Genomic DNA, 144,179 nt, shown 5'->3' with positions numbered 1-144,179 from the left:
GAGCTGGTGCCTCTTGGGCCTTGCATTCCCGGGCTCCTATTTCGCGCCCTGGGTTCACCTTGCTATGCCGAACAAAGCAGACACAGTCACAACACTGCAGCAGCGTGCGTGGCCTTGCATGGCACTCTATGTCTATTACCATCTCTTGGCGTAGGTAAGGCTTTGCCTTTTGCTCCAGCGCTCAGGCATACTCGGGGTCTAGGCCAGTGCCTTCACCACAGGAGAGAGGAGGCGACAGGATCCCTGCACACGGCCCGTGCACTGGGATGGGGAACTGTGGGGGACTGTCTCCACTCCTTACCAGGCACAAACCCTGCCACCCACAACACTGCCACATCTTGTTGGAAGACGGCATCTGACTGCCCGTTTCTCCATGGGGTTGTTTCTGTGAGTTCCGGGTATGGCACCTGGGAGCAATCCCGACTGCCGAGGGGACAGGTGGCCAAGGTGATGCGGTCCCCTTGGGACCAGAGGCACAGGCCAGGCCTGCCATCTGCCCAGACACCTCCCTCAGAGTGGAGATTTCGCCCCTGCCCTAGTCGTCCCCTCATGTCTCCTTAGCAGGCAGGCTTCTGTCGCTCTGCCGTGACAGACGTGTCCCTTTCCTTAATTCTCTTTCCAAGGAGCCCCCGCCCTTCTCTCTCAGGCAGAGGGTATGCCCAGGCAAAGAGGATTTCGCTCCATGCGGGTTTATTACACCGTACTTTGGAGACCAGCTCTGGCAAGCAGCAGGTAGCATCCCACAGACCCGACTCTGATTTCCCAAGGATGCTGTGCTTTCCCATAGGGGATGCCCCGGCAAAGAGGCTTTCGCTCTATGCGGGTTTCTCCCACCGTGCTGCGAATACTAGGCTAAGGCAAGTAGCAAAAGCAGCCCACAGAACAATCTCTGATTACCCAGCGACTGCTATGCTTTCGCAGAGGTTGTCAGCTTGGCGCGAACCGCACTTCGCTGCTGCTTCCTCAGCAAGACTTTCGTCGTTCGCTCTGTCGCGGCAGGGATGAAGAGCCGCAGGAGAGCTGGTGCCTCTTGGGCCTTGTATTCCCGGGCTCCCAGTTCGCGCCCGGGGTTCACCTTGCTAAGCCGAACTAAGCAGACACAGTCACAACCCTGCAGCAGCGTGCGTGGCCTAGCATGGTACTCTTTGCCCATTACCAACTCCTGGCGTAGGTAAGGCTTTGCCTTTTCCTCCGACTCTCAGGCAGACTCAGGGTCTAGGCCAGTGCCTTCACCACAGGAGAGAGGAGGCGACAGGATCCCTGCACAGGGCCCGTGCTCTGGGATGGGGAACTGTGGGGGACTGTCTCCACTCCTTACCAGGCACACCCCAAGCCACCCACAACACTGCCACATCTTGGTGGAAGATGGCATCTGTCTGCCGGTTTCTCCATGGGGTTGTTTCTGCGAGTTCCGGGTATGGCACCTGGGGGCAAGCCCGACTACCCTTGGGACAGGTGGCCTAGGAGATGTTCTCCCCTTGGGACCAGAGTCACAGGACAGGGCTGCCATCTGCCCAGACTCCTTCCTCAGAGTGGAGCATTCGCCCCTGCCCTAGTCGTCCCCTCATGTCTCCTTAGCAGCCAGGCTTCGATCTCTCCGCACAGGGAGTGGGTGACACTTGTCTTGCCACTGGCCTGCTGTTTGTGCCATGGCAGGCTATTCTGCTTTCGGAGCGTTTCCCGACCCCAAGGCCAAGGGCTCCATCTCATCCCAAGGGGCGGCGTGCTGCGCATTCCCCACACTTGCTCCTGGGGAGCACGGTGATAGTCTTGTGTGACCATGCTTCTCTCTCAGGCAGAGGGGATGCTAGGGCAAAGGGTATTTCGCTCCATGCGGGTATCTTCCACCGTGCTGCGGAGACTAGCTCAGGCAAGCAGCAGCAGCATCCCGAACCCAACTCTGATTTCCCAAAGAATGCTGTGCTTTCCCAGGGGAGATGCCCAGGCAAAGAGGCTTTCACTGTATGCGGGTTTCTCCCACTGCGATTTCTCCCACTGGGAGACTGGGCTCAGGCAAGCAGCAGCAGCCCGCCGATCATTTCTCAGCGAATGCTGTGCTTTCGCAGAGGCTTTGCCTTGGAGCGAACAGCACTTCGCCGCCGCTTCCTCAGCAAGGCTTCATCACGTCAGGAAAGTAGAGCTGCGGGAGAGCTTGTGCCTCTTGGGCCTTGCTTTCCCCGGCTCCATATTTGCGTCCTGGGTTCACCCTGCCAGGCCGAACTAAGCAAACAGAGCCACAAAAGTGCAGCAGCGTGCGTTTCCTAGGATGGCACTCTATGCACACTAACATCTCCCGGGTAGGCATAGCTTGGCCTTTTACTCTGGCGCTCAGGAGGACTCGCGGACTTAGCCAGTGCTTTCCCCACAGGAAAGGAGAGGTGACAGGATCTCTGCACACCGCTCGTGCACTGAATAGGGAGCTTTGGGGGACTGTCCCCACTCCTTCACCTTAAACCCCGTGCCTCCTCCAAGCTTCCACATTCTGGAGGAAGCAGGTCCTTGATGGCCACTTCTTTCTGGGAGTTGTTTCTCGAGTTCAGGGTAGGCGCCTGGTGGCAAGCCCATGTCTCCAACACGGACATGTGGCCAAGGAGCTGCTGTGTCCTAGAGCCCAAAGACTCAGGACAGGCATGCTTTCTGCCCAGACTCCTTCCTCAGAGTGGAGCCCTTTCCCCTGCCCTAATTTTCCCCTCGTGTCTCCTTAGCAGCCATCTTTCCTCGCTCTGCCGTGACAGACGTGTCCCTTTCCTTAAGGCTCTTTCCACAGGCGCCACCGCGCTTCTCTCTCAGGCAGAGGGGATGCCCAGGCAAAGAGGATTTCGCTCCATGCGGGTTTATTACACCATGCTGTGGAAACTAGCTCTGGCAAGCAGCAGGCAGCATCCCACAGACCCGACTCTGATTTCCAATAGAATGCTGTGCTCTCCCAGAGGGGATGCCCAGGCAAAGAGGATTTCTTTCCATGCGGGTTTATTACACCGTGCTGTGGAGACTAGCTCCGGCAAGCAGCAGGCAGCATCCCACAGACCCGACTCTGATTTCCAATAGAATGCTGTGCTTTCCCAGAGGGGATGCCCCGGCAAAGAGTCTTTCGCTCTATGCGTGTTTCTCCCATCTTGCTGCGAATACTAGGCTAAGGCAAGTAGCAAAAGCAGCCCACAGAACCGACTCTGATTTCCCAGTGACTGCTATGCCTTCGCAGAGGTTTTCAGCTTGGCATGAAGCACACTTCGCTGCTGCTTCCTCAGCAAGGCTTGGTCGTTCGCTCTGTCGAGGCAGGGATGAAGAGCCATTGGAAAGCTGGAGCCTCTTGGGCCTTGCATTCCCGGGCTCCCAGTTCGTGCTTGCGGTTCACCCTACTAAGCCGAACTAAGCAGACATAGTCACAACCCTGTAGCAGCGTGCATGGCCTAGCATGGCACTCTATGCCTATTACTATCTCCTGGCGTATGTAAGGCTTTGCCTTTTGCTTGGGCGCTCAGGCAGACTAGGGGTCTAGGCCAGTGCCTTCAGCACAGGAGAGAGGAAGCGACAGGATCCCTGCACACGGCCCGTGCACTTGGATGGGGAACTGTGGGGGACTGTCTCCACTCCTTACCAGGCACACCCCCTGCCACCCACAACACTGCCACATCTTGGTGGAAGTCGGCATCTGACTGCCCGTTTCTCCATGGGGTTGTTTCTGCGAGTTCCGGGTATGGCACCTGGGGGCAAGCCCGATTGCCCTTGGGACAGGTGGCCAAGGAGATGCTGTCCCCTTGGGACCAGAGGCACAGGACAGGCCTGCCTTCTGCCCAGACTCCTTCCTCAGAGTGGAGCACGCGTCCCTGTCCTAGTCGTCCCTTCATGTCTCCTTAGCAGCCAAGAATCCTCTCTCCGCACTGGGAGCGTGTGACTTTTGTCTTGCCACCGGCCCGCTGTTCCTGCCAGGGCAGGCTCTCCTTCTTCCCGACCTTTTCCCGACCACAAGGCCACGGCTCCTTCTCTTCTCTGGGGGCGGCGTGCTGCGCCTTCCCCACACTTGCTCCTGTGGAGCGCAGCGACAGACGTGTGCAACCACGCTTCTCTCTCAGATCTCAAATACACAACATAACCCTACAGCTAAAGAAGTTGCAGAAAGAACAACAAGGAACCTCTCAACCCAGCAGGAGAGGAGGAATAATAAAGATCAGAGCAGAAATCAATGAAATAAAAACAAATAAGCAAAGAAACAAAAACCACAAAATACCAAGGACAACAACAACAAAAAAACAATAGAACAAATCAATGAAACTAGGAGCTGGTTCTTTGAAAGAATTAATAAGATTGATAAACCCCTTTCCAGACTTATCAAAAAGAAAAGAGAAAGAACCCAAATAAATAAAATCTTAAATGAAAGAGTAGAGATCACAACCAACACCAAAGAAATACAAACAATTAAAAGAACATACTATGAGCAACTCTATGCCAACAAATTCAACAATCTGGAAGAAATGGATACATACCTCGAGACATATAAACTACCACAACTGAACCAGGAAGAAATAGAAAACCTGAACAGACCTATAACCAGTACGGAGATTGAAACAGTCATCAAAAATCTCCAAACAAACAAAAGCCCCGGGCCAGATGGCTTCCCTGGGGAATTCTGCCAAACATTTAAATTTTTTTTTTAAGATTTTATTTATTTATTTGACAGAGCGAGAGAGGGAGATCAAGCACAGGCAGACAGAGTGGCAGGCAGAGTCAGAGGGAGAAGCAGGCTCCCTGCGGAGCAAGGAGTTAGATGTGGGACTCGATTCCAGGACGCTGGGATCATGACCTGAGCTGAAGGCAGCTGCTTAACCAACTGAGCCACCCAGGCGTCCCTCTGCCAAACATTTAAAGAAGAATTAATTCCTATTCTAATGATACTGTTCCAAAAAAAATAGAAATGGAAGGAAAACTTCCAAACTTTTTTACTGAGGCCAGCTTCACCTTGATCCCAAAACCAGACAAGGATCCCATCAAAAAAGAGAACTACAGACCAATATCGTTGATGAACACAGATGCGAAAATTCTCACCAAAATAATAGCCAATAGTATTCAACAGTACATTAAAGGATTATTCACCACGACCAAGTGGGTTTTATTCCACGGCTACAAGGTTGGTTCAACATCTGCAAATCAATCAATGTGATACAACACATCAATAAAAGAAAGAACAAGAACCATATGATACTCTCCATAGATGCTGAAAAAGCATTTGACAAAGTGCAGTATCCCTTCCTGATTAAAACTCTTCAAAGTGTAGGGATAGAGGGCACATATCATCAATATTATCAAAGCCATCTATGATAAACCCACTGCAAATATCATTCTCAATGGAGAAAAACTGAATATTTTCCGCTGAGGTCAGGAACACGGCAAGGATGTCTGTTATCACCACTGCTATTCAATAACGTACTAGAAGTCCTAGCCTCAGCAATCAGACAACAAAAAGAAATTAAAGGCATCCAAATTTTGCCAAATTGGCAAAAGAGAAGTCAAACTATCCCTGTTTTCAGATGATATGATACTGTATGTGGAAAACTTAAAGGACTCCACTCCAAATCTGCTATAACTTGTATAGGAATTCTGTAAAGTGTCAGGATATAAAATCAATGCACAGAAATTGGTTGCATTTTTTTTAAACCAACAAGACTGAAGAAATAGAAATTAAGGAGTGAATCCCATTTACAATTGCACCCCAAACCCTAAGATACCTAGGAATAACCCTAACCAAAGAGACAAAGAATCTATACTCAGAAAACTCTAAAGTACTCATGAAAGAAATTGAAGAAGACACAAAGAAATGGAAAAATGTTCCATGCTCCTGTATTGGAAGAACAAATATTGTGAAAATGTCTATGCTACCTAAAGCAATCTACACATTTAATGCAATCCCTATCAAAATCCCATCCATTTTTTTCAAAGAAATGGGACAAATAATCCTAAAATATATATGGAAATATCTCGAATAGCCCCATGAATATTGAAAAAGAAAGCCAAAGTTGTTGGCATCACAATTCCAGACCTCAAGATCTATTACAAAGTTGTCATCATCAAGATAGTAGGGAACTGTCCCCAAAACAGACATAGGTCAATGAAACAGAATAGAGAGCCCAGAAATACACCCTCAACTCTATGGTCAACTAATCGTCAACAAAGCAGGAAGGAATGTCCAATGGAAAAAAGACAGCCTCTTCAACAAATGGTGTTGGGAAAATACAACAGCCACATGTAGAAAAATGAAATTGCACCATTTCCTTACAGCATACATGAACATAGCCTGGAAATGGATGAAGAAGCATAATGTGAGAAAGGAATCCATCAAAATCCTTGAGGAGAGAACAGGTAGCAACCTCTTTGACCTCAGCAGCAGCAACTTCCTAGGAACATCGCCAAAGGCAAGGGAAGCAAGGGCAAGAATGAACTATTGGGATTTCATCAGATCAAAAAGCTTTTGCCCAGCAAAGGAAACAGTTAACAAAGCCAAAAGATGACTGTCAGAAGTTATCTGGGTGAAGATATTTGCAAATGACATACCAGATAAAGGGCCAGTATCCAAAATCTATAAAGAGCTTATCAAACTCAACACCCTAAGAACAAATAATCCAATGAAGAAATGGGCAGAGGACATGAACAGACATTTCTGCAAAGAATACATCCAAATGGCCAACAGACACATGAAAAAATGCTCCACATTACTCGGCATCAGGGAAATACAAATCAAAACCAGAATGAGATACCACCTCACACCTTTCAGAATGGCTAAAATGAACAAGTCAGTCAATGACAGATGCTGGCGAGGGTGTGGAGAAAGGGCAACACTCCTACACTGTACGTGGGAATGCAAGCTGGTGCAACCACTCTGGAACACAGCGTGGAAGTGCCTCAAAAAGCTGAAAATAGAACTACCCTATGACCCAGTGATTGTAGTACTGGGTATATACCATACAGATACAAATGTGGCATTCTGAAGGGGCACATGCACCCAAATGTTTATAGCAGCAATGTCCACAATCATTAAACTATGGAAAGAACCTAAATGTCCTTCAACAGATGAATCAATAAATAAGATGTGGTATATATACACAATGGAATACTATGCAGCCATCAAAAGAAATGAAATCCTGCTATTTGTGATGACGTGGATGGAAATAGAGGGTATTATGCTTGGTGAAATAAATCATTCTGAGAAACACAACTATCCTATGATCTCCCTGATATGATGAAGTAGAGATGCAATATAGGCGGTTTCGGGCGTACGAAAAGGAAAATAAAAGAAGATGGGATTGGGAGGGAGACAAACCATAAAAGACTGAATCTCACAAAACAGACTGAGGGTTGCTGGGGGGAGGTGTGTTGGGAGAGGATGGTGGGGGTATGGACATTGGGGAGGGCAGGTGCTATGGTGAGTGATGGTGAGTGCTGTGAAATGTGTAAACCTGGAGATTCACAGACCTGTACCCCTAGGGATAAAAACACATTATATGTTTATAAAAAATTTAAAAAAATAATTTAAAAAATCCATTAAAGAAAAAACACATATTGCAAGCCAGAGTTAATCTCATATTCAATCAAAAAAGTTTGAAAGTTTTCCCCTTAAAGATCAGAAAAAAGACAAAAGTGTCCACTTAAACTACTCTCATTTGACATAGTACTGGATGTCCTAGCCAGAGAAACATGGAACACAAAGAAATAAGAGACTCCAAAAAAAAAAAAGAGGTAAAATTTTCTTTTTTTGGATAACATGAACTTACATGTTAAAAATCCTAAACACTTCACAAAAAAATTTGAATAAACAAATTTAGTAAAGCTGCCAATAACAAGATCAATATATAAAAGACAAGAATTTTGTTTTGTTTCATTTTTTTTTAATATGGACTGCTTCCCAGTTTTTCATGTCATCCTTGTTCAGTGATCACGCTAATTTTCTCTGCATCATTCCAATTTTAGTATATGTGCTGCCAAAGTAAGCACAAGACAGGAGCATTTTAACACTCTAATGATGAAGTATCTGAAAAACTAAAGAAAACAATCTAATTCACAATAGCATCAAAAATTATAAAACACTTAGGAATAGATTTAACTAAGAAGATGAAAGATCTGTACTCCATAAATTATGACATTGATAAAGAAATGGAAGGAGACACAAATGGAAAGATAGCTCATATTTATGAATGGTAAGAATTAACATTGTTAAAATGTCCATACTCCCGAAAACCATCTGTAAATCCAATTCCTATCAAAAATCCAATGTTAGGTGCGCCTGGGTGGCTCAGTGGGTTAAGCCGCTGCCTTCAGCTCAGGTCATGATCCCAGGGTCCTGGGATCGAGCTGCTCAGCAGGAAGCCTGCTTCCTCTTCTCTCTCCGCCTGCCTCTCTGCCTGATTGTCATCTCTCTCTGTCAAATAAATAAATTAAAAATCTTAAAAAAAAATCCAATATTATTTTTTTACAGAAGTAAGTAAAGAATCCTAAAATTTATATGAGACCATAAAAGACAACAAATAATCAAAGCAGTTCTGAGAAACAATGAGGAAGAGAAATTACACTTCTTGATTTGAAACTATACTACAAAGCCCTCATGCTCAAAACAATAAAGTATACTGGCATAAAAACAGACCAATAAACAAGTAGAACAGAATTGAGAGTCCAGAAATAAATCCTTTCATACAGTCACCTAATATTTGACAGGGGCCAACATATGTAATGGGTAAATAATCTGTTCAATAAATGATATTTAAAACTGAATAGTCACATAAACAGTATGAAACTGGAACCTTATATCACTCATAAGTTTTAACTTGAAATAGATGAAAGGTGATGCATGAAACTTCATTTCCTAAAGGAAAACATAGGAAAAATTCTCCTTGACATTGGTCTTGCCAATAGTTTTCTGGATATCAGACCAAAAACAAAAGCAAAAAAAGCAAAAATAAATAAATGGTATTACATCAAACTAAAGTTTCTGCATTGCCAAAAAAAAAGAGAGAGAGAAAGAATGAAAACACAATCCACAGAATGTAAGAAAATACTTACAAATCTTATATCTGAAAAGAGGTTAATAACCAACAGATACAAATAGAAAAAATATATATAATTAAAAAAATAGCAATAGGATCTCAATAGACTTTTTTTTTCAAAAAAGTTATATAAATGACCAACAGGAGCATTAAAAAGTGCTCAACGTAAAAAACTCAGGGCAAAGTCATTATGTTGTTGTTGCTGTTGTTTACCTCTGAAAAACACAGCAAGATATTACTACCTATTAGAATATGTACCACCAAAAAATTGAAACTAACAAATTTTGGTAAATATTGGGGAAAATGGGGAACTTATGCACTGTGATAGGGATATAAATTTGTATGGAAAACAGTATGGAGATTATTCATATTATTAAAAGTAAAATTACCATATGATTCAGTAATCCCACTTCTAGGTATATATCTAAAGGAAACGAAGTCACTGTTCAAAGACATATCTGCACTCTTATGTTTATTATAAAATTATTAACTCTAAGCAAGAGATGGAAATAACTTCAGTATCCATTAATGGATGAATGAATAAAATAAGTATGGTAAATATATACTATGGAATACTACTTAACCATGAAAAATTAAGAAATACTGCCATTTACAACAGCATGGATGGCTCTTGAAGGTGTTATACTAAGTGAAATATTTCAGAGATTTTATATATTTTTTAATTTATGTATTATGATATCCCTTACATACAGAATCTGAGGAAAAGGCAAACTAATGGAAACTTAGAGTTGAGTTGACAAGGGGTGAACCTGGCGTGGAGTAAGGTGGTCAAAGGGTGCAAACTTGCAACTATAATATGAAAAAGTTCTGGGGATCTAATGTACAGCATGATGATCATAGTTAATAAAATATACATACTTTTTTATTGTGCTTCCCTTTATTAAACTTTGCATATATCACATTCTTACAAGTTGAAAGTTTATAGCAATCTTGTATAAAAGAGGTCTGCTGCCACCATTTTTCTAACAACATTTGTTCATTTTGTGTCTCTCTGTCACATGTTGGTAATTCTTGCAATATTTCAAGTTTTTTCATTATTATTGTATTTGTTATGGTGATCTGTGATCAGTAATTATGACCCACTGAAAACTCAGAACTAGTTTACTTAAGGTATATACATTGTTTTTGTTTAAAAACATAATGCTTTTGAACAGTACAGTATAGTGTTTAATTTTTATATGCACTGGGAAACATAATTTTTATATGCACTGGGAAACCAAAAAAAAATAATAATAATTTGACTTAGTTTATTGAGATAATCACTTTATTGAGGCAGTCTGGAACAAAACCCACAAGACCTCTGAAGTTTATCTCTACTATACTATATACATAAAAGTTGCTATGAGAGTAGATCTTAAAATTCCTTACGATACATGCATAAAAAACAGTGGCCACTATACGAGATAGTAGATGTATTAACATTTTTATGTAGATTATATTGCAATAAAGATGTATACCAATTTATCAAATTGTACAAAATTGACACAATGTTAAAAGTTTGCAATGTTATAAGAAATCATTTCTTAAATTTACAAATTATAATATGTCGATTATTTTTCAATAAAGCTTGAAAAAACTTTTTGTAGAATTAATCTATTTTTCAAAAAAGGAAGTAAGGAAGTAGAAACTGCAACTAACTCTGAAATAATAGAATATAAAATCCATTTTCGTTATATACACTGTGACAAAAACTATTACTTAGTTTACAATGAAGGAGTACTTATGAAGCATGCAGGATGGTCTATAAATAAGGCTGAAAGAGCTCAGCTTTAAGGTTTAAATTTAAAATCTTCTTTTGAAATACTAAGCTGACCACCCAGTTTTCCAAACATAAATGTCTTAACTGCATGAATTTATTTCATACAACTCTATCATCTAGGTTCATAAGAAAGCAGCATGCAAATTTTGAATAAGACAGACTTGCTTAAGCTTCTTTATGTTCAACAGTAAAGGATACTTCCCTCAAAATAAAGAGAAGAAAAATCAGCATATTTATTCTGATAATTATTATTCATAATGAGATTCATATTGAATTAGGGAATATATATCCTCAGAGGGGGTAAAGTAAAATGAAATTTATTTTGGTAAATGTGTCTATGAATAGTCAATACAATGCCTCAATATAAATGAATATTACCATTTTGAACAATTTAATTACTATTATTAGAATTATTAGAAGTATAAAAATAGCTATCATTTTAGCATGGAATATGAGACTCTCATGCTCCATGCTTCATCACACCCACAAAACAACTCTGCATAATAAGTATTATCATCACCATTTCATGGGTGAAAAAACTGAGGCTAACACATTTAGATAACTGGTTTATGATTACATGGCTAGTAAAGATGCATCACACTAATTTAGGCTTTATGATTTCAGAATTGTCCTCTTTCCACTGCACATTCTATTACTCTGTAAATACTTGGCCTGTTTTCATTTAGTTCTTTAATTTTGTTCATGTGGTGATGGCTTAAAGCTTTATTTAAAGGAAGCTTAAAAAATTCATTTAACCAAAAGCTCCCAAGAATTAAAAATGTCATGGATCTAATGTAGACATGGATATCATTAGTTAATGGGTAACTATTTTCCACTCTAGTAAGATAACAATCAGAGTATCTTTCTAAGTTTTAGTCTCTCAGTGTTAAAAAGGACTTTGTTAAAATAGAAATATTTAGACAAAGTGATCAAAAGTCTGGAACAGGTCACTTTAAGATAAATATTAGGAAACTGAGGAAACAAATGGAGATTTAAACACTGAGCTATGATATAATGAATGGTTTCAAGTATTTAGTAGTGTCTAGAAAAGCCCTTTAAAGCCTGGTCTTAGCCTAGCATTGCAGCTTCTGGGATATCTGTCTATCTATCATCTATCTATCTAGATATAAATTTGAAAACTTTTTTAACTTAAAGATTTTGAGAAATAGAACATAATCAGCACCATAGAAGATCTGTTTATGATAACAACCTAGCCCCTCATCCCAGTTTGTTAATATTCTCTCTTATTTAATGTAACATTGTGCAAATAGACCACTACTGATCTGCCGTTATGAATGAAATAGCTATAATCATCTGTTTGCATATCCTGGTGAAAATATTCATTTAGTTCCATGTTGTCTTTCTAGGAATGGACCAAATCTTTATTTTTTTTTTTAAGTATTCTAAATATTGTCCAACTTACCTCAAATGTTTTCATTATGGGCACTTTCATTCTTTCATTCTTGCAAGACAATTTTACTGTTGCCCAATATGGTAAGTGTGTAATAGTATGTCATTTTAGGTTTTTATTTCTTTTTAATTTAATTTAATTTAATTCCAGATTCATAATAAAGCTAAACAGTTTTTATATATGAGTGGTCATTTGGATTACCCTTTCTGTAAAGTACATGCTCCAATCTTTTGATATCTTAACATTGTGTCATACTGACTTCTTTAATAGTAGATTTTCTGAATGAACTTTTAGCTGTGTAGGTCTTCTCTATTTTATTTTGAACTTGTTTTCATTTCAAAATCTTTATATTTATTTTCATAATCTGCTTTTATTTTGCTTTGTCTATTATCTATCTATCTATCTATCTATCTATCTATTTATTTGCAAGCAAGAGAGAGCGAGCAAGTGAGAGCGCAGGGAGGGATAGAAAAAGAAGGGAAAAGAATCTTAAGCAGGCTCCAGGCTCAGCACAGAGCCCAACTCTGGGCTCTATTTCACAACCCTGACATCATGACCTGAGCCAAAGTGAAAGAAATAAAATAAAATTAAGGTTTTAAAAAAAAAAGTAAAAAGAATTGGAGGGTTAATTAAGTGAGCCACCCAGGCACCCCTGTGGTATCTTAAATTAGCTGTCATATCTATAAAGTTTTAGAGTATCCATTTGGTTCATTTATAAAACCTTTCTCAATATCATTTTTAGTTTCAGTTTTTTGTTCAATTTGCTTCCCCTCTCATTTCTTTGAGCAGAGTAATCAAGCCATTTTACAATCTTTATTGATCATTTTAACATCATACTTAATCCCATTTTGTCTATCAAATCTTGTTAATGGTTTTTCTTTGTGTGCTTTGTTCCATTTTGCTATGTTCAAGACATTATATTTGAAACTCTTATTGAGTAGGGATAATTAAGAGCTATAATAATGGTATGGTCCTCCTTGGCAGGATATCTCTTATATCTGAGACTCTACAAGACAATCATACTCCAAATTCAGTGATTGACTTTATCAGTTTACACAGAAGTCTTATTTCTGCTTCTCCTTGTGCTTTGGGGATCTCAACTTACATTTGGGTTGTACCAAAGTCCTCAAATTTGATTGCTGCTGGATTTTGAATTTTGTTTCTCTAGTATCAAGAGTCTATTAACAACACAGCTCAGTGTGTTTTAGCAGTTTCAAATGCTCTCATAGCTAAAATGGCTTCAGGGCATATATCTCTAGGCTCTCATTGTATTTCGTATTTTGGCCCAGTAATCCCACACTTAATTTTTATAATCTTTCTGATATTTTTAATTTTAAAAGCTATTTTGTCTGGATTTTTAGTTGTCCTAAGTAGGAGTTTTTAGATCACCATTACTAGAATCAACACCAAATATACATGAAAATGTCCGCAGTAGTTTATCACATCTTTATGGCTTTGAACTTCCATAAGCTGAGGCATCCTTCTCTAATCACTTAGGCAAACTCCAATTTACCCTTTAAAACAACACAAGAATTGCTTCATTTAAGAACATGTTCAGGGATGACTCTTCCCCACTGTTCTTACCAACATTCCCACACACTCTTTGCTTCCCACACCTTGTTTATGAACTTTCATTAGGTATATCACCGTGACCAGAATTTTGCTCTATTGTATTTTGGTCCTTTAAAGCTTTAATTAAATATGAATTCCATAGAAAGTCTGTCCCATTTCTTTCAAACCTGGGTTAGTTTTTCTTCTCATTCTTTGTCCGAAGTTACTTTATTAGAGAAACTTATAGCTCTATTGTGACTTTGGATCCTTTACAGTTTTTTGACTGGAAAAATCACCCATCCCTGAGATTTTTACGCAGCTTCCTAGCTGATATTATTCAGAAATCTGTTCAAAACAGACTTTTTCAGGGAGGCCCTTTCGGACCACTCAGTTAAAAAGCCTCTTCTCAATCACTGCTCTTTTTAAAATGTGCTTATTTAGTTCAAATATGCATCACTATTAAAGAAAAACCAGTACTTTTTTTTTTCCAGTACTTTTTTTTTTAAGTTGGCTTACTTATCATCTATCTCTCCCATTAAAATGATTCCTCTGGGCTGGGGTTTTGTTGTGCTCATCTTAGGCCAAGCACTCAATAAATTGTCTCTGAATGAGTGAATTGTTTGACTCCCTTGCTAGATTCTCAACTTCATGAGGCCAAGGATTGTTCTATTCAGTCCTTCTTTATCCTCAATGTCTGTTATATTGCAGTCACTTACGTGACTAATGGGAAAAATCAAGAAAGAAAGAGTTAAAACTACAGAAAAACCCTGTAGGTTCAATAACACAAAGCTTTCTAAAATTATTTAGCCCAGGAATTGAATAATGGCTGCACTTTTGATTTTTTTTTAATGGTATTGAATTTAATTTAAATGGAAATACTTGATTGGTAGAATAATAAAACAATTATAAAAGCAACTTGCTCCTTAAAGTAAGAATTATATAGGGCATGTCTTCTAGAAGCAATATTTTCAAATGTCAAATATCTGAAAGCATAGAAGGAGAAGTAAGAGTGTGAATTGTATTTCAATGCTCTTTTCTTTATATTCAGCAAACAGCTTCATTCACACCTTTCCAATATTTTCAACTCTTTTGACAAAGCCTTCAGAGGAGTTACTGCTGATGACAACCATCACAGCCTAACAGGAGAAATTTTATAAAGAAAAATAATAGCATGTTTTTCCCACGTTGTTAAGGATATGGTGAAGCTCTGTCGGATTCAACGGAGGAATGTGCAGTTCCATGCTATATATAATAATAACTTACTTTAATAGTGGCTTTGCAATTTTTCAGATATATCCATTTACTGAAACCACTATCAAATAAACAAAAACAAACAAATTAACAGGGGTTCGAGACAGAAGTTATCTAATCTAAAAATAGCACATGTTCACAGAATACACGACACATATCCCAAGTACTACTCTAGGTTTCAAGTAATAGTCAAAACAATAGTAAAAATGATTCAGACCCTACCAGTCAAATCATAAATGGGACCTTAACTGTAAATCCTTATCTTTAGATCAAAGCGGGTATTTAATTGGGTGCTGAAGATACATTATAGAACTAATATGTTATAGAACTCCTCTGAAATGAGTCATTTCTTCCATCACTTTTCCTGCACAGCTGCTGACCCATGTTTTGGTTCCTGGAAATAGCTGCTACCCTGTCATACTTCTTAAAAGCACATATATTGATAACTCTACTCATTCCTCCATTCCTCTGTGACTGTCACTGTGTTAAAATGTGGAGTCAGCTGACTCACTTGTGGTGGTAATAAAGTAGATGAGTTTTCAAAGTATTTTGTTATTTCTAAAAATGCAAAAACCAAAATCCATTGAAATCATAAGGGGTGTTTCAGGGAGAGCTGTAGGATGTGGTTTCTTGTGTAATCCACAGAGATTAGCTCCAACACATATTTAAACTCTCCTCTAGGAGCAACCTTAGTGGTAAAGCAAGAAGATAAACAGATTTATACACACCCTGGCACAAAATTATCACTTATGTTTGGCTTCCTAGTCTCCTCGTGTTACTTATATATCCTAACTTCTCTCTGAAATCAGGGAACACAGAATCTCAATCAGTTGACATTTTTCTACTGAATTACCCAATAGTCTGATCATACCCCTAAGACTTTTTTTAATTATTTCACTCATAATCCCAAATCTGCTTTGCTTCCTCATCTTAGTACACTGTAATTTGATTTCAAAATGAGGACAGTTGTCAGTAATGCCACATTCATTCATCTATTTTACAATTCCATGTACTTATAACTATGAAGATATGTTAATAACATCCATTCCAATAAGCCACCCTAAACTTATTGTCATGAAACAAGACCTCAAGAAAGAGAATTCAAAATCATCCATGTATTTGCAACTTATTGCAATAAAGCCTTTATCAATAGACTTCCCTGTGCACATGGTGGTCAAATTGCTGGTGAAAAACAGCCAGATCTAGTATAAGCTTTCTTATGCCTTCTAGGTAACCCAAGTGAGCCTTTATTGATACTGGGAAGGGATAAAGCAGGGAAGGGATAAACAGTGATGTAAGAATTGGCTAGACAAAGTAATGACTCTCATTACAAAGTGAGTATTTTAAAGCAAAGAGTCTGTTGGGAATATTGTTTTATAAAATAGTGGTTTTATAAATTAACTTTTTAAAATTCAATTAGTTAACATATAGTGTACCATTAGTTTCAAATGTAGATTTCAGTTATTCATCCATAGCATATAATAGCTAATGCTCAGTACTTACTGTTATAGCTTCTTGAAAGCAGAATTTTAACCCACTGAGCCACCCAGGCGCCCTTGAAAGCAGACTTTTAGATCCCATTTTCTGATTACTTCCATGTAGTACAACACTTTCCTGCTAGCAACCTTCAAAACATACTGTTTGTTAGAGGAATTTCTTGAATAATAAATAAATAGGAATTTATTTAAATTTATAAATATATAAAATAAATAGGAATTTGTTTAAATTTATTTAAATATTGCACACTGTTTCATTGTTCATAAATAAGGTGATGATATTATAGCCATTAGTTGGTAGCACTGATATATCACTTTCTTTTTACTTCTCAGTGCATTCTCTTTACACAAAATAGATATATATTTTAAAAGAATCTGAATCTGTGGCAAACTTTTAGAAAGCCCTATACAGTAAAGTTTATCATTTTAAGTAATCTCAATTATCTTCCCCAATTGTGATAGTATATCCTTCTATCTAGGCCAGATATTGTATGAGGGATTTGAAGAGACATACTTTTCTAAATTTCACTTTTCTCATCTGCAAAATGCTTATCATGATCCTACAATAAAATACACTTACAATTTTTTGATGAAAATTTATTTATTTATTTTAAGATTTTATTTCTTTATCAGAGAGAGTGGGCGAGAGAGCAAGCACAGGCAGACAGAATGGCAGGCAGAGGCAGAGGGAGAAGCAGGCTCCCGGCCGAGCAAGGAGCCCGATGCGGGACTCGATCCCAGGACGCTGGGATCATGACCTGAGCCAAAGACAGCTGCTTAACCAACTGAGCCACCCAGGCATCCCTTTTGATGAAAATTTAATCTGTATAAACAATATATTTGCTGTAATGCGTGGTTCATGGAAAATATTTAATTATAAGCAACAACAGTATTAGAAATTAAGTAAATGTGTCTCTAATATTTAAAGTTTTAACACATAATTCCAGTGCTTTGCCTTATTTTCTCAAATCCCTTTACCACTTTCACTGACAGAGTCAAATGTACTTTTTCTACTAGTAGCCAGCTCTTTGTCTTTTGCCAGAAAGATGCCCTTGTGAATTATTTATAATAGAGATATTAGCAATAATAATAATAATAATAATAAGTAGCAATAAAAATGTTTTTAAAAAGTTTTCTTAACTAATTAGGGTTCTTAGACATCAATTAGAGGAACCACCTCCGGCAAGCAAATTAATCTGCAAAACATTCCCAGAATTAACAAGTCAGTCAGATACAGGGTTGTCCGTAGACTGAAAGGTGAAGCAAAAGGACTAGGTTTGGAAAATAGGTAAGGACAGTGAAGAAAATGATCAAATTTTTGGGCAAAATAAATTCTTAGGTGTCCTTTCAATGGAGTCCTGGGCATTATGTGGCAGAAACTCTGGAGATTATGTCAATCCATTGGAGTCACCCCGTTTATTAGCTTGCTATTGACAAAGTTATTTACAAACTGTAGAGCAAGAGGTTGTAATGTAGAAAACTGATGATAATGCACAAGATTCTTGTTAACAATAATGCTAGTTAGTGATTTTTCATTAGAGAACATAAATTCTATAACCCAAATTATGGGCCCAGAGCACTTCTGCTGCACAACTCTGCTTATATCCCAAATACCCATGTGAACTAATTTTAATATCTGCTTCTCTTATTAATTTTTGAATAAAAATTCTTGACACAAATATTTTATAATTGTGTGATAATCATGCATTTAATTTCTTGGAGAACAAAACACACTTTAGCATAACTGGGTTCGTTCACAGAACCAGCCTTGATAAAACACTTCTGTATGTTAGAAATGATGTAATAAATGTAGAATATTGGGCACTTGTTTGGTATTCTTTGCCATGTTTTGCACTATCTAAAAAGAGATCAGTGAACTTGGACTGGAGTTAGTAGACATGGAAGAAAATAAAATATTACAGAGAAGAATACTCTGTGGTCCACAACCTAAACGGGCTGGGATTCCCATCATTTGGATCCCTGTAGCTTTACAAAAGTCCATTAAATTTTTGTATCTCCGATTAAAGTTGATTCCCCAGTACTTTTTCAAACATCTCTTGTCAAGTATTGTTTCCCAGAAAAAAAGGGATGTCGCACATGTATCTGCCTTTGTCTCTGGTCATGATCTCAGTCAGGATCCTTGGATCGAGCCCCATATCGGGCTTCCTGCTCATTAGGGAATATACTTCTCAGTCTCTCTCTGCCGCTACATCCCCCTGCCCCACTCATGCTCTCTCTCTCTCAAATAAATAAATACAATCTTTAATTTTTTAATTAAAAATAAGATAAATAAAATAAAATAAAAAGTCTGGTCTTACTGCCCCATTTAGCTCCTTTTTTTTTTTTTTGAGTTGTATTTAAAGCAGCATGAGAGAACATGAGACTCTCAAACTTAAAAAAAAAAGGAAAAAATTGAGTTTTGTTAGGATTTAAGATCTTGTCTGCTAGACAAAAACATTGGCTTTGTTAACATGTGAAAATTAACAAAAGAGAATAAGATAGAATTCTAATAATTTTTGTAGAAATTAGAAATTTCTTCCAACCCAATTACATACAGACCCATTAAGTAAATTCATTCCAATGTCCCAAACCAACCTTTTCTAATAGTAATGCATCTGTGTAAACAGGGTCAACCCAAGGAATAAATAAATATTATTATTTTTTTCCTGTCTCTTCCACAGTCACATATGGGTATATTGGTAGCAAGACAATTATCTATCTTCTAAGACATGATATCATAAGGAAGGGTATTCTGTCCATTTGGAACAACTGAAAATCATTGTAATTTTATCTTGGTGCAGTAACTTGAGATGGCACAGTGTGGGTTATGAATATATTTTATTTTTTTTTACTGGGAAGAAGAGATTATAGAGATATTGGTTATCCAAGAGAGACTGACAGGTGTTGATAGTTGCCAGGTCAATATCCATCTGCTTTTTCCTTTAATATCAGAAAGCACTGAGGGATTGACAACAAAGAAACTTAAAACAACATCAAATATTTTATTGTCTCTTTTCTAGTTACATTGCAACCATATGACAAGGTATCAGTCATACAAGATATCATTCTCTTTTACCTCTATCTTTCTGCCAGAAATGTGGGCTTAATAGTGAGAACCACAACAGCAATTTTTGCAACTGTGAATAAAAAGCCAGGAAAACCTCTAAGATACTTCACTTGACTTTCTTAAGACTCTGAACCAACACCAGAAAACACTCTCTGTAGTCTTCTTGTTAAATGAAAAAAATATGGTTAAACCACTTTTGACAGTCTACTACCTACAGCAAAATGTAAATCTTAATTGAAATAGGTCCTCTCAGCTGTGCTTAAGCAACTGAGTCCTGAGCTTTTCAGGTTTTCAGTCTGAAAGAGTACACCTCTGGTGCTCTGAAAGGGAAGAGAAAGGACACCCTGTTCTCCATATAAATTAAAGAAGAGAAATCTGTGCATTTAAGTGGGCCATATAAAATTTATCAAGCAATTATCTCCTAACTCCTTCCTATCCAAATTACTTGATATGCTCTCCCTACTCCTTTATTCCACGTTACTGCCTTTTCCAGGATTCTGTATCACATCACAACATGTCTTCTGTTATTTCCTTCTTGCAAGCTAGTTTTGTTTTCTCCATCTAAAAAAATCAACAATCATTGTGTATTTCAATTCCCATTTTCCTCAAATGCACTGATTCTTCTTATCTATTACTCTTTTCTCATACTCAGTGTCTTTGTCTTTATGGGGTTTGTACTTTGCTTTTCCCCATCCTTTACTGCCATTATATAATCAAATCTAACAACTTCTTAGAGAAAGTTAAAAATTCCTGCATAGCCACACGTGAACACAAAGTCACTGATTTTTAGCAAACCTATAAGATAGTCAGACATCCATTCAATTTCTTTTTATTAAGATTTTATTTATTTATTTATTTATTTATTTATTTATTTATTTATTTGACAGAGAGAGATGACAAGCAGGCAGAGAGGCAGGCAGAGAGAGAGGAGGAAGCAGGCTCCCTGCTGAGCAGAGAGCCTGATTTGGGGCTCTGTCCCAGGACGCTGGGATCATGACCTGAGCCGAAGACAGTGGCTTAACCCACTGAGCCACCCATGCGTCCCTCCATTCAATTTCTTTTTTTTTAAGGATTTTATTTATTTATTTGAGAGAGAGAGACAGTGAGAGAGAACATGAGCGAGGAGAAGGTCAGAGGGAGAAGCAGACTCCCCATGGAGCTGGGAGCCCGATGTGGGACTTGATTCTGGGACTCCAGGATCATGACCTGAGCTGAAGGCAGTCGTCCAACCAACTGAGCCACCCAGGCGCCCCTCTCCATTCAATTTCTTAACTGAGTCTCAAATGCATCCTGAGTTCTAACCTAAATCTAAGTTCTACTTCTTACACGTTGTTCTATGACCAAATTCTTTCAGTTCAGTATTTTGTAACATTTAAATATTAATCAATTGATGCTTTGTTTGTGTATTTCTATGAAAATAATTTGAATACTGTAGATTTATTGTTATATTTATAGATTTATAATCAAAGTTTCATCAGTTGAAGTTTTTGGAAATTTAAGATATAATGATTAACCTAAAGTGATACTGCCTCAAATCCCTGTGATATCAAGGCCCAACACCTGATTATAGCCAAACCTGTGGTGGATAGTTCCATGGGAAATTTCAGTTACTTAACACTGATAGCATCTCATGTTCTCTCTCTCATTTTAGAATGTCTCCAACACAACCCAAAAGTGTAGGAGAGTTAATGTCCTCTGAGGACAGCTCTCAGTGAAGTGGAAATAAGAACCATAGGTAAAATTGTCAGTTTTCAGGTCTTCATGAGGACAACTTAAAGAAGTTTCTCAGGACCTTTCAGTAAAAGCAAGCCTTCATTTTCTATCCACAACAATTATATCAACAATGTACCTCTTTGACAAAGTTGCTTCTTCACTGTATCACTTTCCCATTCTTTTCTACCTTGGATAATCTCCCAGATAAACCAACAGTACTCAAATCCTTTGTCCTACTCTTTGCTCTCAGGATAAATGGAGCCAAAATACTTAGATTAATATCAAGTTCTGAATGGGATCTTAGAGCTATTTCTGTCCAGATTTTCATAAACATAGGGACCTTTGAATTATCAGGCTATAAATAAGTTCTAAATGGAGGGGGCAAAAGCAAAAAGTAGAAATGTTTATGTTTGATTTTTCATCATGATTAATTGACTTTATTGATTATTAAAAATACTAACCTTATAAAAGTGTGGATCTTTGTAAAACAATGTCATAATGTAAGAAATAAGTTGCATAGTCCTTTTGAGAATATTAAACCAAGTGTTCAGGTGCCATCTAATTTCTTGTTTAATCCAGAACTTTGGTGTGCATTATCTTGAGGAATAGGATTTTGAAGTCCAGACAGACTAACAGAAAACTGATCCAAATGTGTGTGTTTATATTTGTGCTTTTGTTGTAAAAATCAAAGTGTGATTGCTGGTTTAAAATGGTAAAACTAATAATGTTCATGGACTCTATTATAAATTTTCTAATTGTATGGGAAGAATCCAATAAACATAGAATTAATTGATTTGCAAATCCTCAAAGAGCTACAGGATCAGGTAGTGGTGTGTTCTGATTCAACAGCATCATAATGCAGCATTTTATATGTGTGGCTAATGGATATTTTCATGAATGTTTGCTAGCTAGTCAGCCAATACAGAGAAATATTAGGTAGAGTAATTACTCACAGTTGTGTTTAATAAAATGAGAGAAAATTATCAAATGACACTACTAATATTAATCCTATAGCAGGCTAAATAATTCAATGATAATTACAAGTATTAATCCAGCTTTCTTCCCTGATTATGACTCTTCTCTCCTCTATCCTAATGGGAGTAGCAGATTGTCTGCAATGAATTGTGAAAACCCAGCAGTGACTTTGGCAGTGAAGGCCTCCCATCAATTTTGATAGGTTAAAATGATTCTGGTTGGTCTTGAGCAAATGTGTCAATTTTTTTTTCTGTGTGTGTCATAAAAGAAAGAAGCAATAGTAAATTCTTGCTGTTATTCCATGGAGCCAATAAAATCATACTGCCAACAAGAGGCTGTTGACACCGTAAGTATAGTTAACTGTCTTGAAATACTAGGCCTGGAAATAAAATTCCAATATTTCACATAACCTCTTTTTTTTAAAGAAAACAAAACAAAACAAAACAAAACAACTATACTGCTTACATATAGGGCCCTGCTGTTGTGTAACTATTTTTGAACATGTCTACTGTAAGTGTATATATATATATTTTTTTCTGTGCAATACATTCATTTAGAGATAAATTTGGATTGCAAATTATTTTGGGGGAGGCATGGTATTTGTGGCTAGTCTTACAAGTAAAAAAGACTAAAAGAAAGAAGAAAAACATTTTTTATTACAGCATATTTACATCTGTCCAAAGTACTTATTTACTATAATACTGACTAATGTATAATACTGTACACAAAGAAAGAAGTTAAATGAGTTATAATTCAGTCGAAGTATAGCTGGCCATTTTACAACTTACCACTGAATCTGTCTGGTATGAAATGTGATATCTGGCAATCTGGTCCAGTTCATTACATCAGGTCATTTGTATGTTCTTATTACCATTTTGATAGCATAGCACATTTTATAACCCAGACATTTAACAATGGAACTATGATGCATGTATTTTCAAAAGTATAGACATACACGAAGCTATGAGGTCAAAAAAGATGAATGTCCGTAGTACCATATAGACTCAACAAATAAAAGTGTCCAAGGCTCTGAGTGAGATTTATGAATATTGTATAAGATTAGGCCAACATGTGGTTTTGATATAAATAATCTGTTCTTAAATTAGAATTACAATCGTTGAGTACAGTGTTGAAAATGGCAGATAGATTTTAGCTATCTTTGCTCACTAGGGAAAATGGAAAAATGTTTAGTTTGGTCAGATTTTCACTTAACTTCTGAAAAATCTTACGTTTGAGAGAACCCTTCTGAAATAAGAATCCTTAAAGACATAACCCCTTTGGCACAAGTTTCAAGAAACTTGTTTGATGTTGTAGACAATTATATGGCACACGTACTGTTCTAGATGTTTCTGGCCAATAATATGTAAGCCATACCAAGGCTACTATTCATATAGAGATGTTCCTCAGCTTACAAGGGGGCTATGTACAGAGAAACACATAAAAAATTGAAAATGCATTTAATACCCCTAAACTATCAAATATCATAGCTTACCTTAAGCTTATTTAAACATACTCAGAATACTTACATTTACCTGCATTTGGGCAAAATCATCTTACGCAAAGCCTATTTTTTAACAAAGTATCATATATCACATGCAATTTATTAAATATTACACTAAAAAAAAGAAGAATGGTTATATATAGAATGCTTGTAAGAATATCAGGTGTTCACCCCTGTAATCTTCTAGCTGACTGGGAGATGTGGCTCACTGCCGCTGCCCAGCATTACAATATGGCACCATACCATATGTCACTGGCTCTTTTTATAAAGAACCAAATTCAAAATTCAAAGTACAGTTTCTACTGAATCACTTTCACTTTCACATCATTGCCAAATATATCATAAGTTGAATCATTGTAAATCAGGAGCCTTCTTATTTGAAAGTTAAATCACAGTCACCCATATACACACAAAAAAAGGCCTTCATGTAGGGCCATCTATGCATCTCTAAACAACATAGCATGACTTATCAACAGCAAAAAATGGATGTGAAGGAGACAATTGCTTTGCGTCAGTACTCTGAGCAGTAACATACATGGCCTTACTCACCTAGCAGAACTCCAGAGCTAGCTGATGGCAAGGAATTTTCCAAATGTTTGCTGAACAGGTTAAGCACTATTCTTTTTAAATTAGTGTGCATATCTGTTTTCTAAAGATATGTTAATTTATTTTATTGACTTATTACAAAACCAAATAATTTCCTCTTATTTAAGTGGCAGGCAAATAGAATTCTTTGTAATTGAAATCAAATGGCTCTTTAGGGAAAATATACTAAAAATTCTGAAACTTGTATTGCTTATGAATCTTTTATTGGAATCCTTATCAAGTTGTATTTTTCAAGTTTTTCCTAAATAATCTTCAATGAATTGAAAATATTTTTTGGATTTTATTCAAGGCTATTAACACACAATTTCACTTTGTTAAATATAGTGCTAAACTTTCAAACAAAACGTTGTGTCTTTGTTTTCCCACTACCACATCAACCATCTACTGACTGGATTCTCTCCCCAACTAGCACATATATACCATGGTCTATCTTTAGGATAAGTAAGGGTCATCTTTTGTCTTTATTCTATTCCTCGTATGCTTCTGAACTTGTTGAATTTTAATATAGTCACACCATAAGCATCACATATTTGATTCCCCTTTAAATAGTAAACAGTGCACAACCAGAGCATACCTTCAAAGCTATCAATATACTTACTCTGATATACTATTTTTGTATTTTTGTAAATTAAAATAATTAAATTATAGAACAAGAGTTTCAGGTGGTAGGTGTTGTAAGTTTTACCCAAACTGACTTTTGTCAAACTGGTTTTTGTCATCATATATGTCAAGTAGTTTTCTCGGGTTTATTTTTAGAATATCCTTGTATAATGAATATTTACACTGATATCTAGTATAAAAATCTTGCAAAATATTTTAGAAACATTAAGATATTGAAAATCAATCTATTTCTTTAATTCACTGAAGACATTTTTGGCTTGTTTCCAGTACTTTCTTACTGGTTAAAAAATGAATTTGAAGTAGTCTGAATTTCATTATTATATGGCACTTTCCCTTTGATGAATACAAAGACGATATTCTATATTAGCTATCTGAGAAGAATTTATTTTTTGAATTTTATTTATTTGTAAGAGAGAGAGTGAGAGAGAGCACAAGCAGGGGGAGCAGCAGGGGGAGGGAGAAGCAAACTCCCGGCTAAGCAGGGAATCTGTTGCAGAACTGAGTCCCAGGACCCTAAGATCATGACCTGAGCTAAAGGCTCAGGCGTTTAACTGACTGAGCCACCCAGGGGTCCCAATCTGAGAAGAGTTCTGTATGTTATTCCTATTAATATGCAGTTTAAAGTCTAGGTAATTAACTTAATATTTTAGTGGCTATTACATAGATAGCACTATGTTCCAGGCAGAGAGTAAGAAAGAAATATTAAATCAACCATATTCTATGCATTCTAAATGAAAATAATTAATCAATCATAATAAATCCTTCTATTTATGGAATATCAACTTATAAGCTTTTCTCCATATGAACAATGCCAAATACCAGAATAAAGGGTCATCTAATACAAATAAAGGATAGAATTAAAGAACTCTGGTAAGCCATTTAATTTTGAAAAATGGTGTTCTATTGTTGCTGAGTTGTGGTTTTCAGTTACATAATATCTGATAAGTGTAGAAGTAACATGAGTGTTACGTGAGATGAGAAATGGTATATAATTAAGATATTTTTAAAAGTACAGATAAATACAAATTTGTAAACATAGCATTATGGAGGAATAAAAATAAAATACACACTCTAAAGTGAATAAATCTTGGAAAGCTAATAGAGAAGTAAAACAAGGACAGTGCAAAAAGTATGGTGCATTTTTATAAAGTTCAAACAAATTCTGTGAAACCATAGATGGACTTAAAGGTACTATTGTGTATCAAATATTGTAAAAATTAAGCAAGGAAATAGCAAACATAAAATAACCAAAGCATACAAACTTGGGTAGATACAATAGGTGTGATCATGTTCTACTTCATAAAGAGATGAGTTAATAGATAAATAGAAGTAACTAGACTTTTTAGAAGTTAATAAAACTTTGCCTGTTATTTCTTAGTAATATAAAATATATGGTTTTCTAACAAAAACGTTTATCTTAAAAATATTTAAAAATAAATTTCAGGCTACTCATAAGGTTATATTTACTTTTCCACTGAAGGAAAAGCTGGTTGTTGTAGTTGTAGTTGTAGTTGTTTGTTTGTTTTAGTCTCCTCCTAGTTTTTATTATTATAATGTGGAATGAGGAATGTTAGATGGAAAAGTGAATTATTTTATAGACAAAAATCATTACTTGATTCACTTCCTGGTACAGCAGATGGAGCTCCTGAAAATATGCCCTTTTGCCTTATGGAAGAGTAACAGTTATGCTTACTTCTGAAACATACTTGGTGGTGGCCCTAAATAGTGACACCATAGTAAACATTTTGAAAATTTGCAATTAATCTTTATAGTCATAGGGCTCCAAAAGGCACTGCTGGTATCTTAGCAGGTATTTCAATAAAGCTAAAAGTTGCCTGACTGTTTAAAAATATTAACAAGGCACAAAACATGGCAGAAGTATTGTCCTCAGATATTATTTTTTTCCATATGCTCCTGATTCCAGACATGACAAGTTATTTTTAAAAATTTTTTTATAAAAGATTTTATTTATTTATTTGACAGAGATCACAAGTAGGCAGAGTCAGGCAGAGAGAGAGAGAGGAGGAAGCAGGCTCCCTGCTGAGCTGAGAGCCCAATGTGGGACTCGATCCAAGGATCCTGGGATCATGACCTGAGCCAAAGGCAGAGGCTTTAACCCACTGAGCCATCCAGGCGCCCCCATGACAAGTGATTTTTTTTTTTAAAGATTTTATTTATTTATTTGACAGAGAGATCACAAGTAGGCAGAGAGGCAGGCAGAGAGAGAGAGAGAGGAGGAAGCAGGCTCCCTGTTGAGCAGAGAGCCCGATGTGGGACTTGATCCCAGGACCCTGAGATCATGACCTGAGCCGAAGGCAGCGGCTTAACCCACTGAGCCACCCAGGCGCCCCAACAAGTGATTTTTGATAGATATATATACAATGTATTTTCAAGTTATAGGAAAAATGGTTCTGCTATTTTTAACCTTTTTTTTTAATTACATAATTTTTAATTAAAATTTTATTTTTTAATGTTTTACATTTCTTTTCTTTTTTAAAGATTTTATTTATTTATTTGACAGACAGAGATCACAAGTAGGCAGAGAGGCAGGCAGAGAGAGAGAGAGGGAAGCAGGCTCCCTGCGGAGCAGAGAGCCTGATGCGCGGCTCAATCCCAGGACCCTGAGATCATGACCTGAGCCGAAGGCAGCAGCCCAAACCACTGAGCCCCCAGGCGCCCCAATGTTTTACTTTTCAATATACTACTTAGAACATAAAACCTATTCCATTTTGTAAGAAGTTTAACCATTTTAAAAATGGTAATTTTCTCATTGTGTCTTCCCCTCACATTGCTTTATTTTGAATAAAAAATTTCACAATAAACATAACTGATGCTTTCCTTCTGACGGTCCCTCTGTTGGTCATATTGTATATGAGCCATGACATTTAGTTTTACAAAATTTATTGATGTTTGTTGATATGTTTTATCATAACTAATTTTCCCTCCCTTATCTAGATTCCCCAGCTTTCAGACAGGTGGACACTTCAATAAACCATACCCAAGGGATGTATCAAGTACTTCTTAGACATTCTCTCAGATCCTTGAGGTCTCCTTTTGCCTAGGGATTTGCAATAGGTTCTGCCAGAGGCACCACTGTGACAACTGATGTCCATGGTCTATCTCCTGCTAAGCTCAAGAGGTCACTGGTTTCCAAGTTTATCTATACAATTAATGCATTCCAGCAAGTTCTTTTTTTTAATATTAACACACTTATTTTAAAGTTTATATGGAGAGGCAAAGACTCACAATAGTCAACATAGTGTTGAAGGAGAACAAAGACTGAGGACTGACTTCAACGTTTACCATAACGATGGGGCACCTGGGTGGCTCAGTGGGTTAAGCCTCTGCTTTCGGCTCAGGTCATGATCCCAGGGGCCTGGGATCGAGTCCCGCATTGGGCACTCTGCTCAGCAGGGAGCCTGCTTCTCCTCATCTCTCTCTCTGTCTGTCTCTCTGCCTATTTGTGATCTCTCTCTCTGTCAAATAAATAAATAAAATCTTAAAAAAAAGTTTCCCATAACGATAATTGTAAGCAAGATATTGTAATACCACAGAAAGACTAGATTAAAGCAACAGAATATATATTATCAATTATATTTTATATTTAATATAAAAGCAAAAGCAATACAAGAGAGCAAAATACAATCTTTTAAACAAATGGTTCTGGAGTAAAAATATAATATAAAATAAAATAATAAAATAAAATAAATCCAGGCAGATATCATACACTCTTCACAAAAATTAACTCAGATTGGATTATAAACCTAAACATGAAACATGTAGAAGGTAATATAGAAGAAAATTTAAATGACCTTGGTTTTGGCAATAACTTTAGCTACAAAAGCACAAGCACTGAATTTAAAAATGTCTACTCTGTGAAACACAATGCCAAGAGAATGAAAAGGCAAAGCACAAACTATGAGAAAAAATTTGCAAAATACACATCTGGCAAAGGGCTGTTAATCAAAAATACACAAAGACCCCTTAAAACTCAACAATGGGGGAAAAACCTGATTAAAAATGAGCCAAAGACCTTAGCAGATACCTCACAAAAGAAAATATTACAGATGGCAAATAAGCATATAAAAAGATGCTTCACATCATATGTCATCAGGAAAATGCAAATAAAAACAAAAAAGAGACACCAGTACATACCCAGAATCCAGAGCACTGACAACAGAACACGAAATGTTGGTGAGGATGTGGAGCAACAGGAATGTTCTTCCATGTCTATTGAGAATAAAGAATGGAAAACAACTTGGCAGTTTCTTACAAAACTAAACATTTTCTTGCCAGATGATTCAGCAGTAGCAGTTCTTGGTATTCATCCAAAGAAGATGAAATCTATACCACAAAGATGTCTATAACTGACAAAAGCTTGGAAGCAACCAAGATATCCTTCCATAGGTGAAAGGACAAATAAAGTGTAGTACATGCAAACAATGGATAATTATTTAATGCTAGAGAAATGAATTACCAAGCCATGAAAAGATATGGATATAAATATTTAATAAATATTTGATTTTAGGCTTCTACCAGTCTATCAATAGTATTAGTATATTTTAACAGTGAATGCTCAGCATTCATGAATTTACCTAATAAAATATTTTGGGTTCAATATTTTAAATACTTCAACCTCTATGATTATATTCCTAATAATTTTATATTGGGTTAAATAAACCTTAATTTTTTGTAGCTTGTTTCTTATTGCAAAAGAGCTCAATGAAATTTGAGAAAATAAAAATTTACCAAAAAAAAGTTTAGTTTACTATTGCCAAATAATTTAAAACTTTATCTTATATTTAAATACATACATTTTTCTAAATTGATTTATATGCTACTAAAACCAAAAACTTTTAGTTATACTAGATTTCATATCATGCAATCAATGCCAGAAATCCATCTGGCAATGATTTGTCTTAAATAGAGTTAAGATGGGTGTTATAACAATGCAAGATGGAAACAAAGATAGTATAACAATTGGTGTTACATAACTTTTCCGTTTTGATCAAGTTCTAATCTACAAAAGGCTTTTATCAGTGACAGACTTGAGAATTTAACAAAACTTTAAAACAAGCATGTGCGACCCATTCCTAGAAAACAACACAATCAGTAACACTTTATTTAGATTAAATCATGACTATTTCTCCATTTGAATAAAAAAGGTAGCAACCCCAATAAGTTTACTGAACATGAAAAGTTGAAATGCTATAATGTTCCTAAGGAATTAAATGATCCAGTCATGAATTACAAAAAAAGGATATAAATTACCAAAGTGTTTGTATAATTGTAATGTACAACTGCCCATTATCGTTCAATAGTGTAGGCTTGTACAAGAACTCTATAAAAGAACTCCATTCTAAACCGTGGAAAATATGTTCCCTTTCCCCCGATATACAACTATTAAGCCATTCATTTAGCTTTTAAAATACCCACTTAATACAGGCTTTTTACACATTTGAACAGGCAGCAGGCCTCTATTCTTATGGCTTACATCTGAAGGATAGACTTCTAGCGTAAGAGGTAAAGCCCATAAAGGAGCCCAATAATAACAACAAAATACAGTTTAGTGAGCCCTTACAATCTGCCAGCTACCTTTCTGAGAATACTTCAATTAATAAAACATATAAAATACCTGACCACAAAGAGCTTACATTCTTTTGAAATATAATAGTGAAATAATCCAATAATAGAGGGGCACCTCGGTGGCTCAGTCCATTGAGTGACTGCCTTTGGATTGGGTCATGATCACAGGGTCCTGGGATGTAACTCCCCAGCAGGCTTTCTAGGCAGTGGGGTGTTTTCTTCTTCCTCTGCGCACCGTCCCAATTCTCTCTCTCTCTGTCTCCAATAAGAAAATAAACCAGTAATAGAATAATGATTGATGGTTGATGGTGATAAGTGTTACAAAGAAATACAAGAAAGGTAAAAGCCATTGGAGAATTCTGGGATGAAAGTTAATTTTATTTTGTGTTGGGTGGTTATATCTCATTTATGAGATGTTATTTGCACAAAGACCCAGGAAGTGAAGGAGAGTGTTATACAGATATTAAAGGAAAAGATTGCTCTAGGCAGAGCAAGTAAGTATATAGACTTTGTGTGAACAGCTTGTCTGTTACTTTTGAGGAAAAGCAAGGAGGCCAATGAGGAGTTCATAGTGGTGGAGAGAGGAAGAACGTATTGATGTATGACCTTCTAGTACATTGAAACACCTTCAGTTTTTATTTAATATGAAAGGGGAAGATACCAAAAGACTTTCAACAGCAGAATAAAATCATCTGACTTGATTTTTAGGTTAAATTGCTGTACCAAAATAAATTTGCAGGGAGAAAGGAGTGCAGTATGTGTGGAAGTGGGGTTATCAATCAAGTCAATAATTCAGGAACATATGATGGTGTTTTTAGCATGCGGGGTGGTAATAGAAGTGGTGAGGGATGGTTTTCATTTTGCATATATTTTGATGGTGAATATTCTGGTGAACAGGATGGGGTATGTGCAGAACAGACGATATCAACATTTATTTTACCTGCACAAACAGAAGGGTGGAGTCTTCAATCCCTGATATGGAGAGAACTCAGAGTTCAAATGTTCTTTCTCATTAAATGGCATAGTGATGATGAGGATTTAGTCAGACAGTGAAAGAGAGCAGTAAGCACAGTGTAAAGCGGTATGGCATTATAATACATTTGAACATCAAAAAACGTTGTGTTGGATCATCTTTTTATGTGAGTAAATAAATAAATAAAGCTTCCTGGGGTTCTGATAGAGGTAAAGAAGACTGCTATATGATCCAAACGGGCACGTGCACCAAAAGTTTATAGCAGTAATATTCACAATAGACAAACTATGGAAAGAACCTAGATGTCCATCAACAAACATCAAAAAATGAATGGTGTATATATATATATATATACATATATATATGTATATATATATAATGGAATGCTATGCTATATATGTACATATATATATATATATATATATATATATATATATATATATATGATGGAATGCTATGCAGCCATCAAAAGAAATAAAATATTGCCATTTGCGTTGACATGGATGGAACTAGAGGTTATTATGCTTAGCAAAATAAGTCAACCAGAGAAAGACACTATCATATGATCTCCCTGATATGAGGAAATGGAGGTGCAATGTGGGGGGTTTGGGGGACAGGAAAAGAGTAAATGAAACAAGATGGGATTGGAGGGAGATAAACCATAAGAGACTCTTAATCGCACAAAACAAACTGAGAGTTGCCGGGGGGGGGGGAGGGTAGGGAGTGTGTGGTGCGGTTATGAACATTGGTGAGGGTATGTGCTGTGGTGAGTGCTGTGAAGTGCATAAAACTGGCGATTCACAGACATGTAGCCCTGGGGCTAATAATACATTATAGGATAATTAAAAAAAAGAAGAAGACTACAATAAATCAAATGCTATGGTGTTCAGCAAAGAGTGTCTAATCAGGCATATTTTATTAAAGTAACCAAGTAAAATGATGGTCGAAAATTGAAATAACAGAAAACATAAAAATCTGAGATTTTAAAAAGAGGTATGGGACAGTGTAGAGAATATAGTCAATGATATTATAATAGTGTTATATGGTGACAGATGGTGGCTATATTTGTAGTGATCATAGAATAATGTATGGAGATATTGAAAACCTGAAACCAATGTAACACTGAATATCAACTATACTCAAATAAAAAATAGTAAAAATAAAACATTTTAATTTAAAAAGATAAAAAGAGGGACAAGAATTTGAAAAGTGAATTTCAACAAGAGTAAAGATGAGGCTAAGACATACTCTGAACCTTGAGGAAAACACCATTTTGAAAATTCTTCCCATTTTGAGAAAACTCAAATGAATCAATACCTTAAAAGAACCCATTTTAACTGAGAGATGTAATGAATGCTCAAGAAATAATTTTATGAAAGGATAATTCTTACCTATGAAACAGCATGCAGAAACCAGGGGAAATACCTGGAAGCAAAATAAACTATACTGAAAATAAGAATTAGGAAAAAGATAAATGATGAAAGATAATAAATTAGACCTGCGACAGAGACCTAGTGAAGAGAATTTTTAGCTTGTGGTTTAATGTTTTTGAGGATAATCTAGAGTTCATAACTGCCTGGAGGCAGGCTGGTTGTAGTCAGTTTAGGCAGACCCCTTGACAGGCCTACTTTGGGCAGGTGGTGTTGGAGGAGGCCATTGGGTTGGACAAAGACAAATCCAAACATTTGACTAAAGTGTTTTTGAAGATGTTGAAGTCAGATGCAACAGAGAAAGACCGGTCAAACCTAATCTCAGAAATGGAGATGATGAAGATGATTGGACACACAAGGACACCATCCACCTGCTGGGTCCTGCACACAGGACGGCCCTTCGTACACTCTCATGGAATATGCCTCCAAAGACAACATACAGGAGTACCTGCAGGCCCAGAGGCCTCCTGACCTGGAGTACTGTTACAATATCAGCCTCAATGCAGCAGAGCAACTCTCCTCCAAGGACCTGGTATCCTGTGCCTACCAGGTAGCCTGAGGCATGGAGTACCTTGCCTCCAAGAAGTGCATACACCAAGACCTGGCCACCAGGGAAGTGCTGGTGACAAAGGACAACATGATGAAGATCTCAGACTTCAGCCTTGCCAGAGATATCACCACATCAGTTACTATAAAAAGACAACCAACAGTGGACTGCCTGTGAAGTGGATGGTCCCTAAGGCCATGTTTGACCAGATCTACATCCACCAGAGTGACTTCTGGTCTTTTGGGGTGATCCTGTGCAAAATTTTCACTCTGGAAGCCTCCCATATCCTGGAGTGCCTGTGGAGGTGGTTTTCAAGCTGCTGAAGGAGTCATTTGATGGATAAGCCAATAAGTGCACCAGAGAGTTATACACAATAATGAGGGGTGGCTGGCATGTGGTACCTTCAAGCTGCTGGTAGAAGACCTGGATCATACTGTGGCCTTGACCTCCAACCAGGAGTACCCGGACCTGTCCTTGGCCCTGGAACAATACTGTCTATGCTTTCCCAACACCCAAAGCTCCACCTGCTCCTCAGAGAAGAAGAATTCCACCTTCTCTCATGTGCCGTTGCCCAGGGAGGCCTATCTGCCCTGACACCCAGCCCAGCTTGCCAATGGTGGACTCAAATGTCTAGTATCCCTATTACTCCTGTCCAGATTCCATCATAAGGTGTAACCCTTACCCCCCACCCTCCCTGAAAGACTCACTGCCTCTCCTTTGTCCCTTTCCTACTGGCAGGAGCCAGCTGCCTACCTGAGGCCTTCACCCCTTGAAGTTCACCTCTCTTCCCCTTCCTCTTCCTCCTCCTTACAACCTGCTCATGAAAGAAAGGAACAGAGAGGCAGGTACTTGCTTGTGGCTACTTCCTTCCCTCCCATATGTTGGACCAAGACCCCTCCCTGTCATCTGGTACTGCCTGGACGTTGAGGGAGTTGGAGATGAGGCATGCCAGTGAAAGCTGTCGGAGCTTTCCTGTTTTGGTTTTGTCTGCTTAGCATAACATGTAAGACTGAGTTCTGGTGGCAGGGACCTACTCCTTGGGGCTATAGCACTAGCGAGGGAAGGTCCACTGGTCTGGGCCTTGGCTAAGAGCAACCCCTGCTCCAGAGATATGGTGCCAAGGGCTTATTAATATTGATACTAATTTGCTTTGCTGACCAAATACCTGGTATCAAAAGATGGGAAGGCAAAGACTGGAAGCAGTGTTGTGACCATGGGGTCCAGCCCCAAACTATGAAGAAAACACAAAGTGTATAAATCTGAGTAAGTATATATTTACACACCTTTTAAAATAGGTTGTTATCAAAGATTTAATCAATGGGTAATATGCTCCTCGTGGCTGGGAAGCATCAGTTGCCATATATTAAAAACAAAGAAAAGAGGTGTCTGGGTGGCTTCCTCCATTAAGTGTCCCTTCTTTTCAGGTCATGATACCAGGGTCCTGGGATGGAGCCCCACATCAGGCTCTCTGCTCAGTGGGAAACCTGCTTCTCCTTTTCCCTCTGCCCTGCTGTAGTTCCTCTTCCTGTCTCTCTGTCTGTCAAATAAATAAAATATTAAAACAAATACAAGAAAGAAACAAAATGTTTTTAAAAGGTCTTTTTTTTTTAATTTTCTATGGGTGCCTGGATGACTCAGTTGTTTAAGCAGATGCTTGCCTGAGGTCATGATTCCAGTGTACAGGGATCCAGCCCTGCATGGGACTACTTGCACCCCAAGGAGCTTGCTTCTTCCTCTCCCTTTGCACGTGATTCCCCCTGCTTGTGTGCTTCTTCTCTCTCTCTCTCTCTCTCTCTCTCTCTCTATCTCTCTCTTGCTGTCAATAAACAAAATAAAATCTTTTACTAAATAAATAAATGAATAAATAAATTTCTAAACCTACTTTCAGTTTAGGTCCCTTAACAAAAATTGCTACTGCTTCATTTAAAAAAAAAGATAATTTAGAATGATGCTTCCAGAGTTAAAAAGCTGTTTTGTTTCTTTGTCAAGATTAAATATAGAAGTGCTTTAAAAAGTAAAAGAAAAAATATGCTGTATTAACACTAATCACACTATAACTTTGGTGGTTATATCAAGATAATGAAAAGTGATTTTAAGCAAATTTCATTATCAGACATAAAGATCACGTCAAAATTACAGAAGAGTCAAAGGATGAATTCATCAGGGAGTATAATAATTCTTGACTTTTAATACTTAATAACAGATTTGGGGATATATAGGGAAATACTAAGAAGAAAAATCATAACTTCCACCTTAGAAGAGAAACGGAAAAAAATTTCAACACCCTTATTTTAAGATTATATAGACAAATGGTCATCAAATTGGTAAGATATGTAAGACTTGAACAAAATTATCAACTAACTAGATATGCTTGATATTACAGAACGCTACCAACAACCACAGACTACATATATCTTAAGCCATGATTTTCTTTGCAAAGGTCAACATTGATAATGTTCTAGTCATACCTCCGTGTACCAGGAAAGAAGGAGCATATTTCTTGAAAAACACAGCTATCAAAGCTCCATTGAGAAACCGTAAAGATGGAGAAGGTATTTGCAAATTCTATATCTGATAATGGACATCTACTCTGATTATTAAAATATGAATAAAAATAAAAAAACCTTACTAATAACCAAACAGAGTATCCAATTTTACATGTGAAGGAAATTATTGAAGAGACATGTCACCAAAAGGATATGGATGGCTTATAAGCACATGACAAATTTCTCAACATTTAGACATTAAAGAAATACAAATTAAAATCATAATGAGACATGCTTACCTATCAATTAGAATGGCTAAAATTATAAAGGCTAATTGTACTTCGTCTGAGCTAGATTGGGAAGCAACAAAAAATCTAAACTGTTGTTGGCATATATCATGATATCACCACTTTGGAAAATAGTTTGAAAATTTTTTTAAAAAAAAATGCAAAATATGTTGCAGTTACACAAATAGCCATTTTACTTCTAGGCATTTAACCAAGAGAAACAAACCCTATGTTCATACAAGGACTTGTATATGAATTTCATAGCAGCTTTATTTTTAAGAATTGAAAACAGTGGAAATGTTCATCAATGTCCATCAATAGAGAAAAGACAAATTATGATCTATTCATTAAAGAGATTACTATTCAACATCAAAATAAACTATTTACAATTGGCGATTCTCAAAGTAATGATGCTGAGAAAAGAAAAGCCAGGCAATAAATAGTATATACTGTGTGATTCCATGACTATAAAAAATCTAGAAAATACAAATTTATATATAGTCACAGTCATCAAATATATTGGTGTGATTTTAGTGCCTTCATCTGTGCTCCCATAGCTTCCTACACTTGGATCTCCGAGCATTTGTTACACCATGTGAAAATATGAACTCTTTTTCTTTATTCTGTCTTTCTAGAATAAGAACCCTTGAAATTTTATGGACATTTGAACTCTCAGTTATTAGCAGAAATTCTATCACACAGTAAGTTTCCAAATATAAAAGCCAGAGTTTTACAATGACTTCTAAGCTTTTACATGATCTAGCCACTCATTTAACCTCGGTGACCTCTTTCCCTGCTACTCTTCAGTCACTCACAGTGGCCTCCTTGCTATTCCTCAGATATGCCAGGCATGGTCCAAACTTATGGCCTTCAAGATAGCCAATTCCTTTGTCTGGAGTGACCTTATTGCTGATAGTTCTGGGCAAATTCATCACCTGTCCATACCTTTGTTCAATTGTCAGCTTCATTGTAACTACCCTGATCTTCCTATTGAAACTTTTAGCTCCCCATCCCCTGCCTAGCAACCTTGATTTTTCTCACCCTGATCGAATTTTTCTTTTTCCCCATTGTACTCATCATTTTTGAATGCACTATGCAATTTTTATTAAGGTTTATAGCTTTTAATTGTCTCACCCATTAAAATAAAAGTTCTACAAAGCCAAGTATTTCATTTACCAGTGTAGTCTGAAGTAATATCTGCCATATAATAGATTCAGTAGACAACTGGTAAATTTCAAAATAAATTAATGTTGAGTGTATACTGAATTTCATAAGTCATTTCAATATTTTTTCCAAAAAATAAACTATGTAAAACATACTTTAGCCCTGCACAAAATGCCTGGTGAAGCCACAGAAACCGTCCCTGCTACAGAGCAGGAGTTGCCACAGCCCCAGGCTGAGACAGTTTCTGGAACAGAATCTGACAGTGATGAATCAGTACCAGAGCTTGAGGAACAGGATTCCACACAGGCAACCACACAACAAGCCCAGCTGGCAGCAGCCGCTATAATTGATGAAGAACCAGTCAGTAAAGCAAAACAGAGCTGGAGTGAAAAGAAGGCACGGAAGGCTATGTCCAAACTGGGTCTTCGACAGGTTACAGGAGTTACAAGATTCACTATCAGGAAATCTAAGAATATTCTCTTTGTCATCACAAAACCAGATGTCTACAAGAGCCCAGCTTCAGATACCTACATAGTTTTTGGGGAAGCCAAGATCGAGGATTTATCTCAGCAAGCACAACTGGCAGCTGCTGAGAAATTCAAAGTTCAAGGTGAAGCTGTCTCAAACATTCAAGAAAACACACAGACTCCAACTGTACAAGAGGAGAGTGAAGAGGAAGAGGTTGATGAAACCGGTGTAGAGGTTAAGGACATAAAATTGGTCATGTCACAAGCAAATGTGTCAAGAGCAAAGGCAGTCCGAGCCCTGGAGAACAACAGTAATGATATTGTAAATGCTATTATGGAATTAACAATGTATCCATCTGAAAACGAGGACCTTTTTTTGGTGTTCCAAAAGAATAACTGCAGCTTGGTTTGAAATTTGTACTGTTTCTATCATTAATAAAGTTATGGGTTCTTGTTGGATGAAAAAAAAAACATACTTTAAATTTACTTTCAAAATATTTTATAGCATATAATGGACAATATACATAAGCCTTAAAGAAACAATCATATAAATAACCATTTCATACCTACTTAAAAATTGCATAATACCACACTCCTAGATCCTCTCTGAACGCTCTAAAATAACCCTTCAAAGGAAATACATTTTTAAGAATAATAGATTTTTTGACAAATAATTTAATAAAATAAAAGTTTCATTCATCTATGTAGATCATAATAAATGTTTTTAATAAGCATGAAATTATAACTCTGAAGTGTGCTAAAATGAAACCACCTGCGAAGGGTGAGAGAACAAAAATAAGCATCATTATTCCAAATAATAGGTATTTATTACCTTTGAATCAAAGCATGTGGATTTGTTCAAACTGGCAATAAAGGAATATGGAGACACAAACCATAGAAAGTCATATGTTAGATTTCTAAAAGACTTCGAAGTGAAGAGTATACATTTTTTAAATGCTACATAATGCTACATAATGACAAGATGACAGGTTGTGACAAAGAGCATTTAAAAGCTCTACTCATAATGGAACGGAAGGTCATTTCCTGTAATTTTATATAAATCATTAATTTACTATATCTGGATACAACATATTACCAAACAGAAGTTCATCAAAGACTAAATCATTTTTAATGGAACATAATAATTTGAACCTACATGTATTAATCATTTTTTTCGATCTAACATTTATAGTCTCGCTAAACATTTTATCAGTTGTCGACAAAATTCAAAAAAAAATAGGATAAAAAGTCGTGTTTGGAAGAGTAGATTTTTTTCAAATTTGCATTTAAATGAAAATATTTGCTGATATTTTTTAAACTTTAAATGTAATTTTATATATATCTGACCTATCAGATGATATAAAATTTTTGGAGAAAATATGACATATTTTTTTATCTTGGTTGAAGGTATTAATAAAGAGCAACTGTTTGTATTATTTGTATTGTGATATCTTAGTTAATAAACATGAATAACTGGTATAAAATATGTTTTTTAAAAAATTTTATTTATTTACTTGACAGAGATCACAGGAAGGCAGAGAGGCAGCCAGAGAGAGAGGAATGGAAGCAGGCTCCCTGCTGAGAAGAGAGCCCACTGTGGGACTCAATCCCAGGAACCTGGAATCATGACCTGAGCCGAAGGCAGAGATTTTAACCCACTGAGCCACCTAGGCGCCCTAAGATATGTTTTTTTTATATAGAATTATAGTTCTTGCCAAAATATGGAACTAGCTGGAACTGAATGCCTCCTTCAAAGTCAGCTCTGGAGAAATTATGCAAGTGTAATATGGAACTATTTCAGATATTAACCAAAAACAAAGAAATGATGATAAATTCCTTAAAAGACTCAAAGTTGCTCTTGACTGGTATGTTTCAAGCTCTATTCCTGGTTTGAAGACAGGTTTTAACAGGCCTGTCACTGTAGAAATCAGCTGGATGTTTAGAGGCTATCAGAACTGTACAAAAACCTTGAAGGGGTAAAGACTTGAAAATTCTTTAGAGAGGTTAGCTCCCTAAGGCATTATTCCTCCACACATTTTCCTCCAATCAATTAAGACTGATGGATGAGGGCACCTGAGTGGCTCTCTCATCACGTGGGTGGTAGGTTAAGCCTCTGCCTTCATCTCAAGGCATGGTCTCTGGGTCCTGGGATGCAGCCCCACATCGGGCTCTGCTCAAAAGGAAGCCTGCTTCCCTCCCTGCTTGCCTGCCTCTCTGCTTACTTGTGATCTCTCTCTCTTTCTGTGTGTGTCCAATAAATAAATAAAATCTTAAAAAAAAGGCTGATGGATGATAAATTATGAAAACTGCTCCCTTCAAATGATGCTTCTTCATAAGGATTTAAGAATTTAAAATTGTAAGAATTTAAAATTGAAACTTGATCGTAGGATTTATCTTATAGAATAACATCAAGTGAAGGCAGTTATTATTAGTTCTGAAGTATTTGTGATTCTGAATTCTTGGCCTCATTAGTAAATTTGTTTTTAAATTCTCCCATGGAGTGGTGATTGGCCTTCAGTCTTTCATTGATGTACATCATTGGCTCAAATGAGTTGTGTGTGCCCAGAACTATATATAATCTTCTTTGTATTTCACTGGAGATGGCATTTCTGAGTTTTGTTTAATTGAATTTGGACAGATGTTTTAATAGTCACTTCTAGAGTTGGCCCTGGAGAATATCTTCCTTTTTTTCTCTTCCCAATTCTCTGAAAAACCCTGACTAATTCACATTATCACAGTGATATCACAATTCAAGTTTTTCCAAACACTATAGCTGCCAAATAGAAGGAAGCTACTCAGAATGTAATACTATTGTGAATGATTGTGAAAGAAAACATTATCATAATTAAGCTACCAGGTTTCAATGTATTTTATTGTTGCTTAGAAAATCCTAGCATACCCAGACTTTACAGAGATTTGATGATCCTAAGAGGAGCTGAACTCATGGACCAAAATAACTATGCACATAAAAAGTACAATCACTTACCTAAAAAAGATGATGTGGAACCAGAAAAGACCTCGAATAGCTAAAGGGATATTGAAAAAGAAAGCCAACATTGGGGGCATCACAATCCCGGACTTCAAGCTCTATTACAAAGCTGTCTTCATCAAGACAGCATGGTACTGGCACAAAAACAGACCCATAGATCAATGGAACAGAATAGAGAGCCCAGAAATAGACCCTCAAATCTATGGTCAACTAATCTTTGACAAAGCAGGAAAGAATGTCCAATGGAAAAAAGACAGCCTCTTCAATAAATGGTGCTGGGAAAATTGGATAGCCACATGCAGAAAAATGAAATTGGACCATTTCCTTACACCACACACGAAAATAGACTCAAAATGGATGAAGGACCTCAATGTGCGAAAGGAATCCATCAAAATCCTTGAGGAGAACACAGGCAGCAACCTCTTCGACCTCAGCCGCAGCAACATCTTCCTAGGAACAACGCAAAAGGCAAGGGAAGCAAGGGCAAAAATGAACTATTGGGAATTCATCAAGATCAAAAGCTTTTGCACAGCAAAGGAAACAGTTAACAAAATCAAAAGACAACTGACAGAATGGGAGAAGATATTTGCAAACGACATATCAGATAAAGGACTAGTGTCCAGAATCTATAAAGAACTTAGCAAACTCAACACCCAAAGAACAAATAATCCAATCAAGAAATGGGCAGAGGACATGAACAGACATTTCTGCAAAGAAGACATCCAGATGGCCAACAGACACATGAAAAAGTGCTCCATATCACTCGGCATCAGGGAAATACAAATCAAAACCACAATGAGATATCACCTCACACCAGTCAGAATGGCTAAAATCAACAAGTCAGGAAATGACAGATGCTGGCGAGGATGCGGAGAAAGGGGAACCCTCCTACACTGTTGGTGGGAATGCAAGCTGGTGCAACCTCTCTGGAAAACAGCATGGAGGTTCCTCAAAATGTTGAAAATAGAACTGCCCTATGACCCAGCAATTGCACTATTGGGTATTTACCCTAAAGATACAAACGTAGTGATCCAAAGGGGCACGTGTACTCGAATGTTTATAGCAGCAATATCCACAATAGCCAAACTATGGAAAGAACCTAGATGTCCCTCAACAGATGAATGGATCAAAAAGATGTGGTATATATACACAATGGAATACTATGCAGCCATCAAAAGAAATGAAATCTTGCCATTTGTGACAACATGGATGGAACTAGAGCGTATCATGCTTAGCGAAATAAGTCAAGCGGAGAAAGACAACTATCATATGATCTCCCTGATATGAGGAAGTGGTGATGCAACATGGGGGCTTAAGTGGGTACGAGAAGAATAAATGAAAGAAGATGGGATTGGGAGGGAGACAAACCATAAGTGACTCTTAATCTCACAAAACAAACTGAGGGTTGCTGGGGGGAGGGGGTTTGGGAGAAGGGGGTGGTATTATGGACATTGGGGAGGGTATGTGTTTTGATGAGTGCTGTGAAGTGTGTAAACCTGGTGATTCACAGACCTGTACCCCTGGGGATAAAAATATATGTTTATAAAAAATAAAAAATTATATTAAAAAAAAAAGATGATGTGGTTAACTTTATATGGCAATCCAAGTTTTATTGGAACAGAAATTTAAAAAATAGCTTAGGGGCGCCTAGGTGGCGCAGTGGATTAAGCCACTGCCTTCAGCTCAGGTCATGATCTCAGGGTCCTGGGATCAAGTCCTGCATCAGGCTCTCTGCTCAGCAGGGAGTCAGCTCCCCCCACCTCTCTCTCTCTGCCTGCCCTCCGTCTACTTGTGATCTCTCTCTGTCAAATAAATAAAGAAAGAAAATCTTAAAAAAAAAAAAAGAATGACTGTACTTTTAAAAAATAGCTTAAAAGGGTGCCTAGGTGGCTCAGTGGGTTAAGCCGCTGCCTTCGGTTCAGGTCATGATCTCAGGGTCCTGGGATCAAGCCCCACATCGGGCTTTCTGCTCAGCAGGTAGCCTGCTTCCCTTCCTCTCTCTCTGCCTGCCTCTCTGCCTACTTGTGATCTCTCACTGTCAAATAAATAAATAAATTATTTTTAAAAATAGCTTAAAAGTATATGATAAAATAATGATATACATATACAAAGAAAAGATACTATACTGTGAATATAAATTAAGTGAAAATTGTTGAAATAAAGAATACGATAAATGGAGACTAAGATGAATATAGCTGTAAAAGCTAAAATTTTTGGTCATGGATTCTTGCTAAAATATCACTTTCCCAAAGAAAATTAATGTTATGAATTTTCATTGATTGTTATTGATCATGAAGAATATAACAACCACGATAAAAAGAGTAGGAAAAACATGATATCTCTTCTGTAAGGGCATGTGGAAAGTAGGAAATGCTAATAAAAATAACTACCATTATTTCCTAAGTTAACATAATATAATGGAACACAAATATTTCATAACAATATTTTCTAGGCTCATTCTGATAACTCTTTTCAACATTCAAATTTAAAGTTTGAGGCATGTGATATATATTACACAAAAGACATCCCAAGGAATTCGTTAAAAAAAAAAAACTCTTAAAATTGGACAAATCCAAAGGAATTTTTTTCTAATTTAATTAACAAATTATGAATCGACTTACCTATTTCATCACAGTGTATCAGGCACCAATAATATTTTTGAATCGTCATACCTGATGCAATAGTTACCATCTTTCAGACATACTGATCAGGAACAAGCAAATAAACAAGAGCACCATAGCTTAAGATCTACCTGCATAACTATAGGACTAATTCAGACAATCTCTTCACCACAACATAGCAATGAATAGAAATCATACATGCTCTGTAATGGACATACAGATGAGATAGAAGGGATGGGTGTTAATATATGCAGAATCTTTATTAATTACATTGTAAAACATAATATGGAAAAACAGAATACAATTTTAGAAATACCCAGGTCACCATCATTGTTTTATTTTTATATGTGTAGGTAAGGAGTTTAATCAACAATCCATGACTATTCAACTTCTTATATTTTGAAAATTTTAGCAAAAGTAATAAACCTAGCAACTAGAAAACTGTATCTATCTGCAAAATACAGCTTTGCCAGTATGGTAGAGGAAAAGCAAAACAAAATAAGTAAGAAAAGTTTAACATTTCACAAGAGTTTTACTTTTATTTTTTTATTTATTATTTTTTATTTTTCATTTATTATTTACTTCTATTTTCTACTTTATTTTAATGAAAATGTCATGACCATAACATAAGAGCAGAATTAAACCAACATGAGAAATTATTTTTTCATAAGTTAAAATAAACTAGCTTGGTGATTAATTCAAAAATTATATTACAAACTTCAGTGTGCTTGCAGTAAGTATCACTGCATAAACAAATGAGTCAGGAGACATAAACTAATGATGATTCTAAATGTTATTTAGAGAGACATTCTGTTCTTAATATATTTCAAATATTCTACACAAGGCAAAGTGGATCCAAGTAATCTGTAGGCAAAATAAGATTTTAGAGAAGTATATATTTCCAACAGTATTTATAAAATATTACCTTTATGTAAGGCATCATCCTGGACTTTGTGGAAAACACACAAAGGAGTAAGAAGTGGCCCTTCAAGAAACATATACAATATCAAGGTTTAACATGAAGCAGCATGACTTCTCTAAGTAAAAAAACATTGTACCAACTGACTTTACTGAAACTTTATATTTATTGCTCTCGTTTTAGGTCATAGTGTCCTTCTACATGCAGGCTGCTAGAACGGACATGATATAGACTGAATAGCTTATAAAGAACAGGAATTTATTTCTCACAGTTCTAGAACTGAGAAGTTCAAGATTAAGGAATGGGCAGATCCAGGGAGAGCCCACTTCCTCATAGATGGCTATCTTCTCACTGTAAACGTACATGATGAATGAATCAAGAGAACTCTCTGGGGTCTCCTTTAAAAGGACTGTAATCCCACTTATGACCTAATCACCCCCCAAAGGCCCCTATGTTTTAATACTACCACTTCCAGAGTTAGATTTCATAATATGATTTTGGGAGACATAAACATTCACACCATAGTATATATAAACAAAAAAAGACACAAAAACAACAAACAACAAAAATTATTTTAACTACCTATTATTTTCAACTACATAAATTTTTAATTTGTTTCTATATAATATTAAATAACTCATTTGAGTGATTCACTTATATCCAATGCATCTGAGTGCAATTAAATTTGCTTACCCAACATATCCAGCAGCATATTTCTGCAGAATATCCCATTCCCCACCATACGGGATTTACCACAATTAGAAGACAGGGGACAGAGGATAGATAGAAAGATGTATACGTAAACACACTTGTACATACACATATGCATATTTTTTCCTGTTAATCATACTCATGCAAATAAATTTTAAGCTCAAGGAAACCTGTCTTGTGTGTTACTTAATACCCAGTTTTTAGTCAACATCCAAAAACAAATAATCCAATAAAAACATGGATAGAAGACATGAACAATTGTTTCCCCAAAGAACACATTCAAATGTTCAGTAGATAACATGAAAAGATGTCCATCATCATGTATCATCAGGAAATTGCAAAGCAAAACTAGAAAGACATACCACCTCACACCTGTCAGAATGGCTAAAATCAACACTACAAGAAACAAAAGGTGTTGGAGAGGATGTGAAAAAGTAACACTTGTGGGGGCTGCCTGGGAGGCTCAGTGGGTTAAGCCTCTGCCTTCAGCTCAGGTCATGATCTCAGGGTCCTGGGATCAAGTCCCACATCGGGCTCTCTGCCAGGCATGGAGCCTGCTACCTCCTCTCTTTCTCTACTTGTGATCTCTCTCTGTCAAATGAATAAAATCTTAAAAAAAAAAGAAAAAATAACAATTGAGAACTGTTGGTGGTGATGCAAACTGATACAGCCATATTTGAAAACAGTATGGAATTTCCATAAAATTTAAAAATAGAAGTCCTTTGTGATCCAACAATCCTGCTGGTGTGTATTTACCCAATGAATATAAGAAAACTTATTCAAAGGGATGCTAGCACCCCTATGTTTATAGCAGCATTATTTGTAAAGCTAAGATATGGAAAGAGCCCAAGTATCCATCAATTGATGAATAAATAAAGAATAAGTGGTATGTATATACAATGGAATATTATTCTGCCATAAAAAAAGACTGAAATCTTGCCATTTGCAATAACATGGATGGAACTAGACAGTATCATGCTAAAAGTGAAATAAGTCAGTCAGAGAAAGACAAATACCTTTACTCATATATGTAATAAAAGAAACAAAACAAACAAGCAAAGGGGAAAATAACAAGACATAGAAAGAGAAACAAAGCAAGAAACAGACATTTCATTACAGAGAACAAACTGATGGTTCCTTGAGGGGATCTTAAAGGAGTGATGGATTAAATAAGTGATGGGGGTTAATTAGAGCACTTGTCATGATGAGCACTGAGTGCTATATGTTATATTGTACACATGATATATGTTAACTAACTGGATTTCAAATGAAAACTTTTTTAAAATCCCAGTTTTTAGCTCACATTCTGGCTTACAAAAGGGATTTAGTCAGGAATTTGGAGATTAGTTAATGAACAAATAAGGGGTGAACAGGCAGTTGTTAGATAAAATTACTATCCTTTCTGGCATGATCTTATACCTTTTATCTAGAATTATTTTTAGCACTTTAGACTCTTCCTATTTTATTTTGAGTCATTAAACAAAAATTTCCTCAAAGGACCTTAGACTCCATCCAATTTGAGCAACAGTGTGAGAGAGGAAATGGTGTCCAGGAGGAAAAAAAAAAAAGATGAAACTACTTTTGTTTACTAGTGAATGCATAGTTCTTCCACAGAAGAAGCTCTAAATGGTCATGGCTCCAGCTTTATATGTGTTCACTCATATGTTCAGAAGTAGGTAACACTATCAAAAAATATAAAGCATCTGAGATTATTTTCTCTTATTTGAAAGCTGGTGTATGAGTCTGCCGTGGTTTCTTGGGTGTTGATAGAAGACGCAGACTCATGGTTCAGAAATAATATAGCTTATTATTCACAGCAATAGAGGTAGCCGGAATTTTAACAGTATTTGTGTGTGTGTAGAGTTCAAATAGGTTTTATAAGATTGAGGAAAGAAGCCATCAAAACCTGGGCCCAGGGGCGCCTGGGTAGCTCAGTGGGTTAAGCCTCTGCCTTTGGCTAGGCCATGATCTCAGGGTCCTGGGATCGAGCTCTGCATCAGGCTCTCTGTTCAGCAGGGAGCCTGCTTCCCCCTCTCTCTCTGCCTCTCTGCCTACTTGTGGTCTCTGTCTGTCAAATAAATAAATAAAATCTTAAAACAAAACAAAAAACCTGGGCCCAATTTTCCCAAAAGTATGATTCTCATTCTAGTCTCTATGATGTTATCCCTTGAAGACAATGTCTCTAATTGAGTTGAATTAGTTTACTAAAGAGCATACCCCCATTTGTTGTAGGAGATGAACAATATGCAAGGGGCAAAATGCCACATGGAAGCCAACTGGTCTTCAGTGGAATATAGAATCAGTTCCTTTGGGATGAATTTGTTCCACATTTGACTTCCCACTTAAGGGAAAATAAGAGTGCCTTCTAATAGATTTTAAATAGGAAATGACAACGGAAGCTTATACAAGATTACAAAATGGGAAATTTCATTTAGATAAGCAATAATTTCAAAGTCATCTTCTTAATATGACAGACTCTTCACATAATCATAATTTTATTTTGGTATTTTATAGTAATTTCAAATATGGTAAATATAAAGAATTTACCTCTGTAATTATAGCGAGTCTGGTCGTAGTTTAATGGCAACAAAACTTCAATTTAGAAGTATGGTCTACCAATTATTAATACATTTGGAAATGGTGTGTCATCTTCACTCCACTTGTCTCACTAAAACAGTGAGCCAAAAAAGTAGGTCCAAGCTGTTTACTGTGGTCAAAATGGGTTGCTTTTGCACTTGGTAAAGAAGCAGTCATATTTTGGGAGAAGAAAATGAGGCTATTAATATTTTCAACTTATTTTCAGAAAAGGAAAGAAAGGATAATCTAAGCTAAACCCAAAATCTTACACAAGGTGGCAGGAGAATGATCTTTTCCCAGATAAAGGGTTTTTGAACTTAGCCATGTTAGGAGGAAGAAGAGATGAGACATTGTGGACTTGACTAACGTTTGTACACTGTTCAAAAAGTTTTCAAAATAATGTGTATTATTTTTCTTCTTTTAGTTGAGACAAAACAAACAAACAAACAAAAAACCACTAATGAGCTTACTCTTAAAAGGAGGTAAACAAGAAACTAGCAAAGATTGAGTGTTAGGAATTGTCCCCCTCCTTTTTTTTTTTAAATTATGTTATGTTGGTTACCATAAAATACATCATTAGTTTTTGAAGTAGTGTTCCATGATTCATTGTTTGTGTAAAAGACCCAGTGCCCCATGCAATATGTGCCCTCCTTAATACCCATCACCAGGCTCACCCATCCCCACATCCTTCTCATCTTTAAAACCCTCAGTTTGTTTCTTGGAGTCCATAGTTTTTCATGTTTCATTTCCCCCTCCAATCCCCCCACTTCATTTTTCCTTTCCTTCTCCTAATGTCCTCCATGCTATTCCTTAGGTTCCACAAATAAGTGAAACCATATGATGATTGACTTTCTCTGCTTGACTTATTTCACTTAACATAATCTCCTCCAGTCCCATCCATGTTGATGCAAAAGTTGGGTATTTATCCTTTCTGATGACTGAGTGATATTCCATTGTATCCATAGATCACATCTTCTTTATCCGTTTGTCTGTTGAAGGGGATCTTGGCTCTTTCAACAGAACGGCTATTGTGGACATTGCTGCTATGAACACTTGGGTGCATATGGCCCTTCTTTCCAGTAAAATAGAGCTAGCCTATGACCCAGCGATTGCACTACTGAGTATTGACCTCAAAGATACAGATGTAGTGAAAAGAATTAGGTATTGTTAAAGCACAAATGCAGGGGATAGAAGTTATGGTACAGAAGAGGGAAGGGCAACCATATGGCAGAGTAGAATAAAGTAGCTCAGGAAGAAATTAGTCATATCCAGATATTGTAAGGCATGTGGGGTTGGCAGGGAGAGCATGAGAAATCATGAGAGAAGAGAGAGAAAATGGACCAGGCAGGAGAGGTTTATAACATTTTAACATCTAAGGTAAACATATGCAAAGGAGAATAGGGAAAGAAATAAAAGTTTTTATAAGGCTCAATACATAAGGAATAACGTGGAGGACACTGGGAGATGGAGAGAAGTGTGCTGGGGGAAATCGGAGGGAGAGACAAACCATGAGAGACTGTGGACTCTGAGAAACAAACTGAGGGTTTTGAAGAGGAGGGTGGCAGGTGGTTGGGTGAGCCCAGTGGTGGGTATTAAGGAGGGAATTTATTACATGAAGCACTGGGTGTGGTGTATAAACAATGAATTTTGGATCACTGAAAATAAATTAAATGAAAAAAAAAAGACTGACTACAGACATGGACCTCAGTGTTACACACATATGGAACTCAATGTAATACCAGCCACTTCCCACCGACACACACAGACTATGATAATAATAAATAATTATGCAATTAATAAAATTGCCTGCCAAATAATTTTTCCTCTTTTTTATTTTTATGATTATTATTTTTATTTTATTTTTAAAGTTTTTATTTAAATTCCAGTTAGTTAAAATAAGGATAATATTAGTTTCAGGTGTACAATATAGTGATCAACACTGCCATACAATGGCTTAAATAAAAAAAGGAAAAAAAATTTTAAAGATTTTATTTTTAAAAACCTCTACACCCAAGGTGGATTTCAAACGTAAAACCCAAGATCAAGAGTTACATATTTTACTGACTGATACAGCCAGGCACCCCAACAAATAAAAATTTTATAAAATTGTTGAGTTTGTGGGAGTCTCATTTGCCCATTCAGTTAAGTGTCTGCCTTTGGCTCAGTTCATGATCTCAAGAGTCCTGGGATCGAGCCCCATATTGCTCATTCTCTCTCTCTCTCTCTCTCTCTCTGGCTTTTGCTCTTAAATAAATAAAAAAAAATTTCAAAAAAATTGTTGAGTTTGTTTAACTACTTTTAAACTAGTAGACAGAGATGAAGATAAAGTATGATGTCATGGCAGGGAAAAATACAACTTACACGTTTTAAAAATAAAATGTGCAATGCAAGTTACATCACTTCTTTTATCACCACACTGGGACTTTCCCTACTGAGTTGTTGTAATGTAAGGACCTATTTTATATTTTTATATTTTAGCAAGAGGCTTTCATTGAGGTTAACCCTTAAACTGTCCTTGCTCCCCTTCCCCCAGGGGATTCACTTAAAAACAAGTCCTGGAAATCAGCTCCAGGTAACAAAGCCCATATACAAGAGTGGGTCAGGCCAGGTGGAGACATCAATCAGCGGGAGGAGGGGCGGTGTTTGCATATTGTCTCCCTAGATACTAAGGAGTATGCCCCACTCCTCCGCCCTTTGGGAACCGTTTTGGCACCAATCCTAATCAAGGTGTAATAGGCTGGGTCAAATGTCTATACTAGGGTAAATTGAACCTCAATTGGTCACCTAGCCTCACTGTGGAGTTTCCTGTGTGTGTTAAAATCTCATTGGTCACCTGTGCGTGGCCAGGCCTGACTGCATGGCCTTTGCCCTTAAAAGCTAGACTGTGAAACAGGGAAGGGTTGCCTTCTCTCATAAGAGGTGTGGCCCCGAACGTTCAGTTAGATTCTTAATGCTTGGCATGAAATAAAGCTTTGCTTGACCTTCGATTTACATCAGTCTCGCTCCTTTAATCATAGACCCATTATTGGGGCATAACAGTATTAATCTTATAGTTATAAGTCCACAATGCATCCATCATCCATTCTACCCCTTAACATTCCCCTTTGGACAGACCCATGATCTAGAACAAGCCTTATTTTATAGTGCCTTGTAGGAGATTTTTGCTGCTGCCTAAATTGCCTACTTTCCTCTCACCATTACCACGGAAATTGGGTCCACTGAAACAAAGGGGCAGTGTAAGAAATTAACAACTTCCATAAATCGATTTAAATAACAAAGTATAAGATAGTGATACCTTTTTTTCTGCCACATAACCAATTCTTGCAAGAATAAGGTCATATAAGAGAATTTACAACACATGCTAGCATTATCCTACTGGACCCAGATCATTTGTATGTTTCTCTGTCTCTGAGAAATGTAGTTATTTACATGACTGAAACCTACAAATTGTTTGATATGACTACTAATATCACCTACATTATTTTAAAGCCTGTTTAAGGCTTCTGAAATACATAGGTTTGTAAACACTTATTAAGCATCTTGTATATATCAAACACTTTAAAAATCTCTGCTTTAAAAACAAAACAAAAAACCTCTACCTCAATGGAACTTTGAGTCTGAAAAAGATACAGGCAATATACAAGGCAACAGATAGAATAATTACATATTTGATTATATACTCCGAGGATGTCACATTAAATTGATATGAAAATGATGAGAAGGATCTGGATTTCTTGTCAAAATTTTTTGCCTTAAAAAGAAATTGATATTTAGGGAAAGTTGTTACTGAAAAAGGTCCTGTGTCAACCAAAAATGTTAAACCATGATCTGAATAAATTTTCCAGTTGTGATCATTGCTTTGTTTAGCTGTTTTATATTAAGACTGAATTTAGTAATTCAGTCTCAGGTTTCAGTAAGTCTTTTTTTTTAATGATTTTATTTATTTATTAGAGAGAGAGAGGGAGGGGCAGAGGGAGAGGAAGAACCAGACTCCTTGCTGAGCAGGCAGCTGATGCAGGACTGGATCCTAGTACCCTGGCATCATGACCTAATCTGAAGGAAGACACTTAACCAACTGAGCCATGTAAACTTCTTAAAGGTAAAAAAGTTTATACTTCTAGTAGTTCCACAGACATTTCTCACATCCATAAGAAAGCATGTACTGATGTAAAATGCCAGCAAATCAAATTATTTAAAAAAGAAAGAAAGAAAGAAAAGATATATCTGGATAAAGAGAAAAACAGAAAATCTAATAATACATTGAATTATTAGAGCAAAGAGTGGAGGAAGAGAAAATAAATATGAAATAGAGATTTCCACTAAAAGAAAAAAATTGAATAAGGCAGGAGATTTAGAAAATTATTATGACAGATGAGAAAAATAAAATAGGAATTTTTAGAAAATAACAATGAATGAAAAGGTAAATTGTTCCTACCTCTATAATATTAGCTGTTTGTTGTTGTTGTTGTTGCTAATTTACCTATTTAAGCTAATAAACAAAGAAAGGTTTCATTTGGGGATAAGGTTTCGATATATATATATTTTTTTCCATTTAGGGTAAGATATATATATATATGTACATATTATATATATAATATGTATATATATATATTAATTTTAATTGTTAGAAAATGTGTCACAGAAAGTGTTTATACTTTAAGATACAGATGCAACATGTAACGAACTACATTGTTTGAACGTCTAATTTGTAAATGCTGTTAGAGGAAACTTGGTGGAAATGTCCTTATGTGGTTGTGTTTCTGGAACTAAGTATATTTATTAATAAGGAATAGTTTAAAATTATGAAATGACCAGGAGTGGACAATTTTCCTAATCCTATCAGCTCTTTGCAGCCCTTTTATTAGACCCCTTCAGGAAAATCAGCTTTATTTATCTAATTAAATTTTATATTAATGTGCTTTTGACTTTTGGGCTTTCTCTTCCTTCTGTTCTTTTTTTCCCCTAAATTACATGTTTCTGTTTAAGAGCTACTATCAATTCTTTGATATGAATTCTCAACATCAATTTACTAACTCCAGAGATGAAGCAGCATCAATATTTAGAAGCGAAGAATACAAAGCCTTGGGCATCTGGATGGCTCAGTCAGTGAAGCATCTGCCTTCGACTCAGGTGGTGATCCCAGGGTCGTGGGATGGAACCCCAGGTTGAACTTTCTGCTCAGCTGGGAGCCTACTTCTCCCTCTCCCTCTGCCTGCAACTCCCTTTGCTTGCGTTCTCCCTCTCTTTGTCAACTAAATAAAATAAAGTAAAATAAAATAATGTAAATAATACATTTATTTATTTATTAAAATGCAATTATTACACAATACATAATGTATTGCATAATTATAATAATGATTAAATAATTTATTGAATATTTATATTAAATATATCAATTTAATTAAATAAATATTTTTTAGAATTTTAAATATTTCAAATTTAGATTGTTAAATATTAAATCATTAATTTAATAAATAAATATCTAAACATAATTAAATAAAATAATTCATTTATTAAAATGAATAAAATAATGTTGTCATTACCTGAGCATGTATTTTTAAATAGTCTAAAAAAACCATCTAATAAAGTCTAAATACATTGAGTTCAGATATTTATACAAGTTAACCCAGATACTCAACCCACAGACAGTTTCAAAACATTTGTTTTTATCTACTACTCAAAATACGGTTGTAATGTATTTATTTATAAGTTTGACATAGCAAGGAAACTTGGAGGAAAAGGAGACATTTGCTTTTAATATTTGAAAATTATTTTGTTGATTTAAAAAAAATAAAGACCTTAACACATGAGCATTTCTTCTTAAATAACACTGTGAAGTTTCTGAGTCACATTCTATTAAAAGTGCTGGTAAAATGGCCTCAGTTACTCATTTAAATTATCAGCTGAATGGGTAACAAATGAAGTAGAGAGCTTTTTAATTATTTATGAATGTATTGCTTGTGGATGGAGTGCCACATAGAGTTACCTCTCTTTTTGGCTTTGTTTTGTGAGCAGCAGTGGAATCTATGAATGAGATTAAACATAATGACATTCACAGAAATTCTTAATGAACTTCTGGGGAAGGGCAATAAGTGCAAGAAAAAAACTGCAGCAAGACTAATTACAAATTTCAAGTGGTCATCGCTTAATTATAGAAGCTTTTAAGTTCAAGTAATATATCTATTTTATGAGCCTATCATATTGTATTAATTACCACAAACTGCACTTTTGAACACTTATCTTTTCACATATTTCTTATTCTTAGTACTTAAAATTACCCTTATGATTGATAAGTAAATGGATTTTACTGACAATGCATTTATTTACATAAATAAATAATGCTGTTTATATATATAAAAACAATTGAATATGTGTATGTGTTCAATGAAATTTTTTTTCAAATTAACATCTTAATTCTACCACATTGGTTCCAAATAGATATAGACTTTATAGATTCATCAAATATTTTATTCTCAAATTTATATCTCCTTTGTGAAGTAAATGAAACTCTAGATATTAAATATAATCCTATCACATGTAACAGTTACTAGTGCATCCCAGGGCATACATAGGTCAGGTCCTACTCAAGGCATCACGGGTAACTGGATTTAACTTTCTATCCTAGGAGTCTTCTGTATATTTCTGTGGCTTTTATACTACAATCAGGAGGAAGAATTCCTTTGCTAAAAGCTTCCAAATCACTATGTGAGTAGATTATTTGTAGACTAGTGATATAATATTATAGTTTAATATGTAAAGCATGATAAAATAAAATGCTATTGCCATATTTAATTTGTTCAGTAAAGCATTCATTTAGTTATCAAGCATTCATTTGCTTTTTTTTAAAAGATTTTGTTTATTTATTTGACAGACAGAGATCACAAGTAGACAGAGAGGCAGGCAGAGAGAAAGGAAGGGAAGCAGGGTCCCTGCTGAGCAGAGAGCCTGATGTGGGGCTCTATCCCAGGACTCTGGGATCATGACCTGAGCAGAAGGCAGAGGCTTTAACGCACTGAGCCACCCAAGAGCCGCAAGCATTCATTTTCTTTATACAGAAGAGATAGAACAATATTATATAGTAGAAAATACAGTAAATAATCTAGAAACCTTGATCATTTTGTTTTGGCAATTTTAGAACATAAAATTAGCTAAAGCTCAAGTGCAAGTTATATTTGTATCATAGGAGGAAAAGTTACTTAAAAGTTTGTTTATTACCATAGTTTAACACTTCAACAAAATGATAATGAGTCAAAAATTAATGAATATATGAAGTATACAATAAAAACAATAATCTTGAGTGTATGTGACTCACTGTAGGTATTGATAGGCTAGAAACCAAAGGGAAAGTATCTATAGGGTTTGTTCAGTTCCATGCTCATCAGATTAATAGGCTTTCTCATATTGCTTCCTTCACCACATTAATTTGTCTAATGAAGTTTTCAAGAGTTAGAGACAGTGATAGGTTCATGGCTGGAGAGAAGGTACAGAATCTAAGATAGTTCAGCAGTGCTTATTATTTAAGAGAAAGACAGCATGGGAGGTGAGGGGGGGAAGGAAAGGGATAAGAAGAGAGAATCTTAAGCAACCTCCTTGCCTAGCACAGAGCCTGTAGGGGCTTCATCTCATCGCCCTGAGATAACAACCTGAGCTGAAATCTAGTGTCAGATGCTTATCTAATTGAGTCACCCAAGTGCACCATTTTTTTTCCTGTATCTTTATTCTCATCTCTTTCTGTAACTGAGTTTCCCTTCAAAATCAGGACTTGCATACACAACCTAAATAATTATTTTGGAATTTGATCACGTGGAAGAGGAGAGAATGAGAAGAGCTAAGTGGTCCAGGAGAAACATATATGAGTTCAGACTGAGTGGATTATGATTGTGGACAACTGAGCATCAATCCTAATGCACAGAATACATCTCAGAATTCTTTTCCTGAAACAAGAAAGAATCTGTTTAACCCACTGGCTTCTGCATCCTATCCACAGTGGTTAAAATTCATCCCAGAAGTAATTAATGTCCCTGACTTTTCTATTACTGGGCATGAGAGAGGAGCTGAGTGGGCTTGGTCAGTGTCCCACCTAATGAAAGGCAGAGCAGATTCAGGCCAAAAAAAAAATTATTAGTTCTTTCCAAATTAGATTTAATGGGATTCTATTTTTCATTCCTGAATTCATTTTACATTTTATATTTTATCGATTTTTCTAAGCTTTGGCCAATATTCACTGCATTTTTGAATAGCTTTTATCTATTATTGTAAATCATTTTTCTGCTACATTTGTTTAGTCATGGTTATCCATTTCTTCTTCCAAGTTTTTCAGATATGTGATATCAATTTCCAAATAAATTATTTAAAATGTTTATTTTTTATACTAAACTTCCATGAAAAACATTGATACATGTATTATGGCATATTGTTCCCCTTTCAACTTATTTTTTTAAATGTGAATGTTCCTTGGCAAATATATATTGTTTCTTTTTATGTTTATGTAGATTCTTCATAATTTTCCCAAGCTCATTGGCTTATGGTTTATATTTTTTAATAATTTTCCAACTGCCAATTAATAGATTTTTTTCCATTACCTTGTCTAAGTTGCTATTGCCATTATAAGTAAAAAGCATCTGGAAATCTATATCCCTGTCCAGTTTCCTCAGATCACTCATTATTTTCAGGATCTAGTTGGATTTTCTTACAGGTTCCAGGTGGACAAGCTTTTGAACTGGTGCTAATTATTATTTCCGTTTCTGGCTTCCTGCATTTACCAGCTGAGGGATCATTTTTAACAATTATGATGAAATGAGGCATCATATTCTTATTCTCAACTTCATTAATAATGATATTAGTGTAACATGTCCTACAAGATAATAATAGATACATGTAAAATAATTTCATTGACCAAAAAAGTGGTGGAAAATGTAAATAAAACACAGTGGCAACCAACTAGTCATTTCAAGTTGAGCTATTTTTTCCCCCTTTATCTCCCTCCCTCTTTAATTTCCTGTAGCACATTCCTACAAAGTATTTTAAGGTGTTTTAAATGCACATACATAGAGATCATCATGGAGTCTAAATCTAATAATTCCTTGTCAGTTTTAAATATTTTAAGTATTGTTCATTCCTATGTCAGTTGTCTATTAACTTTTTCTCCACACTGCACTTAATTGCAAGGAAATATTTAATTTTAATATAAATTAATTAATCACTTTAATAAATATTTTTACGTTATGGATTAATCTTTGATGCTTATTTCTTAATTTTTTTAACTTTTAATATTTTATTTATTGAGAGAGAGAGAGAGAGAACAAGTGCCAGCAGGGGAAGCTGCAGAGGGAGAGGGAAAAGAAGAAGCATGTTCCCCACCAAGCAGGGAGTCAAGCTCAGTCTCAGGGCCTTGGGATCATGATCTGAGGTGAAGGCAGAGGCTTAGCTGACTGAGCCATTGAGTCTAATTGTTATCTTTGATATTTAAGGAAATACTTTATCATCTCTAATTGATCCCCTATGTCACAAATACAGTTTTCTCTATGGTGCTATTAATTTTATTGTCTTCAAATTAGACTCCTTTTCTAGAAGCATTTTTAATCAGTCTCTTAGGTCTATAATTTAGTTTTTATACATTTCATTTAGTATTTTATTTTATCTTCATCATCTCTGAGTATTTCTGACCAGTACTCATTGGTCAAATCTTTCTTATTAATCTATTCCAAAAATTTGTTTGTTTCTATAAGATTTTGTTATTACTGCTGTTGTTCTTAGGTTTTGCCTTTATATTCTTTTTGTTTTGATTTGTTGTTTTATGCTTTGGTGTTTTTGTTGTATTGTTTTGTTTTTCTTTTGAATTAATACAATTAAACCTTTAGATTTCCTTCATACCTTTAATTATTGTCACTTGTTTCACAAATGATATTACCATAGTACAGTAATTCTAAATATTTCTGAATTAGCTGTATTATTTCTTTTTAGGTATAAAGTTAACTTCCAGGATTACATGGACTTAATATTTTGGTCATTCTATTCTAGTTTTATTGCCTTATCATTGGAAAATATAGCCTGATACTTAACTCTAGGGAATGATGTGGGAGAGCTAGGTTCTTGTCTCTTGGAGTCAAAGAAGGAATCTCGTGGGCAATGGAGAGTGAGTAAGTGACAGAAGTTTATCAAGTGAATATATAGAAAAAGCTCTCACAACTAAGAGGGGTCCCCACACAGTTAACAATGAGTGCCTTCAGGGTTTATTTTTTATAAAAAGGTAACCAGGCAACTTTAATCCTTTTAACATCTCTATCAATAACTGCTGCAATGGCTTACCTCCTTTTTAGGGTCTGATTATTCTTTTTTGGTTACAGGTGTTTTTCATAGAGACACCCACCCCACATGACCCACCCCATACACCTAGGGCAGGGTGGTCCTCCATCCCACAGGCCTAGATCAGGGTGCTCTTCCCTGGGGTAGGGTGGCCCAATTTATCACTTTACTCTGGTTTTCCCACACCACATTTTGGGGATTTCTGAGAGCCTGTTCACAAAGTTCCCTATGGATCTCTTCCTCCCTAGCCCCACCTGTCCGTTACTCATTTTGAGAGTTGATATTACCAAAGTACTGTAATTCTTAAAATTTCTGAATTAGCTGTATTATTTCATTTTAGGTATGAAGTTAACTTCCAATTATATGAATTTAATATTTTGGTCATTTTTTTCTAATTTTATTGCCTCATTCTTGAAAAATATAACCTGATATTTAACTCTAGGAATTTATTGGCATATACTTCTGACCTAAATAATGGCCTGTTTGTGTAAATGTTCAACTTATGCTTATATACTTACTGAAGACTATGGTTTTGGGGTCAGGATGGCTACATTTATTAATAGATCAGGACTATTAGATTCTCTAAATTTTGATGTCTCTTAATTTAATCTAATTAAATTATCAGTTAATGAAAGAAGTTAAATTTTTTATGTACTACTGCATCTAAACTTATCAAAGTCTTTTGCTATAATTAGACAAGTATGTCATCCTGTTTTTATACCAAGTCTTACATTAAAAAAATCATACTATCTGAAATATTATTTATTATTATTATTATTATTTTTAAAGATTGTATTCATTGGGGTATCTGAGTGGTTCAGTCAGTTAAGTGTCTACCTATAGCTCAGGTCATAATACCCGGGTCCTGGGATAGAGCCCCACAGGGGGTTCCCTGCTCAGTGGGGTGCTTCTCCCTCTCCCTCTGTTATTCCCCCTGCTGTGTGCATGTTTTTCTTTTCTCACTCTCTCTCAAATAAATAAGTAAAATTTAGAGATTATCTCTCTCAAATAAATAAGTCAAATTTTTTTTCTCAATGGGAGGGAGAAGCAGACTCTCCACTGAGCAGGGAGCCTGATGCAGGCTCAATACCAGGACCCTGGGATCATCACCTGAGCTGAAGGCAGACACTTGAACCGACTAAGTCACCCAGGCACTCCAGTTGTTTATTTATTTATTTATTTTTATTATGCATATGTTTTATCTCTCTTTTCTTCAAGTCTTTTTTTCGATCTTTTTACTTTTTTCATAAAACTGAATTATTTCAAGATGACTTGGTCATCCTCTTTTCCCCCACCCCATAGGTCATAGAGTACATTTTAACTGTTAAAATAATATTAGTATTTAAGTGCTGCCTACACAAATTAAGGAAAATTATCTGTGGTCTGTATTCCTGAAAATATTTTTTTTTATTATGCCTTCCTATTCCAATGACATTTTATAAGGATCTAAATGTTTACATTTGTGATTATTTTTTTCAAGATAATAAAGCTATTACCTCATTCTTTTTTATATCTGATATTATTTAAAAAATTTCTGTCAGTCTGATTCTTGTTTCTTTATTAATGAATTATTTTTTTTTTCTCTCTAACACTTATGATTTTGTGTTTTTTTTGTCTTTGGTATGTATGCCCTAGTTTGGGATTCATAGTGTCAACTATAGTTATGAATATTTTCTTTCTTTTCTTGTATGTAAGTTTTAATCCAGTGTCTTGACTATTTTATGCTTGAGAAATAGATGTACATTAATATTCAAATATTTCCTTCTTTTTTCTTCTTTCATTTAAAAAAAATCATTTATTTTATTTTATTTAAAAAAATATTTATTTATTTATTTGGAGTAGAGAGAGAGGGTCATGAAGAGTGGCTAATTATATACTTTCAATTTGGGAGGAGCTGAGGGATAGCACAAGCCTCCAAGGTATTTTATAAACAAGGTTTCCAGGACCTCTAGGGGGCTAGCTATTGTTAGGGAAAGGTCATTTATTACTATTTGGTAAAAACTCAGGGAAGAGACTCTTCTGATGTGTATCAGTGGGTATATGCTTGGGAGATGATTGCCAATGTATATCTTGAGGGCAGGGGTGGGGAGTAGAGATAAAGAAGTTTCCAAAGTAATTTTTACATGTGAAAGTAGATTTTCAGTATCCTGGGGGGTGGACTAAGAATGCTTTTTGCCCTGAGTGGATGTGTCCACATGGAAGCAGCTGAGTCCCCAGAGGAACTTCAAGGACTTGTCAACAGGCTATGAGTAGTAAGGAAATCTAATTTTTTCTCTAGCTTTTGTTCCACACACATCACCTACATCTTACACCTCTTTTATATTGATAATTTTAAGGCTTTGCTGGTATCCAGATGACTATATCCTTAAGTGACTTCTTATCTCTATTGGATCCATTACGTATTCTATCCATTGTATTCTTAATTCAACTAGATTACATATATTTAATCTATTAGCACCACTAGGTTCTTATTCTTGTTTTTATTTCAAAATCTTTCCTTATTTCCTTACATTATTTATTGGGTATATTTTAAATCCCTGATATACTCACTTATTATATATAAGCTGTCAACCTTATTCTTATTTTGAGGTAGCTATATCTTTTTGGGTTTTAGGACATCATACCAACAATGCCAAATAATTTTCAGAAAACAGCAGGATCTCCAAGAATTCAACTAAATTCTGACACTATCTACCTGAACATAGTGTAAGATTTTATCAGTTAAGGGATCAGTCCTCCAAGACTATCTCCAACCCCACCTCAGATGCCAGTCTCACTGTAGGCCCTAGGTTATTACCTGTGCTTGTGACTGAGCAACTACAGGTTGGAGGTCCCAGTGGCCTACTTCTTACGTTCTTTTAATTTGTTACAGGGACTCACAAAACTCAGAAAAATACTTACTTTATGTTTGCCAGCTTATTAAAAGATATAATAGAAGATTTAAGTCAATAGATAGATAAAGAAGTGCACAGGGCAAGGTATGGAGAATGGGCACAGAGCTTCTATTACCTTCTGGAAGACTGCCACTCTTCCTGCCTTTTCATACATTTAACAAACTAAAAGCTTTCTGAACCCAGTCCTTTCAGGTTTTCTGTGGAAGCTTCGTGACATAGTCATGACTGACTAAATCATTGTCATTTGCTGATCTAATCTCCAGCTCCTCTTCCCTCCCCAGATAATCCTGAATTGGGAGGAAGGGGAGGCATGTTGGGCAAAAAGTTATGAAGGCTTTCACCAAGTGGTTGGTCCTTAAGGCAAACAGCCCTTGCCTTGAGTGAGGTCTGAAGGTCACTTTATTAACATAACAAAACACACCTCTCTCACCCTTATCACAAAAAATTCCAAGAGTTTTAGGAGCTGTGAGTCAGTAGCCATGGTTGAAAACTAAATATTCAGATGACCAAAATATATTTCTTGAAAACCACTACATTACACTACATGCTTAAGTATTTAATTATGTGATCTTTTAAACTAATATTTTTCTAAGAGTCTAAACTGTTCTGTCAGTTATCTGGATTGGGGAGTGATGTATTGCCAAATTTCTATCATTTCAGTCCAGGAAGTCAAAGAGAAACAACAGGAGAGCCCCTTAGGGCAGGAAGTTCAAAGTTACAATGTTTACTACTACTCCCTTTTCTTGATTTTTTTTTTAAACAAGCAAATCATCTCTTCAGAGTTGCTGTTTAAAGCCAAGAATATGCGGAATTGGGAGGAAAAAATAGTTAAATTTGGAGACTTGCAGAGGTAGAATCAGAGTAGTGAAAGCCATTACAGTAACTGAACTAACTGAGGTCAGTCTTTGGTGAATCACAGAAACAGGTGGAGTTGTCAAACAAAGGAATCTTTGTTTACAACATACAAGGAGATCACAGGGAATAAGTTCCAAGGCCTTGACTGTTTGAACAGGAGAGAGAGATTTTTATTTCGTATTTAAGATGAATACTCAGAAGGGAGAGTTTTATTATCCCGTGTATGGTTGGTCATAAGGTTGTGGATGCATGCACATCCACATATGTATTTGTGCAATATGTATTGCATGTTCACCTGAATGAAGCTTGTATTCCACCGAGGGCAGAAACTTCAACGTTAGAATAAAGCAGAGGTAACTGTTGGACAAGGGAAAGGGACTCTGCAGGCTTCAAGAGCAGATATAAAGTAGATGGGGTCTTGGACTCATTTTCTGGGACAAGGAATGCAAGGCCTTGATTACTTTTGAAATAGCACTAGGAGTTTTACCACTGATTTATTGTCTCAATAGCTTAGGCTATTTCCTGGTCTGGTGGTGACTGTTAGTTTTCCCATTGCCTTGTTCCCTCAAAATCCTTAACTAGTGAGGTTTTTGCATTTCTTTGTAAGAACCTCCCAGGAAGTTTTGGAAGAAGTGTGCTTGGGCAAGTACACAGGTGGGGTATAGATCATTGAAAATAGCTGGGGACAAAAAATGACTTTTCTTATGTCAGGAAAACTATATCTCATCTTTAATTTTCTGGGAACCTCTAACTCTTTCTGCTGATGTTAGCAGCAGGCATCTGAGATACTACTGATTGTTCTCTTGAACCTAAGGAAAAGGGAATGTAGAAAGCAAAAGACAAAACTTTAAAATCTATCCTGCAACTCATCAATTCACTGCAGCCACCTCTCTGTCTTTCCCGTTCTCTTTTTCTCTCTTTCTCTTTTTCTCTCACTTTCTCTCTCACATACGCACAACACACGCAAATCAACTTAAAACAATTTTTAATTTTCCCTATTCCATTTTAATATACTTGAGGCATGATCATTTTCTTAGTAAATACAAGAAAAAAAATCGAGGATTCCATCATTCTGTGTGATTAAAGTATTGAGGAATTTACTTCCAATAGCACTTATAAAAACATATTTTATTTAAGTAATATTATATAATCAGGTGCCTGCATTTTTCTTATTCTCCAACTAGTGGTATTTGGCAATTAATATTTTGTCAATCAATATTCCCCTATATCTGAATGTGTGGGCAGTGAGAGGTGAGTTAGAGGCAAGGATGGTGAACACTCCCAACAACTGCAGACTACATATATCTTAAGCCATGATTTTGTTTGCAAAGGTCAACATTGATAATGTCCTAGTCATACCTCCGTGTACCAGGAAAGAAGTAGCATATTTCTTGAAAGACACAGCTATCAAAGCTCCATTGAGAAACCGTAAAGATGGAGAAGGGATTTGCAAATACTATATCTGATAATGGACATCTACTCTGATTATTAAAAAATGAAAAAAAAAAAAAAACCTTACTAATAACCAAACAGAGTATCCAATTTTACATGTGAAGGAAATAATGGAAGAGACATGTCACCAAAAGGATATGGATGGCTTATAAGCACATGACAAATTTCTCAACATTTAGACATTAAAGAAATACAAATTAAAATCCTAATGAGGCATGCTTACATATCTATTAGAATGGCTAAAATTATAAAGGCTAATTGTACTTGGTCTGAGCTAGAATGAGAAGCAACAAAAAATCTAAATTGTTGTTGGCATATATCATGATACCACCACTTTGGAAAATAGTTTGAAAATTTTTTTAAATGCAAAATATGTTGCAGTTACACAAATAGCCATTTTACTTCTAGGCATTTAACCAAGAGAAACATACCCTATGTTCATACAAGGACTTGTATGTGAATTTCATAGCAGCTTTTAGAATTGAAAACAGTGGAAATGTTGTTCATCAATGTCCATCAATAGAGAAAAGACAGATTATGATCTATTCATTAAAGAGATTACTATTCAACATCAAAATGAACTATTTACAATTGGAGATTCTCAAAGTAATGATGCTGAGAAAAGAAAAGCCAGGCAATGAATAGTATATACTGTGTGATTCCATGACTATAAAAAATCTAGAAAATACAAATGTATATATAGTCACAGTCATCAAATATTTTGGTGTGATTTTAGTGCCTTCATCTGTGCTCCCATAGCTTCCTACACTTGGATCTCCGAGCATTTGTTACACCATGTGAAAATATGAACTCTTTTTCTTTATTCTGTCTTACTAGAATAAGAATCCTTGAAATTTTATGGACATTTGAACTCTCAGTTATTAGCAGAAATTCTATCACACAGTAAGTTTCCAAATATAAAAGCCAGAGTTTTACAATGACTTCTAAGCTTTCACATGATCTAGCCACTCATTTAACCTCGGTGACCTCTTTCCCTGCTACTCTTCAGTCACTCACAGTGGCCTCCTTGCTATTCCTCAGATATGCCAGGCATGATCCAACCTTATGGCCTTCAAGATAGCCAATTCCTTTGTCTGGAGTGACCTTATTGCTGATAGTTCTGGGCAAATTCATCACCTGTCCATACCTTTGTTCAATTGTCAGCTTCATTGTAACTACCCTGATCTTCCTATTGAAACTTTTAGCTCCCCATCCCCTGCCTAGCAACCTTGATTTTTCTCACCCTGATCGAATTTTTCTTTTTCCCCATTGTACTCATCATTTTTGAATGCACTATGCAATTTTTATTAAGGTTTATAGCTTTTAATTGTCTCACCCATTAAAATAAAAGTTCTAGGGCGCCTGGGTGGCTCAGTGGGTTAGGCCGCTGCCTTCGGCTCAGGTCATGAGCTCAGGGTCCTGGGATCGAGTCCCGCATGGGGCTCTCTGCTCAGCAGGGAGCCTGCTTCCTCCTCTCTCTCTCTCTCTCTGCCTGCCTCTCTGCCTACTTGTGATCTCTCTCTCTGTCAAATAAATAAATAAAATATTTAAAAAAAATAAAATAAAATAAAAGTTCTACAAAGCCAAGTATTTCATTTACCAGTGTAGTCTGAAGTAATATCTGCCATATAATAGGTTCAATAGACAATTGGTAAATTTCAGAATAAATTAATGTTGAGAGTATACTGACTTTCATAAGTCATTTCAATAATTTTTTCCAAAAAATAAACTATGTAAAACATTCCTTAAATTTACTTTCAAAATATTTTATAGCATATAATGGACAATATACATAAGCCTTAAAGAAACAATCATATAAATAACCATTTCATACCTACTTAAAAACTGCATAATACCACACTCCTAGATCCTCTCTGAACGCTCTAAAATAACCCTTCAAAGGAAATACATTTTTTAAAATAACAGATTTTATGTCAAATAATTTAATAAAAGTTTCATTCATCTATGTAGATCATAATAAATGTTTTTAATAAGCATGAAATTATAACTCTGAAGTGTGCTAAAATGAAACCACCTGCGAAGGGTGAGAGAACAAAAATAAACATCATTTTTCCAAATAAGAGGAATTTATTACCTTTGAATCAAAGCATGTGGATTTGTTCAAACTGGCCATAAAGGAATATGGAGACACAAACCATAGAAACGTTTGCTGCTTTTCTGCATTTTTCAAAGCTGAGTTTTTAGCTGGAGGCCGCTCCTTTATGAAAAATTGCTGATACCATATAGTAAAAGCTATTATATGATCTTTTACAAACCATTTCCTATCTTTGCATTCTCATGTGCCAAGACAGACACGGATTATTTAAAACCCTGAAGAGAGTTCTCTTGCATTTAAATTGCCTGTAACCTTCGTGTAATAGATTTATGATTGATGATAGATTTAGTTAAAATATAACTATTTTACATATTTACTCTCAGTAAACAATTTCAACCTATGCTCACTTAAGTAACTTGGTGCATAATCCCTTTTCTATTAAACCATGGTGCAAGGACCAATGCCGCGTTTCCGAGGGAACCCCAAGCTATTTTTCTAGAATGGCCATATGCTTATATATCAGGTGACCTGTTTGCACTCCCTTTGTGGAGCACCTACCCTGGAGGTCATGTAATAACCAATGACCAAAAAAACAAACAAGAAACCCAAACATCCAGGTCAAAGTGCCATCCCTGCCTGGAGACAAGGAGACTGCTCAGACACATCCAGGGCAGGCATCTCAGCCCAGGCCTGTGCTGGGGAAGCTGGTTCCTGGCTTTGGGCGCAATCTGGAAGCCAGCAAACTGACCCAAGAGTGCAGCTGGCGTTAGGACTGATGATCTTTTGCAGCCAGGCCGCGGGCAGACACCCGCTCAGGGAGCCAGGCTAGGAGGCTGCCCAGCGCGCCAGCGCTGGCAAGGCTCGCACACCGCAAGGGCTTAGCCCTGCAACCCAGCCCAGGCCCAGCCTCAGGAGGGATGGTGGCGGGGGCGGCGCAGAGAAGGGGCTTTTTCTAATTCCCAAAGCAGGAAGTGAGCTCACGGAGGACTCAGGAGGGAGGTGGGCGGGGGCGGGTCAGGGGCGGCCCAGAGAAGGGGCTTTGCTAATTGCCAAGACGGGAAGTGAGCTCACGGAGGACTTGGCAGAGACTCTGGGAGGACCAGGAGGGGCTGGCGGAGGAGGGGCGCGCAGCGCCAGGGTGTTGTGCTGTGGCCCAGTCGGGACTGCAGGACCCACCGGACTCGCCGCTGCCTGTGCTCTACTGCGCTCCAGCCCAGCCCCCCAGGCAGCTCTGTCCTGTTCCTGCTGCCTGCTGCCCCTCCCCGCCCCATGGCTTCTCAGGAGAACCCTCTGCTCACAGGTAAAGTGACACCTCGCCGCGCCCTCACCTGGAGCAGAAAACGAGGGCCACTAGCGGGGGTCGGGGGTGTCCGGGCCTAGGCTCCCGCGAACCCCAGGGCACTGGGACAACCCCGGACACCGCGCCACACCCTGTCCGCAAGGGGTCCGGCCTGGGACAGCGCTGCAGGAGGTACCCCCCACCCGCCAGCGGGCAGGCTAGCCCCCGTTTTTGGCACACCCACGCGCATGTCAGAGCCTCCTGCCATTCCCAGGGCACCCAGAACCCAGAGAGTGAGGCCTTGGGTGCTTTCTTGTGACAGATTCAAGGCAATTCTTCGACTTTGGGGCTTCAGAGTTAACATAGTTTTCATTTGAGATTATTATTTTTGTGTGGGGGCCATAGCTTTTCATTTGCCCTATGGTTGTTTTCACTCCCGGTTCTGAAGAAGCCCCTAAATCCTAACCCTGTTGAGGACTCCAAAAGCTCTCAGAGCAGCAGGGCTTGGGGACAGTGTGGCACATGGTTTGGTTTCTCCTCTGGCCTGATTCTGTGGCAGCCCCGCTCTGTCCTCAGACTTCAGAGCAATATGTGAACAAGTGGAGAAGGGACCAGGGGGTCAGGAAGGTGGCCACCGAAGAGTGACTTCTCTGGAGGGTGGCTGAGCTAGCAAGTGAGCATGTTAGTCCACCTCTGCCTGCAGTCAGGATGGAGCAGAACAGGGGCCAGGGAAGGGGAGGAGGAGCAGAGAGCAGGGACAAAGGGACCAAAGAGGAGATTCGGATGAAGGGAAGTAATGGGGAGCAAAGAGAAGAAACTCTAGAAGACAGCCATGTAGAAAGGAAAAGGGATGAAGTGGGCATTGGGAAAGGGCACCACCAGGGAAGGAGAGAGGGGAAGGGAAGAGAGAGGAAGAGAGGAAAGGGGAAAGGGAGAAGGGAGGAGTCAGCATGCCAGGGCTCCCCCTGCTGAAGAAGAGGTGGCTGGTCCAGCTTGTCAAACAGGGTGCTCACTCTTTGGTCCCAGTTTCTGCTCCCAGTGCTACTGGGCTTTGCAAGGAAGGCAGGCTGTCCCCTGGGACCTACTGGAGCCCACTGGAGCCCACATGAGGGTGGGAGAGGTAAGATGCCACCGGGTCCTGTCCTGAGCTGCTCCCAGCCACCAGCCTCACCACATGGTGCAAGAGGGACCCCAGAACAAAGGAAGGACACAGGCCCGCATGTCTGCCGGTGGCCCTAGACACTTAGCTCATCGCAGTGAACCACACCGCCTCCTCAACCCAGGCTTTCAAAGCCTCCTTCTTCGTTCCTGGCTTTCATGTCTCTAGAAACATGAGCCAGATCTAACTCATCTCTGACAGACAATTCTGACTCACCCTGTGTCAGATTTTTATTAGTGGCTGTGAGAGAGTAAGTTAGCAATGCTCCAACAAACGGACTGTTTCCTCCCACTTGACCTCAACAGTCTTATACATTTTCTTAGAGAAAAACATCTTGTCTCCTTCCATTAAGCTCATAACATGGTCTAATAGTATACACGTGCCTTCGTTTGATGCGAAGCGATACAGGGGTCCTTTGTTTTTTTTTTTAATTTTATAAGGTAAAGTCAGTGAACACATCCAACTTGACGAATACGTCTCTAAAATGTCAATCCAGGCAAAGCTTTTTCTGCCTACAGTTTGGAGCCTACGTGGTGACGTTTTTAAAATGCTTTCAGTCCCTCAGTGAGGCTCTTAGAAGCTAGCCAGGGCCTACTACGTGCCAGGCACTGTGTCAGGTGTTGGAGCTAAAGGGAAGGAGAGCTTGGAGGCTGGCTGGGGAGGGACATCCATGACACAACCACAGCTAGAAACGGAGGCCAGTGCTTGAAAAGAGAGAGCAGGCTGCATGGAGAGTGTGTACCATGGGGCTTGTGGGCTCACGAATAAGTGGGAGTAACTGGAGTGGGGAGATGGGGGAGAGGAAGAGGGTCTTCCCATCAATGGGAATCACCTGTGCTTGGAGGCAGGCACCATGAGGGGTCTCCACAGGAAGAGGGAGGCAGTGTGGTTGAAGGGCAGAGAGATGGGGCAGAACAGGCATCAGTCAGTTGGAGGGGTATGAAGAGACTGATGGGAGGATTATGGGTGCCTTTGGAGGACTGAGAATTTGTTAGAAGATCAGTGCAGATTTCTATGGAGACAAAAGCCAGGAACTGATAGGTCTTTGAAAGGTCACTCTGGCTGCCTTTTGGCAAAGGGGTTGGTAAAAGGCACTTGCAGGTGTGAACACACCAGGTGGGAGGTGAGTGCAGGAAATCAGGTGAGGGAGCATGGGAACTTGGTCCGGAGCTATAGAAGGGAGAATAGCCTTTAAGGAGTTCCACAAATTGGCACCAGCTGTGGCTTCATTGCAGAGCTGGAAGGGGGAGGTGGGTGTGTCCTGGAGGTTACAGAAATTACATGAGAAAGGGACGTCTTTTTAGATCTTTTTTTCAACTAGAGGAACTCTCACCTTATTGATAGAATTCCAGAGTGGGAACCGATGGACATGAGGACGTCTTTGAAATGTCTGAATATGTTCTTCAACATCTTTGCAAGTGACAAGGAGACCTTGACCTTAGGAGGCCTCGGCCCTCTTTGTAGCCAAAAAGACTTCACCTACAGATTTGGGTTCTCCCTTTTAAAGTCAAGGAGACAGTCCTTCCAAAGGACACCTCCTATCATTTTACCCTCTCATCATGCCTCACGTGCTGGGATCTCCAAGACCCTCTGTTCCAGGTTCTGAGTATCCACTTTGGCCGGGCTGGTCTTGCCAAGAACACCACCACAGGAAATCTAGAGCCTGTAGTGCTATGAATAACATCATCTAAGACTGTATTTGCTGCCCTCATGGCCTCTTCCCACCATGACTCACTGAAGCTTTTTACACATTGTGTCCATTAAGCTATAGTTCCCAAAGCTCATTTTCTCTACTGCCATTAATTTTTAGGGGTTTTAAGGTTTGCCTGCAAACCTTAAACTTGTCCCCCTTAATTGGATCCCTGTGCCCCCAAAATGTCTTTGAATGCCTTTCACCATGATCCTTGAATGAGATCTGAGACCACTGCTGGTACCTAACACTTCTTGGCACCTTGTCTGTTAGGTTCTTGGAAGAGGAGGTGGCTATGGAGATGAGTGGGGATGAGAGTGGGAGGATTTCTCCCTTCACTTCCCTTTTGTTTTTTCCAATAATGGGTTTTGAGAGGGAGGGAAAGGTTAACCAGACCATTTATTTCCATCTCCCATTGATAAAATGTTTACCACTCCCAACTGGAAGAACTTAGATCTTTCATTTGAATCTCCAGGAAAATCTCCCAAACCCAGACCACCACCATGTGGATTCAGCCATCTTCTGATTCACCTCCAGACTGTCACCTCCTAACTGCTCAAGCCACAGGTTAAGGGCGAAATGTTCAATGCACAAGCAAGTAAGTGGGGAACACGTTTATCTAAGCAATTGCATGCAGCTCTGTATCTGCATACAGGGGGTCTCTCCCAAGCCTTTCCAACCTCAGAAAAACAAGACAAAGCCCCAGCGATCTGGGGTAGATATTATTCATTCATTCCTGTGTTCAACACTCATGGCGGATCCCCACCAAGACAGTGGGAGAGCAAGGACTGGAGAAATCCTCGAGGCTGAAGTCTGAGGAGGATTTCAATATCATCAGTTGTGGATAACCCTTGGTGCTCATCATATCACGTGTCCTCCTTAATGCCTATCACCCAGTTACTCCATGTCTCCCACTTCCCTTCCCACACAGCATCTCTCAGTTTGTTTCCTATAGTTAAAGGTGCCTCATGGTTTGTCTCCCTTTCTGATGACTCCCATTCAGATTTCCCTTCCTTCCCTCTGATCATCTGTACTACATCTTAATCTCAACAGTCAAGCAGTGGTAGTGTTTCAGTCATGGAGTCATGCATATTCTAAATCTGATGAGGTGGATTCCTACACTGCCTTTGTCTCTGCTAGAGCGCTTACATTTGTTATATTATTGCTGCTGTGTTCATCTTTCTCGTTCACTGAATGTCTGATAAAAGAATTAGTAAAATGTGTGACTGCAGAAAATACAATGGTCATGGATGATGAAGATTTTCTCCTTGACCAGACTGGAGTCAAGTTCCTCTGAGTCCTCTTTCTGTCCAGCCTTGACCTCAGGCTCCACCCACTTAGCCCAGGTTTAGCAAGAAATCTGCTTAGTCATTTTTCAGCAATCTCTTATCCTACTCTTGATATCTGATCAAATTTCTTATCTCTCACCCCTGGTATCTTACCATTCTTTTTTTTTTTTTTTAAGATTTATTTATTTTGACAGAGAGAGAGCCTGAGCAGGGGGAATAGCAGAGGGAGAGAGAGAACCAGACTCCCCACTGAGCAGCAAGCCCAATGCCAGGCTTGATCCTGGGACCAGATCATGACCTAAGCCAAAGCCAGAGATTTAACCAACTAAGCCACCCAGGTGCTTCAGTATCTATAACACTTAATATCTGATCAAATCCCTTATACCCAGGGCACCTGGTTGATGCAGCTGGTTGAACAGCTTAGTTTCTGCTCTGGTCATGATGTCACGGTCCTGAGATTAAGCCTCACGTCAGGGTGTATGCTCAGTGAAGAGTCTGATTAAAATTCTCTTTCCCTCTCTCTCTACCCCTACCCCTGCTCCCTCTCTCTAAAATGTATTAATAGGTGTTTTAAAAAATTCCTTATCCCCTGATCTCAATAGTTTAGGACCCTAGCTTTCCTTCAACAATATTACTGTCCAGATGGTTTAGCCAGAATCCCTTCATCCTTACCCTTGATGTTCCATCTTAATTTTACATTCAGTGACCCCCACCATGCTCTTTAGCTGTAAATCTCCATTTGTCTGAGCTGAGCCAGATTTCTCTCCCATACTATAAAATAAAATCCAATCGTAGTAGCATCTCCTGAATAAAATCTTCCTTACTGTCTTTAATGGGTGTCACAAATTTTTTTTTTCTTTAAAACTCAGGAGGGTGCTAATGGAGTACCATGACAAAAGGCCTAACTTCCTATAATGGACATTTCCTTGCTTTACCTGACAAATACTCTTTCTCTCTTCTAAGGAAAATTTCCCGTTCTCAGTATAACTGCTAACTGGCCCAGGGGTAGACAAGTGAGTCAGATGAGACCAAAATGAAAGTTCTGTTGAGACACTGGACCTTGTGGATTCAAGCCAAGGACAAAAAAGTGTTGGTACTTCATTATTCTGATGGTCCATTAACTCTTACTTTTTTGATTCCTGTGTCTATTACTGCCCCTGCCTTTTTGAAGATAATGACCATTCATCTGAGTACACGGTTCACAGAATCCCTTTGCAATGGCCCATGCGGGCCAAGGTAGTAGAGCATAATAGATCTCTGTAAGTTTTTAAAAAATGTCTCCCTGCTGGATAACTCTGATCATTATTTGATTGTTATTTATTTTATTTTAAAATTATTTTTAAAGAAAATTTTAATCTAAATACAATTAATTAACATATAATACTAGTGTCAGACATACAGGTTAGTGATTCATCAGTCTTTTATTTTTATTTTTTTTTAAAGATTTATTTATTTAACAGAGAGAAATCATAAGTAGACAGAGAGGCAGCCAGAGAGAGAGAGAGGGAAGCAGGCTCCCTGCTGAGCAGAGAGCCCGACGCAGGACTCGATCCCAGGACCCTCAGATCATGACCTGAGCCGAAGGCAGCGGCTTAATGGCCCATGGCCATTAAAGACAAAAGGTCGAGGGAAGGGGGATATTGGAAAAGGTGAAGTTCTAGTTACTCACTGATTTTTTGATTGGTAGAGAGAAAGCAACACCTACACACAGGGCCAGTGGGTGAGTGGAGGAAACATCTTTGGCTCTAGGAGGAATGGGGAAAGGAGAAATATTAATATTCTTTGTCTTTGGAAGTGCCCCTGAAGACTTCCCCACACAGGAAAATGACCTAGCGTGACTCTCCTAAACTTCGGCAAGCCCCTTCAATTTAACTGACATCTAGATCTGATACTCCCTGCTGGATAACTCTGATCATTATTTGATTGTTATTTATTTTATTTTAAAATTATTTTTAAAGAAAATTTTAATCTAAATACAATTAATTAACATATAATACTAGTGTCAGACATACAGGTTAGTGATTCATCAGTCTTTTATTTTTATTTTTTTTTAAAGATTTATTTATTTAACAGAGAGAAATCATAAGTAGACAGAGAGGCAGCCAGAGAGAGAGAGAGGGAAGCAGGCTCCCTGCTGAGCAGAGAGCCCGACGCAGGACTCGATCCCAGGACCCTCAGATCATGACCTGAGCCGAAGGCAGCGGCTTAATCCACTAGCCATCCAGGCGCCCCATCAGTCTTTTATAACACCCAGTGCTCACTGTATCACATGCCTTCCTTAATGTCCATCACCCAGTTACCCCATCCACCCATCCCCCTCCCCTCCAAGAACCCTCAGTTTGTTTACTGTGATTAAGAGTCTCTTCTGAGGGGTACCTGGCTGGCTCAGTGGGTTAAAGCCTCTGCCTTCAACTCAGGTTATGATCTCAGGGTCCTGGGATCGAGCCCCACATCAGGCTCTCTGCTCCCTGGGGAGTCTGCATCCTCCTCTCTCTCTCTTCCTGCCTCTCTGCCTACTTGTGATCTCTGTTTGTCAAATAAGTAAATAAAAATCCTTTTTTTTTAAAGTCTCTTCTGGTTTGTCTCCCTCTTTGACTTCATCTTGTTTTATTTTTGTCCTTTATTCCCCTATGATTCTGTTTTGTTTCTTAAACTCCACATATGAGTGAGATCATATGATAATTTTCTTTCTCTGACTGACTTATTTCGCTTGGCATAATACCCTCTACTTTCATCCCTGTCATTGCAAATAATTGCCATTTAATTTAAGTCGACAGAGAAGGCCACTAGAAACAGAGGTGATGGCCCCAGCTCCTGACCCTCCATGCAGAACATCTGTCAACACCTGTGGACATCTTTTCCTCCCCCCATTCCTATGAATGTTGCTCAGTTGTTACATTGCATGGACAAATGCTGTTGGCTGGTGGCATGGACACACTGGACAAGCTTGGCCTTCGGTAAAACAAAGACTGGATTCAATTACTCAAACTGAAACAGGAATGCTTGGATGAACAAGCCTGCCAGGAAGTCCCACTGGAGGTATTCAACCCGTGCCCCTTCCCTCTTTGGACCAAGAACCTGAACTTGAGAGATGAATGGCTTATCCAAGGTTATGGCAAGGTTACACAGAGCTGAAACTAGACACAGGTGTACATGCCTATTGATCAAGGCTGGCTGTGCAATCGAACTGCCTCAAATCTTGATTCTTTTTGCCACTTCTTATTCTCTGACCCTGTTTTTAATAGCTTAGGATGTAGGAATAATAAAAATATCAGCTAATGGGGTATCCTGACATTTTGATGTTTTAGTTCTTGTCAGACATTTACCATAATACTTAGCACATGGATATGTGTGTGCACACACATGCACATGCTTGACACTCAAAACATTGTTCCCTGATATTAACCTTATTAGTGCACTTTACATCCACCACCAATTGGCTGTTTTGTCACAAACTGATTAAAGCAGAACTGTCAAGTGAGGAACTTCAAAGCCAAAGCATTAAGTGCTTTGAAAAACCAGCACCTGGGAGGATTTGTCTCAGCATCTGTGATTAGAAGGCAGCAAAAAGAGACTTTGGGGACACAGTTCACCCCTTCGTGGAGCAGCCATTCAGAACTTTCTCCGAAGGGCTAATGCCTAATCTTCCAAAGACCAGCAAGAACAAGCTTATGGTCTGTTAAAATCAGATTTTTAAAAGATTTTTATTTATTTATTTGAGAGAGAGAGAGAGAGAGAGCATGAGAGGGGAGAAGGTCAGAGGGAGAAGCGGACTCCCCATGAAGCTGGGAGCCTGATGCAGTCCTCGATCCTGGGACTCCTGAATCAAAATCAGATTGATTGACTCAATACAGTCAGGGAGGACATTCCTCAGGAGTCACAGAATGCTGGTTGCCATGATGGAGGAGTCTTTTACAAAGTCTGGGCTCTCACAGAAGGAGTCTGAAGCACGTGTATGGAAAGCAGAGGTCAGTTCTGGATTAGAAGCTCTTCCTGAGGGGAAATGAGTAGAAGCAGGGATTATCCAGGACTTGGGCTCTGCCTTATTCAGTTCAAGTTGCTGCAACAAATGATGACAGACCGGGTGGCTGAAACAGCAAAACATGTACTATTCCTTGCAGTTCTAGAGACTGAGAAGTCCAAAAGCATGATCCTGGGAGATCTGATATCTAGCAAGGGACTGCTCCATTATATATAGATGCCCATATTTCTGTTGTAGCCTTGCATGGATGACAGCTGGCAGAACAATCTCTCAGGTCTTTTCTCAGAAGTGCTTTTATCTCATTCACAAGTGTTCCAATCTCATGACCTCATCACCTCTCAAAGCCCATACCTCCTGATGGCACTCCTTGAGGGTCAGGGCTTCAACATCTGAAATGGGACAAGACACACACATTCAGTCCATTAGCAAGTCTTGTCATGAGGACAGCGTAGCTTATCAACTGGGTATCCCCAGGAATCCATGGGACTAGCAAAGCAGAATCTGGGGGCATCACTGATAGGAAAGCAGGAGTTCCCCAAGAGACAGTCCTCATAGCATTTTACAGAGACAGCATGACCCTTGAGAAACAATAGTTTCCGTGACCCATACACCAGCCTTTATCTCTGCCTGTCCTCCCTGCTAGATTCACAGCAAGCCTACTTCTTTCTTTTCCAGTACAAATGGATTTCCACTCTCTGAATCCTGATGAATTTTTGCTCTTTTGCAGTTAGTAGGATGTCAGTCAGGATTCTGCATGTCTGGATTTGCAATCGTGGCAACTGCCATTTGTCTAGGGACCTTCGCGGCAGAACCCGGCCTCTACCACTATTGCCCAAGGTAGGGACTCTGGTCCCTTGAGCGTCCTGTGCTGCTGTCAAAGGTCTGTGTGCATTGGCTTATTGTTTTTTTTTTTAAATGTAATTGCTTATACGTGTGTTTGATCATGCTCAAGTGGCCTTGCTGTGGAAATAGTGGCCAAGCCACACCTAGAAGTCACTGAAGAAAGTTCTAAGAACTCCTGGTTGGTATGAGGCTAGAGAGAGAGAGAGAAAGAGAGAAAAGAAATCTGCCTCTCTGCATTTTGCAAGTCCCTGGGCAAAATCTGTTGGCTGTGCACTCCTCACACGGAGATTCCAGGCAGGGAGGCCCTCCTGAGCCTCATCTCCCTGAGTTCCTCCTCCAGGAGCAATCCCTAGTTTGAGTCCAGGGTTAGGGAAGGAAGAGCAGCAAAGCAGGGTCCAGAAGGAAGGACTGCCACAGACCATGGAGCACCAGAGGGCCAGGCTGGTACCTTCTCACTGTTGGGGTACAAATGGGCTCAGCTCAGCAGGTACAGGGGTGCCCTTGGCCCCTCTGGTGGGCTTTGCAGTGCCCCAAACTCAAAGAAAAAAGGCTGGCTCCGGTGACTTATTTTTGAGTGGGAAGGAGCTGACAGCAATGGAATTAAACAAGTAGGGAATGATGTTGGAAAGTTGGAGGGTTTGTCCTTTATATCTCAGCTTTCTCTCCTATCTTCTCTTGCTCTGTAGTGTGTTCTCAAAGAAGATTTTGGCATGATATTCCTGTTCACTGATTTACCCCTGAGCTGTGTCTTTTCTGCTGTTCAGCTCATCTGGTGAATTCTTTTACTGTAAAAAGTATCTTGCCCTTGCAAGGGCAAGGGCAAGACCTGAGAAATCCCAGAGATTTCAGCTTGCCACCCAGAAGGAAACCAGGCTATTTGGAATGCTGGAAAGGATTCAGAGTAGGGGAAATCGTCTTGGACATCTGAGACCACCCCCACATTCAGCGGTCCCCTGGACACAAACCCAGACCTTGATACTGATCCTGAACCATGCTCTCAACTCAGACCCCTGTGATCCTCGCCACAGTGCTTTCAGATCAGTGCAGCCATGCCCATAGGCACAAACTCTTAAGCCTAGATTCTGTCCTGAGAGGTCTGTCCCCGACGGCCTGGATCCAAAGCCTCAGAGATTGGGGACAGTGAGGAACACCATAGGACTCACCCTGCCACCCTGAAAGGAACCATGCCATTTGGAACTCCAGAAAGGATTCAGAGGAACTGAAATCTGCATGCCCAGCTGAGGACACACCCACACAGAGCTGACTCCTGGACACAAAGCCAGAGCCAGACACTCACCCTCACCTACACTGTCAACTCAGCCACCCAGACAGCTCTCCATGGGGTCTTCAGGTCAGTCCTGCCATGACCCTGGTCCCTAACACTAACACTTGGATGGGTTCTTTAATGATCTCCTCATTTCAGGTTATGTGGTGGTTCTACAGGACATTGTCCTGGTGTGGGAACAAACACACTGAAGCATCCCGTGTGAAGTGGCAATCGTGGTAAAGAAATGACGGCTGGGGAATCTGAGTGTGGAGACAGCACGTATTTGTGCTGCTATAACAAGCTGACTGCACTTTGAAATCACCGCAGAGGAAATGACTCTTCCAAACATCCATGTTAGCACGACGACACGGAAGCAGAGAGAACATCAGACTTTGGGGTGGAGGCCAAGCCCTCCCAGATACAGGTCACCCAACATGGAGAGGACACATGTTAGCAAGAGACTCGTGGGAGGATTAAATCATGGGCCCCTGTATCTCAGGTGCAGAAGAAGCAGTGGATTTGGAATTTCAGTTTTCCACAACGTTCCAGCACAAGCTGGTTAGAACTGTGCAAAAGCAGGAAGGGAAGCCCCAGTAAAGTGGACTGGGGATGCCAGAAGGGGAGGCTGGAAGTGGGCGCCTGGTGCTCAGTGCCCATTACAGACCCCACATTGCAATCCCCCACAGGAGAGACTCACCAATTTCAGGCCCCACAGGGGAAGCCGGAGGTTCATCTCCTGACTTTTTGTAGGAGCTTTGCAGCTCAGCTGGTGAGAATTCTCCATCACCCTGCCTTTCTCTGGGGGAGTTTCCTTCAAGCACCCTTCCCAACTTCTTCCTCCTCCATGAAATAATGTTCCTCTCCTTTGTTTCTCGCACTTGCCTGTGATGGGACCGTAGCTTGCTCAGCCCAGACTGCCATTCTCTGCTCTTCCCAAATAAACCCATGCTGCTGGTCAAATAACTGGCAGATTGAGTTTAAGGCAAATCGAACTAATAAATTCAAGAACTTGCAAGGAACACAATCAATATGCACAAATTAGTGGCACTCCTACGTCCTCGGAAGGAACCATCAGAAAGAGACTACGGAGAACGATCTCATTTACACCTGCATCCAAGACAGCAAGATACCCGGGAGGCCCCTGAACCAAGAAGGTGACAGACCTGTTCTCTGACAGCCCTGCAAGAATGACGACAGACAGGGAGGGGGACACACGGAGATGGGGAGGCACTGTGCTCAGGGAAGAACCCACACTGGGAAAATGCTCCTCTCCCCAAAACCGTCTAAAGAGTCCTCACTCTGGCTCCTGAATTTCCAGACTTCGGCGCAAGCCTGGATTGGGTGTGGACACGGGAAGGACCCCGCAGGGCTGAGGTGGGGGGAGCACAAGCACCGAAGCAGGCGGACGCTCCCTGACTGCAGACCATCTGAGGAGCCCCAGGAACCGAATCCGCGAGCACACAAACACAGACAAGGACCGAGGAGCACCCGAGCCCAGAAAGGGGGGACCCCACAGCCCCGCGCACAGCACAGCAGGAGGCCACGTCTCCTCACACAAAACGACGGAAGTCCCAGTGTCTACACAGGGCGACCTTCCTCTGTGGGGTCCTGAGACCACGAACCCCTTGACAGTCCACTCAGGCGGCTTCTCCTCACCTCCTCCAGCGTCTGGTCCTTAGGAGGTTGGACTGCTGCCAGTGTGGGCGCGTCCTCCACAACGGGTCCGGTCAGTGTGGCTGCAGAGCCACACCCTCCTCAGCTTGTCCTGTCAGGGTGGGAGGCGCCCCACATTCTCCAGAAGTCTCCACAGTGGGTCCTGAAGAGGCGGGGCTCTGGTCCCACCTGTGGCTGTGCAGCCTGGGCTCAGGGCAGGACCTGCGGTCTGCCGCCTTCTGCAGGCGGTGGAAGGCAGTGCAGGACTGTGGGAGCTCACCCTTCAGTGGAAGGTCCTGCTCCCTCCTGGGGTCCAGCTGATGCCATTTCATTCCAGAAATGCAAGCTGCATGTAGCCCAATCCCCCCCAACTTCCCCCAAATAGCTAAAGAACAATGAATTGGAAACAATGTGGAATTACAACAGTCCTTGACCCAAACAGTGGCACTGAACATGGCCCTGATGCAGACCCACACTCTGACCTCAACTTGGTCTCAAGCCTTGACCCTACCCTAATCCAAGACTCTAACCCTAGCCCCCAACCCAAACAATGTTCACAAGAATCAAAAGGTAGAAACTGCAAATATCCATCAATGGCACGTGCATATGCAAAGTGTGGTGAAGGGTTTGAATTTGGGTTCAGGTTCAGGTTTAGTCAGAGTTCTAGATCAGGCTTTGGGTTTAGTGTTAGGGTGAGGATTTAGAGTGAAGGACAAGGGAACAGAGTTATAGTTTAGGGCTTTTAGTTTATGATTCAGGCTTTAAGACTCAGGGCTTATGGGATAAAGTTCAAGGTCAAATTTGGGGTTTGGCTTCATGCTGAGATTTGAGTTCAGGGTTCATGACTTGGAGGTCTGGTTTAGGGTTTGGGTTCGTGGTTCAGGGCTTGGGTCCAGGGCTCAGTACAGGCATTAGGTTCCATTTCAGGTTTGGGATTCAGGGTTCTAGTTTGGGCTTTAAGGTCAGCTTAGGTTTCAGCGTTGTTAGGGGTTAAGGTTAGGTTTAGGGATGACACATTTTCTTCAGTTGTCATCATGGACAAAAAAATTCTATCTGAAGTTTCTAAATCAGAAATGTATTTCATCTGGGGGCGCCTGGGTGGCTCCGCGTGTTAAGCCTCTGCCTTGGGCTCAGGTCCTGATCTCAGGGTCCTGGGATCGAGCCTTTCATCAGGCTTTCTGTTTGGCGGGGAGCCTGCTTCCCCATCTTTCTCTCTGCCTGCATCTCTGCCTACTTGTGATCTCTGTTTGTCATATAAATAGAATTAGTAAAAGCTATTATATGATCTTTTACAAACCATTTCCTATCTTTGCATTCTCATGTGCCAAGACAGACACTTAACTCTCCTCATTGTCAGTTTTATTAAATGATTTTCTTCTGCATGTTGACCCGAAGAGCTATTTCAAGAATGAATATACAGGAAACTGAGTCGGAGCCCACCTGTGAGAGCCCACCTGTAGAGGCCTTTCATTAGAATGGTCTCTGGTTCTAGCCTCAGTTCTGAATACTGCATGTACCTGAGGACCGAGTCTAGATGTTTCTTTCATCTCTGACTTGAATTTGAAATCCTCCTCAGACTTCAGCTTCCAGGATTTCTCCAGTCCTTGCTCTCCCACTGTCTTGGTGGGGATCCGCCATGAGTGTTGAACACAGGAATGAATGAATGATATATACTTCAGATCGCTGGGGCTTTGCCTTGTTTTTCTGAGGTTGGAATGGCTAGGGAGAGACCCCCTGTATGCAGATACAGAGCTGCATACAATTGCTTAGATAAACGTGTTCCCCACTTATTGCTTGGGCATTGAACATTTCGCCCTTAACCTGTGGCTTGAGCAGTTAGGAGGAGACAATCTGGAGGTGAATCAGAAGATGGCTGAATCCACATGGTGGTGGTCTGGGTTTGGGAGATTTTCCTGGAGATTCAAACGAAAGAACTAAATTCTTCCAGTGGGGAGTGGTAAACATTTTATCGATGGGAGATGGAAAATAAATGGTCTGGTTAAACTTTCTCTCCCCCTCAAAACCCATTATTGGAAAAAACAAAAGGGAAGTGAAGGGAGAAATCCTCCCACTCACATCCCCACTCATCTCCATACCCACCTCCTCTTCCAAGAACCTAACAGACAAGGTGCCAAGAAGTGTTAGGTACCAGCAGTGGTCTCAGATCTCATTCAAGGATCATGGTGAAAGGCATTCAAAGACATTGTGGGGGCACAGGGATCCAATTAAGGGGGACAAGTTTAAGGTTTGCAGGCAAACCTTAAAACCCCTAAAAATTAATGGCAGTAGAGAAGATGAGCTTTGGGAACTATAGCTTAATGGATACATTGTGTAAAAAGCTTCAGTGAGTCATGGTGGGAAGAGGCCATGAGGGCAGCAAATACAGTCTTAGATGATGTTATTCATAGCACTACAGGCTCTAGATTTCCTGTGGTGGTGTTCTTGGCAAGACCAGCCCGGCCAAAGTGGATACTCAGAACCTGGAACAGAGGGTCTTGGAGATCCCAGCACGTGAGGCATGATGAGAGGGTAAAATGATAGGAGGTGTCGTTTGGAAGGACTGTCTCCTTGACTTTAAAAGGGAGAACCCAAATCTGTAGGTGAAGTCTTTTTGGCTACAAAGAGGGCCGAGGCCTCCTAAGGTCAAGGTCTCCTCGTCACTTGCAAAGATGTCGAAGAACATATTCAGACATTTCAAAGATGTCCTCATGTCCATCGGTTCCCACTCTGGAATTCTATCAATAAGGTGAGAGTTCCTCTAGTTGAAAAAGAGATCTAAAAAGACGTCCCTTTCTCATGTAATTTCTGTAACCTCCAGGACACACCCACCTCCCCCTTCCAGCTCTGTAATGAAGCCACAGCTGGTGCCAATTTGTGGAACTCCTTAAAGGCTATTCTCCCTTCTATAGCCCCGGACCAAGTTCCCATGCTCCCTCACCTGATTTCCTGCACTCACCTCCCACCTGGTGTGTTCACACCTGCAAGTGCCTTTTACCAACCCCTTTGCCAAAAGGCAGCCAGAGTGACCTTTCAAAGACCTATCAGTTCCTGGCATTTGTCTCCATAGAAATCTGCACTGATCTTCTAACAAATTCTCAGTCCTCCAAAGGCACCCATAATCCTCCCATCAGTCTCTTCATACCCCTCCAACTGACTGATGCCTGTTCTGCCCCATCTCTCTGCCCTTCAACCACACTGCCTCCCTCTTCCTGTGGAGACCCCTCATGGTGCCTGCCTCCAAGCACAGGTGATTCCCATTGATGGGAAGACCCTCTTCTTCTCCCCAACCTCCCCACTCCAGTTACTCCCACTTATTCATGAGCTCACAAGCCGCATGGTACACACTCTCCATGCAGCCTGCTCTCTCTTTTCTAGCACTGGCCTCCGTTTCTAGCTGTGGTTGTGTCATGGATATCCCTCCCAGCCAGCCTCCAAGCTCTCCTTCCCTTTAGCTCCAACACCTAACACAGTGCCTGGCACGTAGTAAGCCCTGGCCAGCTTCTAAGAGCCTCACTGAGGGACTGAAAGCATTTTAAAAACGTCACCATGTAGGCTCCAAACTGTAGGCAGAAAAAGCTTTGCCAGGATTGACATTTTAGAGATGTATTCGTCTAGTTGGATGTGTTCACTGACTTTACCTTGTAAATTAAAAAAAAAAAAAAAAGGACCTCTGTATCGCTTTGCATCCAACGAAGGCACGTGCATACTATTAGACCACGTTATGAGCTTAATGGAAGGAGACAAGATGTTTTCGCTAAGAAAATGTATAAGACTGTTGAGGTCAAGTGGGAGGACACAGTCCGTTTTTTGGAGCATTGCTATCTTACTCTATCACAGCCACTAATAAAAATCTGACACAGGGTGAGTCAGAATGGTCTGTCAGAGATGAGTTAGATCTGGCTCATGTTCCTAGAGACATGAAAGTCAGGAATGAATAAGGAGGCTTTGAAAGAATGGGTTGAGGAGGCGGTGTGGTTTACTGCGATGAGCTAAGTGCCCAGGGCAACCGGCAGATATGCGTGCCTGTGTCCTTCCTTTGTTCTGGGGTCCCTCTTGCACCATGTGGTGAGGCTGGTGGCTGGGAGCAGCTCAGGACAGGACCCCGTGTCATCATACCTCTCCCACCCTCATGTGGGCTCCAGTGGGCTTCAGTAGGTCCCAGGGGACAGCCTGCCTTCCTTGCAAAGCCCAGTAGCACTGGGAGCAGAAACTGGGACCAAAGAGTGAGCACCCTGTTTGACAAGCTGGACCAGCCACCTCTTCTTCAGATGCAGGGGGAGCCCTGGCATGCTGACTCCTCCCTTCTCCCTTTCCTCTTTCCTCTCTTTTTCCCTCTTCCCTTCCCCTCTCTCCTTCCCTGGTGGTGCCCTTTCCCAATGCCCACTTCATCCCTTTTCCTTTCTACATGCCTGTCTTCTAGAGTTTCTTCTCTTTCCTCCCCATTACTTCCCTTCATCCGAATCTCCTCTTTGGTCCCTTTGTCCCTGCTATCTGCTCCTCCTCCCCTTCCCTGGCCCCTGTTCAGCTCCATCCTGACTGCAGGCAGAGGTGGCCTAACATGCTCACTTGCTAGCTCAGCCACCCTCCAGAGAAGTCACTCTTCGGTGGCCACCTTCCTGACCCCCTGGTCCCTTGTCCACTTGTTCAGATATTGCTCTGAAGTCTGAGGAGGACAGAGCAGGGCTGCCACAGAATCAGGCCAGAGGAGAAACCAAACCATGTGTCCACACTGTCCCGAGCACTGCTGCTCTGACAGCTTACAGAGTCCTCAACAGGGTTAGGATTTAGGGGCTTCTCGGAATCGGGAGTGAAAACAACCATAGGTCAAAAGAAAAGCTATGGCCCCCACACAAAAATAATAATCTCAAATGAAAACTATGTTAACTGTGAAGTCTCAAAGTCGAATAATTGCCTTGAATCTCTCACTAAAAAGCACCCAAGGACTCACTCTCTGGGTTCTGGGTGCCCTGGGAATGGCAGGAGGCTCTGAACGCACGTGGGGGTGCAGAACCATGGGGGCTACCCGCCTGCTTGCGGGGGGGTTTACCTCGTGCAGCGGTGTCCCCGGCCGACCCCTTGCGGACAGGGTGCGGCGCGGCGTCCCGGGTGGTCCCGGTGCCCTGGGGTTCGGGAGAGGCTAGGCCTGTACATCCCCCCCCCCCAGCTCGTGGCCCGCGTTTTCTGCTCCAGGTGAGGGCGCAGCGCAGTGTCACTTTACCTGTGAGCAGAGGGTGCTCTGGAGAAGCCAAGGGGCGGGGAGGGGCAGCAGGCGGCGGGAACGGTACAGCGCGGCATCCGCCTCAGTCGCTGGTCTGGAGCGCGGGAGCGCAGGGGCGGTGAATATGGTGGGCTTGAAGTCCCGCCTGGGCCTCAGCACAGCACCGTGGCGCTGCACGCCCCTCCTCCGCCAGCCCCTCCACCTCCTCCCAGACTCTCCGCCACGCCCTCCAGGAGCTCACTTCCCACCTTGGCAATTAGCAGAGCCCATTCTCCCGGCCGCTCCCGCCCCGTCCCCGCCCCCCTCCCTCCTGAGTCCTCCGAGAGCTCACTTCCCGCTTTGGAAATTAGCAAAGCCCCTTCTCTGCGCCGCCTCAGCCCCACTCCCTCCTGAGGCCCGGCCACGGCTGGGGTGCGGGGCGAAGCCCTGGCGGGCTGCGAGCATTGCCAGCTCAGGCGCTGCGCAGCCTCCTAGCCTGGCTCCCTGAGCGGGTGTCCGCGCGCGGACTGGCTGCGAAAAGATCATCAGTCCCAAACGCCGGCTGCACTCTTGGGTCAGTTTGCTGGCTTCCAGATTGCGCCCAAAGCCAGGAACCAGCTTCCCCAGCACAGGCCTGGGCTGAGATGCCTGCCCTGGATGTGTCTGAGCAGTCTCCTTGTCTCCAGGCAGGTATGGCACTTCGACCTAAATGTTTGGGTTGTTTCTTTTTTTGGTCATTGGTTATTACATAACCTCCAGGGTAGGTGCTCCACAAAGGGAGTGAAAACAGGACGCCTGATATATAGGCTTACGGCCATTCTAGAAAAATAGCTTGGGGTTCTCTCGGAAAAGCGGCATTGGTCCTTGCACTATGGTTTAATAGAAAAGGGATTATGCACCAAGTTACTTAAATGAGCATAGGTTGAAATCGTTTACTGAGAGTAAATATTTTAAGTAGTTATATTTTAACTAAATCTATCATCAATCATAAACCTATTACACGAAGGTTACAGGCAATTTAAATGCAAGAGCACTCTCTTCAGGGTTTTAAATAATCCCTGTCTATCTTGGCACATGAGAATGCAAAGATAGGAAATGGTTTGTAAAAGATCATATAATAGCTTTTACTAATTCTATTTATTTGACAGACAGAGAACACAAGTAGGTAGAGAGGCAGGCAGAGAGAAAGATAGGGAAGCAGGCTCCCCCCCAAGCAGAGTACCTGATGAAGGGCTCTATCCCAGGACCCTGAGATCATGACCTGAGCCCAAGGCAGTGGTTTAACACGCAGAGCCACCCAGGCGCCCCCAGATGAAATACATTTCTGACTTAGAAACTTCAGATAGAATTTTTTTGTCCATGATGACAACTGAAGAAAATGTGTCATCCCTAAACCTAACCTTAACCCCTAACAACGCTGAAACCTAAGCTGACCTTAAAGCCCAAACTAGAACCCTGAATCCCAAACCTGAAATGGAACCCAATGCCTGTACCTGAGCCCTGGACCCAAGCCCTGAACCACGAACCCAAACCCTAAACCAGACCTCCAAGTCATGAACCCTGAACCCAAATCTCAGCATAAAGCCAAACCCCAAATTTGACCTTGAACTTTATCCCATAAGCCCTGAATCTTAAAGCCTAAATCATAAACTGAAAGCCCTAAAATATAACTCTGTTCCCTTGTCCTTCACTCTAAATCCTCACCCTAACACTAAACCCAAAGCCTGATCTAGAACTCTGACTAAAACCTGAACCCAAATTGAAAACCTTCACCACACTTTGCTTATGCACTTGCCATTGATAGATATTTGCAGTTTCTACCTTTTGATTCTTGTGAACATTGTTTGGGTTGGGGGCTAGGGTTAGGGTCTTGGATTAGGGTAGGGTCCAGGCTTGAGACCAAGTTGAGGTCAGAGTGTGGGTCTGCATCAGGGCCATGTTCAGTGCCACTGTTTGGGTCAAGGACTGTTGTAATTCCACATTGTTTCCAATTCATTGTTCCTTAGCTATTTGGGGGAAGTTGGGGGGGATTGGTCTACATGCAGCTTGCATTTCTGGAATGAAATGGCATCAGCTGGACCCCAGGAGGGAGCAGGACCTTCCACTGAAGGGTGAGCTCCCACAGTCCTGCACTGCCTTCCACCGCCTGCAGAAGGCGGCAGACCGCAGGTCCCGCCCTGAGCCCAGGCTGCACAGCCACAGGTGGGACCAGAGCCCCGCCTCTTCAGGACCCACTGTGGAGACTTCTGGAGAATGTGGGGCGCCTCCCACCCTGACAGGACAAGCTGAGGAGGGTGTGGCTCTGCAGCCACACTGACCGGACCCGTTGTGGAGGACGCGCCCACACTGGCAGCAGTCCAACCTCCTAAGGACCAGACGCTGGAGGAGGTGAGGAGAAGCCGCCTGAGTGGACTGTCAAGGGGTTCGTGGTCTCAGGACCCCACAGAGGAAGGGCGCCCTGTGTAGACACTGGGACTTCCGTCGTTTTGTGTGAGGAGACGTGGCCTCCTGCTGTGCTGTGCGCGGGGCTGTGGGGTCCCCCCTTTCTGGGCTCGGGTGCTCCTCGGTCCTTGTCTGTGTTTGTGTGCTCGCGGATTCGGTTCCTGGGGCTCCTCAGATGGTCTGCAGTCAGGGAGCGTCCGCCTGCTTCGGTGCTTGTGCTCCCCCCACCTCAGCCCTGCGGGGTCCTTCCCGTGTCCACACCCAATCCAGGCTTGCGCCGAAGTCTGGAAATTCAGGAGCCAGAGTGAGGACTCTTTAGACGGTTTTGGGGAGAGGAGCATTTTCCCAGTGTGGGTTCTTCCCTGAGCACAGTGCCTCCCCATCTCCGTGTGTCCCCCTCCCTGTCTGTCGTCATTGTTGCAGGGCTGTCAGAGGACAGGTCTGTCACCTTCTTGGTTCAGGAGCCTCCCGGGTATCTTGCTGTCTTGGATGCAGGTGTAAATGAGATCGTTCTCCGTAGTCTCTTTCTGATGGTTCCTTCCGAGGACGTAGGAGTGCCACTAATTTGTGCATATTGATTGTGTTACTTGCAAGTTCTTGAATTTATTAGTTCGATTTGCCTTAAACTCAATCTGCCAGTTATTTGACCAGCAGCATGGGTTTATTTGGGAAGAGCAGAGAATGGCAGTCTGGGCTGAGCAAGCTACGGTTCCATCACAGGCAAGTGCGAGAAACAAAGGAGAGGAACATTATTTCATGGAGGAGGAAGAAGTTGGGAAGGGTGCTTGAAGGAAAGTTCCCTGGAGAAAGGCAGGGTGATGGAGAATTCTCACCAGCTGAGCTGCAAAGGTCCTACAAAAAGTCAGGAGATGAACCTCCGGCTTCCCCTGTGGGGCCTGAAATTGGTGAGTCTCTCCTGTGGGGGATTGCAATGTGGGGTCTGTAATGGGCACTGAGCACCAGGCGCCCACTTCCAGCCTCCCCTTCTGGCATCCCCAGTCCACTTTACTGGGGCTTCCCTTCCTGCTTTTGCACAGTTCTAACCAGCTTGTGCTGGAACGTTGTGGAAAACTGAAATTCCAAATCCACTGCTTCTTCTGCACCTGAGATACAGGGGCCCATGATTTAATCCTCCCACGAGTCTCTTGCTAACATGTGTCCTCTCCATGTTGGGTGACCTGGATCTGGGAGGGCTTGGCCTCCATCCCAAAGACTGATGTTCTCTCTGCTTCCGTGTCGTCGTGCTAACATGGATGTTTGGAAGAGTCATTTCCTCTGTGGTGATTTCAAAGTGCAGTCAGCTTGTTATAGCAGCACAAATACGTGCTGTCTCCACACTCAGATTCTCCAGCCGTCATTTCTTTACCACGTTTGCCACATCACACGGGATGCTTCAGTGTGTTTGATCCCACACCAGGACAATGTCCTGTAGAACCACCACATAACCTGAAATAAGGAGATCATTACAGAACCCATCCAAGGGTTAGTGTTAGGGACCAGGGACATGGCAGGACTGACCTGAAGACCCCATGGAGATGGTCTGAGTTGACAGTGTAGGTGAGGGTGAGTGTCTGGCTCTGGCTTTGTGTCCAGGAGTCAGCTCTGTGTGGGTGTGTCCTCAGCTGGGCATGCAGATTTCTGCTCCTCTGAATCCTTTCCGGAGTTCCAAATGGCAGTTTCCTTCTGGGCGGCAGGCTGAGTCCTCTGGGATTGCCCAGGTGTCCCCAAATTGTAGGGCACCTACTGCAAGGATTTTGGGGTCAGAATCCTGAGAACCAAACCAAAGGTTATGGTTAGGGCCCACCACATGGCAGGCCCGATCTGCCAGCACTCTGTCCATCTTTCTGGGGAAGGGGGCAGTCGAGGGATTTGTTCAGGGTGAGTGTCAAGCTCCAGGTTTGCATCCAGGGGCCTGCTGAATATGGGGGTGTCCAGAGGTAGGAATGCAGATTTCAGTTCCTCTGAATCCTTTCTGGAGTTCCAAATGGCATGGTTCCTTTCAGGGTGGCAGGGTGAGTCCTATGGTGTTCCTCACTGTCCCCAATCTCTGAAGCTTTGGAGCCAGGCTGTCGGGGACAGAACTCTCAGGACAGAATCTAGGCTTAAGAGTTTGTGCCTATGGGCATGGCTGCACTGATCTGAATGCACTGTGGCGAGGATCACAGGGGTCTGAGTTGAGAGCATGGTTCAGGATCAGTATCAAGGTCTGGGTTTGTGTCCAGGGGACCGCTGAATGTGGGGGTGGTCTCAGATGTCCAAGACGATTTCCCCTACTCTGAATCCTTTCCAGCATTCCAAATAGCCTGGTTTCCTTCTGGATGGCAAGCTGAAATCTCTGGGATTTCTCAGGTCTTGCCCTTGCCCTTGCAAGGGCAAGATACTTTTTACAGTAAAAGAATTCACCAGATGAGCTGAACAGCATAAAAGACACAGCTCAGGAGTAAATCAGTGAACAGGAATATCAGGCCAAAATCTTCTTTAAGAACACACTACAGAGCAAGGGAAGATAGAAGAGAAAGCTGAGATATAAAGGACAAACCCTCCAACTTTCCAACATCATTCCCTACTTGTTTAATTCCATTGCTGTCAGCTCCTTCCCTGTCAAAAATAAGTCACCTGAGCCAGCCCATTTTCTTCCTGAGTTTGGGGCACTGCAAAGCCCACCATTGGGGCGAAGGGCACCCCTGTACCTGCTGAGCTGAGCCCATTTGTACCCCAACAGTGAGAAGGTACCAGCCTGGCCCTCTGGTGCTCCATGGTCTGTGGCAGTCCTTCCTTCTGGACCCTGCTTTGCTGCTCTTCCTTTCCTAACCCTGGTCTCAAACTAGGGATTGCTCCTGGAGGAGGAACTCAGGGAGATGAGGCTCAGGAGGGCCTCCCTGCCTGGAATCTCCGTGTGAGGAGTGCACAGCCAACAGATTTTGCCCAGGGACTTGCAAAATGCAGAGAGGCAGATTTCTTTTCTCTCTTTCTCTCTCTCTCTCTAGCCTCATACCAACCAGGAGTTCTTAGAACTGTCTTCAGTGACTTCCAGGTGTAGCTTGGCCACTATTTCCACAGCAAGGCCACTTGAGCATGATCAAACACACGTATAAGCAATTACATTTTAAAAAAAACCAATAAGCCAATGCACACAGAACTTTGACAGCAGCACAGGACGCTCAAGGGACCAGAGTCCCTACCTTGGACAATAGTGGTAGAGGCCGGGTTCTGCCGCGCAGGTCCCTAGACCTTTGGCAGTTTCCATTATTGCAAATCCAGACATGCAGAATCCTGAGGGACAACCTACTAACTGCAAAAGAGCAAAAATACATCAGGATTCAAAGAGTGGAAATCCATTTGTACTGGAAAAGAAAGAAGTAGGCTTGCTGTGAATCCAGCAGGGAGGACAGGCAGAGATAAAGGCTGGTGTATGGGTCACGGAAACTATTGTTTCTCAAGGGTCATGCTGTCTCTGTAAAATGCTATGAGGACTGTCTCTTGGGGAACTCCTGTTTTCCTACCAGTGACGCCCCCAGATTCTGCTTTGCTAGTCCCATGGATTCCTGGGGATACCCAGTTGATAAGCTACGCTGTCCTCATGACAACACTTGCTAATGGACTAAATGTGTGTGTCTTGTCCCATTTCAGATGTTGAAGCCCTGACCCTCAAGGAGTGCCATCAGGAGGTATGGTCTTTGAGAAGTGATGAGGTCATGAGATTGGAACACTTGTGAATGAGATAAAAGCACTTCTGAGAAAAGACCTGAGAGATTGTTCTGCCAGCTGTCATCCATGCAAGGCTACAACAGAAATATGGGCATCTATGGATAATGAAGCAGTCCCTTGCTAGATATCAAATCTCCCAGGATCTTGCTTTTGGACTTCTCAGTCTCTAGAACTGCAAGGAATAGTACATGTTTTGCTGTTTCAGCCACCCGGTCTGTCATCATTTGTTGCAGCAACTTGAACTGAATAAGGCAGAGCCCAAGTCCTGGTTTATCCCTGCTTCTACTCATTTCCCCTCAGAAAGAGCTTCTAATCCAGAACTGACCTCTGCTTTCCATACACGTGCTTCAGACTCCTTCTGTGAGAGCCCAGACTTTGTAAAAGACTCCTCCATCATGGCAACCAGCATTCTGTGACTCCTGAGGAATGTCTTCCCTGACTGTATTGAGTCAATCAATCGGATTTTGATTCTGGAGTCCCAGGATCAAGGACTGCATCAGGCTCCCAGCTTCATGGGGAGTCTGCTTCTCCCTCTAACCTTCTCCCCTCTCATGCTTTCTCTCTCTCACTCTCTCTCTCTCTCTCTCAAATAAATAAATAAAAATCTTTTAAAAATCTGATTTTAACAGACCATAAGCTTGTTCTTGCTGGTCTTTGGAAGATTAGGCATTAGCCCTTTGGAGAAAGTTCTGAATGGCTGCTCCACGAAGGGGTGAACTGTGTCCCCAAAGTCTCTTTTTGCTGCCTTCTAATCACAGATGCTGAGACAAATCCTCCCAGGTGCGGGTTTCTCAAAGCACTTAATGCTTTGGCTTTGAAGTTCCTCACTTGACAGTTCTGCTTTAATCAGTTTGTGACAAAACAGACAATTGGTGATGGATGCAAAGTGCACTGATAAAGTTAATATCAGGGAACAATGTTTTGAGTGTCAAGCATGTGCATGTGTGTGCACACACATATCCATGTGCTAAGCATTATGGTACATGTCTGACAAGAACTAAAACATCAAAATGTCAGGATACCCCATTAGCTGATATTTTTATTATTCCTACATCCTAAGCTATGAAAAACAGGGTCAGAGAATAAGAAGTGGCAAAAAGAATCAAGATTTGAGGCAGTTCGATTGCACAGCCAGCCTTGATCAATAGGCATGTACACCTGTGTCTTGTTTCAGCTCTGTGTAACCTTGCCATAACCTTGGATAAGCCATTCATCTCTCAAGTTCAGGTTCTTGGTCCAAAGAGGGAAGGGGCACAGGTTGAGTACCTCCAGTGGGACTTCCTGGCAGGCTTGTTCATCCAAGCATTCCTGTTTCAGTTTGAGTAATTGAATCCAGTCTTTGTTTTACCGAAGGCCAAGCTTGTCCAGTGTGTCCATGCCACCAGCCAACAGCATTTGTCCATGCCATGTAACAACTGAGCAACATTTATAGGAATGGGGGGAGGAAAAGATGTCCACAGGTGTTGACAGATGTTCTGCATGGAGGGTCAGGAGCTGGGGCCATCACCTCTGTTTCTAGTGGCCTTCTCTGTCGAGTTAAAATAAATGGCAATTATTTGCAACGACAGGGATGAAAGTAGAGGGTATTATGCCAAGTGAAATAAGTCAGTCAGAGAAAGACAATTATCATATAATCTCACTCATATGTGGAGTTTAAGAAAAAAAAAACAGAATCATGGGGGAATAAAGGGAAAAAATAAAACAAGATGAAGTCAAAGAGGGAGACAAACCAGAAGAGACTTTAAAAAAAAAAGGATTTTTATTTACTTATTTGACAAACAGAGATCACAAGTAGGCAGAGAGGCAGGAAGAGAGAGAGAGGATGAAGCAGACTCCCCACGGAGCAGAGAGCCTGATGTGGGGCTTGATCCCAGGACCCTGATATCATAACCTGAGTTGAAGGCAGAGGCTTTAACCCACTGAGCCAGCCAGGTACCCCTCAGAAGAGACTCTTAATCACAGTAAACAAACTGAGGGTTCTTGGAGGGGAGGGGGATGGGTGGATGGGGTAACTGGGTGATGGACATTAAGGAAGTTATGTGATACAGTGAGCACTGGGTGTTATAAAAGACTGATGAATCACTAATCTGTATGTCTGAAACTAGTATTATATGTTAATTAATTGTATTTAGATTAAATATTCTTTAAAAATAATTTTAAAATAAAATAAATAACAATCAAATAATGATCAGAGTTATCCATCAGGGAGTATCAGATCTAGATGTCAGTTAAATTGAAGGGGCTTGCCGAAGTTTAGGAGAGTCACGCTAGGTCATTTTCCTGTGTGGGTAAGTCTTTAGGGGCAGTTCCAAAGACAAAGAATATTAATATTTCTCCTTCCCCCATTCCTCCTAGAGCCAAAGATGTTTCCTCCACTCACCCACTGGCCCTGTGTGTAGGTGTTGCTTTCTCTCTACCAATCAAAAAATCAGTGAGTAACTAGAACTTCACCTTTTCCAATATCCCCCTACCCCCGACCTTTTGTCTTTAATGGCCATGGGCAACAGGGACAAAGACATTTTTTAAAAACTTACAGAGATCTATTATGCTCTACTACCTTGGCCCGCATGGGCCATTGCAAAGGGATTCTGTGAACCGTGTACTCAGATGAATGGTCATTATCTTCAAAAAGACAGGGGCAGTGATAGACACAGGAATCAAAAAACTAAGAGTTAATGGACCATCAGAATAATGAAGTACCAACACATTTTTGTCCTTGGCTTGAATCCTCAAGGTCCAGTGTCTCACAGAATTTTCATTTTGGTCTCATCTGACTCACTTGTCCACCCCTGGGCCAGTTGGCAGTTATACTGAGAACTGGAAATTTTCCTTAGAAGAGAGAAAGAGTATTTGTCAGGTAAAGCAAGGAAATGTCCATTATAGGAAGTTAGGCCTTTTGTCATGGTACTCCATTAGCACCCTCCTGACTGTTAAAGAAAAAAAAAAATTGTGACACCCATTAAAGACAGTAAGGAAGATTTTATTCAAGGGATGCTACTACGATTGGATTTTATTTTATAGTATGGGAGAGAAATCTGGCTCAGCTCAGACAAATGGAGATTTACAGCTAAAGAGCATGGTGGGGGTCACTGAATGTAAAATTAAGATGGAACATCAAGGGTAAGGATGAAGGGATTCTGGCTAAACCATCTGGACAGTAGTATTGTTGAAGGAAGGCTAGGGTCATAAACTATTGAGATCAGGGGATAAGGAATTTTTTAAAAGACTTATTAATACATTTTAGAGAGAGGGAGCAGGCGTAGGGGTAGAGGGAGAGGGAAAGAGAATTTTAATCAGTCTCTTCACTGAGCATAGACCCTGACGTGAGGCTTAATCTCAGAACCGTGACATCATGACCAGAGCAGAAACCAAGAGTCAAACGTTCAACCAGCTGCATCAACCAGGTGCCCTGGCAATAAGGGATTTGATCAGATATTAAGCGTTATAGATACTGAAGAACCTGGGTGGCTTAGTTGGTTAAATCTCTGGCTTTGGCTTAGGTCATGATCTGATCCCAGGATCAAGCCTGGCATTGGGCTTGCTGCTCAGTGGGGAGTCTGGTTCTCTCTCTCCCTCTGCTATTCCCCCTGCTCAGGCTCTCTCTCTGTCAAAATAAATAAATCTTTAAAAAAAAAAAAAGAGTGGTAAGATACCAGGGGTGAGAGATAAGGAATTTGATCAGATATCAAGAGTAGGATAGGAGATTGCTGAAAAATGACTAAGCAGATTTCTTGCTAAAACTGGGCTCAGTGGGTGGAGCCTGAGGTCAAGGCTGGACAGAAAGAGGACTCAGAGGAACTTGACTCCAGTCTGGTCAAGGAGAAAATCTTCATCATCCATGACCATTGTATTTTCTGCAGTCACACATTTTACTAATTCTTTTATCAGACATTCAGTGAACGAGAAACATGAACACAGGAGCAATAATATAACAAATGTTAGCGCTCTAGCAGAGACAAAGGCAGTGTAGGAATCCACCTCATCAGATTTAGAATATGCATGACTCCATGACTGAAACACTACCACTGCTTGACTGTTGAGATTAAGATGTAGTACAGAGGATCAGAGGGAAGGAAGGGAAATCTGAATGGGAGTCATCAGAAAGGGAGACAAACCATGAGGCACCTTTAACTATAGGAAACAAAGTGAAAGATGCTCGTGGGAAGGGAAGTGGGAGATATGGAGTAACTGGGTGATAGGCATTAAGGAGGACACGTGATATGATGAGCACCAAGGGTTATCCACAACTGATGAATTTGAAATCCTCCTCAGACTTCAGCCTCGAGGATTTCTCCAGTCCTTGCTCTCCCACTGTCTTGGTGGGGATCCGCCATGAGTGTTGAACACAGGAATGAATGAATAATATCTACCCCAGATCGCTGGGGCTTTGTCTTGTTTTTCTGAGGTTGGAAAGGCTTGGGAGAGACCCCCTGTATGCAGATACAGAGCTGCATGCAATTGCTTAGATAAACGTGTTCCCCACTTACTTGCTTGTGCATTGAACATTTCGCCCTTAACCTGTGGCTTGAGCAGTTAGGAGGTGACAGTCTGGAGGTGAATCAGAAGATGGCTGAATCCACATGGTGGTGGTCTGGGTTTGGGAGATTTAAATGAAAGACCCAAATTCTTCCAGTGGGGAGTGGTAAACATTTTATCGATGGGAGATGGAAAATAAATGGTCTGGTTAACCTTTCCCTCCCCCTCAAAACCCATTATTTGAAAAAACAAAAAGGGAAGTGAAGGGAGAAATCCTCCCACTCCCATCCCCACTCATCTCCATACCCACCTCCTCTTCCAAGAACCTAACAGACAAGGTGCCAAGAAGTGTTAGATACCAGCAGTGGTCTGAGATCTCATTCAAGGATCATGGTGAAAGGCATTCAAAGACATTTTGGGGGCACAGGGATCCAATTAAGGGGGACAAGTTTAAGGTTTGCAGGCAAACTTTAAACCAATAAAAATTAATGGCAGTAGAGAAGATGAGCTTTGGGAACTATAGCTTAATGGATACAATGTGTAAAAAGCTTCAGTGAGTCATGGTGGGAAGAGGCCATGAGGGCAGCAAATACAGTCTTAGATGATGTTATTAATAGCACTACAGGCTCTAGATTTCCTGTGGTGGTGTTCTTGGCAAGACCAGCCCGGCCAAAGTGGATACTCACAACCTGGAACAGAGGGTCTTGGAGATCCCAGCACGTGAGGCATGATGAGAGGGTAAAATGATAGGAGGTGTCCTTTGGAAGGACTGTCTCCTTGACTTTAAAAGGGAGAACCCAAATCTGTAGGTGAAGTCCTTTTGGCTACAAAGAGGGCCGAGGACTCCTAAGGTCAAGGTCTCCTCGTCACTTGCAAAGATGTTGAAGAACATATTCAGACATTTCAAAGATGTCCTCATGTCCATCGGTTCCCACTCTGGAATTCTATCAATAAGGTGAGAGTTCCTCTAGTTGAAAAAGAGATCTAAAAAGACGTCCCTTTCTCATGTAATTTCTGTAACTTCCAGAACACACCCACCTCCCCCTTCCAGCTCTGTAATGAAGCGACAGCTGGTGCCAATTTGTGGAACTCCTTAAAGGCTATTCTCCCTTCCATAGCCCCGGACCAAGTTCCCATGCTCCCTCACCTGATTTCCTGCACTCACCTCCCACCTGGTGTGTTCACACCTGCAAGTGCCTTTTACCAACCCCTTTGCCAAAAGGCAGCCAGAGTGACCTTTCAAAGACCTATCAGTTCCTGGCATTTGTCTCCATAGAAATCTGCACTGATCTTCTAACAAATTCTCAGTCCTCCAAAGGCACCCATAATCCTCCCATCAGTCTCTTCATACCCCTCCAACTGACTGATGCCTGTTCTGCCCCATCTCTCTGCCCTTCAACCACACTGCCTCCCTCTTCCTGTGGAGACCCCTCATGGTGCCTGCCTCCAAGCACAGGTGATTCCCATTGATGGGAAGACCCTCTTCCTCTCCCCCATCTCCCCACTCCAGTTACTCCCACTTATTCGTGAGCCCACAAGCCCCATGGTACACACTCTCCATGCAGCCTGCTCTCTCTTTTCAAGCACTGGCCTCCGTTTCTAGCTGTGGTTGTGTCATGGATGTCCCTCCCCAGCCAGCCTCCAAGCTCTCCTTCCCTTTAGCTCCAACACCTGACACAGTGCCTGGCACGTAGTAGGCCCTGGCTAGCTTCTAAGAGCCTCACTGAGGGACTGAAAGCATTTTAAAAACGTCACCACGTAGGCTCCAAACTGTAGGCAGAAAAAGCTTTGCCTGCATTGACATTTTAGAGACGTATTCGTCAAGTTGGATGTGTTCACTGACTTTACCTTATAAAATTAAAAAAAAAAAAACAAAGGACCCCTGTATCGCTTCGCATCAAACGAAGGCACGTGTATACTATTAGACCATGTTATGAGCTTAATGGAAGGAGACAAGATGTTTTTCTCTAAGAAAATGTATAAGACTGTTGAGGTCAAGTGGGAGGAAACAGTCCGTTTGTTGGAGCATTGCTAACTTACTCTCTCACAGCCACTAATAAAAATCTGACACAGGGTGAGTCAGAATTGTCTGTCAGAGATGAGTTAGATCTGGCTCATGTTTCTAGAGACATGAAAGCCAGGAACGAAGAAGGAGGCTTTGAAAGCCTGGGTTGAGGAGGCGGTGTGGTTCACTGCGATGAGCTAAGTGTCTAGGGCCACCGGCAGACATGCGGGCCTGTGTCCTTCCTTTGTTCTGGGGTCCCTCTTGCACCATGTGGTGAGGCTGGTGGCTGGGAGCAGCTCAGGACAGGACCCGGTGGCATCTTACCTCTCCCACCCTCATGTGGGCTCCAGTGGGCTCCAGTAGGTCCCAGGGGACAGCCTGCCTTCCTTGCAAAGCCCAGTAGCACTGGGAGCAGAAACTGGGACCAAAGAGTGAGCACCCTGTTTGACAAGCTGGACCAGCCACCTCTTCTTCAGATGCAGGGGGAGCCCTGGCATGCTGACTCCTCCCTTCTCCCTTTCCCCTTTCCTCTCTTCCTCTCTCTTCCCTTCCCCTCTCTCCTTCCCTGGTGGTGCCCTTTCCCAATGCCCACTTCATCCCTTTTCCTTTCTACATGGCTGTCTTCTAGAGTTTCTTCTCTTTGCTCCCCATTACTTCCCTTCATCCGAATCTCCTCTTTGGTCCCTTTGTCCCTGCTCTCTGCTCCTCCTCCCCTTCCCTGGCCCCTGTTCTGCTCCATCCTGACTGCAGGCAGAGGTGGACTAACATGCTCACTTGCTAGCTCAGCCACCCTCCAGAGAAGTCACTCTTCGGTGGCCACCTTCCTGACCCCCTGGTCCCTTCTCCACTTGTTCACATATTGCTCTGAAGTCTGAGGACAGAGCGGGGCTGCCACAGAATCAGGCCAGAGGAGAAACCAAACCATGTGCCACACTGTCCCCAAGCCCTGCTGCTCTGAGAGCTTTTGGAGTCCTCAACAGGGTTAGGATTTAGGGGCTTCTTCAGAACCGGGAGTGAAAACAACCATAGGGCAAATGAAAAGCTATGGCCCCCACACAAAAATAATAATCTCAAATGAAAACTATGTTAACTCTGAAGCCCCAAAGTCGAAGAATTGCCTTGAATCTGTCACAAGAAAGCACCCAAGGCCTCACTCTCTGGGTTCTGGGTGCCCTGGGAATGGCAGGAGGCTCTGACATGCGCGTGGGTGTGCCAAAAACGGGGGCTAGCCTGCCCGCTGGCGGGTGGGGGGTACCTCCTGCAGCGCTGTCCCAGGCCGGACCCCTTGCGGACAGGGTGTGGCGCGGTGTCCGGGGTTGTCCCAGTGCCCTGGGGTTCGCGGGAGCCTAGGCCCGGACACCCCCGACCCCCGCTAGTGGCCCTCGTTTTCTGCTCCAGGTGAGGGCGCGGCGAGGTGTCACTTTACCTGTGAGCAGAGGGTTCTCCTGAGAAGCCATGGGGCGGGGAGGGGCAGCAGGCAGCAGGAACAGGACAGAGCTGCCTGGGGGGCTGGGCTGGAGCGCAGTAGAGCACAGGCAGCGGCGAGTCCGGTGGGTCCTGCAGTCCCGACTGGGCCACAGCACAACACCCTGGCGCTGCGCGCCCCTCCTCCGCCAGCCCCTCCTGGTCCTCCCAGAGTCTCTGCCAAGTCCTCCGTGAGCTCACTTCCCGTCTTGGCAATTAGCAAAGCCCCTTCTCTGGGCCGCCCCTGACCCGCCCCCGCCCACCTCCCTCCTGAGTCCTCCGTGAGCTCACTTCCTGCTTTGGGAATTAGAAAAAGCCCCTTCTCTGCGCCGCCCCCGCCACCATCCCTCCTGAGGCTGGGCCTGGGCTGGGTTGCAGGGCTAAGCCCTTGCGGTGTGCGAGCCTTGCCAGCGCTGGCGCGCTGGGCAGCCTCCTAGCCTGGCTCCCTGAGCGGGTGTCTGCCCGCGGCCTGGCTGCAAAAGATCATCAGTCCTAACGCCAGCTGCACTCTTGGGTCAGTTTGCTGGCTTCCAGATTGCGCCCAAAGCCAGGAACCAGCTTCCCCAGCACAGGCCTGGGCTGAGATGCCTGCCCTGGATGTGTCTGAGCAGTCTCCTTGTCTCCAGGCAGGGATGGCACTTTGACCTGGATGTTTGGGTTTCTTGTTTGTTTTTTTGGTCATTGGTTATTACATGACCTCCAGGGTAGGTGCTCCACAAAGGGAGTGCAAACAGGTCACCTGATATATAAGCATATGGCCATTCTAGAAAAATAGCTTGGGGTTCCCTCGGAAACGCGGCATTGGTCCTTGCACCATGGTTTAATAGAAAAGGGATTATGCACCAAGTTACTTAAGTGAGCATAGGTTGAAATTGTTTACTGAGAGTAAATATGTAAAATAGTTATATTTTAACTAAATCTATCATCAATCATAAATCTATTACACGAAGGTTACAGGCAATTTAAATGCAAGAGAACTCTCTTCAGGGTTTTAAATAATCCGTGTCTGTCTTGGCACATGAGAATGCAAAGATAGGAAATGGTTTGTAAAAGATCATATAATAGCTTTTACTATATGGTATCAGCAATTTTTCATAAAGGAGCGGCCTCCAGCTAAAAACTCAGCTTTGAAAAATGCAGAAAAGCAGCAAACGTTTCTATGGTTTGTGTCTCCATATTCCTTTATGGCCAGTTTGAACAAATCCACATGCTTTGATTCAAAGGTAATAAATTCCTCTTATTTGGAAAAATGATGTTTATTTTTGTTCTCTCACCCTTCGCAGGTGGTTTCATTTTAGCACACTTCAGAGTTATAATTTCATGCTTATTAAAAACATTTATTATGATCTACATAGATGAATGAAACTTTTATTAAATTATTTGACATAAAATCTGTTATTTTAAAAAATGTATTTCCTTTGAAGGGTTATTTTAGAGCGTTCAGAGAGGATCTAGGAGTGTGGTATTATGCAGTTTTTAAGTAGGTATGAAATGGTTATTTATATGATTGTTTCTTTAAGGCTTATGTATATTGTCCATTATATGCTATAAAATATTTTGAAAGTAAATTTAAGGAATGTTTTACATAGTTTATTTTTTGGAAAAAATTATTGAAATGACTTATGAAAGTCAGTATACTCTCAACATTAATTTATTCTGAAATTTACCAATTGTCTATTGAACCTATTATATGGCAGATATTACTTCAGACTACACTGGTAAATGAAATACTTGGCTTTGTAGAACTTTTATTTTATTTTATTTTTTTTAAATATTTTATTTATTTATTTGACAGAGAGAGAGATCACAAGTAGGCAGAGAGGCAGGCAGAGAGAGAGAGAGAGAGGAGGAAGCAGGCTCCCTGCTGAGCAGAGAGCCCCATGCGGGACTCGATCCCAGGACCCTGAGCTCATGACCTGAGCCGAAGGCAGCGGCCTAACCCACTGAGCCACCCAGGCGCCCTAGAACTTTTATTTTAATGGGTGAGACAATTAAAAGCTATAAACCTTAATAAAAATTGCATAGTGCATTCAAAAATGATGAGTACAATGGGGAAAAAGAAAAATTCGATCAGGGTGAGAAAAATCAAGGTTGCTAGGCAGGGGATGGGGAGCTAAAAGTTTCAATAGGAAGATCAGGGTAGTTACAATGAAGCTGACAATTGAACAAAGGTATGGACAGGTGATGAATTTGCCCAGAACTATCAGCAATAAGGTCACTCCAGACAAAGGAATTGGCTATCTTGAAGGCCATAAGGTTGGATCATGCCTGGCATATCTGAGGAATAGCAAGGAGGCCACTGTGAGTGACTGAAGAGTAGCAGGGAAAGAGGTCACCGAGGTTAAATGAGTGGCTAGATCATGTGAAAGCTTAGAAGTCATTGTAAAACTCTGGCTTTTATATTTGGAAACTTACTGTGTGATAGAATTTCTGCTAATAACTGAGAGTTCAAATGTCCATAAAATTTCAAGGATTCTTATTCTAGTAAGACAGAATAAAGAAAAAGAGTTCATATTTTCACATGGTGTAACAAATGCTCGGAGATCCAAGTGTAGGAAGCTATGGGAGCACAGATGAAGGCACTAAAATCACACCAAAATATTTGATGACTGTGACTATATATACATTTGTATTTTCTAGATTTTTTATAGTCATGGAATCACACAGTATATACTATTCATTGCCTGGCTTTTCTTTTCTCAGCATCATTACTTTGAGAATCTCCAATTGTAAATAGTTCATTTTGATGTTGAATAGTAATCTCTTTAATGAATAGATCATAATCTGTCTTTTCTCTATTGATGGACATTGATGAACAACATTTCCACTGTTTTCAATTCTAAAAGCTGCTATGAAATTCACATACAAGTCCTTGTATGAACATAGGGTATGTTTCTCTTGGTTAAATGCCTAGAAGTAAAATGGCTATTTGTGTAACTGCAACATATTTTGCATTTAAAAAAATTTTCAAACTATTTTCCAAAGTGGTGGTATCATGATATATGCCAACAACAATTTAGATTTTTTGTTGCTTCTCATTCTAGCTCAGACCAAGTACAATTAGCCTTTATAATTTTAGCCATTCTAATAGATATGTAAGCATGCCTCATTAGGATTTTAATTTGTATTTCTTTAATGTCTAAATGTTGAGAAATTTGTCATGTGCTTATAAGCCATCCATATCCTTTTGGTGACATGTCTCTTCCATTATTTCCTTCACATGTAAAATTGGATACTCTGTTTGGTTATTAGTAAGGTTTTTTATTTTTTTTTCATTTTTTAATAATCAGAGTAGATGTCCATTATCAGATATAGTATTTGCAAATCCCTTCTCCATCTTTACGGTTTCTCAATGGAGCTTTGATAGCTGTGTCTTTCAAGAAATATGCTACTTCTTTCCTGGTACACGGAGGTATGACTAGGACATTATCAATGTTGACCTTTGCAAACAAAATCATGGCTTAAGATATATGTAGTCTGCAGTTGTTGGGAGTGTTCACCATCCTTGCCTCTAACTCACCTCTCACTGCCCACACATTCAGATATAGGGGAATATTGATTGACAAAATATTAATTGCCAAATACCACTAGTTGGAGAATAAGAAAAATGCAGGCACCTGATTATATAATATTACTTAAATAAAATATGTTTTTATAAGTGCTATTGGAAGTAAATTCCTCAATACTTTAATCACACAGAATGATGGAATCCTCGATTTTTTTTCTTGTATTTACTAAGAAAATGATCATGCCTCAAGTATATTAAAATGGAATAGGGAAAATTAAAAATTGTTTTAAGTTGATTTGCGTGTGTTGTGCGTATGTGAGAGAGAAAGTGAGAGAAAAAGAGAAAGAGAGAAAAAGAGAACGGGAAAGACAGAGAGGTGGCTGCAGTGAATTGATGAGTTGCAGGATAGATTTTAAAGTTTTGTCTTTTGCTTTCTACATTCCCTTTTCCTTAGGTTCAAGAGAACAATCAGTAGTATCTCAGATGCCTGCTGCTAACATCAGCAGAAAGAGTTAGAGGTTCCCAGAAAATTAAAGATGAGATATAGTTTTCCTGACATAAGAAAAGTCATTTTTTGTCCCCAGCTATTTTCAATGATCTATACCCCACCTGTGTACTTGCCCAAGCACACTTCTTCCAAAACTTCCTGGGAGGTTCTTACAAAGAAATGCAAAAACCTCACTAGTTAAGGATTTTGAGGGAACAAGGCAATGGGAAAACTAACAGTCACCACCAGACCAGGAAATAGCCTAAGCTATTGAGACAATAAATCAGTGGTAAAACTCCTAGTGCTATTTCAAAAGTAATCAAGGCCTTGCATTCCTTGTCCCAGAAAATGAGTCCAAGACCCCATCTACTTTATATCTGCTCTTGAAGCCTGCAGAGTCCCTTTCCCTTGTCCAACAGTTACCTCTGCTTTATTCTAACGTTGAAGTTTCTGCCCTCGGTGGAATACAAGCTTCATTCAGGTGAACATGCAATACATATTGCACAAATACATATGTGGATGTGCATGCATCCACAACCTTATGACCAACCATACACGGGATAATAAAACTCTCCCTTCTGAGTATTCATCTTAAATACGAAATAAAAATCTCTCTCTCCTGTTCAAACAGTCAAGGCCTTGGAACTTATTCCCTGTGATCTCCTTGTATGTTGTAAACAAAGATTCCTTTGTTTGACAACTCCACCTGTTTCTGTGATTCACCAAGGACTGACCTCAGTTAGTTCAGTTACTGTAATGGCTTTCACTACTCTGATTCTACCTCTGCAAGTCTCCAAATTTAACTATTTTTTCCTCCCAATTCCGCATATTCTTGGCTTTAAACAGCAACTCTGAAGAGATGATTTGCTTGTTTAAAAAAAAAAATCAAGAAAAGGGAGTAGTAGTAAACATTGTAACTTTGAACTTCCTGCCCTAAGGGGCTCTCCTGTTGTTTCTCTTTGACTTCCTGGACTGAAATGATAGAAATTTGGCAATACATCACTCCCCAATCCAGATAACTGACAGAACAGTTTAGACTCTTAGAAAAATATTAGTTTAAAAGATCACATAATTAAATACTTAAGCATGTAGTGTAATGTAGTGGTTTTCAAGAAATATATTTTGGTCATCTGAATATTTAGTTTTCAACCATGGCTACTGACTCACAGCTCCTAAAACTCTTGGAATTTTTTGTGATAAGGGTGAGAGAGGTGTGTTTTGTTATGTTAATAAAGTGACCTTCAGACCTCACTCAAGGCAAGGGCTGTTTGCCTTAAGGACCAACCACTTGGTGAAAGCCTTCATAACTTTTTGCCCAACATGCCTCCCCTTCCTCCCAATTCAGGATTATCTGGGGAGGGAAGAGGAGCTGGAGATTAGATCAGCAAATGACAATGATTTAGTCAGTCATGACTATGTCACGAAGCTTCCACAGAAAACCTGAAAGGACTGGGTTCAGAAAGCTTTTAGTTTGTTAAATGTATGAAAAGGCAGGAAGAGTGGCAGTCTTCCAGAAGGTAATAGAAGCTCTGTGCCCATTCTCCATACCTTGCCCTGTGCACTTCTTTATCTATCTATTGACTTAAATCTTCTATTATATCTTTTAATAAGCTGGCAAACATAAAGTAAGTATTTTTCTGAGTTTTGTGAGTCCCTGTAACAAATTAAAAGAACGTAAGAAGTAGGCCACTGGGACCTCCAACCTGTAGTTGCTCAGTCACAAGCACAGGTAATAACCTAGGGCCTACAGTGAGACTGGCATCTGAGGTGGGGTTGGAGATAGTCTTGGAGGACTGATCCCTTAACTGATAAAATCTTACACTATGTTCAGGTAGATAGTGTCAGAATTTAGTTGAATTCTTGGAGATCCTGCTGTTTTCTGAAAATTATTTGGCATTGTTGGTATGATGTCCTAAAACCCAAAAAGATATAGCTACCTCAAAATAAGAATAAGGTTGACAGCTTATATATAATAAGTGAGTATATCAGGGATTTAAAATATACCCAATAAATAATGTAAGGAAATAAGGAAAGATTTTGAAATAAAAACAAGAATAAGAACCTAGTGGTGCTAATAGATTAAATATATGTAATCTAGTTGAATTAAGAATACAATGGATAGAATACGTAATGGATCCAATAGAGATAAGAAGTCACTTAAGGATATAGTCATCTGGATACCAGCAAAGCCTTAAAATTATCAATATAAAAGAGGTGTAAGATGTAGGTGATGTGTGTGGAACAAAAGCTAGAGAAAAAATTAGATTTCCTTACTACTCATAGCCTGTTGACAAGTCCTTGAAGTTCCTCTGGGGACTCAGCTGCTTCCATGTGGACACATCCACTCAGGGCAAAAAGCATTCTTAGTCCACCCCCCAGGATACTGAAAATCTACTTTCACATGTAAAAATTACTTTGGAAACTTCTTTATCTCTACTCCCCACCCCTGCCCTCAAGATATACATTGGCAATCATCTCCCAAGCATATACCCACTGATACACATCAGAAGAGTCTCTTCCCTGAGTTTTTACCAAATAGTAATAAATGACCTTTCCCTAACAATAGCTAGCCCCCTAGAGGTCCTGGAAACCTTGTTTATAAAATACCTTGGAGGCTTGTGCTATCCCTCAGCTCCTCCCAAATTGAAAGTATATAATCAGCCACTCTTCATGACCCTCTCTCTCTACTCCAAATAAATAAATAAATATTTTTTTAAATAAAATAAAATAAATGACTTTTTTTAAATGAAAGAAGAAAAAGGAAGGAAATATTTGAATATTAATGTACATCTATTTCTCAAGCATAAAATAGTCAAGACACTGGATTAAAACTTACATACAAGAAAAGAAAGAAAATATTCATAACTATAGTTGACACTATGAATCCCAAACTAGGGCATACATACCAAAGACAAAAAAAACACAAAATCATAAGTGTTAGAGAGAAAAAAAAAATAATTCATTAATAAAGAAACAAGAATCAGACTGACAGAAATTTTTTAAATAACATCAGATATAAAAAAGAATGAGGTAATAGCTTTATTATCTTGAAAAAAATAATCACAAATGTAAACATTTAGATCCTTATAAAATGTCATTGGAATAGGAAGGCATAATAAAAAAAAATATTTTCAGGAATACAGACCACAGATAATTTTCCTTAATTTGTGTAGGCAGCACTTAAATACTAATATTATTTTAACAGTTAAAATGTACTCTATGACCTATGGGGTGGGGGAAAAGAGGATGACCAAGTCATCTTGAAATAATTCAGTTTTATGAAAAAAGTAAAAAGATCGAAAAAAAGACTTGAAGAAAAGAGAGATAAAACATATGCATAATAAAAATAAATAAATAAATAAACAACTGGAGTGCCTGGGTGACTTAGTCGGTTCAAGTGTCTGCCTTCAGCTCAGGTGATGATCCCAGGGTCCTGGTATTGAGCCTGCATCAGGCTCCCTGCTCAGTGGAGAGTCTGCTTCTCCCTCCCATTGAGAAAAAAAATTTGACTTATTTATTTGAGAGAGATAATCTCTAAATTTTACTTATTTATTTGAGAGAGAGTGAGAAAAGAAAAACATGCACACAGCAGGGGGAATAACAGAGGGAGAGGGAGAAGCACCCCACTGAGCAGGGAACCCCCTGTGGGGCTCTATCCCAGGACCCGGGTATTATGACCTGAGCTATAGGTAGACACTTAACTGACTGAACCACTCAGATACCCCAATGAATACAATCTTTAAAAATAATAATAATAATAATAAATAATATTTCAGATAGTATGATTTTTTTAATGTAAGACTTGGTATAAAAACAGGATGACATACTTGTCTAATTATAGCAAAAGACTTTGATAAGTTTAGATGCAGTAGTACATAAAAAATTTAACTTCTTTCATTAACTGATAATTTAATTAGATTAAATTAAGAGACATCAAAATTTAGAGAATCTAATAGTCCTGATCTATTAATAAATGTAGCCATCCTGACCCCAAAACCATAGTCTTCAGTAAGTATATAAGCATAAGTTGAACATTTACACAAACAGGCCATTATTTAGGTCAGAAGTATATGCCAATAAATTCCTAGAGTTAAATATCAGGTTATATTTTTCAAGAATGAGGCAATAAAATTAGAAAAAAATGACCAAAATATTAAATTCATATAATTGGAAGTTAACTTCATACCTAAAATGAAATAATACAGCTAATTCAGAAATTTTAAGAATTACAGTACTTTGGTAATATCAACTCTCAAAATGAGTAACGGACAGGTGGGGCTAGGGAGGAAGAGATCCATAGGGAACTTTGTGAACAGGCTCTCAGAAATCCCCAAAATGTGGTGTGGGAAAACCAGAGTAAAGTGATAAATTGGGCCACCCTACCCCAGGGAAGAGCACCCTGATCTAGGCCTGTGGGATGGAGGACCACCCTGCCCTAGGTGTATGGGGTGGGTCATGTGGGGTGGGTGTCTCTATGAAAAACACCTGTAACCAAAAAAGAATAATCAGACCCTAAAAAGGAGGTAAGCCATTGCAGCAGTTATTGATAGAGATGTTAAAAGGATTAAAGTTGCCTGGTTACCTTTTTATAAAAAATAAACCCTGAAGGCACTCATTGTTAACTGTGTGGGGACCCCTCTTAGTTGTGAGAGCTTTTTCTATATATTCACTTGATAAACTTCTGTCACTTACTCACTCTCCATTGCCCACGAGATTCCTTCTTTGACTCCAAGAGACAAGAACCTAGCTCTCCCACATCATTCCCTAGAGTTAAGTATCAGGCTATATTTTCCAATGATAAGGCAATAAAACTAGAATAGAATGACCAAAATATTAAGTCCATGTAATCCTGGAAGTTAACTTTATACCTAAAAAGAAATAATACAGCTAATTCAGAAATATTTAGAATTACTGTACTATGGTAATATCATTTGTGAAACAAGTGACAATAATTAAAGGTATGAAGGAAATCTAAAGGTTTAATTGTATTAATTCAAAAGAAAAACAAAACAATACAACAAAAACACCAAAGCATAAAACAACAAATCAAAACAAAAAGAATATAAAGGCAAAACCTAAGAACAACAGCAGTAATAACAAAATCTTATAGAAACAAACAAATTTTTGGAATAGATTAATAAGAAAGATTTGACCAATGAGTACTGGTCAGAAATACTCAGAGATGATGAAGATAAAATAAAATACTAAATGAAATGTATAAAAACTAAATTATAGACCTAAGAGACTGATTAAAAATGCTTCTAGAAAAGGAGTCTAATTTGAAGACAATAAAATTAATAGCACCATAGAGAAAACTGTATTTGTGACATAGGGGATCAATTAGAGATGATAAAGTATTTCCTTAAATATCAAAGATAACAATTAGACTCAATGGCTCAGTCAGCTAAGCCTCTGCCTTCACCTCAGATCATGATCCCAAGGCCCTGAGACTGAGCTTGACTCCCTGCTTGGTGGGGAACATGCTTCTTCTTTTCCCTCTCCCTCTGCAGCTTCCCCTGCTGGCACTTGTTCTCTCTCTCTCTCTCTCAATAAATAAAATATTAAAAGTTAAAAAAATTAAGAAATAAGCATCAAAGATTAATCCATAACGTAAAAATATTTATTAAAGTGATTAATTAATTTATATTAAAATTAAATATTTCCTTGCAATTAAGTGCAGTGTGGAGAAAAAGTTAATAGACAACTGACATAGGAATGAACAATACTTAAAATATTTAAAACTGACAAGGAATTATTAGATTTAGACTCCATGATGATCTCTATGTATGTGCATTTAAAACACCTTAAAATACTTTGTAGGAATGTGCTACAGGAAATTAAAGAGGGAGGGAGATAAAGGGGGAAAAAATAGCTCAACTTGAAATGACTAGTTGGTTGCCACTGTGTTTTATTTACATTTTCCACCACTTTTTTGGTCAATGAAATTATTTTACATGTATCTATTATTATCTTGTAGGACATGTTACACTAATATCATTATTAATGAAGTTGAGAATAAGAATATGATGCCTCATTTCATCATAATTGTTAAAAATGATCCCTCAGCTGGTAAATGCAGGAAGCCAGAAACGGAAATAATAATTAGCACCAGTTCAAAAGCTTGTCCACCTGGAACCTGTAAGAAAATCCAACTAGATCCTGAAAATAATGAGTGATCTGAGGAAACTGGACAGGGATATAGATTTCCAGATGCTTTTTACTTATAATGGCAATAGCAACTTAGACAAGGTAATGGAAAAAAATCTATTAATTGGCAGTTGGAAAATTATTAAAAAATATAAACCATAAGCCAATGAGCTTGGGAAAATTATGAAGAATCTACATAAACATAAAAAGAAACAATATATATTTGCCAAGGAACATTCACATTTTAAAAAATAAGTTGAAAGGGGAACAATATGCCATAATACATGTATCAATGTTTTTCATGGAAGTTTAGTATAAAAAATAAACATTTTAAATAATTTATTTGGAAATTGATATCACATATCTGAAAAACTTGGAAGAAGAAATGGATAACCATGACTAAACAAATGTAGCAGAAAAATGATTTACAATAATAGATAAAAGCTATTCAAAAATGCAGTGAATATTGGCCAAAGCTTAGAAAAATCGATAAAATATAAAATGTAAAATGAATTCAGGAATGAAAAATAGAATCCCATTAAATCTAATTTGGAAAGAACTAATAATTTTTTTTTTGGCCTGAATCTGCTCTGCCTTTCATTAGGTGGGACACTGACCAAGCCCACTCAGCTCCTCTCTCATGCCCAGTAATAGAAAAGTCAGGGACATTAATTACTTCTGGGATGAATTTTAACCACTGTGGATAGGATGCAGAAGCCAGTGGGTTAAACAGATTCTTTCTTGTTTCAGGAAAAGAATTCTGAGATGTATTCTGTGCATTAGGATTGATGCTCAGTTGTCCACAATCATAATCCACTCAGTCTGAACTCATATATGTTTCTCCTGGACCACTTAGCTCTTCTCATTCTCTCCTCTTCCACGTGATCAAATTCCAAAATAATTATTTAGGTTGTGTATGCAAGTCCTGATTTTGAAGGGAAACTCAGTTACAGAAAGAGATGAGAATAAAGATACAGGAAAAAAAATGGTGCACTTGGGTGACTCAATTAGATAAGCATCTGACACTAGATTTCAGCTCAGGTTGTTATCTCAGGGCGATGAGATGAAGCCCCTACAGGCTCTGTGCTAGGCAAGGAGGTTGCTTAAGATTCTCTCTTCTTATCCCTTTCCTTCCCCCCCTCACCTCCCATGCTGTCTTTCTCTTAAATAATAAGCACTGCTGAACTATCTTAGATTCTGTACCTTCTCTCCAGCCATGAACCTATCACTGTCTCTAACTCTTGAAAACTTCATTAGACAAATTAATGTGGTGAAGGAAGCAATATGAGAAAGCCTATTAATCTGATGAGCATGGAACTGAACAAACCCTATAGATACTTTCCCTTTGGTTTCTAGCCTATCAATACCTACAGTGAGTCACATACACTCAAGATTATTGTTTTTATTGTATACTTCATATATTCATTAATTTTTGACTCATTATCATTTTGTTGAAGTGTTAAACTATGGTAATAAACAAACTTTTAAGTAACTTTTCTTCCTATGATACAAATATAACTTGCACTTGAGCTTTAGCTAATTTTATGTTCTAAAATTGCCAAAACAAAATGATCAAGGTTTCTAGATTATTTACTGTATTTTCTACTATATAATATTGTTCTATCTCTTCTGTATAAAGAAAATGAATGCTTGCGGCTCTTGGGTGGCTCAGTGCGTTAAAGCCTCTGCCTTCTGCTCAGGTCATGATCCCAGAGTCCTGGGATAGAGCCCCACATTAGGCTCTCTGCTCAGCAGGGACCCTGCTTCCCTTCCTTTCTCTCTGCCTGCCTCTCTGTCTACTTGTGATCTCTGTCTGTCAAATAAATAAACAAAATCTTTTAAAAAAAAGCAAATGAATGCTTGATAACTAAATGAATGCTTTACTGAACAAATTAAATATGGCAATAGCATTTTATTTTATCATGCTTTACATATTAAACTATAATATTATATCACTAGTCTACAAATAATCTACTCACATAGTGATTTGGAAGCTTTTAGCAAAGGAATTCTTCCTCCTGATTGTAGTATAAAAGCCACAGAAATATACAGAAGACTCCTAGGATAGAAAGTTAAATCCAGTTACCCGTGATGCCTTGAGTAGGACCTGACCTATGTATGCCCTGGGATGCACTAGTAACTGTTACATGTGATAGGATTATATTTAATATCTAGAGTTTCATTTACTTCACAAAGGAGATATAAATTTGAGAATAAAATATTTGATGAATCTATAAAGTCTATATCTATTTGTAACCAATGTGGTAGAATTAAGATGTTAATTTGAAAAAAAATTTCATTGAACACATACACATATTCAATTGTTTTTATATATATAAACAGCATTATTTATTTATGTAAATAAATGCATTGTCAGTAAAATCCATTTACTTATCAATCATAAGGGTAATTTTAAGTACTAAGAATAAGAAATATGTGAAAAGATAAGTGTTCAAAAGTGCAGTTTGTGGTAATTAATACAATATGATAGGCTCATAAAATAGATATATTACTTGAACTTAAAAGCTTCTATAATTAAGCGATGACCACTTGAAATTTGTAATTAGTCTTGCTGCAGTTTTTTTCTTGCACTTATTGCCCTTCCCCAGAAGTTCATTAAGAATTTCTGTGAATGTCATTATGTTTAATCTCATTCATAGATTCCACTGCTGCTCACAAAACAAAGCCAAAAAGAGAGGTAACTCTATGTGGCACTCCATCCACAAGCAATACATTCATAAATAATTAAAAAGCTCTCTACTTCATTTGTTACCCATTCAGCTGATAATTTAAATGAGTAACTGAGGCCATTTTACCAGCACTTTTAATAGAATGTGACTCAGAAACTTCACAGTGTTATTTAAGAAGAAATGCTCATGTGTTAAGGTCTTTATTTTTTTTAAATCAACAAAATAATTTTCAAATATTAAAAGCAAATGTCTCCTTTTCCTCCAAGTTTCCTTGCTATGTCAAACTTATAAATAAATACATTACAACCGTATTTTGAGTAGTAGATAAAAACAAATGTTTTGAAACTGTCTGTGGGTTGAGTATCTGGGTTAACTTGTATAAATATCTGAACTCAATGTATTTAGACTTTATTAGATGGTTTTTTTAGACTATTTAAAAATACATGCTCAGGTAATGACAACATTATTTTATTCATTTTAATAAATGAATTATTTTATTTAATTATGTTTAGATATTTATTTATTAAATTAATGATTTAATATTTAACAATCTAAATTTGAAATATTTAAAATTCTAAAAAATATTTATTTAATTAAATTGATATATTTAATATAAATATTCAATAAATTATTTAATCATTATTATAATTATGCAATACATTATGTATTGTGTAATAATTGCATTTTAATAAATAAATAAATGTATTATTTACATTATTTTATTTTACTTTATTTTATTTAGTTGACAAAGAGAGGGAGAACGCAAGCAAAGGGAGTTGCAGGCAGAGGGAGAGGGAGAAGTAGGCTCCCAGCTGAGCAGAAAGTTCAACCTGGGGTTCCATCCCACGACCCTGGGATCACCACCTGAGTCGAAGGCAGATGCTTCACTGACTGAGCCATCCAGATGCCCAAGGCTTTGTATTCTTCGCTTCTAAATATTGATGCTGCTTCATCTCTGGAGTTAGTAAATTGATGTTGAGAATTCATATCAAAGAATTGATAGTAGCTCTTAAACAGAAACATGTAATTTAGGGGAAAAAAAGAACAGAAGGAAGAGAAAGCCCAAAAGTCAAAAGCACATTAATATAAAATTTAATTAGATAAATAAAGCTGATTTTCCTGAAGGGGTCTAATAAAAGGGCTGCAAAGAGCTGATAGGATTAGGAAAATTGTCCACTCCTGGTCATTTCATAATTTTAAACTATTCCTTATTAATAAATATACTTAGTTCCAGAAACACAACCACATAAGGACATTTCCACCAAGTTTCCTCTAACAGCATTTACAAATTAGACGTTCAAACAATGTACTTCGTAACATGTTGCATCTGTATCTTACAGTATAAACACTTTCTGTGACACATTTTCTAACAATTAAAATTAATATATATATATATATACATATTATATATATATATATATCTTACCCTAAATGGAAAAAATATATATATATATAGAAACTTTATCCCCAAATGAAACCTTTCTTTGTTTATTAGCTGAAATAGGTAAATTAGCAACAACAACAACAACAAACAGCTAATTTACCTTTTAATTCATTGCTATTTTCTAAAAATTCCTATTTTATTTTTTCTCGTCTGTCATAATAACTTTCTAAATCTCCTGCCTTATTCAATGTTTTTCTTTTAGTGGAAATCTCTATTTCATATTTATTTTCTCTTCCTCCACTCTTTGCTCTAATAATTCAATGTATTATTAGATTTTCTGTTTTTCTCTTTATCCAGATATATCTTTTCTTTCTTTCTTTCTTTTTTAAATAATTTGATTTGCTGGCATTTTACATCAGTACATGCTTTCTTATGGATGTTAGAAATGTCTGTGGAACTACTAGAAGTATAAACTTTTTTACCTTTAAGAAGTTTACATGGCTCAGTTGGTTAAGTGTCTTCCTTCAGCTTAGGTCATGATGCCAGGGTACTAGGATCCAGTCCTGCATCAGCTGCCTGCTCAGCAAGGAACTGGTTCTTCCTTTCCCTCTGCCCCTCCCTCTCTCTATCTAATAAATAAATAAAATCATTTAAAAAAAGACTTACTGAAACCTGAGACTGAATTACTAAATTCAGTCTTAATATAAGACAGCTAAACAAAGCAATGATCACAACTGGAAAATTGATTCAGACATTTTTGGTTGACACAGGACCTTTTTCAGTAACAACTTTCCCTAAATATCAATTTCTTTTTAAGGCAAAAAATTTTGACAAGAAATCCAGATCCTTCTCATCATTTTCATATCAATTTAATGTGACATCCTCGGAGTATATAATCAAATATGTAATTATTCTATCTGTTGCCTTGTATATTGCCTGTATCTTTTTCAGACTCAAAGTTCCATTGAGGTAGAGGTTTTTTGTTTTGTTTTTAAAGCAGAGATTTTTAAAGTGTTTGATATATACAAGATGCTTAATAAGTGTTTACAAACCTATGTATTTCAGAAGCCTTAAACAGGCTTTAAAATAATGTAGGTGATATTAGTAGTCATATCAAACAATTTGTAGGTTTCAGTCATGTAAATAACTACATTTCTCAGAGACAGAGAAACATACAAATGATCTGGGTCCAGTAGGATAATGCTAGCATGTGTTGTAAATTCTCTTATATGACCTTATTCTTGCAAGAATTGGTTATGTGGCAGAAAAAAAGGTATCACTATCTTATACTTTGTTATTTAAATCGATTTATGGAAGTTGTTAATTTCTTACACTGCCCCTTTGTTTCAGTGGACCCAATTTCCGTGGTAATGGTGAGAGGAAAGTAGGCAATTTAGGCAGCAGCAAAAATCTCCTACAAGGCACTATAAAATAAGGCTTGTTCTAGATCATGGGTCTGTCCAAAGGGGAATGTTAAGGGGTAGAATGGATGATGGATGCATTGTGGACTTATAACTATAAGATTAATACTGTTGTGCCTCATTAATGGGTCTATGATTAAAGGAGCGAGACTGATGTAAAGCGAAGGTCAAGCAAAGCTTTATTTCATGCCAAGCATCAAGAATCTAACCGAAAGTTTGGGGCCACACCTCTTATGAGAGAAGGCAACCCTTCGCTGTTTCACAGTCTAGCTTTTAAGGGCAAAGGCCATGCAGTCAGGCCTGGCCACGCACAGGTGACCAATGAGATATGCTCTAGTTCCATCCATGTTGTTGCAAATGGCAAGATTTCATTTCTTTTGATGGCTGCATAGTATTCCATTGTGTATATATACCACATCTTCGTGATCCATTCATCTGTTGATGGGCATCTAGGTTCTTTCCATAGTTTGGCTATTGTGGACATTGCTGCTATAAACATTCGAGTACACGTGCCCCTTTGGATCACTACGTTTGTATCTTTAGGGTAAATACCCAATAGTGCAATTGCTGGGTCATAGGGCAGTTCTATTTTCAACATTCCTCAAGATAATGCACACCAAAGTTCTGGATTAAACAAGAAATTAGATGGCACCTGAACACTTGGTTTAATATTCTCAAAAGGACTATGCAACTCATTTCTTACATTATGACATTGTTTTACAAAGATCCACACTTTTATAAGGTTAGTATTTTTAATAATCAATAAAGTCAATTAATCATGATGAAAAATCAAACATAAACATTTCTACTTTTTGCTTTTGCCCCCTCCATTTAGAACTTATTTATAGCCTGATAATTCAAAGGTCCCTATGTTTATGAAAATCTGGACAGAAATAGCTCTAAGATCCCATTCAGAACTTGATATTAATCTAAGTATTTTGGCTCCATTTATCCTGAGAGCAAAGAGTAGGACAAAGGATTTGAGTACTGTTGGTTTATCTGGGAGATTATCCAAGGTAGAAAAGAATGGGAAAGTGATACAGTGAAGAAGCAACTTTGTCAAAGAGGTACATTGTTGATATAATTGTTGTGGATAGAAAATGAAGGCTTGCTTTTACTGAAAGGTCCTGAGAAACTTCTTTAAGTTGTCCTCATGAAGACCTGAAAACTGACAATTTTACCTATGGTTCTTATTTCCACTTCACTGAGAGCTGTCCTCAGAGGACATTAACTCTCCTACACTTTTGGGTTGTGTTGGAGACATTCTAAAATGAGAGAGAGAACATGAGATGCTATCAGTGTTAAGTAACTGCAATTTCCCATGGAACTATCCACCACAGGTTTGGCTATAATCAGGTGTTGGGCCTTGATATCACAGGGATTTGAGGCAGTATCACTTTAGGTTAATCATTATATCTTAAATTTCCAAAAACTTCAACTGATGAAACTTTGATTATAAATCTATAAATATAACAATAAATCTACAGTATTCAAATTATTTTCATAGAAATACACAAACAAAGCATCAATTGATTAATATTTAAATGTTACAAAATACTGAACTGAAAGAATTTGGTCATAGAACAACGTGTAAGAAGTAGAACTTAGATTTAGGTTAGAACTCAGGATGCATTTGAGACTCAGTTAAGAAATTGAATGGAGAGGGGCGCCTGGGTGGCTCAGTTGGTTGGACGACTGCCTTCAGCTCAGGTCATGATCCTGGAGTCCCAGAATCAAGTCCCACATCGGGCTCCCAGCTCCATGGGGAGTCTGCTTCTCCCTCTGACCTTCTCCTCGCTCATGTTCTCTCTCACTGTCTCTCTCTCTCAAATAAATAAATAAAATCCTTAAAAAAAAAGAAATTGAATGGAGGGACGCATGGGTGGCTCAGTGGGTTAAGCCACTGTCTTCGGCTCAGGTCATGATCCCAGCGTCCTGGGACAGAGCCCCAAATCAGGCTCTCTGCTCAGCAGGGAGCCTGCTTCCTCCTCTCTCTCTGCCTGCCTCTCTGCCTGCTTGTCATCTCTCTCTGTCAAATAAATAAATAAATAAATAAATAAATAAATAAATAAATAAAATCTTAATAAAAAGAAATTGAATGGATGTCTGACTATCTTATAGGTTTGCTAAAAATCAGTGACTTTGTGTTCACGTGTGGCTATGCAGGAATTTTTAACTTTCTCTAAGAAGTTGTTAGATTTGATTATATAATGGCAGTAAAGGATGGGGAAAAGCAAAGTACAAACCCCATAAAGACAAAGACACTGAGTATGAGAAAAGAGTAATAGATAAGAAGAATCAGTGCATTTGAGGAAAATGGGAATTGAAATACACAATGATTGTTGATTTTTTTAGATGGAGAAAACAAAACTAGCTTGCAAGAAGGAAATAACAGAAGACATGTTGTGATGTGATACAGAATCCTGGAAAAGGCAGTAACGTGGAATAAAGGAGTAGGGAGAGCATATCAGGTAATTTGGATAGGAAGGAGTTAGGAGATAATTGCTTGATAAATTTTATATGGCCCACTTAAATGCACAGATTTCTCTTCTTTAATTTATATGGAGAACAGGGTGTCCTTTCTCTTCCCTTTCAGAGCACCAGAGGTGTACTCTTTCAGACTGAAAACCTGAAAAGCTCAGGACTCAGTTGCTTAAGCACAGCTGAGAGGACCTATTTCAATTAAGATTTACATTTTGCTGTAGGTAGTAGACTGTCAAAAGTGGTTTAACCATATTTTTTCATTTAACAAGAAGACTACAGAGAGTGTTTTCTGGTGTTGGTTCAGAGTCTTAAGAAAGTCAAGTGAAGTATCTTAGAGGTTTTCCTGGCTTTTTATTCACAGTTGCAAAAATTGCTGTTGTGGTTCTCACTATTAAGCCCACATTTCTGGCAGAAAGATAGAGGTAAAAGAGAATGATATCTTGTATGACTGATACCTTGTCATATGGTTGCAATGTAACTAGAAAAGAGACAATAAAATATTTGATGTTGTTTTAAGTTTCTTTGTTGTCAATCCCTCAGTGCTTTCTGATATTAAAGGAAAAAGCAGATGGATATTGACCTGGCAACTATCAACACCTGTCAGTCTCTCTTGGATAACCAATATCTCTATAATCTCTTCTTCCCAGTAAAAAAAATAAAATATATTCATAACCCACACTGTGCCATCTCAAGTTACTGCACCAAGATAAAATTAAAATGATTTTCAGTTGTTCCAAATGGACAGAATACCCTTCCTTATGATATCATGTCTTAGAAGATAGATAATTGTCTTGCTACCAATATACCCATATGTGACTGTGGAAGAGACAGGAAAAAAATAATAATATTTATTTATTCCTTGGGTTGACCCTGTTTACACAGATGCATTACTATTAGAAAAGGTTGGTTTGGGACATTGGAATGAATTTACTTAATGGGTCTGTATGTAATTGGGTTGGAAGAAATTTCTAATTTCTACAAAAATTATTAGAATTCTATCTTATTCTCTTTTGTTAATTTTCACATGTTAACAAAGCCAATGTTTTTGTCTAGCAGACAAGATCTTAAATCCTAACAAAACTCAATTTTTTCCTTTTTTTTTAAGTTTGAGAGTCTCATGTTCTCTCATGCTGCTTTAAATACAACTCAAAAAAAAAAAAGGAGCTAAATGGGGCAGTAAGACCAGACTTTTTATTTTATTTTATTTATCTTATTTTTAATTAAAATATTAAAGATTGTATTTATTTATTTGAGAGAGAGAGAGCATGAGTGGGGCAGGGGGATGTAGCGGCAGAGAGAGACTGAGAAGTATATTCCCTAATGAGCAGGAAGCCCGTTATGGGGCTCGATCCAAGGATCCTGACTGAGATCATAACCAGAGACAAAGGCAGATACATGTGCAACATCCCTTTTTTTCTGGGAAACAATACTTGACAAGAGATGTTTGAAAAAGTACTGGGGAATCAACTTTAATCGGAGATACAAAAATTTAATGGACTTTTGTAAAGCTACAGGGATCCAAATGATGGGAATCCCAGCCCGTTTAGGTTGTGGACCACAGAGTATTCTTCTCTGTAATATTTTATTTTTTTCCATGTCTACTAACTCCAGTCCAAGTTCACTGATCTCTTTTTAGATAGTGCAAAACATGGCAAAGAATACCAAACAAGTGCCCAATATTCTACATTTATTACATCATTTCTAACATACAGAAGTGTTTTATCAAGGCTGGTTCTGTGAACGAACCCAGTTATGCTAAAGTGTGTTTTGTTCTCCAAGAAATTAAATGCATGATTATCACACAATTATAAAATATTTGTGTCAAGAATTTTTATTCAAAAATTAATAAGAGAAGCAGATATTAAAATTAGTTCACATGGGTATTTGGGATATAAGCAGAGTTGTGCAGCAGAAGTGCTCTGGGCCCATAATTTGGGTTATAGAATTTATGTTCTCTAATGAAAAATCACTAACTAGCATTATTGTTAACAAGAATCTTGTGCATTATCATCAGTTTTCTACATTACAACCTCTTGCTCTACAGTTTGTAAATACCTTTGTCAATAGCAAGCTAATAAACGGGGTGACTCCAATGGATTGACATAATCTCCAGAGTTTTTGCCACATAATGCCCAGGACTCCATTGAAAGGACACCTAAGAATTTATTTTGCCCAAAAATTTGATCATTTTTTTCACTGTCCTTACCTATTTTCCAAACCTAGTCCTTTTGCTTCACCTTTCAGTCTACGGACAACCCTGTATCTGACTGACTTGTTAATTCTGGGAATGTTTTGCAGATTAATTTGCTTGCCGGAGGTGGTTCCTCTAATTGATGTCTAAGAACCCTAATTAGTTAAGAAAACTTTTTAAAAACATTTTTATTGCTACTTATTATTATTATTATTATTATTGCTAATATCTCTATTATAAATAATTCACAAGGGCATCTTTCTGGCAAAAGACAAAGAGCTGGCTACTAGTAGAAAAAGTACATTTGACTCTGTCAGTGAAAGTGGTAAAGGGATTTGAGAAAATAAGGCAAAGCACTGGAATTATGTGTTAAAACTTTAAATATTAGAGACACATTTACTTAATTTCTAATACTGTTGTTGCTTATAATTAAATATTTTCCATGAACCACGCATTACAGCAAATATATTGTTTATACAGATTAAATTTTCATCAAAAGGGATGCCTGGGTGGCTCAGTTGGTTAAGCAGCTGTCTTTGGCTCAGGTCATGATCCCAGCGTCCTGGGATCGAGTCCCGCATCGGGCTCCTTGCTCGGCCGGGAGCCTGCTTCTCCCTCTGCCTCTGCCTGCCATTCTGTCTGCCAGTGCTTGCTCTCTCGCCCACTCTCTCTGATAAAGAAATAAAATCTTAAAATAAATAAATAAATTTTCATCAAAAAATTGTAAGTGTATTTTATTGTAGGATCATGATAAGCATTTTGCAGATGAGAAATGTGAAATTTAGAAAAGTATGTCTCTTCAAATCCCTCATACAATATCTGGCCTAGATAGAAGGATATACTATCACAATTGGGGAAGATAATTGAGATTACTTAAAATGATAAACTTTACTGTATAGGGCTTTCTAAAAGTTTGCCACAGATTCAGATTCTTTTAAAATATATATCTATTTTGTGTAAAGAGAATGCACTGAGAAGTAAAAAGAAAGTGATATATCAGTGCTACCAACTAATGGCTATAATATCATCACCTTATTTATGAACAATGAAACAGTGTGCAATATTTAAATAAATTTAAACAAATTCCTATTTATTTTATATATTTATAAATTTAAATAAATTCCTATTTATTTATTATTCAAGAAATTCCTCTAACAAACAGTATGTTTTGAAGGTTGCTAGCAGGAAAGTGTTGTACTACATGGAAGTAATCAGAAAATGGGATCTAAAAGTCTGCTTTCAAGGGCGCCTGGGTGGCTCAGTGGGTTAAAATTCTGCTTTCAAGAAGCTATAACAGTAAGTACTGAGCATTAGCTATTATATGCTATGGATGAATAACTGAAATCTACATTTGAAACTAATGGTACACTATATGTTAACTAATTGAATTTTAAAAAGTTAATTTATAAAACCACTATTTTATAAAACAATATTCCCAACAGACTCTTTGCTTTAAAATACTCACTTTGTAATGAGAGTCATTACTTTGTCTAGCCAATTCTTACATCACTGTTTATCCCTTTCCTGCTTTATCCCTTCCCAGTATCAATAAAGGCTCACTTGGGTTACCTAGAAGGCATAAGAAAGCTTATACTAGATCTGGCTGTTTTTCACCAGCAATTTGACCACCATGTGCACAGGGAAGTCTATTGATAAAGGCTTTATTGCAATAAGTTGCAAATACATGGATGATTTTGAATTCTCTTTCTTGAGGTCTTGTTTCATGACAATAAGTTTAGGGTGGCTTATTGGAATGGATGTTATTAACATATCTTCATAGTTATAAGTACATGGAATTGTAAAATAGATGAATGAATGTGGCATTACTGACAACTGTCCTCATTTTGAAATCAAATTACAGTGTACTAAGATGAGGAAGCAAAGCAGATTTGGGATTATGAGTGAAATAATTTAAAAGAGTCTTAGGGGTATGATCAGACTATTGGGTAATTCAGTAGAAAAATGTCAACTGATTGAGATTCTGTGTTCCCTGATTTCAGAGAGAAGTTAGGATATATAAGTAACACGAGGAGACTAGGAAGCCAAGCATAAGTGATAATTTTGTGCCAGGGTGTGTATACATCTGTTTATCTTCTTGCTTTACCACTAAGGTTGCTCCTAGAGGAGAGTTTAAATATGTGTTGGAGCTAATCTCTGTGGATTACACAAGAAACCACATCCTACAGCTCTCCCTGAAACACCCCTTATGATTTCAATGGATTTTGGTTTTTGCATTTTTAGAAATAACAAAATACTTTGAAAACTCATCTACTTTATTACCACCACAAGTGAGTCAGCTGACTCCACATTTTAACACAGTGACAGTCACAGAGGAATGGAGGAATGAGTAGAGTTATCAATATATGTGCTTTTAAGAAGTATGACAGGGTAGCAGCTATTTCCAGGAACCAAAACATGGGTCAGCAGCTGTGCAGGAAAAGTGATGGAAGAAATGACTCATTTCAGAGGAGTTCTATAACATATTAGTTCTATAATGTATCTTCAGCACCCAATTAAATACCCGCTTTGATCTAAAGATAAGGATTTACAGTTAAGGTCCCATTTATGATTTGACTGGTAGGGTCTGAATCATTTTTACTATTGTTTTGACTATTACTTGAAACCTAGAGTAGTACTTGGGATATGTGTTGTGTATTCTGTGAACATGTGCTATTTTTAGATTAGATAACTTCTGTCTCGAACCCCTGTTAATTTGTTTGTTTTTGTTTATTTGATAGTGGTTTCAGTAAATGGATATATCTGAAAAATTGCAAAGCCACTATTAAAATAAGTTATTATTATATATAGCATGGAACTTCACATTCCTCCTTTGAATCCGACAGAGCTTCACCATATCCTTAACAACGTGGGAAAAACATGCTATTATTTTTCTTTATAAAATTTCTCCTGTTAGGCTGTGATGGTTGTCATCAGCAGTAACTCCTCTGAAGGCTTTGTCAAAAGAGTTGAAAATATTGGAAAGGTGTGAATGAAGCTGTTTGCTGAATATAAAGAAAAGAGCATTGAAATACAATTCACACTCTTACTTCTCCTTCTATGCTTTCAGATATTTGACATTTGAAAATATTGCTTCTAGAAGACATGCCCTATATAATTCTTACTTTAAGGAGCAAGTTGCTTTTATAATTTTTTTATTATTCTACCAATCAAGTATTTCCATTTAAATTAAATTCAATACCATTAAAAAAAAATCAAAAGTGCAGCCATTATTCAATTCCTGGGCTAAATAATTTTAGAAAGCTTTGTGTTATTGAACCTACAGGGTTTTTCTGTAGTTTTAACTCTTTCTTTCTTGATTTTTCCCATTAGTCACGTAAGTGACTGCAATATAACAGACATTGAGGATAAAGAAGGACTGAATAGAACAATCCTTGGCCTCATGAAGTTGAGAATCTAGCAAGGGAGTCAAACAATTCACTCATTCAGAGACAATTTATTGAGTGCTTGGCCTAAGATGAGCACAACAAAACCCCAGCCCAGAGGAATCATTTTAATGGGAGAGATAGATGATAAGTAAGCCAACTTAAAAAAAAAAGTACTGGAAAAAAAAAAGTACTGGTTTTTCTTTAATAGTGATGCATATTTGAACTAAATAAGCACATTTTAAAAAGAGCAGTGATTGAGAAGAGGCTTTTTAACTGAGTGGTCCGAAAGGGCCTCCCTGAAAAAGTCTGTTTTGAACAGATTTCTGAATAATATCAGCTAGGAAGCTGCGTAAAAATCTCAGGGATGGGTGATTTTTCCAGTCAAAAAACTGTAAAGGATCCAAAGTCACAATAGAGCTATAAGTTTCTCTAATAAAGTAACTTCGGACAAAGAATGAGAAGAAATAACTAACCCAGGTTTGAAAGAAATGGGACAGACTTTCTATGGAATTCATATTTAATTAAAGCTTTAAAGGACCAAAATACAATAGAGCAAAATTCTGGTCACGGTGATATACCTAATGAAAGTTCATAAACAAGGTGTGGGAAGCAAAGAGTGTGTGGGAATGTTGGTAAGAACAGTGGGGAAGAGTCATCCCTGAACATGTTCTTAAATGAAGCAATTCTTGTGTTGTTTTAAAGGGTAAATTGGAGTTTGCCTAAGTGATTAGAGAAGGATGCCTCAGCTTATGGAAGTTCAAAGCCATAAAGATGTGATAAACTACTGCGGACATTTTCATGTATATTTGGTGTTGATTCTAGTAATGGTGATCTAAAAACTCCTACTTAGGACAACTAAAAATCCAGACAAAATAGCTTTTAAAATTAAAAATATCAGAAAGATTATAAAAATTAAGTGTGGGATTACTGGGCCAAAATACGAAATACAATGAGAGCCTAGAGATATATGCCCTGAAGCCATTTTAGCTATGAGAGCATTTGAAACTGCTAAAACACACTGAGCTGTGTTGTTAATAGACTCTTGATACTAGAGAAACAAAATTCAAAATCCAGCAGCAATCAAATTTGAGGACTTTGGTACAACCCAAATGTAAGTTGAGATCCCCAAAGCACAAGGAGAAGCAGAAATAAGACTTCTGTGTAAACTGAGAAAGTCAATCACTGAATTTGGAGTATGATTGTCTTGTAGAGTCTCAGATATAAGAGATATCCTGCCAAGGAGGACCATACCATTATTATAGCTCTTAATTATCCCTACTCAATAAGAGTTTCAAATATAATGTCTTGAACATAGCAAAATGGAACAAAGCACACAAAGAAAAACCATTAACAAGATTTGATAGACAAAATGGGATTAAGTATGATGTTAAAATGATCAATAAAGATTGTAAAATGGCTTGATTACTCTGCTCAAAGAAATGAGAGGGGAAGCAAATTGAACAAAAAACTGAAACTAAAAATGATATTGAGAAAGGTTTTATAAATGAACCAAATGGATACTCTAAAACTTTATAGATATGACAGCTAATTTAAGATACCACAGGGGTGCCTGGGTGGCTCACTTAATTAACCCTCCAATTCTTTTTACTTTTTTTTTTAACACCTTAATTTTATTTTATTTCTTTCACTTTGGCTCAGGTCATGATGTCAGGGTTGTGAAATAGAGCCCAGAGTTGGGCTCTGTGCTGAGCCTGGAGCCTGCTTAAGATTCTTTTCCCTTCTTTTTCTATCCCTCCCTGCGCTCTCACTTGCTCGCTCTCTCTTGCTTGCAAATAAATAGATAGATAGATAGATAGATAATAGACAAAGCAAAATAAAAGCAGATTATGAAAATAAATATAAAGATTTTGAAATGAAAACAAGTTCAAAATAAAATAGAGAAGACCTACACAGCTAAAAGTTCATTCAGAAAATCTACTATTAAAGAAGTCAGTATGACACAATGTTAAGATATCAAAAGATTGGAGCATGTACTTTACAGAAAGGGTAATCCAAATGACCACTCATATATAAAAACTGTTTAGCTTTATTATGAATCTGGAATTAAATTAAATTAAATTAAAAATAAATTAAAACCTAAAATGACATACTATTACACACTTACCATATTGGGCAACAGTAAAATTGTCTTGCAAGAATGTGAAAGAATGAAAGTGCCCATAATGAAAACATTTGAGGTAAGTTGGACAATATTTAGAATACTTAAAAATAAAAATAAAGATTTGGTCCATTCCTAGAAATACAACATGGAACTAAATGAATATTTTCACCAGGATATGCAAACAGATGATTATAGCTATTTCATTCATAACGGCAGATCAGTAGTGGTCTATTTGCACAATGTTACATTAAATAAGAGAGAATATTAACAAACTGGGATGAGGGGCTAGGTTGTTATCATAAACAGATCTTCTATGGTGCTGATTATGTTCTATTTCTCAAAATCTTTAAGTTAAAAAAGTTTTCAAATTTATATCTAGATAGATAGATGATAGATAGACAGATATCCCAGAAGCTGCAATGCTAGGCTAAGACCAGGCTTTAAAGGGCTTTTCTAGACACTACTAAATACTTGAAACCATTCAGTGTTTAAATCTCCATTTGTTTCCTCAGTTTCCTAATATTTATCTTAAAGTGACCTGATCCAGACTTTTGATCACTTTGTCTAAATATTTCTATTTTAACAAAGTCCTTTTTAACACTGAGAGACTAAAACTTAGAAAGATACTCTGATTGTTATCTTACTAGAGTGGAAAATAGTTACCCATTAACTAATGATATCCATGTCTACATTAGATCCATGACATTTTTAATTCTTGGGAGCTTTTGGTTAAATGAATTTTTTAAGCTTCCTTTAAATAAAGCTTTAAGCCATCACCACATGAACAAAATTAAAGAACTAAATGAAAACAGGCCAAGTATTTACAGAGTAATAGAATGTGCAGTGGAAAGAAGACAATTCTGAAATCATAAAGCCTAAATTAGTGTGATGCATCTTTACTAGCCATGTAATCATAAACCAGTTATCTAAATGTGTTAGCCTCAGTTTTTTCACCCATGAAATGGTGATGATAATACTTATTATGCAGAGTTGTTTTGTGGGTGTGATGAAGCATGGAGCATGAGAGTCTCATATTCCATGCTAAAATGATAGCTATTTTTATACTTATAATAATTCTAATAATAGTAATTAAATTGTTCAAAATGGTAATATTCATTTATATTGAGGCATTGTATTGACTATTCATAGACACATTTACCAAAATAAATTTCATTTTACTTTACCCCCTCTGAGGATATATATTCCCTAATTCAATATGAATCTCATTATGAATAATAATTATCAGAATAAATATGCTGATTTTTCTTCTCTTTATTTTGAGGGAAGTATCCTTTACTGTTGAACATAAAGAAGCTTAAGCAAGTCTGTCTTATTCAAAATTTGCATGCTGCTTTCTTATGAACCTAGATGATAGAGTTGTATGAAATAAATTCATGCAGTTAAGACATTTATGTTTGGAAAACTGGGTGGTCAGTTTAGTATTTCAAAAGAAGATTTTAAATTTAAACCTTAAAGCTGAGCTCTTTCAGCCTTATTTATAGACCATCCTGCATGTTTCATAAGTACTCCTTCATTGTAAACTAAGTAATAGTTTTTGTCACAGTGTATATAACGAAAATGGATTTTATATTCTATTATTTCAGAGTTAGTTGCAGTTTCTACTTCCTTACTTCCTTTTTTGAAAAATAGATTAATTCTACAAAAAGTTTTTTCAAGCTTTATTGAAAAATAATCGACATATTATAATTTGTAAATTTAAGAAATGATTTCTTATAACATTGCAAACTTTTAACATTGTGTCAATTTTGTACAATTTGATAAATTGGTATACATCTTTATTGCAATATAATCTACATAAAAATGTTAATACATCTACTATCTCGTATAGTGGCCACTGTTTTTTATGCATGTATCGTAAGGAATTTTAAGATCTACTCTCATAGCAACTTTTATGTATATAGTATAGTAGAGATAAACTTCAGAGGTCTTGGTGGTTTTGTTCCAGACTGCCTCAATAAAGTGATTATCTCAATAAACTAAGTCAAATTATTATTATTTTTTTTTGGTTTCCCAGTGCATATAAAAATTATGTTTCCCAGTGCATATAAAAATTAAACACTATACTGTACTGTTCAAAAGCATTATGTTTTTAAACAAAAACAATGTATATACCTTAAGTAAACTAGTTCTGAGTTTTCAGTGGGTCATAATTACTGATCACAGATCACCATAACAAATACAATAATAATGAAAAAACTTGAAATATTGCAAGAATTACCAACATGTGACAGAGAGACACAAAATGAACAAATGTTGTTAGAAAAATGGTGGCAGCAGACCTCTTTTATACAAGATTGCTATAAACTTTCAACTTGTAAGAATGTGATATATACAAAGTTTAATAAAGGGAAGCACAATAAAAAAGTATGTATATTTTATTAACTATGATCATGATGCTGTACATTAGATCCCCAGAACTTTTTCATATTATAGTTGCAAGTTTGCACCCTTTGACCACCTTACTCCACGCCAGGTTCACCCCTTGTCAACTCAACTCTAAGTTTCCATTAGTTTGCCTTTTCCTCAGATTCTGTATGTAAGGGATATCATAATACATAAATTAAAAAATATATAAAATCTCTGAAATATTTCACTTAGTATAACACCTTCAAGAGCCATCCAGGATGTGAGGGCGATCTGGCTGCGACATCTGTCACCCCATTGATCGCCAGGGTTGATTCGGCTGATCTGGCTGGCTAGGCGGGTGTCCCCTTCCTCCCTCACCGCTCCATGTGCGTCCCTCCCGAAGCTGCGCGCTCGGTCGAAGAGGACGACCTTCCCCGATAGAGGAGAGGACCGTTCTTCGGTCAAGGGTATACGAGTAGCTGCGCTCCCCTGCTAGAACCTCCAAACAAGCTCTCAAGAGCCATCCATGCTGTTGTAAATGGCAGTATTTCTTAATTTTTCATGGTTAAGTAGTATTCCATAGTATATATTTACCATACTTATTTTATTCATTCATCCATTAATGGATACTGAAGTTATTTCCATCTCTTGCTTAGAGTTAATAATTTTATAATAAACATAAGAGTGCAGATATGTCTTTGAACAGTGACTTCGTTTCCTTTAGATATATACCTAGAAGTGGGATTACTGAATCATATGGTAATTTTACTTTTAATAATATGAATAATCTCCATACTGTTTTCCATACAAATTTATATCCCTATCACAGTGCATAAGTTCCCCATTTTCCCCAATATTTACCAAAATTTGTTAGTTTCAATTTTTTGGTGGTATATATTCTAATAGGTAGTAATATCTTGCTGTGTTTTTCAGAGGTAAACAACAGCAACAACAACATAATGACTTTGCCCTGAGTTTTTTACGTTGAGCACTTTTTAATGCTCCTGTTGGTCATTTATATAACTTTTTTGAAAAAAAAAAGTCTATTGAGATCCTATTGCTATTTTTTTAATTATATATATTTTTTCTATTTGTATCTGTTGGTTATTAACCTCTTTTCAGATATAAGATTTGTAAGTATTTTCTTACATTCTGTGGATTGTGTTTTCATTCTTTCTCTCTCTCTTTTTTTGGCAATGCAGAAACTTTAGTTTGATGTAATACCATTTATTTATTTTTGCTTTTTTTGCTTGTGTTTTTGGTCTGGTATCCAGAAAACTATTGGCAAGACCAATGTCAAGGAGAATTTTTCCTATGTTTTCCTTTAGGAAATGAAGTTTCATGCATCACCTTTCATCTATTTCAAGTTAAAACTTATGAGTGATATAAGGTTCCAGTTTCATACTGTTTATGTGACTATTCAGTTTTAAATATCATTTATTGAACAGATTATTTACCCATTACATATGTTGGCCCCTGTCAAATATTAGGTGACTGTATGAAAGGATTTATTTCTGGACTCTCAATTCTGTTCTACTTGTTTATTGGTCTGTTTTTATGCCAGTATACTTTATTGTTTTGAGCATGAGGGCTTTGTAGTATAGTTTCAAATCAAGAAGTGTAATTTCTCTTCCTCATTGTTTCTCAGAACTGCTTTGATTATTTGTTGTCTTTTATGGTCTCATATAAATTTTAGGATTCTTTACTTACTTCTGTAAAAAAATAATATTGGATTTTTTTTAAGATTTTTAATTTATTTATTTGACAGAGAGAGATGACAATCAGGCAGAGAGGCAGGCGGAGAGAGAAGAGGAAGCAGGCTTCCTGCTGAGCAGAGAGCCTGATGCGGGGCTCGATCCCAGGACCCTGGGATCATGACCTGAGCTGAAGGCAGCGGCTTAACCCACTGAGCCACCCAGGCGCCCCTAACATTGGATTTTTGATAGGAATTGGATTTACAGATGGTTTTCGGGAGTATGGACATTTTAACAATGTTAATTCTTACCATTCATAAATATGAGCTATCTTTCCATTTGTGTTTCCTTCCATTTCTTTATCAATGCCATAATTTATGGAGTACAGATCTTTCCTCTTCTTAGTTAAATCTATTCCTAAGTATTTTATAATTTTTGATGCTATTGTGAATTAGATTGTTTTCTTTAGTTTTTCAGATAGTTCATCATTAGAGTGTTAAAATGCTCCTGTCTTGTGCTTACTTTGGCAGCACATATACTAAAATTGGAATGATGCAGAGAAAATTAGCGTGATCACTGAACAAGGATGACATGAAAAACTGGGAAGCAGTCCATATTAAAAAAAATGAAACAAAACAAAATTCTTGTCTTTTATATATTGATCTTGTTATTGGCAGCTTTACTAAATTTGTTTATTCAAATTTTTTTGTGAAGTGTTTAGGATTTTTTAATATGTAAGTTCATGTTATCCAAAAAAAGAAAATTTTACCTCTTCTTTTTTTTTTTGAAGTCTCTTATTTCTTTGTGTTCCATGTTTCTCTGGCTAGGACATCCAGTACTATGTCAAATGAGAGTAGTGAAAGTGGACACACTTGTCTTTTTTCTGATCTTTAAAAGGAAAACTTTCAAACTTTTTTGATTGAATATGAGATTAACTCTGGCTTGCAATATGTGTTTTTTCTTTAATGGATTTTTTAAATTATTTTTTTAAATTTTTTATAAACATATAATGTGTTTTTATCCCTAGGGGTACACGTCTGTGAATCTCCAGGTTTACACATTTCACAGCACTCACCATCACCCACCATAGCACCTGCCCTCCCCAATGTCCATACTCCCACCATCCTCTCCCAACACACCTCCCCCCAGCAACCCTCAGTCTGTTTTGTGAGATTCAGTCTTTTATGGTTTGTCTCCCTCCCAATCCCATCTTCTTTTATTTTCCTTTTCGTACACCCGAAACCGTCTATGTTGCATCTCTACTTCATCATATCAGGGAGATCATAGGATAGTTGTCTTTCTCAGATTGATTTATTTCGCCAAGCATAATACCCTCTAGTTCCATCCACGTCATCACAAATAGCAGGATTTCATTTCTTTTGATGGCTGCATAGTATTCCATTGTGCATATATACCACATCTTATTTATTGATTCATCTGTTGAAGGACATTTAGGTTCTTTCCATAGTTTAACGATTGTGGACATTGCTGCTATAAACATTTGGGTGCATGTTTGTATCTGTAGGGTATATACCCAGTACTACAATCACTGGGTCATAGGGTAGTTCTATTTTCAGCATTTTGAGGCACTTCCACGCTGTTTTCCAGAGTGGTTCCACCAGCTTGCATTCCCACGTACAGTGTAGGAGGGTTGCCCTTTCTCCACACCCTCGCCAGCATCTGTCATTGACTGACTTGTTCATTTTAGCCATTCTGAAAGGTGTGAGGTGGTATCTCATTCTGGTTTTGATTTGTATTTCCCTGATGCCGAGTCATGTGGAGCATTTTTTCATGTGTCTGTTGGCCATTTGGATGTATTCTTTGCAGAAATGTCTGTTCATGTCCTCTGCCCATTTCTTCATTGGATTATTTGTTCTTAGGGTGTTGAGTTTGATAAGCTCTTTATAGATTTTGGATACTGGCCCTTTATCTGGTATGTCATTTGCAAATATCTTCACCCAGATAACTTCTGACAGTCATCTTTTGGCTTTGTTAACTGTTTCCTTTGCTGGGCAAAAGCTTTTTGATCTGATGAAATCCCAATAGTTCATTCTTGCCCTTGCTTCCCTTGCCTTTGGCGATATTCCTAGGAAGTTGCTGCTGCTGAGGTCAAAGAGGTTGCTACCTGTTCTCTCCTCAAGGATTTTGATGGATTCCTTTCTCACATTATGCTTCTTCATCCATTTCCAGGCTATGTTCATGTATGGTGTAAGGAAATGGTCCAATTTCATTATTCTACATGTGGCTGTTGTATTTTCCCAACACCATTTGTTGAAGAGTCTGTCTTTTTTCCATTGGACATTCCTTCCTGCTTTGTTGATGATTAGTTGACCATAGAGTTGAGGGTGTATTTCTGGGCTCTCTATTCTGTTTCATTGATCTATGTCTGTTTTGGGGACAGTTCCCTACTATCTTGATGATGACAACTTTGTAATAGATCTTGAGGTCTGGAATTGTGATGCCAACAACTTTGGCTTTCTTTTTCAATATTCATCTGGCTATTCGAGATATTTCCATATATATTTTAGGATTATTTGTCCCATTTCTTTGTAAAAAATGGATGGGATTTTGATAGGGATTGCATTAAATGTGTAGATTGCTTTAGGTAGCATAGACATTTTCACAATATTTGTTCTTCCAATACAGGAGCATGGAACATTTTTCCATTTCTTTGTGTCTTCTTCAATTTCTTTCATGAGTACTTTAGTGTTTTCTGAGTATAGATTCTTTGTCTCTTGGTTAGCGTTATTCCTAGGTATCTTAGGGTTTGGGGTGCAATTGTAAATGGGATTCACTCCTTAATTTCTATTTCTTCAGTCTTGTTGGTTTAAAAAAAATGCAACCAATTTCTGTGCATTGATTTTATATCCTGACACTTTACAGAATTCCTATACAAGTTATAGCAGATTTGGAGTGGAGTCCTTTAAGTTTTCCACATACAGTATCATATCATCTGAAAACAGGGATAGTTTGACTTCTCTTTTGCCAATTTGGCAAAATTTGGGTGTCTTTAATTTCTTTTTGTTGTCTGATTGCTGAGGCTAGGACTTCTAGTACGTTATTGAATAGCAGTGGTGATAACAGACATCCCTGCCGTGTTCCTGACCTCAGCGGAAAAGTATTCAGTTTTTCTCCATTGAGAATGATATTTGCAGTGGGTTTATCATAGATGGCTTTGATAATATTGATGATATGTGCCCTCTATCCCTACACTTTGAAGAGTTTTAATCAGGAAGGGATACTGCACTTTGTCAAATGCTTTTTCAGCATCTATGGAGAGTATCATATGGTTCTTGTTCTTTCTTTTATTGATGTGTTGTATCACATTGATTGATTTGCAGATGTTGAACCAACCTTGTAGCCGTGGAATAAATCCCACTTGGTCGTGGTGAATAATCCTTTAATGTACTGTTGAATACTATTGGCTATTATTTTGGTGAGAATTTTCGCATCTGTGTTCATCAACGATATTGGTCTGTAGTTCTCTTTTTTGATGGGATCCTTGTCTGGTTTTGGGATCAAGGTGATGCTGGCCTCAGTAAAAAAAGTTTGGAAGTTTTCCTTCCATTTCTATTTTTTTGGAACAGTATCATTAGAATAGGAATTAATTCTTCTTTAAATGTTTGGCAGAGGGACGCCTGGGTGGCTCAGTTGGTTAAGCAGCTGCCTTCAGCTCAGGTCATGATCCCAGCGTCCTGGGATCGAGTCCCACATCTAACTCCTTGCTCCGCAGGGAGCCTGCTTCTCCCTCTGACTCTGCCTGCCACTCTGTCTGCCTGTGCTTGATCTCCCTCTCTCTCTCTGTCAAATAAATAAATAAAATCTTTAAAAAAAAATTAAATGTTTGGCAGAATTCCCCAGGGAAGCCATCTGGCCCGGGGCTTTTGTTTGTTTGGAGATTTTTGATGACTGTTTCAATCTCCGTACTCGTTATAGGACTGTTAAGGTTTTCTATTTCTTCCTGGTTCAGTTGTGGTAGTTTATATGTCTCGAGGTATGTATCCATTTCTTCCAGATTGTTGAATTTGTTGGCATAGAGTTGCTCATAGTATGTTCTTATAATTGTTTGTATTTCTTTGGTGTTGGTTGTGATCTCTACTCTTTCATTCAAGATATTATTTATTTGGGTTCTTTCTCTTTTCTTTTTGATAAGTCTGGAAAGGGGTTTATCAATCTTATTAATTCTTTCAAAGAACCAGCTCCTAGTTTCATTGATTTGTTCTATTGTTTTTTTGTTGTTGTTGTTCTTGGTATTTTGTGGTTTTTGTTTCTTTGTTTCTTTGTTTTTATTTCATTGATTTCTGTTCTGATCTTTATTATTCCTCCTCTCCTGCTGGGTTTAGGCGTTCCTTGTTGTTCTTTCTGCAACTTCTTTAGCTGTAGGGTTATGTTGTGTATTTGAGATCTGAGAGAGAAGCGTGGTTGCACATGTCTGTCGCTGCGCTCCACAGGAGCAAGTGTGGGGAAGGCGCAGCACGCCGCCCCCAGAGAAGAGAAGGAGCCGTGGCCTTGTGGTCGGGAAAAGGTCGGGAAGCAGGAGAGCCTGCCCTGGCAGGAACAGCGGGCCAGTGGCAAGACAAATGTCACACGATCCCTGTGCGGAGAGAGAAAGCTTGGCTGCTAAGGAGACATGAAGGGACGACTAGGACAGGGACGAGTGCTCCACTCTGAGAAAGGAGTCTGGGCAGAAGGCAGGCCTGTCCTGTGCCTCTGGTCCCAAGGGGACAGCATCTCCTTGGCCACCTGTCCTAAGGGCAATCGGGCTTGACCCCAGGTGCCATACCCGGAACTCGCAGAAACAACGCCATGGAGAAACGGGCAGTCAGATGCCGACTTCCACCAAGAGGTGGCAGTGTTGTGGGTGGCAGGGGGTGTGCCTGGTAAGGAGTGGAGACAGTCCCCCACAGTTCCCCATCCAAGTGCACCGGCCTTGTGTAGGGATCCTGTCGCTTCCTCTCTCCTGTGCTGAAGGCACTGGCCTAGACCCCGAGTCTGCCTGAGCGCCCGAGCAAAAGGCAAAGCCTTACCTACGCCAGGAGATGGCAATAGGCATAGAGTGCCATGCTAGGCCATGCACGCTGCTGCAGGGTTGTGACTGTGTCTGCTTAGTTCGGCTTAGTAAGGTGAACCCTGGGCACGAACTGGGAGCCCGGGAATGCAAGGCCCAAGAGGAACAGCTCTACCGCGGCTCTTCATTCCTGCCTCCACAGAGCGAAAGACCATAGCCTTGCTAAGGAAGCAGCAGCGAAGTGTGGTTCGCACCAAACTGAAAACCTCTGCGAAAGCATAGCAGTCGCTAGGAAATCAGAGTCGGTTCTGTGGGCTGCTTTTGTTGCTTGCCTTAGCCTAGTGTTGGCAGCATGATGGGAGAAACCCGCATAGAGCGAAAGCCTCTTTGCCGGGGCATCCCCTCTGGGAAAACACAGCATTCTTTGGGAAGTCAGAGTCTGGTCTCTGGGATGCTGCCTGCTGCTTGCCAGAGCTAGTCTCCACAGCACGGTGTAATAAACCGCATGGAGCGAAATCCTCTTTGCCTGGGCATCCCCTCTGCCTGAGAGAGTAGCGCGGTGGCGCCTGTGAAAAGAGCCTTAAGGAAAGGGACACGTCTGTCATGGCAGAGAGATGGAAGCCTGGCTGCTAAGGAGACACGAGGGGAAGATTAGGGCAGGGGAAAGGGCTCCACTCTGAGGAAGGAGTCTGGGCAGAAAGCATGCCTGTCCTGAGCCTTTGGGCTCAAGGAGACAGCAGCTCCTTGGCCACCTGTCCATGGTGGAGACAAGGGCTTGCCACCATGCGCCTAACCTGAAATCGAGAAACAACTCCCAGAAAGAACTGGCCATCAGATGCCGGCTTCCTCCAGGATTTGGAAGCTTGGAGGAGGCACGGGGTTTAAGGGGAAGGAGTGGGGACAGTCTCACAAAACTCCCTATTCAGTGCACGGGCGGTTGCAAGGATCCTGTCACCTCTCCTTTCCTGTGGGGAAAGCACTGGCTAAGTCCGCGAGTCCTCCTGAGCGGCAGAGTAAAGGGCCAAGCGATGCCTACCCGGGAGATGTTTGTGTGCATAAAGTGCCATCCTAGGAAATGCACACTACTGCACTTTTGTGGCTCTGTCCGCTTAGTTCGGCCTGGCAGGGTGAACCCAGGACGCGAACATGGAGCCCGGGAAAGCAAGGCCCAAGAGGCACCAGCTCTCCCGCATCTCTTCTTCCCTGACGCGACTGAAGCCTTGCTGAGGAAGCAGCGGCGAAGTGCTGTTCGCTCCAAGGCAAAACCTCTGCGAAAACACAGCATTCGCTGAGAAATGATCTGCGGGCTGCTGCTGCTTGTCTGAGCCCAGTCTCCCAGTGGGAGAAATGGCGGTGGGAAAAACCCGCATACAGTGAAAGCCTCTTTGCCTGGGCATCTCTCCTGGGAAAGCACAGCATTCGTAGGGAAATCAGAGTTGGGTTTGGGGATGCTGCTGCTGCTTGCCTTAGCTAGTCTCTGCAGCACTGTGAAAGATACCGCAAGGAGCGAAATACCCTTTGCCCTAGCATCCCCTCTGCCTGAGAGAGAAGCATGGTCGCACAAGTCTATCACCGCCCTCCCCAGGAGCAAGTGTGGTGAAGGCACAGCACGCCGCCCCCTGGGATGAGAAGGAGCCCTTGGCCTTGGAGTCGGGAAATGCTTGGGAAGCAGAATAGCCTGCCATGGCACGAACAGCAGGCCAGTGGCAAGACAAGTGTCACCCGCTCCCTGTGCGGAGAGATTGAAGCCTGGGTGCTAAGGAGACATGAGGGGACGACTAGGGCAAGGGCGCGTGCTACACTCTGAGGAAGGAGTCTGGGCAGATGGCAGGCCTGTCCTGTGCCTCTGGTCCCAAGGGGAGAATATCTCCTAGGCCACCTGTCCCAAGGGCAGTCGGGCTTGCCCCCAGGTGCCATACCCGGCACTCGCAGAAACAACCCCATGGAGAAACGGGCAGTCAGATGCCGTCTTCCACCAAGATGTGGCAGTGTTGTGGGTGGCAGGGGGTGTGCCTGGTAAGGAGTGGAGACAGTCCCCCACAGTTCCCCATCCCAGTGCACGGGCCCTGTGCAGGGATGCTGTCGCCTCCTCTCTCCTGTGGTGAAGGCACTGGCCTAGACCCCGAGTCTGCCTGAGCGTCAGAGCAAAAGGCTAAGCCTTACCTACGCCAGGAGATGATAATGGGCATAGAGTGCCATGCTAGGCCACGCACACTGCTGCAGGGTTGTGACTGTGTCTGCTTAGTTCGGCTTAGCAAGGTGAACCCTGGGCGCGAACTGGGAGCCCGGGAATGGAAGGCCCAAGAGGCACCACCTCTCCCGCGACTCTTCATCCCTGCCGCGACAGAGCAAATGACCAAAGCCTTGCTGAGGAAGCAGCAGCGAAGTGCGGTTCGCGCCAAGCTGACAACCTCTGCGAAAGCATAGCACTCGCTGGGAAATCAGAGTTGGTTCTGTGGGCTGCTTTTGCTGCTTGCCTTAGCCTAGTATTCACAGCACGATGGGAGAAACGCGCATAGAGCGAAAGACTCTTTGCCGGGGCATCCCCTTGGGAAGGCAGAGCATTTTTTGGGAAACCAGAGTGGGTCTGTGGGATGCTGCCTGCTGCTTGCCAGAGCTGGTCTCCACAGCACGGTGTAATACACCCGCATGGAGCGAAATCCTCTTTGCCTGGGCATCACCTCTGCCTGAGAGAGAAGCGCGGTGGCGCCTGTGGAAAGAGCCTTAAGGAAAGGGACACGTCTGTCACGACAGAGAGATGGAAGCCTGGCTGCTATGGAGAAACGAGGGGAAGCTTAGGGCAGGGGAAAGGGCTCCATTCTGAGGAAGGAGTCTGGGCAGAAAGCATGCCTGTCCTCAGCCTTTGGGCTCAAGGAGACAGCAGCTCCTTGGCCACCTCTCCGTGGTGGAGACATGGGCTTGCCACCAGGCGCCTACCCTGAATGTGAGCAACAACTCCCAGAAAGAACTGGGCATCAGAAGCCGGCTTTCTCCAGGATGGGGAAGCTTGGAGGAGGCACGGGGTTTAAGGGGAAGGAGTGGGGACAGTCCCCCAAAGCTCCCTATTCAGTGCACGGGCGGTGTGCAGGGATTCTGTCACCTCTCCTTTCCTGTGGGGAAAGCACTGGCTTAGTCTGCGAGTCCGCCTGAGCGCCAGAGTAAAAGGCCAAGCGATGCCTACCCGGGAGATGTTTGTGTGCATAGAGTGCCATCCTAGGCTACGCAGGTTACTGCACTTTTGTGGCTCTGTCTGCTTAGTTCGGCCTGGCAGGGTGAACCCAGGACGTGAACATGGAGCGCGGGAAAGGAAGACAGAAGAGGCACCAGCTCTCCAGCAGCTCTTCTTCCCTGACGCGACTGAAGCCTTGCTGAGGAAGCAGTGGCGAAGTGCTGTTCGCTCCAAGGCAAAGCCCCTGCGAATGCACAGCATTCGCTGAGAAATGTTTGGCGGGCTTCTGCTGCTTGCCTGAGCTCAGTCTCCCAGTGGGAGAAATCGCGGTGGGAGAACCCGCATACAGTGAAAGCCTCTTTGCCTGGGCATCACCCCTGGGAAAGCACCGCATTCGTAGGGAATTCAGAGTTGGGTTTGGGGATGCTGCTGCTGCTTGCCTGAGCTAGTCTCCGCAGCACGGTGGAAGATACCCGCATGGAGCGAAATACCCTTTGCCCTAGCATGCCCTCTGCCTGAGAGAGAAGCATGGTCGCACAAGTCTGTCACTGCGCTCCCCAGGAGGAAGTGTGGGGAAGGCCCCGCACGCCGCCCCCTGGGATGAGAAGGAGCCCTTGGCCTTGGGGTCCGGAAACGCTTGGGAAGCAGGATAGCCTGCCATGGCAGGAACAGCAGGCCAGTGGCAAGACAAGTGTCACCCACTCCCTGTGCGGAGAGATCGAAGCCTGGCTGCTAAGGAGACATGAGTAGACGACTAGGGCAGGGGCGCGTGCTCCACTCTGAGGAAGGAGTCGGGCAGATGGCAGGCCTGTCCTGTGCCTCTGGTCCCAAGGGGAGAGCATCTCCTAGGCCACCTGTCCCAAGGGCAGTCGGGCTTGCCCCCAGTTGCCATACCCGGAACTCGCAGAAACAACCCCATGGAGAAACGGGCAGTCAGATGCTGTCTTCCACCAAGATGTGGCAGTGTTGTGGGTGGCAGGGGTGTGCCTGGTAAGGAGTGGATACAGACCCCACAGTTCCCCATCCCAGTGCACGGGTCGTGTGCAGGGATCCTGTTGCCTCCTCTCTACTGTGGTGAAGGCACTGGCCTAGACCTCGAGTCTGCCTGAGCGCATTAGCAAAAGTCAAAGCCTTACCTATGACAGGAGATGGTAATAGGCATAGAGTGCCATCTTAGGCCATGCACGCTGCTGTAGGGTTGTGATTATGTCTGCTTAGTTCGGCTTAGCAAGGTGAACCCCAGGCGCTAACGCGGAGCCCAGGAATGCAACGCCCAAGAGGCACCAGCTCTCCCGCGCTCTTCATCCCAGCCACAACAGAGCGAACGACCAAAGCCTTGCTGAGGAAGCAGCAGCGAAGTGCGGTTCGCACCAAGCTGAAAACTTCTGCAAAAGCATAGCAGTCGCTGGGAAATCAGAGTTGGTTCTGTGGGCTGCTTTTGCTGCTTGCCTTAGCCTAGTATTCGCAGCACGATGGGAGAAACCCGCATAGAGCGAAAGCCTCTTTGACAGGGCATCCCCTCTGGGAAAGCACACCATTCTTTGGGAAATCAAAGTCGGGTCTGTGGGATGCTGCCTGCTGCTTGCCCGAGTTGGTCTCCACAGCACGGTGTAATACACTCGCATGGAGCGAAATCCTCTTTGCCTGGGCAACCCCTCTGCCTGAGAAAGAAGCGCGGTGACGCCTGTGGAAAGAGCCTTAAGGAAATGGACACGTTTGTCAGGGCAGAGCGACGGAAGCCTGGCTGCTAAAGAGACACGAGGGGAAGATTAGGGCAGGGGAAAGGGCTCCACTCTGTGGAAGGAGTCTGGGCAGAAGGCAGGCCTGTCCTGTGCCTCTGGTCCCAAGGGGACCGCATCACCTTGGCCACCTGCCCCGTCGGCAGTCGGGCTTGCTCCAAGGTGCCATACCCGGAACTCGCAGAAACAACCCCATGGATAAACGGGCAGTCAGATGCCGTCTTCCACCAAGATGTGGCAGTGTTGTGGGTGGCAGGGTTTGTGCCTGGTAAGGAGTGGAGACAGTCCCCCACAGTTCCCCATCCCAGTGCACGGGCCGTGTGCAGGGATCCTGTCGCCTTCTCTCTCCTGTGGTGAAGGCACTGGTCTAGACCCCGAGTCTGCCTGAGCGCATGAGCAAAAGTCAAAGCCTTACCTATGACAGGAGATGGTAATAGGCATAGAGTGCCATGCTAGGCCACGCACGATGCTCCAGGGTTGTGACTGTGTCTGCTTAGTTCGGCTTAGTAAGGTGAACCCTGGGCGCGAACTGGAAGCCCGGGAATGCAAAGCCCAAGAGGAACAGCTCTCCCGCGGCTCTTCATTCCTGCCTCCACAGAGCGAACGACCATAGCCTTGCTAAGGAAGCAGCAGCGAAGTGTGGTTCGCACCAAGCTGAAAACCTCTGCGAAAGCATAGCAGTCGCTAGGAAATCAGAGTCGGTTCTGTGGGCTGCTTTTGTTGCTTGCCTTAGCCTAGTGTTGGCAGCATGATGGGAGAAACCCGCATAGAGCGAAAGCCTCTTTGCCGGGGCATCCCCTCTGGGAAAACACAGCATTCTTTGGGAAGTCAGAGTCTGGTCTGTGGGATGCTGCCTGGTGCTTGCCAGAGTTGGTCTCCACAGCACGGTGTAATAAACCGCATGGAGCGAAATCCTCTTTGCCTGGGCATCCCCTCTGCCTGAGAGAGTAGCGCGGTGGCGCCTGTGGAAAGAGCCTTAAGGAAAGGGACACGTCTGTCATGGCAGAGAGATGGAAGCCTGGCTGCTAAGGAGACACGAGGGGAAGATTAGGGCAGGGGAAAGGGCTCCACTCTGAGGAAGGAGTCTGGGCAGAAAGCATGCCTGTCCTGAGCCTTTGGGCTCAAGGAGACAGCAGCTCCTTGGCCACCTGTCCATGGTGGAGACAAGGTCTTGCCACCATGCGCCTACCCTGAACTCGAGAAACAACTCCCAGAAAGAACTGGCCATCAGATGCCGGCTTCCTCCAGGACTTGGAAGCTTGGAGGAGGCACGGGGTTTAAGGGGAAGGAGTGGGGACAGTCTCACAAAGCTCCCTATTCAGTGCACGGGCGGTTGCAGGGATCCTGTCACCTCTCCTTTCCTGTGGGGAAAGCACTGGCTAAGTCCGCGAGTCCTCCTGAGCGGCAGAGTAAAGGGCCAAGCGATGCCTACCCGGGAGATGTTTGTGTGCATAAAGTGCCATCCTAGGAAATGCACACTACTGCACTTTTGTGGCTCTGTCCGCTTAGTTCGGCCTGGCAGTGTGAACCCAGGACGCGAACATGGAGCCCGGGAAAGCAAGGCCCAAGAGGCACCAGCTCTCCCGCATCTCTTCTTCCCTGACGCGACTGAAGCCTTGCTGAGGAAGCAGCGGCGAAGTGCTGTTCGCTCCAAGGCAAAACCTCTGCGAAAACACAGCATTCGCTGAGAAATGATCTGCGGGCTGCTGCTGCTTGTCTGAGCCCAGTCTCCCAGTGGGAGAAATGGCGGTGGGAGAAACCCGCATACAGTGAAAGCCTCTTTGCCTGGGCATCTCTCCTGGGAAAGCACAGCATTCGTAGGGAAATCAGAGTTGGGTTTGGGGATGCTGCTGCTGCTTGCCTTAGCTAGTCTCCGCTGCACTGTGAAAGATACCGCAAGGAGCAAAATACCCTTTGCCCTAGCATCCCCTCTGCCTGAGAGAGAAGCATGGTCGCACAAGTCTGTCACCGCCCTCCCCAGGAGCAAGTGTGGTGAAGGCACAGCACGCCGCCCCCTGGGATGAGAAGGAGTCCTTGGCCTTGGAGTCGGGAAACGCTTGGGAAGCAGAATAGCCTGCCATGGCACGAACAGCAGGCCAGTGGCAAGACAAGTGTCACCCGCTCCCTGTGCGGAGAGATTGAAGCCTGGGTGCTAAGGAGACATGAGGGGACGACTAGGGCAAGGGCGCGTGCTACACTCTGAGGAAGGAGTCTGGGCAGATGGCAGGCCTGTCCTGTGCCTCTGGTCCCAAGGGGAGAATATCTCCTAGGCCACCTGTCCCAAGGGCAGTCGGGCTTGCCCCCAGGTGCCATACCCGGCACTCGCAGAAACAACCCCATGGAGAAACGGGCAGTCAGATGCCGTCTTCCACCAAGATGTGGCAGTGTTGTGGGTGGCAGGGGGTGTGCCTGGTAAGGAGTGGAGACAGTCCCCCACAGTTCCCCATCCCAGTGCACGGGCCCTGTGCAGGGATGCTGTCGCCTCCTCTCTCCTGTGGTGAAGGCACTGGCCTAGACCCTGAGTCTGCCTGAGAGTCGGAGGAAAAGGCTAAGCCTTACCTACGCCAGGAGATGATAATGGGCATAGAGTGCCATGCTAGGCCACGCACACTGCTGCAGGGTTGTGACTGTGTCTGCTTAGTTCGGCTTAGCAAGGTGAACCCTGGGCGCGAACTGGGAGCCCGGGAATGGAAGGCCCAAGAGGCACCACCTCTCCCGCGACTCTTCATCCCTGCCGCGACAGAGCAAATGACCAAAGCCTTGCTGAGGAAGCAGCAGCGAAGTGCGGTTCGCGCCAAGCTGACAACCTCTGCGAAAGCATAGCACTCGCTGGGAAATCAGAGTTGGTTCTGTGGGCTGCTTTTGCTGCTTGCCTTAGCCTAGTATTCACAGCACGATGGGAGAAACGCGCATAGAGCGAAAGACTCTTTGCCGGGGCATCCCCTTGGGAAGGCAGAGCATTTTTTGGGAAATCAGAGTGGGGTCTGTGGGATGCTGCCTGCTGCTTGCCAGAGCTGGTCTCCACAGCACGGTGTAATACACCCGCATGGAGCGAAATCCTCTTTGCCTGGGCATCACCTCTGCCTGAGAGAGAAGCGCGGTGGCGCCTGTGGAAAGAGCCTTAAGGAAAGGGACACGTCTGTCACGACAGAGAGATGGAAGCCTGGCTGCTAAGGAGAAACGAGGGGAAGCTTAGGGCAGGGGAAAGGGCTCCATTCTGAGGAAGGAGTCTGGGCAGAAAGCATGCCTGTCCTCAGCCTTTGGGCTCAAGGAGACAGCAGCTCCTTGGCCACCTATCCGTGGTGGAGACATGGGCTTGCCACCAGGCGCCTACCCTGAACGTGAGCAACAACTCCCAGAAAGAACTGGGCATCAGAAGCCGGCTTTCTCCAGGATGGGGAAGCTTGGAGGAGGCACGGGGTTTAAGGGGAAGGAGTGGGGACAGTCCCCCAAAGCTCCCTATTCAGTGCACGGGCGGTGTGCAGGGATTCTGTCACCTCTCCTTTCCTGTGGGGAAAGCACTGGCTTAGTCTGCGAGTCCGCCTGAGCGCCAGAGTAAAAGGCCAAGCGATGCCTACCCGGGAGATGTTTGTGTGCATAGAGTGCCATCCTAGGCTACGCAGGTTACTGCACTTTTGTGGCTCTGTCTGCTTAGTTCGGCCTGGCAGGGTGAACCCAGGACGTGAACATGGAGCACGGGAAAGGAAGACAGAAGAGGCACCAGCTCTCCAGCAGCTCTTCTTCCCTGACGCGACTGAAGCCTTGCTGAGGAAGCAGCGGCGAAGTGCTGTTCGCTCCAAGGCAAAGCCCCTGCGAATGCACAGCATTCGCTGAGAAATGTTTGGCGGGCTTCTGCTGCTTGCCTGAGCTCAGTCTCCCAGTGGGAGAAATCGCGGTGGGAGAACCCGCATACAGTGAAAGCCTCTTTGCCTGGGCATCACCCCTGGGAAAGCACCGCATTCGTAGGGAATTCAGAGTTGGGTTTGGGGATGCTGCTGCTGCTTGCCTGAGCTAGTCTCCGCAGCACGGTGGAAGATACCCGCATGGAGCGAAATACCCTTTGCCCTAGCATGCCCTCTGCCTGAGAGAGAAGCATGGTCGCACAAGTCTGTCACTGCGCTCCCCAGGAGGAAGTGTGGGGAAGGCCCCGCACGCCGCCCCCTGGGATGAGAAGGAGCCCTTGGCCTTGGGGTCCGGAAACGCTTGGGAAGCAGGATAGCCTGCCATGGCAGGAACAGCAGGCCAGTGGCAAGACAAGTGTCACCCACTCCCTGTGCGGAGAGATCGAAGCCTGGCTGCTAAGGAGACATGAGTGGACGACTAGGGCAGGGGCGCGTGCTCCACTCTGAGGAAGGAGTCGGGCAGATGGCAGGCCTGTCCTGTGCCTCTGGTCCCAAGGGGAGAGCATCTCCTAGGCCACCTGTCCCAAGGGCAGTCGGGCTTGCCCCCAGTTGCCATACCCGGAACTCGCAGAAACAACCCCATGGAGAAACGGGCAGTCAGATGCTGTCTTCCACCAAGATGTGGCAGTGTTGTGGGTGGCAGGGGTGTGCCTGGTAAGGAGTGGATACAGACCCCACAGTTCCCCATCCCAGTGCACGGGTCGTGTGCAGGGATCCTGTTGCCTCCTCTCTCCTGTGGTGAATGCACTGGCCTAGACCTCGAGTCTGCCTGAGCGCATTAGCAAAAGTCAAAGCCTTACCTATGACAGGAGATGGTAATAGGCATAGAGTGCCATCCTAGGCCATGCACGCTGCTGTAGGGTTGTGATTATGTCTGCTTAGTTCGGCTTAGCAAGGTGAACCCCAGGCGCTAACGGGGAGCCCAGGAATGCAACGCCCAAGAGGCACCAGCTCTCCCGCGGCTCTTCATCCCAGCCACAACAGAGCGAACGACCAAAGCCTTGCTGAGGAAGCAGCAGCGAAGTGCGGTTCGCACCAAGCTGAAAACTTCTGCAAAAGCATAGCAGTCGCTGGGAAATCAGAGTTGGTTCTGTGGGCTGCTTTTGCTGCTTGCCTTAGCCTAGTATTCGCAGCACGATGGGAGAAACCCGCATAGAGCGAAAGCCTCTTTGACAGGGCATCCCCTCTGGGAAAGCACACCATTCTTTGGGAAATCAAAGTCGGGTCTGTGGGATGCTGCCTGCTGCTTGCCCGAGTTGGTCTCCACAGCACGGTGTAATACACTCGCATGGAGCGAAATCCTCTTTGCCTGGGCAACCCCTCTGCCTGAGAAAGAAGCGCGGTGACGCCTGTGGAAAGAGCCTTAAGGAAATGGACACGTTTGTCAGGGCAGAGCGACGGAAGCCTGGCTGCTAAAGAGACACGAGGGGAAGATTAGGGCAGGGGAAAGGGCTCCACTCTGTGGAAGGAGTCTGGGCAGAAGGCAGGCCTGTCCTGTGCCTCTGGTCCCAAGGGGACCGCATCACCTTGGCCACCTGCCCCGTCGGCAGTCGGGCTTGCTCCAAGGTGCCATACCCGGAACTCGCAGAAACAACCCCATGGATAAACGGGCAGTCAGATGCCGTCTTCCACCAAGATGTGGCAGTGTTGTGGGTGGCAGGGTTTGTGCCTGGTAAGGAGTGGAGACAGTCCCCCACAGTTCCCCATCCCAGTGCACGGGCCGTGTGCAGGGATCCTGTCGCCTTCTCTCTCCTGTGGTGAAGGCACTGGTCTAGACCCCGAGTCTGCCTGAGCGCATGAGCAAAAGTCAAAGCCTTACCTATGACAGGAGATGGTAATAGGCATAGAGTGCCATGCTAGGCCACGCACGATGCTCCAGGGTTGTGACTGTGTCTGCTTAGTTCGGCTTAGTAAGGTGAACCCTGGGCGCGAACTGGAAGCCCGGGAATGCAAAGCCCAAGAGGAACAGCTCTCCCGCGGCTCTTCATTCCTGCCTCCACAGAGCGAACAACCATAGCCTTGCTAAGGAAGCAGCAGCGAAGTGTGGTTCGCACCAAGCTGAAAACCTCTGCGAAAGCATAGCAGTCGCTAGGAAATCAGAGTCGGTTCTGTGGGCTGCTTTTGTTGCTTGCCTTAGCCTAGTGTTGGCAGCATGATGGGAGAAACCCGCATAGAGCGAAAGCCTCTTTGCCGGGGCATCCCCTCTGGGAAAACACAGCATTCTTTGGGAAGTCAGAGTCTGGTCTGTGGGATGCTGCCTGGTGCTTGCCAGAGTTGGTCTCCACAGCACGGTGTAATAAACCGCATGGAGCGAAATCCTCTTTGCCTGGGCATCCCCTCTGCCTGAGAGAGTAGCGCGGTGGCGCCTGTGGAAAGAGCCTTAAGGAAAGGGACACGTCTGTCATGGCAGAGAGATGGAAGCCTGGCTGCTAAGGAGACACGAGGGGAAGATTAGGGCAGGGGAAAGGGCTCCACTCTGAGGAAGGAGTCTGGGCAGAAAGCATGCCTGTCCTGAGCCTTTGGGCTCAAGGAGACAGCAGCTCCTTGGCCACCTGTCCATGGTGGAGACAAGGTCTTGCCACCATGCGCCTACCCTGAACTCGAGAAACAACTCCCAGAAAGAACTGGCCATCAGATGCCGGCTTCCTCCAGGATGGGGAAGCTTGGAGGAGGCACGGGGTTTAAGGGGAAGGAGTGGGGACAGTC

At 40.4% G+C, this 144,179-nt stretch overlaps 1 long non-coding RNA gene and 1 pseudogene across 2 annotated transcripts; one reads left to right on the top strand and one right to left on the bottom strand.

Moving 5' to 3' along the window:
* Positions 1-35,201: 35,201 nt before the first annotated feature.
* Positions 35,202-97,855, bottom strand: LOC309857563. Its single transcript, XR_014307778.1, has 3 exons — positions 97,737-97,855; positions 44,477-44,536; positions 35,202-35,337 (listed from the first exon to the last, which is right to left on the bottom strand). It is a non-coding gene; the product is annotated as an uncharacterized lncRNA (long non-coding RNA).
* Positions 37,642-38,365, top strand: LOC309857564 (nascent polypeptide-associated complex subunit alpha pseudogene; annotated as a pseudogene). Its single transcript has one exon. The product of its transcript is annotated as a nascent polypeptide-associated complex subunit alpha pseudogene (transcript).
* Positions 97,856-144,179: the final 46,324 nt, after the last annotated feature.

The sequence above is a fragment of the Mustela nivalis genome (genome assembly GCF_964662115.1).
Source record: "Mustela nivalis genome assembly, contig: HAP1_SCAFFOLD_891, whole genome shotgun sequence".
NCBI lineage: Eukaryota > Metazoa > Chordata > Mammalia > Carnivora > Mustelidae > Mustela > Mustela nivalis.
This window is presented reverse-complemented; position numbering and strand designations above follow the sequence as displayed.